We start from the raw sequence: 144,179 nt of genomic DNA on the forward strand, positions 1-144,179 counted from the left end.
AAGACCTGTTGCACTGGGGCTCCAACCAAGCAAAGTCTCCCAGCAAGAGTGATGGCCTTTGTTTTTACCTTGATGGCAATGAGACCCATTCCCAGTGAAATGGGGAACCTCCTTATAGAGCGCAGGATCGGCATTTAAATGTTGTACGGTCCATATAGGCATAGTAAACTTAATATCACAACTAACAATGGTGGTTACATTATAGAAACAGCGATTAACATAAGGCACCATGGGTTGGACCCAATGTCCATTAATTAATACAATATCACATTTTGTTCTTACACACATACATGCTTTACCAACATAGACAATAACAGACCCCTCTTTCTGGACAGACCCCTCTTTCTGGACAACATCGAAGGAACAATGAGACATTCCCAGGTTACCCATTCATCCGAACCCTTATGGCTAGTTCCAATCAGGGAAGCACATGCAGGTGCAATATGAATTTAAACCAAATTGCTGGCATGAGCTTGTCACCATATGTGCTCTTTAATGGAATTACCCAGTCTGGGGGACCCTGCTGAATCAAGTTATGTCCAGTTCAGCGGTTCCCAGTGTATGAGGAACTGTGTGATATTGTTGCCTGCTGGCATGATCAGAGACATCTGCAGTTCCTCTTCGGGTAACGGAGGTGTCTGAGTTCCAATGACAATGATGACACATAGGGGCATGGTTGTTCCCCAAACAGCGGAGGAAACCAGGGCTACCCGGCATTTTCCACCACCCAGGACGCTGTCACTGGGTGTGTTTGAGGGTGTTCCTCCCGTTCAAGACCACAATGGTTTACAGAAGAATGGGACAGAGTCTGGAGTGGTCATAGTTTCATAACAAAACTTGAGTGACTCTCCGGTGGTACTCTGCGTGCAATTGGCAATGCTTTTCCAGTTGCCAACAGCGTAGAACTGGTAGCGACACTGCAGGGCCAGGAGGTTGCTCCCAATCCCATAGAATCCATGCATGTGGCAAAGCAATTTTATTTCCTGGGGTCCAGCTGGCAGGCACCTCTGGAGGTTCAGAGGGATCACAGGTACAGCGTAGAGCCTGGACAGCATCAGACTCCAGACACTTATGAACAGCGAGGTGCTGGTGCACCGATGGGATGTCCTGGCTCCTGTACGGGACCTGTAAGGGGGCAGAGAAGAGAGAAAAACTTCCCACACTCCACCCGTATATACTGGGAGAGACTGGGACCAATATTACAGGATGAACATAAAGAATGACCTATGTGAGGGTGGCCATAATAAGTCAAGGACTTTTCTGGCCTTTTCCTGTCTTAACATTGGGGTAGGCACTGACCAGCCCACTCAATGAGTATTTTCCAACAACTCAAAGCCATTCCTTCTTGCCGGCCAAGAAGGGTGGCTGACAGGATAGAGAAGTCGGTCTTGAGGGTCAGGTGGTTTATCCTTCCATTCTTTGAGCTGTGAAGAATGAAAACATTTCTGCCAGGGTTTTCCATTTTTTGCCATTCAGGATTTCTATCTGACAAATATGGAGCTGGCCCGATTCACAACAGATCTATAGCCATCCCAGATGTGTGTAAAGAACTGATTAGCGGTGATAGAGGCAGTGTTGGTTTTAGTCGGGATGGCTTCCACCCTGGATTTTTCTAAAACAAGGTCAGTGGATTCAGACACAGTTGAGAAACTTTGGCAGTTAGAAACTGAACCAAATTCCTCAGCACCAACACTGTTGCTTGCTACAGGCAATGAGCTAACTCAATCAACCCACTTCCACATCCTTCAGTTTCAGCAAACTGCTTGCAAAAGCTAGCATCAGGTTTTACTCCTTCAGGAGCACTTTTAGGCAACAATTCATTTTCCCCAGAAATTTTGTCCTTTCCCTTTTCAGCTAGGGGTTTCTCTACAGAAACATCTTTCTGAGCATCTTTCTGGGTTTCAGTGGAGTCCAGAATGATTTCTGAGACAACTGACATATCGTCGATCAGCATGAGCTGAGAGGCACATTCTGTCTGCTCCTCAGACAAAAGATTGGAGACAAATTCTCCCTCAACAAATAAACTGCCATTTTTAACATTCACAAGGTTTGGAATTTCCTCCCCTGTGTTCCCAGACAAACTTTTGGAGATTGGAGTAGCTCCCTCCATGGGCAAGTCATTACCCCCAATAGACACAATCCTAAAAACACTTCCTTCCTGGGTTTTAGTTGAGTCCAGAACCACATCTGGCACAACTGACAAACCCTCAGTCAGCATAAACTCAGAGGTACTTTCTGCCTGTTCCACAGACAGAACACTGGAGACATTTTCTCCCCAGCAGTTAAACTGCTTTTTGGACTAGACAAACAGTTTGAACTTCCCTCCCCCTTGTCACAGACCACTTGGCTTTTCACAGACAAACACTGGGAGATTGGGATGGCTTTTTTAAAAGGCAAATTGCTACTCCCAAGAGACAAACCATGGGAGACAGTTTCTCCCTCATATCCGGTGAGTTGAACCTGCTTAATGGTGGGTCTCCTTTCAGAGATCCTGTCCGCTAGCAATTGGGCTAACGTCCCTGGGTTCCCCACTGTAGCCCTCACAGTGGGTCTCCTCCATATGTCACACTGACGTCTTACAATCAGCTGGGGAGGCCCATGGGGAACCGAGCACCCTTACTGATTGTCCGACTCCCAGAGCCTCCACTCAGAAGAGGGGACAGGGATCTGGCTTTGACAGGGAGTGGGCGTGGGGGATGCTCTCTGTACTGGGGCAGTAGGTTGTGGGGGAGCTCCCTGCATTAACTCCGTTTTCCGCATAACCTGAGACAAAGCATTAATCAGGATGCTGAGGGGCTGGCAATCATATTTTCCCATATCCTCCTCTAAATTCACCAGCTCCTTCCAAATCATGTTCCTAAGGGTCTCCTTGGGTTGGCGCTGCCCAGGGTTGTGGGAGGTAGGGGAATTAAGATTGGGAGGATGCCTGGCAGAGTGAGGACCATTATTTGTAAATGTGATAGCCTACATGAGCTCTGAGGTAGTTTTTTTGCCATCTTGTCTTTTCAAGACACCAGTTTCTCACAGCAAATCTCCTGCCTGTTTGATTTTTGCCACTAGTTCACTCCAGGTTAGGTGTTCTAAATCCACAGTCCCCATGGTCAATTTTGTCTGAGGCCTTGACTACACTGGCACTTTACAGCGCTGCAACTTTCTTGCTCAGGGGGCTGAAAAAACACCCCCCGAAGCGCAGCAAGTTACAGCACCAGTGTAAACAGTGCCCCAGCGCTCGGGGAGTTGGAGAGGTGGAGTTCCTGCAGCGCTGGGAGAGCTCTCTCCCAGTACTGGCGCCACGACCACACTCGCACTTCCCGCGGCAGCGCTGTACAGCTCCAAGTGTAGGCATACCCTGAGAATTTAGTCCTGCATAAGTGCTCTGTACTAATTCATGTCCCTGATACTGAAAAATGATAATCCCGTTCTCTTCTGTCTGGGGTAATGAATCAGAGAGAGCTGCCAGCATTTTTTTTCGAATTAGGTAAACTCTTGGGGCCTCGCCTGATTTCTGCTTTCCATTATATACAGTTTCTTAAGGGAAGACGCAGGCAGTAATCTTTTAAGAGCACGTATCATACATTCCTGGGGTCCAGTGGCAGTCTGCTCCCAAGGACCTATGCCTACGTCTAGACCATCAGCATCACAAGAAGAGGTGCATAACTGAGTCAATTGGGTTGAGTCCATGCCATCAGCAGAGGGGTACATTTGCCCAACACGGGCCAGCCATGCAATGGCTGTGTCACGGTTCAGTGGCCCCAGTCTCTCAGCAATAGCCTTGGCTTGACTAGGAGACCACCTTACTATGTCCGTGACCAGCTCTGTTCTGGGAAGATAGCTCCTGCAACTATGTGTTTAACCTCCCTTGTGGAAACAGGGGCAACATTATGCCTGTGTGGCCAATCGGGGTTAAATGGGTTTTGGGGGACAGCATCAGGGGGTATCTTTATTTTCCCAGGCGGCTCCAAATCACAATCTTCTCTCAACCTTACAGCTGCTACCACCCCCTTACGGGCACCAAGTTGGGCACGCAATTTACTAATCTTTGCCTCACACGCCTGATGGTCTGCTGCTGCCTTTGCTGCAAAGAAAGTGAGTTGCTGCTCTTGCTTCTTCTAACAGAACTTTTGTGTGTGTTAGCTCTTTTCTGTACTGTTCTGCATTCCTGCTTACCTTGTCTCTCTCCTCTTGTATATCTCTAAGTACAGTCACCATTCTGAGCTTTTCTGCTATCAGTTCACATCCGTCTGTCTCACATTTGTTCAAACGCTGTTGTAACTGCTTTTCCCTCAAGCTCTAGTTCCTGCCCTCTCTTTACTATTTCAACCATGTCCAGACATGCATAAAATAATGCCCATGCAGCAGCTGCATCCTTTGCACTACCACATGGCTTAAAGGTTGTGCAATACTGTTCAAAGCTCAGACTAGCTTCAGTCAGGGGATTCTCACGCTTAAAACATCCCCTTTCCCAGGGGCATTTCCCCTTTTTTATTACCCATCTCTCTAACCTGTTGGTTTTCTCCTGTCTCAAGCGAGCAGCAAAAAAGTCTTTTTCAGCCATCTCTATTTCCTTATTTCACTAATGATCCCCACCAACAGCTCTTTCTAACACCTTTACTTTGAAGGCACTACCCTTAACTCCTTATTTCACAGTTCTACAGGTATTCTAAGCACAATTCTTAACAGAGGGTTACCAAATAGTCTATGAGAAAGAGACCTTGCTAAAGAAGCTTGGTCTGAAAAAAGAACAGAAAACAAGCGTACGCAGGTCTGTGCCTCAGTTTCCCCACTCCACAGCAACTACTCAACAATTACCATGTGATTAGGGTCACGTGATGCCCACGTATCTCCACCAATTTGTTACCAGATTTGCCCATTACTTTGGAGGATGCTCGTTTATTCGGGTTACTCTTCCGGGAAAGGGGATTCTGAAATTCTATCAATGAATTGCTTGTGTCACTTGTGTTTTTATATGGCAATCTACTTCTACCTTCTGCAAGTCCCCTTCCAAATAGCTATCCTGCAGGATCTAGGTTCCCTAGGGCTGGGTTTCTCCAGCCCCAAAACCAGATAAGCACCCACACATACATTAACAGAGCAAGTCTGAGCGGACTGGGTCAATCAGCACTGTCAAGCTGACTCTCCTTATATGCCCCTGTGCTCCATGGATGAGGTCAAGCAGCAACTTCAAGCTGTTACCCTTATGCGTCCCAGATTCAGCATGGCCCTATCCCCACTCTCACAACACAATTGTACTGGCAGTAACCTACTTGATGAGAAAACCCCACCATATTCTGGGCGCTGCAGGGATCTTTAGCCTAGGTAAAGGAAGCGTTGCTGCAGAGTAAATGGGGGAAACTAAAAACACAAAAGACTAAAGTTCAGCGAGAGAAGCAACCAACTTAACCATAAAGGTTATTTATTGAATAATAGTGATAACTACACAAGGAGGCCTCAACCAACATAACGTACACTATTAAAGGTTAATATCTAAGGTAGAAGGAAAACAGAGAGAGAGAAAGGGGGGGGGGGAATCTCACCCATTCCATGAGGCTTGAACTGGTTGGGGTTCCTGGGTGATGCTAGTAGCTCAGGGTCCTGAAGGCTGGAGACAGGCAGAGTCCCCAGTCAGGAGAAGATGGAGTTCCAGTGAAACTAATGCCTAGTTTGGATCTAAGCATCAGAATCCTGACTAGAGGATGAGTAGGGATTTTTGTAGAGAAAATACAATTGTTCAGGGGAGAACAATAGATTTGTTTATAGGTAAGCTGATGACTCAAGGGTTTTCTTCAGACTAGACAATAGGAGCTGATCACTCTTGACTATGGGTGGTGTTTTCTTCCAGGGAGCTCACAATGCAACTAGGGTGCTTCATTATTTGGATATCAATTAAGGAGTCATTTCTAGAATTGGTCTGATAATTGCTGAGCTGAGTGTGTGCAGACATACATTCATTAGCATCTGGAGCAGAGATTCCCATGATGCAATGCTTCCCTGCTTTTTCTGGTCCCAGAATTTAGTGTGGTTCTCTGTTCTCCATTCTATATGTAAATTAAGATGTCTTTCTGTCCCATCTTTCATACAGATGAGGCTAGGGGAGTTGTCTCTGCTCTCCATTCTGTATGCTAATGGAGATGTCTTAATCTTGTCACCCTTGTCAGGAGGAGTCCAAGTGTGTCTCCCAACGCCCTTCACTGCTCTCTGCAAGTTTTTTTTCGCTCTGATGGGTTTTGGTTTAAGCAGAGGGGAAGGGGTGTCTTTCATGAGTCAGGCTGGATACTGCACCCTGGTTTCCCAAGAACACAGAGGTGTCTGGTATCACCTGGGCCATGCACCACTGCCCCAGCGGGGTCCTGGGCTGCATGCTGCCACTGACCTTCCCCCTGCCACCTCAAGAGCTCCCTCAGCCCCCCAGCCCAAGTTTTGGTTAGGAATATGTAGTAAAAGTCATGGACAGGTAATGGGTCATGAATTTTTTGTTTATTGCCTGTGACCTGTCCATGACTTTTATTAAAAATACCCATGACTAAAACAGCCTTAATAACAGGTCTTCATTGTTAATAGTCAATCAAGAAGGATGAAGGCTCTTACACAGACATGTAGCATGAACATATCACTTATTCTCTCTGGGCCAAATTCAGGTGTCATATAAGCAAATACTCTTGAATTGCCTTAATGGCAGTTCACCATTTGTAGGTTTCAGAGTAGCAGCCGTGTTAGTCTGTATCCGCAAAAAGAACAGGAGTACTTGTGGCACCTTAGAGACTAATAAATGTTTTATTGTAGCATGAACTTTTGTGAGCTACAGCTTACAGCTCACTTCTTCGGATGCAATGAAGAAGTGAGCACATCCGAAGAAGTGAGTGTAGCTCATGAAAGCTCACGCTGAAATATATTTGTTAGTCTCTAAGGTGCCACAAGTACTCCTGTTCTTTTCACCCATTTGTACTCAGTCTGAGTTGATTCACTGTACCCCTCAGTATGCCATCTGGAAAATGGGGATAAAGTGGGATAGCTCAGTGGTTTGATTATTAGCCTGCTAAAGCCAGGGTTGTGAGCTCAATCCTTGAGGAGGGCCATTTAGGGATCAGGGCAAAAAACATGTAAGGGAAAGTACTTGGTCCTGCTGTGAAGGCAGGGAACTGGACAATATGAATTTTCAAGGTCTCTTCTAGCTCTATGAGATAGTATAATATGGAGATATACCTCTCCAAACAACATTTTTTAAGATACAAGCACTAAGTATTATGTGTTATTATGTGTTGTGGGTAGTACCACTTCCACCCTCTTGGGGAGAAGATAGGCACTGTTCTTGTCTTGGGGGAACTGTCTCCCTGTATTACAGCATTACTGTGGAATTGTCCTAGAGTTTGGGGCACAGCTTACTGTTTTGGGGTCTCTCCCACTTACAGGGGCAGGAGGTGAAAGAAGGACAAATAAATAAGTCAGGATGTTCCCGCAGTGCCCAAGAGGCAGTGTCCACAGCTTTTGGAAAGCAAAGGGTTATATTTAAATTTAAAAAAAAACAAAAAAAAACCCAAACCCTCTCCTTTCTGGGAGGACCTGGGTGGTCAGAGCTCTCAAGCAGTTTCCCCAGTTAGCATCCCCTCCTTGTTAGGCACTCCGAGTTCCAGACCTACTCCTTCAGAGTGCCACCTCAAACTGATCTGGAAGCCTCCCTTTGCTTGCCAAACTTCATGAGTGTGCTGGGTTGGTGCGGATTGTGCCCAGGCAAGCGATTTAACCTCTTCATAACTCCTGTAGTGAGCTGCCCTATACCACCTTGAAATGATTCCATTTCTCTTGGTGGGTGGAGGGTTGCATACAAATACATGTCTTGTTGAAAGGGATTATAACAAAGAGATCTTTGTTTTTAAAGAGTTTTGTTTCAGGAGTACAAAGTGAAATCGCTGAAGCCTTCATGGATTTCAACCTAATTCTGTTGTCAGCACTGAGAAGATATACAAGTCAGTAAGAGCTCCCCGAGGAGAGTGATGCTGTGCACTGACTTAAAAACAAACCAAACTGAACCCTCCCACCTAAAAAAGACTAATTTCTCCCTCCATCTTATCAAATTGTAGATGTCCCTGGTTCCATGCCAAATGCATCCTGGGAAGGTAATCTGAGAGCTATCAAGTGGAACGATAGGGAAAGCTTTCATGGAGGTTGTCATGGTAATGTGTATATTCTTTACTTTTTCTTCTTCTTGCACTGAAATCTGAGAACTCGAATTGGGTGGGAAATGATTTTTCTGTCTCGCAAACATTTAAGATTTCAGAAGCTTTGCTGTTCCCCCATCAGCATGAAGCTAACACTTTTTGAAGTTAAGCAAAAGAAGGCAGCAAAAGAGACCAGCACCCCAGAATAACCCAGTGGTTATAGCACTCACCTGGGATGTGGGAAACCTCAGTTCAGATGCTGCTCTGCCGTTCTCCCACACCCCAGGTGAGTGCACTCATCAGCAGGATGTTGGCTATTCTGCAATGGGTCTCACCATTTTTCCTATTGGAGCTTATAAATAAAAATTCAATGGAGCAGGGACTTGATGCTGGGTCTCCCATAGCCCAGGGGAGTTCTATAACCACTGAGCTATTCTGCAGTGGATGGGGGGGGGGTGTTGTGATTTTTTCCTTCTTCCTTTCTCACCAGAAATGCCTTCCTGCACCCAATAAACATTTCCCAATAAAAGTTTCATTGAAACTGGTACGTTCCCATGGAAAGTTGGGATTTGACAGATCAACAGTTTCTGACAAAATAAGTGTCATCGGAAAATTCCCAGCCAGCTCTGTTGGTAACTGAGCAGCTATACAATTCTTCTCAGGAATTTTTTAGCCCTTTCTTTAAATCTGTGCTATAATCTTTTTTCCTCCAGGTAAAATAATCCCAATTTCTAATTTGTAGCCAATCCCTACATAGTGTCACAGGTTCAAGGAGCCTCCCCCTTCTTAGGGCTTGTCTACATCACAAAGTTGCAGCGCTGGTGAGGGGGTTGCAGCGCTGCAACTTAGGAGGTGTACACATCTGCAGGGCATCACCAGCGCTGCAACTCCCTGTTTGCAGCGCTGGCCGTACTCCCGTTTTGTCTCGGGTGTAGAGGATCCAGCGCTGGTGATCCAGCGCTGGTAATCAAGTGTAGACACTTACCAGCGTTTTTCTTGACCTCCATGGAATAAGCAGGTATCCCAGCATACCTGAGGAAGCCTCTCTGGTAATCAAGCAGGTCTCCTTCCCCGCGGTTTGCTCCAGTGTTCTCCGAATCCCCCCCCAAGCGGGTCTCCTTCCCCGCGGTTTGCAGGGGGGTTCGGGGAACGCGAGAGCAAACCGCAGGGAAGCAGGTCTCTTTCCCCGCGGTTTGCTCTCGCGTTCCCCTACCCCCTCCGTGCAAGCAGGTCTCCTTCCCCGCGGTTTGCTCTCGCGTTTCCCGAACCCCCGAGCAAGCAGGTCTCCTTCCCCGCGGTTTGCTCTCGCGTTCCCCGAACCCCCGTGCAAGCAGGTCTCCTTCCCCGCGGTGTGCTCTCGCGTTCCCCGAACCCCCGTGCAAGCAGGTCTCCTTCCCCGCGGTGTGCTCTCGCGTTCCCCGAACCCCCGTGCAAGCAGGTCTCCTTCCCCGCGGTTTGCAGGGGGGTTCGGGGAACGCGAGAGCAAACCGCGGGGAAGGAGACCTGCTTGCTCGGGGGTTCGGGGAACGCGAGAGCAAACCGCGGGGAAGGAGACCTGCTTGCACGGAGGGGGTTTGGGGAACGCGGGAACAAACCGCGGGGAAGGAGACCTGCTTGCTCGGGGGTTCAGGGAACGCGAGAGCAAACCGCGGGGAAGGAGACCTGCTTGCACGGGGGTTCGGGGAACGCGAGAGCAAACCGCGGGGAAGGAGACCTGCTTGCATGGGGGTTCGGGGAACACTGGAGCAAACCAGGGAAGGAGACCTGCTTCCCCGTGGTTTGCTCTCGCGTTCCCCGAACCCCCCTTGAAGCCGCCCAACAGCGCTGCAGTGTGGCCACATCTAACACCACTTGCAGCGCTGGTTGCTGTAAGTGTGGCCACTCTGCAGCGCTGGCCCTATACAGCTGTACTAATACAGCTGTAACAACCAGCGCTGCAAAATTGTAGATGTAGACATACCCCCAGTTGTTGTGCAGGTGTGGCCAGCACTGCAGTCTGTGCTGGAGTCTGAGCTCTTGGTTAACAGTAGTAGCCACTTCAAAATGGGTGAGGAGGAAACAGGGCCATGTCCTCCTCTAGCAGAGAACCTTATGGGGTGTAGCAGGAACTGCATTTCCTCATACATCTGCTAACTTTCGGAGGGACTATACCTCTTTGTGTGGTTATGAGGGTGGCTTCAAACCAACTCAGCATGGACCAGTGCCTAAGCACAATCAAGCACTAAAAGAGATGGATGTTTAAACCACTGGACTAGGATTCATAAGATCTGGGACCCAACCACGGACTTGCCCAAATTCACGCAGGAAGTCTGTGGCAAAGTCACTTAGCCTGAAGCATGGAGATTTTCTCCTTTGTAAAATGGGGATCATCATCATTAACTCTTATATCCTCGATCATAAGCCAGTTCATTTATAAGCCGACCTTCCCGCCAAGATGGAGAAGTGAAAATGGAAATTTTTTATAATCCATTCATAAACCGACCCGATAATTCAGGGGTCAGCAAACCTTGGCTCCCAGCCCATCAAGATAAGCTGGTGGTGGGGAGAGATGGGTTGTTTACATTGAGCATCCGCAGGCACGGCAGTAAACCTACGTAAACAAAGGGCTTGTCTACATCAGAAAGTTGCAGCGCTGGTGAGGGAGTTACAGCGCTGCAACTTTGAAGGTGTACACATCTGCAGGGCACCACCAGCGCTGCAACTCCTTGTTTGCAGCGCTGGCCGTACTCCCGTTTTGTCTTGGGTGTAGAGGATCCAGCGCTGGTGATCCAGCGCTGGTAATCCAATGTAGACACTTACCAGCGCTTTTCTTGACCTCCGTGGAAGGAGGAAGCCTCTGGTAATCAAGCTGGTTTCCTTTCCCGGTTTGCTCTCTCGGTCCCGGAGCCAGCCAGCAAACCGCAGGGAAGGAGACCTGCTTGCTCGGGGTTCCGGGACCGAGAGAGCAAACCGGGAACGCCGCGGTTTGCTCTCTCGGTCCCGGAGCCAGCCAGCAAACCGCAGGGAAGGAGACCTGCTTGCTCGGGGTTCCGGGACCGAGAGAGCAAACCGGGAACGCCGCGGTTTGCTCTCTCGGTCCCGGAGCCAGCCAGCAAACCGCAGGGAAGGAGACCTGCTTGCTCGGGGTTCCGGGACCGAGAGAGCAAACCAGGAACGCCGCGGTTTGCTCTCTCGGTCCCGGAGCCAGCCAGCAAACCGCAGGGAAGGAGACCTGCTTGCTCGGGGTTCCGGGACCGAGAGAGCAAACCGCGGCGTTCCCGGTTTGCTCTCTCGGTCCCGGAACCCCGAGCAAGCAGGTCTCCTTCCCTGCGGTTTGCTGGCTGGCTCCGGGACCGAGAGAGCAAACCGCGGCGAAGCTGGTCTCCTTTCCCGGTTTGCTCTCTCGGTCCCGGAACCCCGAGCAAGCAGGTCTCCTTCCCTGCGGTTTGCTGGCTGGCTCCGGGACCGAGAGAGCAAACCGCGGCGTTCCCGGTTTGCTCTCTCGGTCCCGGAACCCCGAGCAAGCAGGTCTCCTTCCCTGCGGTTTGCTGGCTGGCTCCGGGACCGAGAGAGCAAACCGCGGGGAAGCTGGTTTCCTTTCCCGGTTTGCTCTCTCGTCCGGGAACCCCCCTTGAAGCCGCCCAACAGCGCTGCAGTGTGGCCACATCTAACACCACTTGCAGCGCTGGTTGCTGTAAGTGTGGCCACTCTGCAGCGCTGGCCCTATACAGCTGTACTAATACAGCTGTAACAACCAGCGCTGCAAAATTTTAGATGTAGACATGGCCAAAGTGTCTTGGCGCGCCAGCTGCTTACCCTGATGAGCCAGGACAGCAATTGGTGGGGAAATGTTTTTTGGGGGGAGAAGCTGGGAGTCAGGGGAGTAACCCCTGTGACCACCCTCCACATGACTCCACTCCTAGCCCAGGACCCTCACTCTCTCCCCATCCCTTCCCACTGTATCTGGGGAGGGCCAGGGGAGGATGTCTCTGACCTGGCTGGAGCTGCTCTTGGGGGCAGGGCCGAGTGGCAGGGCAGCCTGCCAGCCCGGGAGCTGCAGCTGCTTTGGAGGCTGGGGGGAGAGCAGCATGGCCAGAAACATAGAGGCTCTGGTCCCCCCTCTTCCCTTCTGGCTGAACTGCCTCTTCTTGCTCCCTCTGTTGGGGGGAGGGGCTGTGTCCCACCTCTCCCTCTCTATACCCATTCATAAGCCAACCCCCTTCTCTGGTGCTTCCCTTTTTACAAAAAAAAAAATCAGCTTATGAATGAGTATATGGTAATTCATAGGCATGAAACTCACTAAACTCAAGTATTTGTAAGCAATCTTAAGTTGGAAGGTGCTATAGAAGTGCAAAATGCTCATTATTACTATAGAATCCAGACATACATATGCATTTGCCAAAATCCTGCATTTGTACTTCAGACTAGGTGAGCCAGGGATTATGATTTATGGTAGAGTAAGGAGACTGCAGAGTCCTAGATTCTATCCCTGGCTGAGTCACAAGGAGTATCTACTATGGAAGGTTTAATTTCTAGCTTGAATAGATGTACCTGCAGTAAGACTGATCAAGTTAGTATGATGAAAATAGAAGTGAAGGTATGGCAGTATGAGCAGCAGGACAGGCGAGCAGCCTCGAATACAATCCCATTGGGACCATTCTGTACACATTTTGGCAGCTAGCCCCTCACACTGCTTGCATTGCTACAGCTACACTTCTGTTTTTAGTACCGTAGCTTGATCAAATTGTACGTTCCAGCAACTGCTTAGATGTGTCCACAGACGTACTACATATCTGAGTGATTCACTTGACTTCCATATGAATCAGTGCCACCCAGGTGTAAAACCAAAACAAACAAAAAAAGTAAAATGAAATCCTTCTTACAACAAATGCTACTTCTGAGCCAAGCTTCCAGGCTCTTACATAGATGAACTAATGAACATATCAGATAGGGTTACCAGATGTCCCGATTTTATAGGGACAGTCCTGATTTTTGGATCTTTTTCTTATATAGGCTCCTATTACCCCTCACCCATGTCCCAATTTTTCACATTTGCTGTCTGGTCACCCTAATATCAGAGCATCTATCATTTAGCAAATTAAGACAGTGGGCCTAATTAGCTACTGGATCACTAAAGTTTTGTGCCAGTGTAGTGCCACTTACATCAATGGAATTACATCAGTTTAAAACTGGAGTAACAGTGGAAAACCTGAGTCCTAGAATCATAGAAATTAGAGATGGAAAAAACCTTATGAATCATTTGGCCCGTCTGAGTGAAATTGCTCTTTCCCATATAGCTGTAGTGGTTTGTTTGGGCTAGTTTTAAATGTCTTAAGTGATGATGTTTTCATTCTTATAGACAGGGGTGAAAACAACATTAAGCACTTACTGGGGGCCTCAGGTGGAAGGGGTTAGGCTGGCAGTCAGTGTCCTCCAACCTGCCCATCCGCACTGCCTGGCCCATGATGCCCAGGGCTCCAGCTGTGATTTAAAGGGCCTAGGGCTCTGGCCGCTGCTGCGGCCTCAGGGCAGCTGCCCCTTTTGTCCTCCTCGTCAGCAACCTGGGGGAGGTTGGGGGAGCAAAAGGGGCAACAATGTTGGCAGTGCTTTAAGCAGGGTCCTTTGCCGCAGCAGCACTTTAAGGACCCTGCTTAAAGCAGTTGCCACGGCAGCGCTTTAACATCAGCTGAGTACAGGCTGGTACCAATGGCCACTTTTTACCAGTGTGCTGTAGCGGCCTGTACTGGCTTACTTTCACCCCTGCTTATAGATCTCATTGTTTGGAAGTTTTGCTTGATGGTCACCCTATATTAGCTATTTTTTAACTTCATGCCACCACTCAGTTATTATTCCCCATTGTATTTCCCTATTCACTTCTGACCAAATTCAGATCTGGTGTAAATGGGCTTCACTACACTGATGTTAACTGGTTTATCATGAGGATGAATTTGACTCATCTCTTTTCTACAGAACACCCTATGTATCTGATGTTGCTCTTGTCATCTCTTTCCTTTGCAGGCCATTACGTCAGAGGCATTTGTATATATGGAACAGGTGACTTAAAGTGGCTATTTAAGTCTACAAGCATGTTTGCTAACAAGTTTGAACTCAAAACATACCCACCCACTGTAGAATGCCTGGAACTGAGGCTTCGAGAGAGAGCACTGAACCAGAGCGAAACGCAGGTGAAACCAAGTTGGTACTTTTAACAACTCAGAATGGAAATAAAACTACAGCTGCTGTAGCTCAGGAAGAATAACCTTCCCAGAAAGACTTTTCTTCTGGATCTTCAGTACGGGTAGTTTGTAATGTCTTGAGTGGAAGGTTTGAGTGCAGATCATACAACACTGGAGAGACCAAAGAGGAGGCGGAGGAAATGGTTCTGTTGGCTTTGCTGAATTTGCACTTTTGGCATGTGTGGCTAGATGGCGCCTTGCTGACTTGTGCCTGGCAATAATGTTATCGCTATCATGTTCTGTATATTTATATGTAAAAAAATCACACATCCCTAAATTTTCATATGGCAACATAAAATCCAGAGCATACTAATGAGGAAGAGTTATCCTTCTTTGAAGGAAACAACCACCATCAACAAGATCTTAAAGTAAAATCCAGGTGCACAGTTTGATGACTTCCATACATACAGAAACAAGAATCACTGACCAAAAAAATACCCTATACACATTTGGCACAGAGAATAGCATTTGGTATTTTTGACTCTCTAAATGGGCAGCATGGAGCACATGGGAAGCAGGAGGTATGCTTCTAGATCTGCTGGATCCCTTCCAAAGCATTCTGGGGGTGGGGGAAGACACCTGGGAGTTAGACATTTTCATACTGATAACTCTGAGCTTTTAAGAATAACTCAATCACTCCATCTTATCCTGTGAAACATGCTAATAGACTGAGTTTTATTTTTCTAGACTGTATATACTTAGCACGGAAAATCCTGTTAGCTGTTGGTTATACTGTGTTAAGATTTTTCCCCGACATGCCAGCCACTAGATATGTGAGCAGGTCTGTTGTTCCAGCTACACATGTAAAGCTCCCTGAAGACAACTGAAAGTCTCAATAGACCAGCCAGGACATTGTTTGCTGCGTACCAGGCAGACTTTAAAGAGCAAAGAACAAACCCCACAGCTAGAACTTTCAAAAATATTTAAAGTCTCCCAAACACGATGGATAGTACGTATAGTTTTCACGCTAATGTTCCCCACTCTGAGGAACACCCTATTTTTCTGGAAAAGTCAAAGGAAAACAAAGCAAAAAAACACAAAATAAAGCTACAGTTATGGGCACCTCTTCCTTTAGTTGTGGAAGATGGTATGTATGCCAAATTCTGGGCACATAATACTAAGGAGTTGCCATCAAAAAGGCATTCAAATAGACTATTTTCAGGGCAGAAACTTGGACTGAATTCCTGTTCAGCTTTGCTAATGGAAGAGTTTCCTGACAGCAAAGCTGGCACAGTAAGCAGCCTGTGGAAGCTACAGAAAGAGTAAGAAGAGACACAGATGGGACAGTAGAATGATTTTTCAAAAGTGACCTGTAATTTGGGAGGTGAGAGGAGGCCTTCACTTTTGGCTGCCCAATTTGAGACTCTTTAAAGGGGCCTGAGTTTTTAGAAGACAGGGGCTCAGCTCTTTCCAGCAGTGATATCTCAAGTTGGGCACCCAGAAATGGAGATACACAAAGCTGAAAGTCACTTTTGAAAATGTAGGCCAAGATTTAAAGGGAAGGGATCCTAACAACCTGATCAGAATAATGGAAATACCACAACGTGCAAAGAGGGCCAGAGGTAGAAGTAGACTGTCCCAGACTGAGAACCAGAGGCAAATAAGGGATAATAAAACCAACAAGAGCAGAAGCAGCAAGTCCAGCAATTTCAGAGACCAACGACAGCACATTTTGTACTGAATTCTCTTAAAATGAGCAGGACCAAGTGGATCCAGTCTTGAAAGATCTCACATTTTCCCATTTGAGTAACATGATAGCAGAATTCTGAACACTTAGCAACTCACAAAGCAAAGCTGTCTGTTGATAGTTTATACTGCTGGCCTATGTACTGATAAAATCCAACTCCTGTTAATGTCTCTTTCTTGAATGATAGTCAATAATATATTTTCATGGAAATAAATTATTTTGGTTTCACATTGTAACTGTGTGTGGATTTGTTTTGGGCCTGTGGCACCAGGTGGTAGCCATTGTATTATTTTAAGGAAGATAATTAAATTAAATACAACTTGCAGCTAAATGAGAGACTACAACAACAACAGAATTGAAGGGGAAGGGAAGTAACACAGCACATAAATGTGAGATTTAGATTTGCATCGAGCACCTCTGGAAGTTATTTATCATCACTTTTATTCTCTTGATATCCTATATCACAGCTAGTTATAGAAGGTTAGTCAGCAACCCTCTTACATCAGTCTCAAATATATTTGCAGAATGAGGTTAAAACCATGGATTTAACTCCCCCTTGTCTTTCTCCTGTAGACATTTACACCTGTGCATAGTGGGCTAAATACACAACTATTTTGATTTGGTAACATTTTGCACACACTCTACCCATGTGCAAGTCACTATGCAAGATGCTAAGCAAGGGAGAATCAGGCCTGGTATCTCTGGGCCTCTCAATGCTTTAAGACTGGTGAATAGAAAAGAGAAGGGGAAAAACTACTTTCCTGTCTGTAGGGGACTTTCATCCTCCATCATCTTCAGTTACAGTTTTTAGAAGCGTCCTCAGGAGTCTAAATCTCTTTAGCTGCGGCTTTGCACCTATGCAACATCTGTAGCCACAAATGGTCTATATGAAGTTACATGGAGTCAGACAGGGAAATGGAAAAACTTTTGCTTAAATGCATTTCAGTAGTTCCAAAAATTCCCCACCTCTAGAAACAGAAAGAGGCTCCTTTCTGCTCTGGCTATGTTTGTGATATCAGAAGCATACATAACTGAAATAATAAAAAAATAGACAAGCATCCTACATTCAGTTTACCTATGATTGTACAGGGCAGTTACCCAAATGACCTTCAGAGATACTCCATCACATGTTTTTCAACTTTACATTTTATTTTATTTTTTTATCTCCAGGCCAAGCAATATACACAGAGCTAGATACACCTGGTACTTTCCACCTGCTGTCCTTAGTTCGAGTCACCTTGTACTGTTACATTATTATTAAAGGATTAGTAATCCATACTTAATATATTTAAGGCCTGCATCTCTTTGAGCAGAGTTTACTGCTTCAGAGATTTTTGTTATGAGGGTTACCATAGTGAAGTTCTATAGCTACAAACAGTAAACCTGTGAAAGGAGTGTGTGAGAAATCCTGGCCTCATTCAAGTGAATGGCAGTTTTCCATTGTCTTGTATGTGGTCAGGATGTCACACTTTGACTTTGTAACAATTCTACCAATAGAGACCATAAAATGGCCTGTTCAAGTTTTACTCCCAGAAATGTATTTACTTAACATCCAAAGATCATTGGCTGGCATTAAATTCATTTATGTAATTAACAGGAGGCAGTGTGTCTGGAAATGACAACCAAACAGACCAAAAATATAGCATCAGCGGGTAAAGAGTGAATGGCTCAACCCCTGGTGTCACGGTTACAGGGTAACTATATTTTTACGTCTCCCCACCCCCATGGTCCACTCCAGGAATGCTCAGTCAAGTCTCAGGTCTGAAGCCATATCTGTGTCTGGACAGAGACTCTCATCCTACTCCTCTCTGCTGCAGTTTTAAGGTTACATAACTCCCTGCCTTACACTGAGATATTCCCAGCAAGCAGTCTTCTTAAAGCACTTGTCCTTTGTTGTCACTCCAAGGGCTATGAACCAGGCATTGCCAGCAATTACAACTTACCATACAGCTCTTTCTAAGCAAGTATCATTTATTCTTGAGGTAAAAACATTACAGATAAAACAAAAGTAAACAGATTTAAACACTCATTAAATATACAAAGAGTCATCCATTAGTCTGAGGGACCCTAGTAGGCAAAAGCGTTTCCAACCTTCCACAAGGGTTGGGACTCCCCTTGGACAGAAGGTCCTGTTTGCTGGATCAGAAAGAAGGCCCTGAGTAAGTTTAAACCCAACCCTTTTCTATCAAAAGCCCTTCCATTGTCTGTTGGGTCTCTCGAAAACCCAATCTATGCAAGCCTCCCCAGGCGGTGGTACCTCTCTGGAGATCTTTACAACCTAAGTGATTTGCCTTAATCACTCCCCACTGTTTTTGGTTCCTGACGGAGCTATGGTAACCTTCCTCCCTGAGAGTTGCATACAATCCTTGGCCTATAGTGATGCATAAACTTAATATAATATAATCCCCAAAGATATTGCATGTGGTAACAATGTGTCACATCAACCATGAGGCTAGAGTTCCAGAAAGCCCCAGGATGGTTCCCCTTTTCAAGAACAGTTTTTCACCTACAGATGAATTATGGGCACAGATATAAGCTATTGGGTGGCTAAATGCTGCATGCATCTTAGCAAGTTACATTGCAAGCCCAAGCTCCATTATTCACAATTGCAATGGGATGGGGTGCAAAAATGCAAATCAAACTTGTGCCCAGGTTCTTGAACATATAGTCCATGTTCTTGATAGATCAGTACCACTGAAAATGAATTGTGAGAGGGCAAGGAGAAGACAGAGTGAGTACAAGGGAATGTGAGGACGGGATGGAAGCTGAGGAGGTGCAGAGGAGTTTGGGGGTTTCAGGAAAGAGGGGCAAGGGCAGGCAGAGAAACTGAGGCAGCAGAAGAAGAGACATCAAAAGAGATGGGAGACAATGAAGAAGGAAGAGGGGAAAATATAGAATTGGTAAGTGCAGGTAGCATGGTAGGAGAACGTGAAGAGGAACACGAGACTGGTGGGGTTAATTAATCATAAGGAATACTGTTTGGATTGTATTATTCTTTTTCATACTTATTTCTGAATTTACCTTAAGCAGTTACAGACTTTCTAGTTTGTCATAGATGCCAGGGTACCTTGCCACAGAACGTAGGTCCAGTTTGCAGCAGCGTTCAGAAGACTTTGATAGAAGCTCAAGATTCTAAGTGAATCGTCTGTGGCAGGATTCTAAGCTTCACAAAGTTTATTAAGAATATAGCTTCTTCTTTCCATTTCATGAGGCAGCCAATATATAGTCACCAGACTGACCATATAAAGTTTTCCTCTGTTGATGTAAAGCTTTTCCCCATAAAAATGCAGCTTAGGAGAGGAGGTAGTTTCTTTTGGAGTACATTTAAACTGTATAAAGGTAACAGTGTTGTAGTGACCACAACACACACCCTAGTCACACCTATCTTCCGCACCTAGGGGACAAGAATTTCAAGTTTCCTCCTACCTAAGTGTTTATTTTCTGTATTCTAATAATGAAACACGCCCTGATCTCACCTTCCTTAGCACCAAGGGAGTTCAGTGTTCACAAGGAATGCATGACTAGGACCTCAAGAGTGTTATTCAGAACTTCTATTAAATATTGATAGCCCTGAATATTAGCAAAATCCTATAGCAACCTGTGATTTTTCATGTTAGCCAACTGCATAGCCTTACCCACCCCATAAGCTACAACAAAAACATGGTCTATATTGTGCACATTTTTAGACAGACTCTTTTATCAGATAAGGGTGAATTAAAAGAGCACTTCTGCCATAGACAACTTACTTTGACAGCTATTTACTGAGTCCACACTTGATCTGTGCAATTTTCTCCCTTTGCAAATACATCTGAGCCCTAGCATGGCTGCAATCAGAGGACATCTTTTTATTTAAGGTCTCTGCTAACTGCAGACTTTGAAACTTTCCAGAATTTAGTGTACTTGTTGGATCATTTGCCTTTTCACATAACCTGGGTAAGTGCTGCACTTAGTGGATCATAAAGTAAGTTTTTCTTATGCTAGGGAAAGTTATCTTCTAACATTTTCCTTCTGTGGATCACTTTTAAGAGAGTCTCCTTATCTCACCTTTCAACAGCCAGAAGTACCCATTGCTTGCATCTCAACATAATTCATTCTGCCAAGCACAAGCAAGAAACATGTATACTACATGATCGAAGCTAAGTAAAGGGCACTGAGATGTTATAGTGAAGAGCACATCATAAAACTACTGTGGGTAATGCCAGGCATTTGTGTTCAAATAAAAGCTTCTTCCCCTCACAGCCCAGCTTTTCCTGGGAGTCAGTGCCCGTAACATCATGTTACCCACAGGGAGGTGCATTATGAAACACATTGTAGCTGAAGGAAAAGGTGATTATTGCAATTTAGGGGTGGGTGAAGGTATGGATACAGAGTCAGGATAGAGCTGTGAGGAACTATCAGGAGTCTGCCAGGGTTCCTTCATATGCTCCAAAAGTTGGCCTAATGACCTTTCTATCCCCCCACCTCACACGTGCCTCTCAACTTCTATGATCCAATAGATCCCCCCCATTACCCCCAAATCATTCCTTCCATAGTTAACAATGGATCATCTTTGGGGCATCATCTCACCTGACTGCTGCAGCAGTGAAGGGGAATTCCTGAGTTCCATCAGCTAGGAGCTCTAGCCAAAAGAGTCACATCTGAGCCTCAGACTCTCTCCCCTCTTCTCCAAGATGCCTTCTTGCCTCTCTTCCCAAGCAAAATCCTAGTTAGAGGGGTTTGATGCAGTCCCTGGATTTCTTCCCTCTTGGGATTTATCCATGGCTGACTCTCCAGCCACCACACCCAGTCCTCCTTTTAGTGCAGACCACTTTGCTTACACCTCAGTCTGACTTCTTAGAGTCTGGTAGTAAAAAAATCAAAAGACCCCAAAAATCAACAAATTAACAACTCTCCTTCCAGGAGATTTTATTTCCCCTCCCAGCGTTTTCTTCTCCAACTCTATATTTCCTTCCAACACTCCAAATAGAAAGACAATTAGCAGCTCTGGCAATTCCCCAGATTCTCTCTGCCATGAGGGAAAGGAGCTGTTCATAGATCCAAACTCTCTTTCTTAGCATGCCTTGCCACAGTAGCCTGCAATTCTCAGCACGCTTCAATGCTGAATAGTGCTAGACTAGGCAACTGCCTTAAAGGGCTAGCATATCCTGCTACACTCCTATTTTCATCTATTTGACTCATATCTCTATTTATCAGTGATGCCTCCACCAATTCCCCCCCCACACACACACACTCTTCTAATTATTTAATCAATTAACATCCCTCTCCCAATCGCATAGGTCTGGCGGTTGGTTTTATCAGGCTTTCCACAGCAGAAAGCAGATTAACATCACACACTTATAAGGTATCACATTGGAAATAAGCCCACACTAAACTGAGTCCCTGTACACTGTGTATTTGAATAATGCAGGCTCAGAATGTGTGTTACACACCCATAGTTAGTTTGGAACCAATTGAGATGGTGCCAATTCTATCAACCACCTAATTCTACCACCACCTGGCTCTTAGTATTTTTCATCTGTAGATCTCAAAGAGCTTTACAGAAGAGGCCAGTATCATTATCCCCACTTTACAGATGGGCAAACTGAAGCATGGAGAGTTGCCTTAGGTGTCTCAATAGGCCACTGGCAGAGCCTGGAGTAGAATCACTGTCTCTTGAGTCCCAGTCAGGCACACTATCTGGTAAGCCATAGAAACATGCATGAAGACTAGTGGATCTCCATATAATCCATGTGGCTGTATATGGAAAAATTGGAATAATATGCATTAATGTCTGCATGGGGCATTAAACAGTATGCAAAATATGTTTGTGTGCAAAGCATACAGAGGCTATATGTGCACACTTGCTCATAACCTTATGCAAAATTCAAGCAAACATGGGTGTGCCATAAGCCCAGCTGTACAAATGCCATGAGCACACTGTTCATGTTTTCCTATCTGGGGTTTGTCAGTGTTCATATTCTTTCCCTTTGGTCACCATACCTTTGTAGCTAAAGTAGCAGGGCCACGACTGTAGCTCCCCTATATTGTAGATGGCTGGCTTTCAGCCTAAACCCATCAGAAAGTGTGTCAGAAAGGGAAGCTGCCGTAAATGCCTCTAGTGTTTAAAATTATTCTCCTGCAATGCACTTGACTTTTAGAAATGATCAGATAATGCACAAATGGATAACTCTCACAGGCATGCTGTTTCTTGCACATTAGAGAAAAGTACTTAAGAGCTTGAATACTATAATCAGAAAGATATGCTGACTTGTTAGGTGAAAGTTTGTTCCACTTTATCTGTATGGCAGACACAACAGCCTGATTAATACATGATTAGGTTCCCCTGCTTTCAGATGACTGTGACAGATTTGGAGCTTCTCTAGGGTAATATTTTATGGGTGCTGTTAGGGGGCTTATTCCTTTACCCTCTTACTTTCCTGGTTCTTCTCACATGAACAGAGAGCAACAATACCCGAAGTCCAAAGGCACAAACAATTCAATGTTTATTGGGGTGAACTTCCAGTAAGCATGATTTCAGTTTCCTTCCTTAGTGTCCCCCTTCCCATCTCTGACACCACAGAGCCTTGCCTGTGTCCCTGTTCCTGTTCCCACCCCGTTCCCATCTTCCCCTTTAGCAAGACATGATTTTAATTCCCCCATCCCCAATCCCTGTTCCCATTTCCCCCCCAACCCCCTTACTTCCTGATTGACTGCAGACTATATAGTAAAACCTGAGTTTTGCTTAGCTATTCCTTAACCAATCATTTTACTGAAATTTAACTAACCAATCCTAACATATTGTAACATGGTTATTTAACCAATTATATCCCACCACCTTAATTGGTTTACACCCAACAAAATTAATTATACAGCAGACAGAAACAATTACAGTACCAGACAGAGACCATGCAAATAAACATACAAAACAATACAGAAGTGAGGTTTTCACAACTACATCTATATAGACATAAGGGTTTTCCAGCTGTGTCTATTGATCAGTGAGTTCTTGCTAGACAAGATGCGATCAAACTAAGTTTCCTTTTACATCTTCTAGGCTCTTCCCTTTCTCTGGAGGTGATAGGAATATCAGGACAGGATTGTATTCCTAATAGCCCAATAGCACCTTATTTCAACGTGACAAGTTTGGAATGTGAGAATGTGACCATATACTTCCCAGCTTATCGCTGCCTAACTACATCTTAGCTGAAGGCCTTAGCCTGTCACAGTAAGAGAAGGCCATTACACAGACAGTGATTTTGATTCTCTTTTCTACCTCTATAACTAGCTAAGTGATAAGAATACACCTAAATTCTTAAAGCATAGGCCTTTGCAGACAGGCCTGAATATCTATATCCTAACAGGTGCTGTATGTTGACCTAGTTATTGGAATGCTTATAGTATGAATACAATAGGATAGTTTAGTAGGGGGCTGTTGGGAAAGGGCAAGAATGGCTCAAGATAAGCCACTCCTCTGCAAACACTTGAGAATTCTTAAGAAACAATGTCAAGAGATGTAAAGGTCCATTAACACAGGAGATCAAGAGACTTCTTCTGGCATGTTTAAAAGGGCACACACACTTAAGAGAGGGGAGTGGTTGTATGGGGAACTAAGAGTTTGTCTACACAAGAAAGTCCACACACAAGTAGTGTTGTTAGTTTTTTTTTTTAATTATCTGGCATCTCATTCCACAATAATCCACTTCCAAAGCAGATAGCTCATTCCAAAATTGAGTTGATCAGTCCTGGAATAAGGTCACATCCCCATTTCAAGTGAGCTACTCTGCTTCAGGCAGTTCTCCCACTGATATTCCACTCTACATTGCTGCACACCTGGGTTGGCCTATGCCGAACTGGCTGTGTGCCCTCTATGGCTCTATGGTAAACTTGACCAGATGTCACCTCCATATTTGAATGCTCATGGGAAGCAGCCAAGTGCACCCCTTAATGTATCCAGTTCATACACCCAGTCACCTATCCATTATTTCAGCCATGCCCCATGCTTTCACATGATCCTGGACAGAGGTCCTGGACTGCCTTGCCCTCTGGGGAGACGATCATATCCAAGCCCAACTGAACAGCTGTCACCAGAATGCCAGGATCAACAAGCACCTACCAGTCCTGGTAAAGAAGATTTGGGGATCTGGCCCACTGCTACAACAAAGCAAAGGTGCTCCAGGAGAATGATAAAAGTTCCAGGTACAAAATCAAGACCACTAGCAATGATACCAGTGCTTGCACCTACTAGAAGGAGCTGTACCAGATTTTTATAAGGGAGACACCACTGAATCCCAGCTTTTTCTGAACAGTACTGATGCCTCTCAAGTGACCAAAGACTCCAATCAGGGCCCTAAGCAGGAAGAGATTGCCATGGACGTCTTCAGCATGCCAACTCCTGAGATAGACCCCGAAGCAGAGACAGAACTGGAGACAGCCCCTGAAATGTAGGCAGAGACCCAGCTCACAGTGTGGTGCCAGGGACCTCTTTGGCAGTTAGTATTATGTGCTATATTACAATACAACTGTATAGGGGAATTTAAACAACTTTGTTTCAGGTATTAAGGGTATTACTATGATGGGCAGATGTGAACTAGAAGCCTCTCTAGAAAAGTGGCCTTTGTCATCCTTTGCCACCAGTGTAACCCAGTGGGCTAGCTTGCCTTTATTATATTCACTGCTTTGCATTATATTCTGCTTTGCATTATATTCAGCAGTAATGCAAGGGACCTACAGACCTGTATCAGCTTCAGCAAGTTAGCATAAGGCTTGAGGCCTATGACCTTTGAACAGATAAATTTTAAACAGATAAATGGCAATGGAAACCCCAAGTATTGGGGAGCCAAAATTAGAGTGTTTAAGGGGAAATTCTGACCACAGGTACATGATCCAGCCACGAAAGTGTCATGGCAGTAAGTTGATGTATATAGCAGGTAGATGCACTACCTAACCACAAAAGGGCCATGGTAACGAATTGAATTATACGTTAATAAATTGAGATCTTTGATATGCTAACCTATAGAAGAAAGACACTCTAATAGTGGTAAAGTAAGGAAATACAAAGAAAGAAAAGGGAAAAATCCCCTGCTGAATATACATCAAATATAGTGACATCAGCGTAACATATTATAAAAATTGCATTCCAGCCTAGGACACGAGAGAGAAGAAGATGTAGTTCTTGGGAGGTACCAGAATGATGGTGCACTGGTGATGAAGGAGAAGGTAATAAGGAAGATGATGGCTTTAACATCATAGGTTGTTCTACAAGAGATGGTGTGAGTATACAGATGTGCAGATGTACATTCTGTAGTTTCTCTCCCTATCTTACTGAGTTGCAGTGTGTGTGACTGTGTTAAATGTATTTGTAAATATAGAGAAGTTCCTATCGTGTGAGTGTTGCAACTGGGCACATTGGGGCTCCCAACTATATAATAATTTAAATTATACTGGGCCTGACCTTGGGACAAGAATCTGTCAACCCTCAGTGTGATAATTGGGGATTCTTAAGTACATATATACTCAATCACGTCGGTTTGTTTATAAGCCAACCCCCATCCTCCCCCCAGATGAATAAGTGAAAATGGAAAATTTTTATAACCCATTCATAAGCTGACTCTATAATTCAGGGGGTCAGCAAACTTTGGCTCCCGGGCCAACAGGATAAGCCATTGGTGGGCAGAGATGGGTTGTTTACCTCGAGTGTCTGCAGGCACAGAGGTAAACCTAAGTAAACAAAGTGTCCTGGTGCGCCAACTGCTTACCCTGATGGGCCAGGACAGCAACTGGTGGGGAAATTTTTTTGGAGGGAGAAGTTGGGAGTCAGGGGAGCAACCCCTGTGACCACCTCCCACATGACCCCACCCTTAGCCTGGGACCCCACCCTTAGCCTGGGACTCTCTCCATCCCATCCCTTCCCACCGTTTCAGGGAGAAAGGGGACAGGGGAAGGATGTCACTGGCCTGGCTGGAGCTACTTCAGCAGGCTGGGCAGCGCGGCTGCAGCCTGCTGTGGTGGACCAGACCGGGCAGCATGGCAGCAGCATGTTCCAGTGGGCTGTGTCAGGTGGCACAGCTACAGCCTGCTTTGGAGGCTGGGGGGAGAGCAGCGTGGCCAGAAACAGAGAGACTCTGGCCTTGCCTCTTCCCTTCTGTCTCGGCTGGCTATGCTGCCTCTCCTTGTTCCCTCTGTTGGGGGGAGGGGCTGTGTTCCACCTCTCCCCCTCTATACCCATTCATAAGCCTACCCCCTTCTCTGGTGCTTCCCTTTTTTACTAAAAAAAATTCGGCTTATGAAAGAATAGATAGATGGATAGATCGAGTTACACCAGTCCATGCTAGTTGGCTGAGCCCAGAAGCAGCAGACCACCAAATAAAACCAGTCCAGGGAGAAGTGAAAGAACGACAAGATTTCCATCTGGGATAGGTAAAGTCATGAGATGTAAGAGAGTGCACTCAGACCAGAAAGGGGACTGAGGTGCAGCTAGCCCTGTAACCATGATAGCTGGTTTGTTGATATTACTGATCTCTTTTTTTGACAATACTTATTCCTTTGCAGGCTAGACACTAGCACAGACCACCTGTCCAAGAAGGATTCTTTAGTAAATACATGAAGAAATTATAAATATCTGAAAAATAAGAAATGAAGTACAAATTGCTATTACAGAAATAAAAACAAAAACCACAAGCCAATATCCACCTTACCAATATAATGATCTCAGACCACTATAGCTCACAATAGTGACACTACAGTGTTTTGCTAAGAAATATAGAAAAAAGGAATTTTCATCTTCCCTTTTTTGCCATTTGTTACAGTCCAGATAATTGTAGTAGTATTTATATGGCCCATCTTTGAATACTTACAAATACCTTCCACAAACCCTTCCTCAGCTCAGTTATTAAAACAATTTTACACATGCAATTGTTTTAGAGTGTTCTGTGTTAGCTCTCTCACAACCAGAAAGTCAGGGCCCTTGGAAGCATGCAGCATTTTCCCACTTCTTTGAACAGGAAGTGGCCTCAAGTCCTGCAGTGCTATTGCACCTCTTTACTGATCCGACATTGCAGGTTTGAACAATTGTTTTTCCTCTGTTCCTTCATATTCTTTAACAGTACAAACTATTCTATAACAGTGAAAAGTAAGGCTTTCCTGCAACGTTGGCAGTCCTCTGCTTTGTATTAAATTCAAAATGTAGTCAGTTCCAGCAGGTGGTAAGCTTTCTCCCTGCTACCCCCCCTCCACTGGCAGAACTGGTGGTATAAAACTGTGGCTCTGCAGAATGCTCTAAGCCTTTTCCATCATGGTAACTCAATAACTCTGTAAATGATCTGAATGCCACTCAGTTCTGTACTCCATGAGATGAATATTCATTTGCATTTCAGAGGTTTGCTGGGTGAGGGCTCAATTGCAGAACTCTGTCCGACCCTGGAGTGTTTCTCAGTGGGGTTCTAGTCAGCAGCAGTGGAATTAGATGAAGTGCTGGTGCCTAATTGATTTTTTGCCCATGTGTTTCTCTGGTTCTGAAAAAACCTTTTGTTACTTCTGGGCCCTGTACCCTACTGTACAAGCATTAGTGTGTTGAGTGAACCCAATCACTGGGTTCCACATGCTTCCAAATAAACTGGGTTTGGGTATATGCCAGTCACTGTTTCTAGCACTGGGGCCTTAGGACACACACTCCTGGGCTCAGATCTTGTCTGACACCCTTCCTTGAGTCCAGGTGTGTGTGTGTGCGTGTGTGTTCACAGCTCTCCAACTACCGTAGAGCCCAAAAACTTGGGTGATTGAGATTTCCCTTGTCTCTTAATTGCTTACACATTACCCTTGGAGCTCCATATAGGTGTGGAGGGAAAGCAAAGAAGACGGGCCTAGCAAAAGCAGCAAAGAGTCCTGTGGCACCTTATGGACTAACAGACGTATTGGAGCATGAGCTTTCGTGGGTGAATACATATCCATCACAGAGTTCTCAGCTAAAACCCCTCCAACACATCATCAGGGATCTACAACCCATCCTGAACAATGATCCCACACTTTCACGGGCCTTGGGTGGCAGGCCAGTCCTCGCCCACAGACAACCCGCCAACCTGAAGCATATTCTCACCAGTAACTACACACCACACCACAGTAACACTAACTCAGGAACCCATCCATGCAACAAACCTCAATGCCAACTCTGCCCACATATCTACACCAGCGACACCATCACAGGACCTAACCAGATCAGCCATATATGTCTGTTAGTCTATAAGGTGCCACAGGACTCTTTGCTGCTTTTACAGATCCAGACTAACATGGCTACCCCTCTGGGGCTGAGCAAACACATTTCTTAAACATGGTGATTTTGCTTTGAGAATACTCAAGAGTTACAGACCTTTGAAAACAACATGGGGCACATGCTTCCTTAGTCTGAGCTCACATGTGCATTTCAAGACTCCAGATCAAATTCAGCTTTGGCTTAAGCTGGAGGAGCTAGCACTCTGTGATTAAGTCCAGGGCCTCTGATGGCCATCACAACTGACAGTTAAACATAATTTAGAATGCTGATCCTGCTACTAAAGCAGCAATGCAAGCATTTCAGGGTTTTGGCGCCAGGATTTATCTTATGGGTGGACTATAAAAGGGAGGTTCTGACTACTTGAGAGAGTTAATAACTTCATAGCATCTTATGTAGGTTGATAAGCCCCTCACTTGCCCACATAGGAATCAAACAGGCCAGATAGGTAAAAGTAGCTGCTCCCATGGATATACACAACTGGATCAGAAGCTTCAGACCAGGTCTAGTAACTGAATCTTCCAAGGTGAGGAGCAGCAGTTTAAATGAAGGCATCATACTGAGACAGGGAACCAGAGCAGGGCCACAGGCAGCTCCTCCCCTCAGCTCAGGTGCCCAGGAATCCGTCAGCTCTTGGCTGTTCTGTGGACCTGTACAAAATCTGCTACGTGCATGGGTTCTTCCACCCTCCCCAGGGTGGTGTCTGTCCTTTGTTCTGGAGCCACCAGGACACCAGAATCTGCAGCTCCCTCTAATCTGGGGTAAGAGTGCTCTGGCTGCACTAAGTGCAGGGGGTGAAGAATATCTCTTGCGGCTTCCCTGCTATAGCTGCCCTGTCTCACTCTTCTGCTTGAACAGACAGTGGAGTCTGCCAAGCCTAGACTGCTGTCCAGGGCCGGCTTTAGGAAGTGTGGGGCCCAATTCGAACAGTTTTGACGGGGCCTGGCAGGGATGACTTTAAAATAAACAACAAACAAAAAAAACAAACCCACACATGTAAAAAAACACGTGGGGCTTTACTCACCGGGGGGTGCTCCGAGTCTTCAGTGGCACTTCAGTGGCAGATCCTTCACTCGCTCCAGGTCTTCAGCAGCACTGAAGGACTCACCGCCGAAGACCCACAGCGAGCAAAGGACCTGCCGCCAAAGTGCCGCTGAAGACCCGAAGCACCGCCAGGTGAGTAAAAATTAAAAAGGTGCCTCTAGCCAGGGAAGTGATTCTCACTGGGCCCTCTTAGGCGCGGGGCCCAATTTGGGGGAATTGGTGGAATAGGCCTAAAGCCAGCCCTGTTGCTTTCCTGGTATGTCCTGTGAATGGCCAGCACTGGCAGTGAGAGGAGGGGAATAGGCTTCCAGGGGTGAAGGCCACTGGAGACTTGCTGCATACCAGCATTTCTCAGTTGGTGGGTTGCAGCCCCCTAGGGGATCACAAGAGGCAACTAAAAGGCAGGGTTGTGTTGCCAACACAGAGGGTGCCCGAGGCAAGCAACACTGGTTCATTGCCCAGAGCGAAAAGCGCCAATGAACACACACCAGGGTGGAGATGCAAGCAAAGTTTATTTGAGATCTCAAAGCGGTGCAAGGAGACGAACGCCTCAAATCATGCACCCCTACACAAGCGGCTTTTCCCTTTTATAAGTTTTTTTTTCCTCTTTCTTCTTTCTTCCCCCCACCCCTTCCTCCCTCTGTAGCAGTTACATAAGCGCAGGTGCATTAAGTAATCTTGGCCATGGCAGCTCGTTAGTAAGTTTTCCTTCTGCAAGTTATCTTGTCCTTCTGCTAAAGGTGCACCGGCCTTATCACTACTGCTTTAAAACGGTTTTAGCTGTGCTGCAACTGATAACTTACTGTTACACATTTAATTTCACAGCTGCTAGCTTTTTAGATCAAGTAGAGTTCAACATGGAGGAGCTTTGGTTCACTGAGGCCTAGATTTATGCCTAGTGACACCAACCGTTGTGAGGCATTGGGAGGTGCTGTTACTCTAAAGCAAAGAAAAATCTCACTCCCCTCACACCCTTCCCTTTTGAAGGCAAGTGTTCTCTGTCTCCTTCTTATGTAAACAGATCAATTATCATCCAGTGAAATTACTGCAAGGTTGGTTCACAGGCCATATTCAAAGGGCAGTTATCACTGGTTCACAGTCAAACTAGAAGGCTATAGCAAGCGGGTCCCACAGGAGTCTGTCTTTGGTCTGGTGTGGGGGAGAGGGTGGCAGCATGGAAACAAACTGGCTACAGCTCACACAGAGCGAACACACAAGCAGGGGAGCAAGTCCCAGCCCGGCTTCTTTGAATCCTGAGATGGTGAGCAGTGTCCACCAGAACAACAAACGGCCCACTCCCTCTGGCGAGGGAGGAGCCACAGAAACCTAGAACTTAACTGATTACTAGGGGACAAAAATGAACAAACAGGGGGGAACAAACAGGGTCAAAATGAGGGATTCTGAGGGAGACGCTAAGCAGAGAACCCTGGACAATACCTGCTGCTCTGTGAAGGAGTCCAAGGAGTCAGTAGATGAGCGCACAGCTGAGGAACTGGAAAAAGATCCAAGTGATAGAGAACACTCCCCCATCCAGCTTTCATCTCTGAGATGTATGCATGGTCGTTGTGGCCAGTGGCAGAAAGTTGCTGATGAGATGGTGTCAGAGCTTTGTGGGGCCGTGAATAGGGAGCAACGCTATCACTCACTGCAGTTCACACTGCCCCATTCCCCTCCTCACCCCTTTGCTGGGACTGAGTTGAGCACACAGGAGATGGTGCCTATGCCCTACATCTCCTCCTGTGGACAGACTTCTCTGCGCCGGAAGCTCTCATCATGCCTGGTGCTGTTGCTGCAAACGGACAGTTACACAAAAAGAAGAGAGGGTTTATTATTTTAACAGCAGCTGGGAGCTGGGGGCCAAGTTTAACTTGAGTTCACTTAGGGACATGGTTTAACTTTGCATACAATGCTGCATATCACCAAGATGCCTGCTCACCCAGATCCGAACTGAAGAATGGATATTGTCACTGAGTTACTGTGCTGGCTGGGGCATAACCACACAGACAACCTCTGAAAAGGTTCGGCTCCTCCTGGAGAGGGAAGACCCCTGACTGAGGAAGCAACCCTCAAAATGGGAAAGGAGATACAGTGTTTTGGCAGTCAGCAGTGACCTCTGTCCCTGCATCCAGTAATAAATACATGTTCTGTGGTCACTGAGCTTGTGCCATCATTCCTGAGACCCTGCCTACTTGTGGTAACCCACCAAGACAGAGACCACAGGGCCCACAACACTAAATAATAAACATCTAAAATGGCCCCACCTTGTCCACACTGGAAGTTCCATTCCAGTTCTTCCCTGCTTCTGGCTTCAGCTTCACATCACCTCCTCTTTACTGGTCCCCAGAGGCTTCCACAACACTATTTTATTAACTCCAACTAAAGCCTCACAAAGCCACCAAAAACTCAATCTACACAGGCTGCTGGGATCCAGAGAGCTTTCAGTCTACTCTAGGGCTAAAACTAACCACTGCCCCACAACACCGCCCAACTTTCAACTGCTTCCTCTCAGTCTTCTATGGGGCACACTTGGCCTCTTCCCAGCTGGCTCTGATAAATAACTAGGGTAGAGCTGGCCCCAAGGCCTTTGGCTCTTAAAAGGACAGGCCACCCTGTTACACAGGAATTCTTGGTGACTTTCTGTACCAGAGAACCACCCATTTTTAATAGGACCTTAGATGACTTAAATATGATTTATAAAAATAATCAAATGAATAGAAATAAATGAGTCATATTAGCATATGAGAGAGATTAGAAGTCAGAGTTATATAACTCTGTAGAGGGGCTATGGGTATTATGTACAGCAGTTAGATTGCATCCCAAATAATTTTTATTGAGAAAATGAATCTAGGAAGTGAGGCACTATTCTTTTACAGACTAACTATGTATTCTAGGGCCAGGCTATTCCTTTACAGATCGACAAACACAGTTGAATGAGTCCCATAGTGGAGAGAAGCATGCAGGGGTAGTAGAAGCAGCAAACAAAGTGGATATCTAAATATCTAAACCTCAGAAAACTTCTATCAGTGTCTGTGTGATAAACAGATTGTTAAGGGTTAATGTCTCTTGTACCTGTAAAGGGTTACAAGCAGGGAACTGGACACCTGACCAGAAGACCAATCAGAAGACAAGATACTTTTAAATTTGGATGGAGGGAAGCTTTTGTGTGTGTTCTTTGTCCGTTGTGGGTTCTTCTCTCGGAGGGTCTGAGAGAGACCAGACATTATTACAGGCTTTCTAAGTTTCTTTCTAAATAGTAAGTAAAATCAGGCGGTTTAGGCTTTTTGATTGTTTTACTCTATTTGCAATTGTGGATCTGGCTGGTTAACTTTTATATGTGTAGTTGCTGGGAATATTTTGATTTGTATTGGTACTGGGGGGAAAGTCTCTTTCTGGTGTCTGTAAGCTATAGGACCCTATAATATTTACATCTTGAAGTTACAGAGATAATTCTTTACTTTTTCCTGTCTTTTATTAAAATATTTCTTTTTAGAGAACCTGATTGATTTTTTTTCTTGTTTCCCTTGCTTTATTCCAGGGGATTGGGATAACTCACCAGGACAGGTGGGGGAGACGGGAGGGGGGAGAGAGAGAGAATCTCTCTCTGTTTTCCTTGAATCTGTTTGCCTCTTTGTGGAAGGGAAGGGAGATGCTTCTCTATATGGTGGTTTAAGAGGTTGGATCAGTATCTCTCAGGATAGCCCAGGGAGGGAAATTCTGGGAGGGGGAAAGGTAGGGGAATGTTGTTTTAAGAACCCAAGGGATCTGGGTTCTTGGGGTCCCCAGGGAAGGTTGGGGAGGTCAGAGTGCCCCAAAACACTATATCTTTGGGTGGTGGCAGTGCTATATGATCTAAGATGGTAATTAAGCTTAGAGGATTCAGGTGCTAATATCTCATTTTCTGAACTCTAAGGTTCAGATCTGAGAAGGAATGCTATGACAGTCTGGCATCATCACAACAGAGAAGAAGATTTCTTTAGTTAGATTCATTACAGTAGATAGAAACCAGGATGGCAGGATCGTAATTGTTTGAGGTATTTGGAGTTAGTTTAATCACATCTGTGCATCTTTCTCACCTCCTCTAAAGATTGTGTCCTTGCTGTTAATGGAGAATGCTGAAGTTGTAAGGGTGCAGGAGTGTGAATTGCAGAAGTGTCTTTGTGAATTAAAAGCTGATGAAAACAGTATAATTTTACACAGTGCTGAATGCGCCCTGTAGCCTGGTTAGTCAGGGTCTGCAGCACATCTTGCTTAATGCAGCTTGCTTTTATATTTAAAATAGAAAGCTAATTGCCCTGTATGATTTTTGGTGTATTGAATTGCAAAGTTAGCACACAAATTTATGTATTCTCATTGTGAAAGTGCATCCACACATTTGTTTTTATAGCTCATGAAGCCATTACTGTGTGTGTTTCATTTCAATACCACCCCAGTGCACATCTGGACATCTCTAGGTAACCTAAGCTGGATGAGCTGTGGGTGGACCCACACGACCAAATTTTCAGCACCACTAGATGTGAGTAATCATGAAAATGTAGAAGGGTTCTCTTTGTGAGTGATGTTAAATGAGAACCTCTTATGCTGCATGTAATTTTAAACTGCTTTGTCAGGGCTCTCCCAGAAGAGCATCATTCAGGGTTTTCTTTTCAGTCTTCATGGTCCTAAAAGGTGCCATATTTATAGCTTTGAAGAGTGGCTTTCCGGTCTATCTACAGGATATTTACAGCACAGGGAGCAACAGTGCATAATTACTTATCTTGTCTCAGTCTGTTCCTGAGGGATCACCTTTTAGGGACAAGAAAGATTTCAGTCGCTGTGCTATTCAGTCCTCAATTTGTCTCCTGAGGCTACCAGCAGGGTGTGTTTATTGTGAGGGTGCAGGGCCAGCTCCAGGTACCAGTGAAGGAAGCAGGTGCCTGGGAAGGCCAATAGAAAGGGGCAGGCACATGATTGGGGTGGCATATCCGGGTCTTCGGCGGCAATTTGGCGGCGGGTTCTTCACTCCCCTTCTTCTTCTTCGGCAGCACTTTAGTGGCAGCTCAATCAGATGTTTTTTGGGGTTTTTTTTCTTTTTTTTTTTCACCGCTTGTGGTGGCAAAAAAGCTGGAGCCAGCCCTGTGAGGTGGCTTCAGTGAGGCAGACACCTGTTCACTTACTGAGTCAGATCACTCATTTCACACCAGCACTGTCAGATGGTGTTAACGGTTGGTCAGTTCTGACATATGAGACAACTGAAATGAAAAGTGTGAATATCCTACTGTGCTTTTTTTATTCCCTCTCCTGCCACCTGCAGCTACCAAATGTCTTCAGATGTCTTCACATTTAGCTGGTTAGGTAGTGGGTGTCTCTATTAATCATCCTTCTAAAAAGGCAGCAATATGCTCTTCCTAACATCCCATGCTAACTTGGAGAGTACAAGAGAGACAAAAAGTTACAGGTGCAACTATACACACACATACACACACCACAAAAATGTTGATGTTATTAACTTAATAGCAATCAATGTAATCCCCAACTTGTTGAATGTACATAACACCTAACTGGGCATAATATTAAGTCTAAGTCAGTTAATTCACTTCTGAAATTTTGAATTCAAAGCTTTTCACAGATAGTGGATTTTGCAGTTTGTCTTTTGATTGAGTCTACATAATCATTAAGTGATATACAGCTACCAGGACATTAAAAAAAAAACCTCAATAAGGGCACATTTAAAACCTTTGATCACTGTCAATATTAAAGGAAACACAGACGCCCCCATGATAATTCTTGAAATATATATAGTAAGCTACCCTTGTAAAAAAAAAAAAAAAAAAAAAAAAAAAAAGCCTTCAAACATGCCGTTTAGCAAAGGCACAGCTTATTGCTCCAAATTGGCACTTAATTGATTACCTCTGGTTTTTCAGGCCTAAAGCAGATATTCACATTCAATGTGTGCTCTTTGTGACTGCTGTTTCTGAAATGACTTGTAGAATTTTTTCCCCCCTCATGATGTTTTATTGTTTTGGTTTCTTTACTGTTTGAAGATGGTGCTGTTCTTCATAATGGCTAGAGATTTTGGTTTTAAATAAGAGTAGGAAGAGTCCTACTGAAGCCAAACTCAGAATAAAATTTCCTAATACAGAGACTGAAAATAACCTGATATGTACCACTTCTGTAGTATGAGAAAATTGTTTGCAGTGGTCTTGGAAATCCTAACAATCTTCCGCATTCACTGGGAACTCCTACCCTCCCTAGATGCATTGGGCTTTACAGGTGGCCAATTTTATATGAAATTCAAGGAAAACTTTTAAAAATATTAACTAAAAACCTGGGCCTTTATCAGGCTGTTAGATCCATTTATGCCACTAGGGTTCCATGTGGGCAGACTCTTATGTGGAGCCCATTAACTTCAAGGGATCCAGTTGCAGGATTGGGGCCCAGTATTCCTGCTTAATAAACTAAGGCATTTTTAACAACTACCTGTGAAGGAGAGAGCCTCTCCAGCACACCCCCTTGTGGCAATGCAGGTGTGTTGCACTCAGGACCCCGTCAGGTTCTTTCAATCAATTCACAGATTTTGTTTGGTTCTAAGACATGCACTCCTTTCATGTGGTCTGAGTTATTAAGTTTTTCTAAAAAGGGGAGTTACTTTGTTAGTTGCCCCATATTGCCTCACTCTGGGTCCCCCTAGGAGTTCAGGTCAGCTCTTCATCCCAGTTCAGGAGACTCCCCCGCAACTCCCTGCCTGGAGCTGGGGCTGTGCTTCCAAAGGTCTTTCACACCCTCACAACAAGAGACCCCCCCAGCTCTCCTCCTTCAAGAGGAGGCTGTCAGCTTATGAGTTAACCAGTTCCCCATCTCTTCTTAAATAGGAATCCTCAGCTCTTCTCCTGGAACAGAGTATACATCCATGAGACAGTCACTCTGGCCATGGCTACACTTACAGTTTTGCAGCGCTGGTAGTTACAGCTGTGTTTGTACAGCTGTGTAGGGCCAGCGCTGCAGTGTGGCCACACTGACAGCTACCAGCGCTGCAGTGTGGCCACATTTGCAGTGCTGTTGGGAGTGGTGCATTGTGGGCAGCTATCCCAGCATTCAAGTGGCTGCAACGTGCTTTTCAAAAGACGGGGGTGGGGTGGAATGTGACAGGGAGTGTGGAGGAGACAGAGAGAATGGATTTTTGGAGTTGACACTGTTCTCAGCTCCCTGCCTTGCAAGTTCTAAGGACTGGAAGACACACAGTGCCTACCTTCAATCATTTTAAAAGTTCTGACCCCTTCGCCCACCCCTCTCTCATTCACTAAATGCAAATTATGTACTCCTAAATAGCCGTCAGACCAGATAAGCATCTGCTCAACATGGACTTCCCCCTCCCCCTCTGCCGTGTGAGCATGCAGTTTCTCTCTTCAAGCAAACTGCTGTGAACATTCCAAAGTAATTCCCCTGCCTGCCTCCGCTCGCTCAGCAAGCAGGAGCTGTGTTTGTTTTTTAAATAAGCAGTTTGGCTGAACTCCGAGCTCTCCTTTTCTTCCGGTTTGTTGTGGACAGGAATTCTGGGATACCTCCTTATACCCCGGAGGTCAATAAAAGCACTGGTGGGGTCCACACTTGCATCCAGCGCTGGAATCGCTACACCCGAGGCTCGACCGGGTGTACAGCCAGCGCTGCAACCAGGGAGTTGCAGCGCTAGCCGTGCTTTGCAAGTGTGGTCACATCCTAAGTTGCAGCGCTGTAACCCCCTCACCAGCGCTGCAACTCTCTAGTGTACCCATGGCCTCTGTCTCTATGGCAGGAACCCCAGCCTTCCCTTGGAGCTGAGTAATTCAGGCAAGTGTTAAGTTTCTCCTTAAACAGGAGTCCTTAGCTGCTCTCCTCCTCGGGCTGTTATGCTTTAGCCAGCTTTCCCCACCTCAGTCCCTGTCAAAGTTAGACTCAGGACTCACAGTTTGTCAGACCACTCTGTTTTATTAGCAGAGCGCTCTGCTAATAACATCCAGATTCGTTCTTCGGGGGGGGGGGTGTTAAAAAACCGGGGGTAAGCTCACAAATAAAACGAGAGCAGAGAAAGGACCCCCCCAGAACCCCTGGCTGATCAGAGCAGGCAGCAATGCAGGAACCTTTCTGATGTTTGTTCCAAAAATGTCTGTTTTTAAAGGCAAACTCAGGCAGTTTCCTGCCAGTAATCCTGATAGGCTCCCTCTGTCACAGGGGAGGAGGCACAGGGAAAAACCAGGCAGGTGAGCACAGAAACATGTCTGGGCAGAGTCCTGTGCAATAGGTGACTCAAAAGCACACGAGGCCTATGACTCATGCCCAGGATCTTAAAAACACAATAGGTCTTGCAGCTCTGGACTTTGCCTGCCCTACACAGAGCCCAGGTTCAACGAGGTGATAACAGGACTAACCCTTTGAACAGAGCAGTGGTCCCATTTAGCACACAGCACAAGTGGCCATCCCTTTGAGAAGGGCAATGGCTCTTGGTAAACAACTCAAGGGGCCCTCCCTTTGAGAAGGGCAGTGGCCCTGGTAAACAACTTAACAGCCAGGGCAGGCCGGCCACAGGAGGAGAACAAAAACAAAATGGAGTATGGGGAAATAGGGGGATAGCTGTAACAGATAAGAACTTTACATATTTTCACAGACAAATAGATACATACACATTTTCTTTTTCTTAACATTCCTTTACATTGCTTTGTTTTTACATAGCTGTATATATATTTGGATTATTTACAGGCATTCTTCTGGAAAAGGGCCCATTTTCCCTTCAGAATGGCTGCAAAGAAACCCAGAATTCTCTCTTTTTAACATGGTCCTTTTTTAACATTTTCACAAAGTTTAACTGCTTAATTTTCTCCAGCCTCTGTAGAGTTAACTTTTTACTCTTTTTCCTTAAATCATTTGTTTATGTCCCAAAATGACACCTTTATCACCTCAGATTTCACCATTTTAAGTATTGTTCCAGGGGTTCATGCCTGCACTTACTGCTTTTCTTACTCCTGACACTATTCCCTTAGGGTTTTTAACCTGTTTCTTTATCTGTTGCTTGCCTGCTTGTCTGGGCCCAATCCTGCTTTTTCCAATGAACTGTTTGTGAGTGATATTGTGGTCATTTCACAATTTTGAAAGAAATGTTCAAGGAAAGGGACCAGGAAGGGTGGGGGCTAGTTGAGGAGCCCACCCTCCTTGCTGAATTGGTAGTGGAACACTAAAGAATCAATTTTTGAGGCAGACAACAAAGGGGAACAGAATAAGGCGCTTTTTGTCCTTTTTACAATGAGATGGGAGTATGAAAGGGGTTGGATCAATCCAGGGTTTGGAGAACGGGGTAAAGGGGAGCGCTCAGTCTGGTGGTGGGAGAGGAAGCTTTTAATAGAGCTTTTAACTTATTATTTGAATAATTGAGAGAGGCAAGTTTTGATTTTGTCACCTACTATTTGCCTCTTCCCACCACTGCATGAAACAATTAACCTCTCCTTTAGCCAATTTAGTTTTAGGTTGGCCGAGTTTGTCTTTTAAGACGTCCACTCAGTCTTTGTTCCTGTCCCTTCCCGCAGGTATATGGGATCTTGCGGAGCAATTACCACACAGGTGAGGTGCCAATTAATTTCTTTATTAAAGGGAAAAGGAAGTGGTGGGAATTTAACAATGAAATGCGATGGGATGGGGTGTATAAGGTGTTTACAATAGACAATGATGGGGGGGTTCGTATTGAACAGTGTAGGGAGTTTTAACAGTGGGGTACAGTAAGTGGGGTTCAGCACAATGGGATACAGTATAGTCAATAAGCAACTTAACCTTATATAGGAACAACTCTAGATACAGTGTGGAATGCAAAAGAAAATGCAAAATAAAATGGTAGCTTCTATATAAAAATGGTATACAAAGTATATTAGAAAAATGGAGGCAACTAATGGGGTGTTATAACCACAAGTAAAATGTGAGTCACAGTGCAATAATACAATATGGGTGATAAGTGAAATTGTGCAATGTAGAAAAGTACTGACTTAATTTGTGAGGCTGTGATAGCAAGAGTGTACCTAAAAGCTGGGTCAAGAAACAGGTGGGGAGAGGGGAGTGAGTGATTAGTGGTATCTGATGAGAGGAGAGTGCAGCTGCAAGCAGCTTGAGACTCTGAAGCCCAGAGTAACAGTCTTCAGGAGCCTGCGGGCTGGAGGTACGGGAGACAAGAGCAGCTGGAGCGCACTTAAGGGGAGTCTGGGAGCAGCAAGAGGGGAGGGCGCTGAACGTGTAAGTGATGAGAAGGCATGTGGAGAATAGGGGAGACGGCTGAGGGAAGAAACAGGCTGCAGCAGCGGAGAGCACTTCAGGGAAGTTGCGGAGCAGTGTGATGGTGATCTTCGGTAGGGGAGGGGCAGCGGAGGAGCGGGGGCACGAACACAGGGGATACAGGGAGAGGCAGCAGAAAGGTGTAAAGAAGGGCTAGAGGGACACCAAAAAAAAGAAAAGCGGCAAAGGGTTTGGGAAGTTACGGGGGGGGGGAGCAGCAAGGGGTTACAATGGGGAGACACGGAGAAGTACACAGAGGGGGAGATTGGAGGGAAAAAACAGACACGGGAAAGTTCAGGGAGAGATTGGGACAGCGGGAAGACGAATTCAAGCAGTAAAAACCTTATCTATCCTCTAACTTAATCAAACTTATATAAATTACAAGCAGCTTATGCAAAGTAATAAAACAGGTACAGAATACAACCAGACAATGGCTTTTTAAGATCTATCTTAATCAATGACTAGGCAAAACAACAAATATCACAATTCTAAGCAAACTATGACAAGCAACTATACAGAGCAACAAAACAGCAAACTATAACAAGGCGAGTGAAACTTACAAGCTCTACAATCTTAGCAAATGATGACTTATTAAACTAAAAAGCAAAACCTACAGTGCACCTTATGCTATGGGGAAGTTACAGAGGGCAGAGTGGTATGTGCCCAGGATACAGCTCCCAAGGCAGCCCCCAAGGAAGCCAAGGGATGGTGGCTGCAGCAGTGGATACAGCTGAAAGCAGGGAGCAGAGCTTAGCAGGCACAAGCTTATTTTTAGCGGCAAAGCGCAGTGGAGTTTAAGAGAGGTTTTAAGACACAGACCAAGGTTTAGCTTGAGTCTGTGTGCTGGGGAAACAGAGCCAGCAGCTAAAGTAATAAAATAAAAGTATGGAAAGTTTCACAGAGGGATTCTTACCAGTCCCCAAGGCAGCAGCAAAGGCAGAAGCAGTAGCAACATCAGAAGAAGCAAGGAGGGCTCAGTACAGTCTCAATAATCAGGAGATCTCTCAGGCCGCAATTCGTCCTTCGTGGGGGGGGGGGGGAATTAAAAACCAGGGGTACGCTCAAAAATAAAACGAGAGTGGAGAAAGGACCCCCCAAAACCCCTGGCTGATCAGAGCAGGCAGCAATGCAGGAACCTTTCTGATGTTTGTTTAAAAAATGTCTGTTTTTAAAGGCAAACTCAGGCAGTTTCCTGCCAGTAATCCTGATAGGCTCCCTCTGTCACAGGGGAGGAGGCACAGGGAAAAACCAGGCAGGTGAGCACAGAGACATGCCTGGGCAGAGTCCTGTGCAATAGGTGATTCAAAAGCACATGAGGCCTATGACTCATGCCCATCAGGCAAAACCTGATGTTAATGCAGAGTTCAAGCCGTGTGGTGGTACGTCGTTCCTGACTGATGCTGAGTTCAATGAAATTCAAATGTCTGAAGAGCAGGCAATGCACCAGTGAGGTCGCTCTCACAACCTTAACTCTGCCCCTTAAAAACACAATATGTCTTGCAGCTCTGGACATTGCCTGCCCTACACCAAGCCCAGGTTCAACAAGGTGATAACAGGACTAACCCTTTGAACAGGGCAGTGGTCCCACTTAGCATGCAGCACAAGTGGCCATCCCTTTGAGAAAGGCAATGGGTCTTGGTAAACAACTTAAGGGGCCTTCCCTTTGAGAAGGGCAATGGCTCTTGGTAAACAACTTAAGGGGCCTTCCCTTTGAGAAGGGCAGTGGCCCTGGTAAACAACTTAACAGCCAGGGCAGGCCGGCCACAGGAGGAGAACAAAAACAAAATTGAGTATGGGGACAGCTGTAAGAAAAAAAATGGAGTAGGGGGATAGTTGTAACAGACAGTTCCAAGATTTTAACAGTGGCCACTGAGTTTTGGGATCACCCTGAGTTAGCCTAGACCATTTTTCCAGAAATTTACGGGAGTCTGGACCCATTTTACAGGAGTCCGGACCCATCCTAAATACATAAAATGAGCCAGTGTTTATTTAGGGAACTGTCCCGACTTAGACATCTGGTTACCAATACAGGAGGATTTTACACACCAATCACACAAGAAGGAAATCCAGGTTCGTCAGAGCAATGCCCAGTGCAACACACAAAAGGAGGCCACAGGCTACTGCCTCAATTGCCCTTGCTTTCACACAAGGGGTTTTACCCAAAGTGTAGTGCGGCTGCGATTGTGCAGATTCCACTCACTCACCGCAGGGACAGGAACCCCTTGGTCGGCTGATCCCCAGACAGAGACGGCACCCAGATTCAAACACTCCACAAGAGGACAGATAGACACAGAGACAGGGCAGTCCTCAGTCCAGACAAAACACAGAAATAATTACCTGACCAGATTCCTGATGTCAGATCCCGGGATCCCTACCAGAACAGAGTGGGAACCAACAGGTTTGATGGCGTAGACTTTACTGTGGTCGTGCGCCTTTCCGCCCTAGAGGAGGACCGCTCAGACCAAATGCCCAGGTGCCGGCTGCCACGGTCATCCTACAAAAACGGTCAGGAATCACATGGCCCCAGTGAAGACGGTTGCCATCTCGGTGGAACCTCCAAATTGTCAAAGTTAGACTCAGGACTTACAGTTTGTCAGACCACTCTGTTTTATTAGCAGAGCGCTCTGCTAATAACATCCAGATAATGTGAGCACCATGCAAGACACAAACTATTTTATTTATACAGATACAAGAGCAGGAATTAGACAAAGGGGCAAAGAAAGCAAAACAGTAAAATTCACCTGGGGCACAGCATGCATATCCTACTTCCTTAATAACTCTTATCGATCTAAGGCTAATACTTCACCAATTGCCCTAAAACAGTGCAATTGTTCTATGTTAATGTCTGTATTCCTGACACCTGGATTGCAGCATTTCAACAATTTTGCTTAAAGGTACAGACAGCATTTCTTTAATCATAGACTCATAGGTCAGAAGGGACCAATCTGATCATCTAGTCTGACCTCCTGCACAAGGCAGGCCACAGAACCCCACCCATCCAATTTTATAACAACCCCTATCCCAGGATCGAGTTATTGAAATCTTCAAAACTGGTTTGAAGACCTCAAGCTGCAGAGAAACCACCAGCAAGCGACCCGTGCCCCACGCTGCAGGGGAAGGCGAAAAACCTCCAGGGCCCCTGCCAATCCGCCCTGGAGGAAAATTCCTTCCCGACCCCAAATATGGCGATCAGCTAAACCCTGAGCATGTGGGCAAGACTCACCAGCCAGCACCCAAGAAGGAATTCTCTGCAGTAACTCAGTTCCCATGCCATCCAACATCTCCCCGCAGATCATTGAGCAGACCTATCTGGTGGTAATCCAAGATCAATTGCCCAAATTAACAATCCTATCATAACATCCCCTCCATATACTTATCAAGCTTTGTCTTAAAGCCAGGAAAGTCTTTTGCCCCGACTACTTCCCTCGGAAGGCTGTTCCAGAACTTCACTCCCCTAATGGTTAGAAACCTTCGTCTAATTTCAAGTCTAAACTTCCTAATATCCAGTTTATACCCATTCGTCCTCGTGCCTACATTAGTACTAAACTTAAATAATTCCTCTCCCTCCCTAACGTTAACCCCCCTGATATATTTATATAGAGCAAGCATATCCCCCCGCAGCCTTCTTTTGGCCAGGCTAAACAAGCCAAGCTCTTTGAGTCTCCTTTCATAAGGCAGTTTTTCCATTCCTCGGATCATCCTTGTAGCCCGTCTCTGAACCTGTTCCAGTTTGAATTCATCCTTCTTGAACACGGGACACCAGAACTGCACACAGTATTCCAGATGGGGTCTCACCAACGCCTTGTATAACGGTACTAACACCTCCTTATCCTTGCAGGAAATACCCCGCCTGATGCATCCCAAAATCGCATTTGTTTTTTTAACAGCCGTATCACATTGGCGACTCATAGTCATCCTGCTATCAACCAGCACCCCAAGGTCCTTCTCCTCCTCCGTCGCTTCCAACTGATGCGCCCCCAACGTATATCCAAAATTCTTATTATTAGTTCCTAAATGCATAACCTTGCACTTTTCACTATTGTATTTCATCCTGTTTCTATTACTCCAGTTTACAAGGTGGTTCAGATCTTCCTGAATAGTATCCCTGTCCTTCTCCGAGTTAGCAACACCCCCCAGCTTCGTGTCATCCGCAAACTTTATTAGCACATTCCCGCTCTTTGTGCCAAGGTCAGTAATAAAAAGGTTAAATAAGATCGGTCCCAAAACCGATCCTTGAGGGACTCCACTAGTGACCTCCTTCCAGCCTGACAATTCACCTTTCAATACGACCCTCTGGAGTCTCCCCTTTAACCAGTTCCTTATCCAACTTACAACTTTCATATTCATTCCCATCTTTTCCAATTTGACTAACAGTTCCCCGTGCGGAACCGTGTCGAACGCCTTACTGAAATCTAGGTAAATTATATCTACCGCATTTCCTTTATCTAAGTAATCCGTCACCTTCTCAAAGAAGGAGATCAGATTGGTTTGGCACGATCTACCTTTAGTAAATCCGTGTTGCAATTTTCTATTTTTACAATATAATTTATTCTACTTTCACACCCCTTTCCCCCAATTAATCCTCAAGCTAGACCAAACCAACAGACAACTCCTACTTGCATCTGTTCTGTTATGAGGGTGAAGACATCATTTATGTTGGCCCCCTACCCACAGTTTATCCCCAATTGGTTGAGCGAGAGAGGAGCCTTGACCCACCATCACTGCAAGGCTCTTGGCCCTGGGCTCTTAAAAATATAATGATGTGATTGCCTCCCAAGCACCTCTTATTCCTAGGACTGCTTCCTCTTTATCAATAACCCTAGGCCTCTGTGTGTGTGAGTGTGTATCAATTCAAACCTTAAAGGGCCAAGCCATGTGTTGGGTGGGCTGACCACTAGGCACCTGTACCCTTAAGAGGGCAGACTTCCGTGTCACACTGAGTAACTACAATGGCAATCCTAAAATATTTTCTGTGCTGTTTAAGACAAAAATCAAAACAAAAAAGAAACCTGTCATATAAGAGAATGGTTTTGCTTCAGCCTGTGAGGGAGTAATAAAAGGCATCAGATAAAATGTTTACCTTCTGTCTAATGTTTTCATGTCTCTTTTAATTTTGAAAAGTCTTGCCTTTTTGTCCACTAACTTACTCTGTTTTATGCCCTCATTTTAAAGAACTGTGTTCTATGTTTTTAACTAGTATTTGCTATAAGGCTGCATCAAATGTACTTCAACATACTATTACATAACTGTCCTTTTGTACAGTGGATGCAATCCTTTTTGAAGGCTCCACCTCAATGCTCAGTGCTTCACTTTGTGTTTTGAAGGCACCCCCAACACTGTAACTATGGATGACTTCTAGAATACAGCAGTGGACACTGTGCCATTTCTTTTGTTCCTGTGAATGTACGTTATAAAGATGAAGGCGTGCGAGAATGCAATGAGCTTTATTCATCAAGAACTATTTGAAATACCAATGCATTACAACAACTTCAGAAATCTTTGTGAGTAAATATTTGTTTTATTTAAAGGAATCTGCTGTAAGGCAGTTAGGTGTTGGGAAAGCTTATTCTCATATTTCTTTCCTTCTCCTTCTTTCTTCATCCAGCATGCTAAGAAATTGTTTGGGATTTAATGCTGTGGCCCAAAGGATAGAAGAATCTTTTGTTACTTAAAGTTGCTTGTCATGTTAGAAAAATATTTTCCCCTACCTCTTCCTCATACCTGAAAAATAAAGATGTCAGCTCAGATAGCAAGGAAGTTTTGATAATTTCAAAAAAAAATACAGGTCAATTTATGTCCCTTTGAGGACAATTTAAAACAAACCCCCGCATTTTAGAAGAGATACAAGGAATATTCAGTAGTTCCACTGTACACTTATTCAAGTGTTAGGAATGATGTTGCCTATTGATACAGGAAAACAGCCATGAGCAGACAATGCACAGTGGCCATGATTAGGCGTTGAGACAAAAACATCTGATTGACTTGGATATAGAAGACAGACCAATATGAAAAACATAATGAGAAAAGGGTGGGAGAAACTCAATGGAAGAACTGAATCAAATGTACCTGTGCTTTCTATCTCCTGCCTGACACTAATTCTTGTGAAAAGGCTCATTTTTTTACCAAAGTGCCTAGGAGAGATGCTGAGCTCTTCTAAGGTGCTTTGAGCTCTATGCCCTACTACCATTTATTTTAAGAAACGTTTATTCTGCAAGAGGAAGGCAGGCTAAGCAATTGTTCATGCACTTTGTTTAAGAAGTGCTTATATGAAACATTGTTTTACAAGCCTATAATCCCCAGGAGCATCTCTTTGGCCTAGCAACCCACACATATCTTTTCCAGGAAAATATTAGTGAGACAGGCTACCTGAAGCACGTTCCTTCTGGTAATTTATTACATAATTAGTATAATGGGAGCAGTTGCTCCTCTTTGTACAGTTGTGAATGTATTTGATGAGGGCCCCAGGGCATTCTTCGTAACTTAGCTTTCACCTAAATGGGAGATCTGGCTTCCCACTGGAAGGAAAATTTCATCAAAAACATCTTAAAGGCATAGGTTACCAATTGTTGTAGACTGAGCTACATTGGTAAAAATGTTTACTGGAAATGCCTGGGCGGCATAGTTTGTATCTGGCTTTGAACTTTTCCCAAGTTCGGGGCAGGCATTGCACCTGGTGTTTCTGCATCACTGTTTTTTACCTTCCCAACTGTAGAGGAATATATACACTCTAATAAATTAATATTTTATTTTATTCTAACTATGAGCCCAGTGCTGTGGACTTGACTTAGACAAAATTTCTGTAATATGCCAGCAGATGGTGCCTATGTGTGAGCAGCCAAGTCCTGGAAGATCAAGGGCTGAGAGGGGCAAGAAGCTCAAGGATACCATGATAATTGGGAGCTGGAGGGTGAGTGCCATTTGGCTGTAAGCAGTGTGTGTTGCGGAGTGGAGGGGGCTTGCTGGAAGGAAGAAGGACTATGTTGTTCTAGGAGCGGGTGCATGTGAGCCCAGGGAATAGGACGTGTGATGGACATTGCTAGAGTGGGACGGGTGGTGAACACTTTGGACTTAAACGCACGTGTGTCCTGAGGGCAAGTGAAGGCTGAGTAGCTGAAAAGCAGGCCCAGACTGAGCAGCCATAGAGCAGCTCCTTCACTGGGCTAGCACCTCTCAGCTGTGTGTGCACCACTGTTGGGATCAGAGGCATCGGGTGGGCACTAAAGGTTTTAGGCACCTCCAAAGGTGGGGGAAGGGATTGTTCTATTGTTTTACTGTTGTTATTGAATTCCCTTGAATCTCTATCTCCTTTTGGCCTTTTGGTCTGTCCCCATCCCCTTGTCTAATATTCTTCTATATAACTGGTTTGAACATCCCTCTGTGCGTAATTGACTTTTGTGGCAGGAGTTTCCAGATCCATGTAAGCAGAGGGGACAAATGCCCGATCTGGGGAGGAATAGGCTCGCTACTTTAGACTGTCTGTCAGACTCTGTGTCTGGCACAGGGCCATGAGGGTTGGCATATTGCTTTTCAATGGCAAAACCTGATGTTCATGCAGAGTTCAAGCCGTGTGGTGGTACGTCGTTCCTGACTGATGCTGAGTTCAATGAAATTCAAATGTCTGAAGGGCAGGCAATGCACCAGTGAGGTCGCTCTCACAACCTTAACTCTGCCCCTTTCAGCAGTGCCCCATTAACCCTGGTAACACAGACTTGAACTCTGCCAGTTCCACAGTTGCCTGAAATGTACAAGTGCTTCCCTCTCACCCACTGGATTCCTCCTAGCATAGGGTGACCAGATGTCCTGATTTTATAGGGACAGTCCCGATATTTGAGGCTTTTTCTTGTATAGGCTCCTATTACCCCCCACTCTCTGTCCTGATTTTTCACACTTGCTATCTGGTCACCCTACCCTAGCATGACTGGGGGAGGGGAAAGGAGGGCAAAGGGAAGGGCTCTGGGCTGTCATATAGGGTGACCAGATGTCCTGATTTTATAGAGGCAGTCCCGATTATGGGGTCTTTTTCTTATATAGGCTCCTATTACCCCCCACCCTGTCCCAATTTTTCACACTGCCTGTTTGGTCACCCTACTGTCATACCATCCTCACTCAGGGCTGCTCTGCTGGCTTGTCCATAAAGCTTGGACAAGCTGTTGCACATGTGAACCAGAGTTTGCTAGGACCTGACATCCGAGAGGCTGGAGCAGACTGCACCCAGCCCTAGGCAGGCAGGAAGGCTGGGGACAATCTCCTACTTCTCCCCCAGCACCCATCACTGGGAAGGATGCTTAGTCAGTGCTGCTTGGCTGCCCTTTGCCCAAGGCAGCCTGCGGGTGCTGCATGGCTTGGGTAGCTCCTCCTACAACCTGCCCTGCCGCGGGAGTGGCCCAGCTTAGAACGTTAGGTCCTTTAATGTTTGGGGCGAGCGTTCTATGGTAGCTCAGGCAACAGCAAGTTTAGTTCAGGCCTGGGGTAGTGCAGGCACTGGCGCGTGTCTGCCTGTGGACTGGCTGCTCAGACCTCTAGTGGGTTGTGCCAGGCGAGGGAAGGGGAGATGAGGAGCTGAGCCAAGCACTGGGGGGACTAAGCCAAGTTGTGCAGAGGGGGGAGGGCAGGGCAGGTGTTGGGGAGGTGGAATGGGGGTGCTGAGCCAGATTGTGCAGGAGGTCAGATGTGGGGGACGGGACTGTGCCAAGTTATGTAGGCTGGGAGGAGGTGCCAATATTCAGGAGTGAGGTGTCTTGTGTGTTGCGGTTGGGGACCCCAGACTCTGGAGATGGTGACGTTCCCCTCTGGTCACGCCTGGTTCCTCACCCGGCCAGCGCAGGACTGTTCTGAATTTGGTTCGCGAGCTGCTTTCCTGTAGTCACTCTGCATCCCTCTGGGATGTTCGCAGGGGTCTGTCAACCCATCTTATAGAACTGAACCTCAACCGGCCCCCACGTCTAAGGTTTCCCAGACTATGGGGAGGTTTGGATCCAGATTTGTGGCTGGCATCTGTGTGTGTACTGGGCTGAACCCAAACGTAGATCCAGACATCTCTGAGCCTGGAAAAAGTTTAGATCCAGATCTGATCATGGCAACATGGCCCAGTTTCTGGCTTTTCAGGGAAGTTCTGGGCTTGAGCTATTGCAGGACGACGAGGTTTTTTACCCCTTATGTTGTCATTATAGGGAATTGCTTAAGACGCTTGACAAGGAAACATTACCAATGGCCTCTGTTAAGGAGCAGCTTCAGTGCATCTGTCTCAAACCATTAGACAATGACAGTCCTTCAGAGCACATTGGTCTCCTCTAGCACTTCTTTTGAGGCTTCAGATTCCATTGAAAATCTAGTTCAGTTTGTATACTTATGTGTTTGATACTTTCTTGCTCTGTGTTAGTGCAGGGCCATGCACTTCCCATATACCCAGATGTGTTGTTAGGATGCCAGGTTTGATGTATTTATTTTCTGACTTTGAGGTATTTGTTTTTAGGTAAATTGTCTCTATTTTTAGGACTAAAAATAATCCTTTGTTATTAAGGATTAATCAGTCACAGTTAACTTACATGATTAACTCAAAAAAATTAATTGTGATTAATCACAGTGTTTATCACACTGTTAAACAATAGAATACCAGTTGAAATTTATTAAATATTTTGGATGTTTTTCCACATTTTCATTAGGGATGTGAAAGGTTAACCGGTAAGCATTAGGCTTACCATTAACTGGACCATAACCATTTATCCCAGTGCCGGTCAGCCATGCTGGGCCAGCTGACTAGAGCTCTATCGGGCCAGCGGGCAGGTAGGACCCTGGGCATGTTGGGCCTGGAGTGGCCCCAACCCTTGTAGAACTGATAAATGAAATTGTTTTTAATTGTTCACTTTATTAATGTAACTTCTGTTCACCATTCACTACACTTGCCTACACTGTAACTTCTGTTCCATATTGTAATTCAAACCCCATTTTAAAACACTCACTCCATTTTGTAAAAGCTTCCTCCAACCTTCATTTTTGCAAACCCTGCTGTAATCTTATTAGTTTAGTTTAGATGTGTGAATGAGATATGTATGAATGATGGAATCAACCTCCAGCCCCAGCCTGTCCTGATGAGATAAAGTTCAAATATCAAAGGCTGAAGACCTAAACAACAGCCCTAAACAAAGTAAGAAGCATCCACCCTAAAAAGAAAAGGACAACAGAACAACAGAAGGAAGATCAAAGCCAGGTTCAAGGCTGAAAGTCACGCCTGCAATTGATGGGTGATCAATCTAAACCCAGAGGCAGCGTGACACAGCAAGACCTATAGACTTTGAATCCAAACTAAAAGCCTATTAAAAAAAGAAGGGTGAGATGAGAGACTCTGGGTAACATTCTGCTGCCAACATGGAAGAACATCGGTGCCTGCCCAACAGAGATCCAGCTCAGCCTTGTGCCCAGCTTTCCTGGCCAGTTAGCTGCCACAAGCTACGAACCCAAGCTGCAAAATCAAGCCATGAACTTAAGCTATCTTCAGGACTGGTAACTATGCAGCAGCTGCAGAACACCTGATGAATGTGGATGCGTGTGTGTGAATGCGTGTGTGTGTGTATAGGTATTAGGTATAATGTGAATATGTGTGTGTGTGTGTATAGGTATTAGGTATAATGTGTGTGTATAAGAATTAAGATATTAGTTATTAGTCATAAATTGTTATCATAATATATGTGGCATCTTTGCCTTGTCCTCTTTAATAAGATCCTGCTGGTTTTTACTGGTCTAATATAATTGGTACAACACCCTGGCTGTGCCGAGCCTTTGGGACCCCAGGCCCGCAGCCTCAGTGGGATCCCAGCCTCCCGCACTGGCCTGCCTGAGTTACCTCTGCTAATGGTTAACTGGTTAAATGATATAATTTTAATAGTTTAACTGGTTAGCTTTTTTAACTAATATAGTATTTACATCCCTAATGTTCATATATATTGTATTGTGTGTTGTAATGGAAATCAAGGTGTATATTATGTTTATTACAAATATTTGCACTGTAAAATGGTAAACAAAAGAAATAGTATTGTTCAATTCACCTTATACAAGTACTGTAGTGTAATCTTTTTTTTGTGAAAATGCAACTTACAAATGTAGATTTTTTTTTTGTTACATGACTGCACTCAAAACCAAAACAATATAAAACTTTAGAGCCTACAAGTCCACTCAGTCCTACTTCTTGTTCAGCCAATTGCTAAGACAGGCAAGTTCGTTTACATTTACAGAAGATAATGCTGCCCACTTCTTATTTACAATGTCACCAGAAAGTGAGAACAGGTATTTGCATAGTACTTTTGTAGCAGACTTTGCAAGATATTTATATGCCAGATGTGCTAAAGATTCATATGTCCCTCCGTGCTTCAGCCACCATTCCAGAGGACATGCTTCCATGCGGATGACACTTGTTAAAAAATAATGCGTTAATTAAATTTGTGACTGAACTTCTTGGGGGAGAATTGTACGTTCCCTGCTTTGTTTTACCCACATTCTGCCATATATTTCATGTTGTAATATTTCAGCAGTCTCGGATGAAATTACTTCCTTACTTCTGTGCTGCTGCCTTCAGAGCTGGGCAGCTGGAGAGTGGCGGCGGCTTGCCAAGGGCCTAGCTCTGAACACAGCAGTTCAGAAGTAAGGGTAGCAATACCATACCATGTCATCCTTACTTCTGTGCTGCTGCTGGCAGTAGCTCTGCCTTCAGCTACCCAGCTCTGAAGGCAGCACCACCACCAGCACCAGCACAGAAGTATGGGTGGCAATACCATGACCCCCCTACAATAATCTTGCGACCCTCCACTGCCCCTTACAGTTACAACATCATGACATTTCAGATTTAAATATCTAAAATCATTAAATTTGCAATTTTAAAAATCCTATGACCATGAAACTGACCAAAATGGACGATGAATTTGGTAGGGCCATAATAATGTAGTTCTTACACAGCACTCAGTATCTTCAAAGCGCTTTACAAACATCCTCAGAACAACCCTGGGAGACAGAAAATACTATTCCTGTTTAACAGATGAGGAGAACCTGGGTGAAACAATTCTAGTAATTTGCCCAAGGACTTAGAGTCAGTGCCACAGCAGGGGTTAGAATAGCATTTCTTTTCAACAGAGGAGCACATTTACTAGGGAACTCTAGGAGGTGAGAGCCTGTACAGGTAGTAAAAGATAAGGGAACAATGTTAACTTTTCCAGATTAGTTTGTATATACATTTATTGATGGATTTTTTTGTTGTTGTTTTGTTTTTTGTTTTTGTGTCTAATGAAATAGCCAAGTCAATTTACTTGGTGCCATTATTTATCATCTTCTGCTAGCATGTCAGACACACACCACTGAAGACAGGGGTGGCTCCAAGCACCAGCGCACCAAGGGTGGCAGGCCACAAGGAGCAGCCTGCCAGTCGCTGTGAGGGGAGCAGTCAAGCTGCCTTCGGCAGCGTTTCTGCCAGAAGTGCGACGGTCCCACGGCTTCAGTGGCAATTCGGCAGCAGGTACGCCAAAGGCACAGGACCAGCAGACCTCCTGCAGACATGCCACCGAATCCGCGACCTCCCACAGGCATGCCACCGAAGGCTGCCTCATTGCCATGCTTGGGATGGCAAAATACATAGAGCTGCCCCTGACTGAAGACATACTTCATGTCTTTCTAACAGTTGCATCTGGTGTAGTAAGATGAGGCCCTGAAACATAAACCTTTGAATCAGAGCCTCAGTATGAGGCCTAAAGCCTGAGCTAAAGTAATGGTCAAGACTTTGCTAACATAAAGCAAAGTTAAGCTGTGAGCCAGAGGCAGGCCCTGCTCACAGAAGCTGGCAAGGAAAGGGCTGATGCTGCAAGAAGATACATACCTAAAAGGTACTGGACACTAGATATCAGAACACTCCAATACTTGCACATTCCACACACACAACAAGGAACAAGCTGACCCATCCTAAAGACAGGGGCAAAAGGGTAATATGATGGATAGAGTTGTTTTGTTCAAACCAATATATACAAAGTGAGAGGCGGCACTTTGCTATGTAGAGAGTTTGTACCTTGTTACGTAGAGGGGTTGCACCTCAAACGTCAGGAATGATGTGTAACTTGTTTGTCCCTGTGTATAAGAACACATCCCTGGGGCGGTGTCTTTGGGGCAGCGGAAAGTCCCGCCACTTACTGAGCTGTGTGCATTGTCAAGGGGCACATATTTGTAGTATGTGCTGTAGAGTCTGCTGAAAACTATTATTGTGCTTTTTTTGACAATAAACCTGTCTGGGTGCCTTCATACCTTATCAGAGTCTGTGGTCATTGGGGGTTCTCTCGGGATCTGCTGTGTTAGCAATTTGCAGAGCAGGGGCGGCACACAGAGGGAACACACGCACGCAGCCGACAGTTATCAGCATTGGATAGAACAGAGCATTACACCAGTGGCATCTGACATCATCTGGAACCTTGCCCCGAAATTATGGAAATGAGATTTTATAACTCCAGAACATAAGAACGGCTGTACTGGGTCAGACCAAAGGTCCATCTAGCCTAGTATCCTGTTTTCCAACAGTAGCCAGTACCAGGTACCCTAGAGGGAATGAACAGAACAGGTAATCATCAAGTGATCCATTCCCATCTTCTGGCAAACAGAGGCTAAGGATACCATCCCTGCCCATCCTGGCTAATAGCCATTGATGGACATATTCTCCATGAATTTATTTAGGTTTTTTTTTAACCCCATTATAGTCTTGGCCTTCACAACATCCTCTGACAAAGAGCTCCACAGGTTGACTGTGCAACATCTAAAGAAATACTTCCTTTTGTTTGTTTTAAACCTGCTGCCTATTAATTTCATTTGGTGACCGCTAGTTCTTGTGTTATGAGGAGTAAATAACACTTTCTTATTTACTTTCTCTACACCAGTCATGATTTTATAGACTTCAATCATAACCTCCCTTAGTCATCTCTTTTCCAAGCTGAAAAGTCCCAGTCTTATTAATCTCTCCTCATATGGAAGCCATTCCATACCCCTAGTAATTTTTTTTGCCCTTTTCTGAACCCTTTCCAATTCCAAAATGTCTTTTTTGAGATGAGGTGACCACATCTGCATGCAGTATTCAAGATGTAAGCGTACCATGGATTTTTATAAAGGCAATACAATCTTTTCTGTCTTATCTATCCCTTTCTTAATGATTCCCAACAATCTGTTCACTGAAAATTCATGCCTGCAGGATTAGTTGCTGGTGCCAAGATACTGTACAACATGTCCTGTCCTTGTTCATATTTTTGAATGACCCTTTTGTTGAATTATATGTGGACTATGTTATGTGTGTGTTAAGGTTCAATAAAACCAAATCACTTCAATTTTCTTCTTGCTCTTGTGTTTTTGGGGAATTTTTTTTTAAAACTTCAATGAACCTACAGTGCTTTCCTTTCAACAGTCTATTAATGGTTGGGTGACTTGGATTGCAGATGATGGACAAACCTCTTGAGCCATAATTATGCATAATCACATGACTTAAAATATGGGAAGCCTGAAAATGCAGCTGCATGAACATACAACATAAAACAAGCAGAAAGGACACAATGATTTTTGCATCAATCTTACCCTGGTATTTGTGGGTTTTTCCCCATAAAGGATGAGGTTATTTCTCTCTTTAAAATTGGCATTTGTCTTAACATTTTCAGTACATTATTCTCATTGTGAAGCAAGAAACTAGGCTATAATATAAAGGTAGGCTCTGATCCTGCAATTGACTGCACATGGGTGCCCCCAAGCACATGTAAAGAGTCAGGATGAGCTCTACCCTGACATCTGGTGGTGAATTATGGGAAGTGTGGAAAGAATTTCAGAAAGTGTGGAATCTCTGGTACTTGCATGGGCACGCCCAGCATAGCCAAGGCAGCCTGGGATGGTTATTTCGACAGCTCTGGGATCCCCAATTTCTTTGTTATTGGGGCAGGAAAATAAAGTGTTGTCACCCGATAATGTGAATGAGCAACTACGAGACTGCTTTATGACAGAGATGTCTCAATATAAATTAAGTGACACTTGCTAGACAAGGGACTGGGTTCCAAAACCCAGTGAAAGGAGAGAGATTGGGGAGTGGTGTGTGCACCTGATGGTATGGGGCCCTTTTGAGGGCCTAGAACGCCAACTGCATAGCCTCCTCTCTCCACTGTTAAAGAGTAGAGCTAATTTTGATTCCATTAGGAGTTCATCTAAAGGCTGCTGAGTTGAATTCAGGTTGGACTAATGGTGCACCAGCACCAGGGCTCCCCTCCTATGACCTGAAATTGCTAAGGGTATGGCTACACTTGACATTTCAAAGCACTGCCGCAGCAGCGCTTTGAAGTGTGAGTGTAGTTGGAGCGCCAGCACTGGGAGAGAGCTCTCCCAGCGCTGCACGTAAACCACATCCCTTACGGGTGTAGCTTGCAGCGCTGGGAGTCGCGCTCCCAGCGCTGCGGCACTGATTACACTGAGGCTTTAGAGCGCTGTATCTTGCAGTGCTCAGGGGGGTGTTTTTTCACACCCCCGAGCGCAAAAGTTGCAGCGCTGTAAAGCACCAGTGTAGCCATGGCCTAAGACTTGAAATCACTAAAGAGCTGGAATTACTGAGCTGAGGGCACTAAGTGCTGTGCTAACTAGTGGGGGAGCCTGAAGACCTATCACTAAGCGGCTGGCAGAGCGGAACAGTTTGCAGCATGATGGAGCAGCCCATGGAACAGTGAGCGGTGTAGAGCAGTTTGTGGGCACGGTTGGAGGAGCGGCACAGCTGGTGAGGTGGAGCTGGTCGTGGTGAAGATTGCAGCAGAACTCCATGGAGAGGCGGAGCAGTTGGCCTTGTCCCATGTAAGGTGCCCCTTACCACTCTGTGTGGCCCCCCCCATTTCCATCCAGGCGGGGGGGGAGGGTAAAACTTTGCAGATAAACTTTTGAACTTTGGGGTGGCACTGACCAGGGACTTTTGGGTTGTTGGACTTTGGGGTGATTGGACTTAAGACTCTATGGGGGAAAGGACATTGCCAAACGTACTTGGAGGTGGGTTTTTTGCTTATGGTTTGTGTTATAATCCTGTTTGTGGTGTTTCTCCAATGTGATGCCGCTTTGTTTCCCTCCTTTATTAAAAGGATTTTGCTACACTCAGACTCCGAGCTTGCGAGAGGGGAAGTATTGCCTCCTAGAGGTGCCTGGGGGTGGTATGTAAGTGTCCCAGGTCACTGGGTGGGAGCTCGAGCCAGTTATGCATTGTGTTATTGAAACAAAACCCCTGGATACTGAAACCGGCCCTTGTTGCTGCCAACTCAGAGGGGCAGAAGGGTTACACACAGTAAACTGCAGGATTGAGATCTCACTTTCTCACAGTACATCCCTCATCTTGAAATCCCTACCCCGCATTTGGAGCACTCTATATCTTTAAGACAATAGGTATAGATGGGGGAGAGAAGCTACCAACATACTACTAGTAATCACTATGTACAATGTGATTTACAGGGAGGAAGAGGTCAGTGGTTTGAGCATTAACTTGCTAAAGTCAGGGTTGTGAGTTCAATCCTTGAGGGGGCCACTTAGGGAGCTGGGGCAAAAATCAGTACTTGGTCCTGCTAGTGAAGGGAGGGGGCTAGACTCAATGACCTTTCAAGGTCCCTTCCAGTTCTAGGAGATAGGTATAGCTCCTATTATTATTATGTTTTCATTGCATTGTTATTTCACATTTTCACTCCACCCAGATTTGTCTGTTTCGTTCTGCCACAGACCTACAACATAAGCAGTGACTCTTTTTTTAGAATGTATTTAGACAGGGCGTACCACAGAGGAGCCCCACACAAGGATCAGAGCCTATTGGTGCTACTGTACTATTGAATAATAATGGAAAAGAAAGCATACAATTGTCAGCAAGAGTGCCAGATTAAATACTGTAGCTTTCATTTTGATATGGTATCTTTCAAGAATGTATCCCAACATGCCTAATCTGCCAATGTTTGAAGTACAGGTGTGTGTTGCTTTAAAATCAGATGAATTTTTTTTTGCACTTCTGAAATTAAATGAAGGGTCACTTAGATTTATTAGTAAGATTTATGTTCAATTAGTTATGTTGTGAAAGGTTTTTTTATTGCTTGTCTGGACTAGTGCAGTTTTGTGTCTTTCCTACACTGTGTGCATGGGTCTATTTTGTGAAAATGAAAGTCATTGCAGTGGGCTGGTATCTACATAAGAACCACCCCCCTTCCCAACCACTAAGTGGAAAAGGAAAAAAATGAGTGCAGATTATAATCTGTTAGCATTGTATCAAGGCCTAACAGTTTGCAAAGAGGCAAGGTCTGTTACAGATTTGAGCAAACTACATGTGCTCTGTAGGATACATATGCAGGTGGGTGTACTTTAAGGTGGACTTCAACACTTTAAACAAACTGAACAAAATATGAATGAAGACTAAGGAGGACTGGATTCACAAAAGGACAAACTCTGAACTGCCAAATTAAGTGCTTAAATCCCAGAACCAGGCCTCACTGGATTATGTGTGGCTATCACCTAACTTCTAAAATTTTGTTCAGTAGCTATCATTAAACACTACTCTCCATTGTTCCACAAAACTGGAAAATAAAGAGTTATCTGTTGTTGTGGCTGCGTTTTCACCCCTAATAAAATCTAGGAGGAAGTTTCAATTCCAAACTGCTGCAAGTAGCAGCTCGTTGCATGTTCAGGCGAAGCAATAGCCACCCAAGTGGAGACTGAGTGGAGAAAATATTAGGCTTTATTTTTGTTTGTTTAGTTTATTAACCATTTTCGTGGCATTTACACTCACATTTTTTAAGAGCAATGTTCATGATTTTGAGGACATGCATGCTTTAACAGTTCAGTATATTCAAGGCGTCATCATGTTTGAGTTATGGTTGTTTGACCATATCAGCTGCTAGTTTCATTTGCATGGCGTAAATATGTTCTGATCACATAAAAGCAGCAGGTGGCATGTATATTAATGACAACAGATATTTTAGTTTTTCAGAATCTCTTGGCCTAAGTGACTTTTCACAGGCCATTTATTATGTTTTTTTGACTTAACTATAAAAAAATTGTTTAAAAAACAATAAAGACTGTAAACCACTATCTTGTACTCCTGAGAAGTGATCTTTATTATGAAGTCAATGCTTTCCTATTCACAGTGCACTAATGAACCAGGCCTGTTTTGAAAGTCTGTCTGTCCTTTAGTAACATAACCAGTAATTAAATAGCATATTAAAAACTGCCTTTAAATAATACAAGGAGGATTAGTTTTGAAGAACTGACAAACCAGTAAAGAAAAACACAACATGGGATTGAAGTCCTCTGTAGTAAATACTAATCAGAAATTCCTACATCACACTATAGATACTATTAACAACTTTTCCAGTATTACATGGTGACATTTTATTTAGCTACTATTTAGGGTGAAGTTTTCATAGCAAAATAGTTTACTTTTTATGGCTAGTCTGCCTCTGATTAAATTGAGCACCTGTAAATTACATAACCACTGGATTATGGCAAATTAGGTCTACAAGAAGAACTAAAAATTTTTATACACTCATAAAATCTATACAAAATACTTTTTACAATACTTGGATCAATCCGTAACAGTTTTTATACCTTTAAAAGTACAGAATACATACACATTTTGGATTTTAAAATGGCAGATTTAATGTAGCTATTAAGTCTACAATTTCTACTTTAAATGCAGATTTTAACAGCACACATCCCAGGATAACGTTTTAAAAACCCCCAACAGCTTCTTGGAAGATATGAAGTCCTTGATTTAGCATATTAAAATATAACCTATTAGAAGAAATGTGTTGTTGATGGATAAGTTTATAGATCTTTGACTATTGCATACCTCCTACTGGCATCAGAGGAGTTTGTATACTTATTATAAACCAGGAGTTGGATCCTTACTTCAATAAGGAAAACAATCTTAAAATTTTTCTTCCACTAACAGTCTCATTTCCAGTCTTTTGTAGTTTGGTGAATTTTTGTAAGTAGTGAGGAATTCTATAGTTTAATTTTATGGTCACTAAGAAAAGACACTACAGTTCAATGGGAGTTAACTAACCAGTTAGCTAGTGTTTTGGTGAATTAGCCAGTCAATAAGCCAAATATACTGCATAACTGATTCTTTGTAACCTCGTTAAGACTTCAACTGGGCAATGTGGGCGGGGGAGGGGAAGCTACAGAACTGTGGCCTAATCTACATATAGCTTAATTATAATAGCAGGGTTTTTTTTAAAGTCCTAGGGTACCTTGGCCCCATGACTGTAGCATTCACTACTTGTGTTCCCAAACTCCCATCACTACACAGCTTAGGGCTAAATAATGCAACCCTTTCTCTTGTTGGTGAGTACTTACAAACAAATAGTTCCATGGCCTGCTTGTAGGAGTAAGGGCTCACCAATGTATACAATTGTGCAGAGACTATCCCTAAGGAAACACCAAACACATCTAGCTCAGTGCTGGGACCTTTGTTTAGCTAGCAACACAGCATATCTTTCTCCTCAGAACACTATCTGTGCTTTCACTGTTCAACTTCATAGAAAGGAACTTGCACAAGGAAGCAGCATCCATTCAGAAGCCAGTTGTTACTTCATAAATCACCAGTGCAGGATTACTCATATAGGACAAATTAAAGTCAAGCAATTTTAAGAATGTACGGGGCAGCAATTGGGTCTACAGAAAGTTTTCTAATAAAATGTACACTTTTTCTATTAGTAGTTCAAATACTCAATTTTGGCAAGATGCCTTATATGCTATTTCATAAAATCCCATCCTTTAGCCAGTGTTTTGAATATTGCTATGTAAAATGTATTTTATTACCTGCAGAAGAAATAAAATACAAGATCTCCAGTCTTTCTATTGTTGCACAGTCTTAACAGAAATTAAGGGAAATATGCATTTCAGATTCCCAGTGTAGGATGACAATGTAGCTTGCATGAAAACTGCATCATGAGACAGGGCTTCTATCTATGTCCTCCATATTTGGCCACCCAGTCTGTTCTTCCATGTACTGGTTGAACTGGAGGTGGGCGGGTCAGGATAGTCATGTTTTTTGCAGCTGGATTGTAAATAGGGCCTGGTAATTGAGCACGAGCAGCTTTGGTTTTCCAAGAATAATCTGAAACAAACAAACAAACAAAAGGTCAGAAGCAGTGGGGATGAGAAGTTACATCTCTCACAATTTTAAAGGAGAAAATATCCAAAGCTTAACTATTTCTGACTCATGGAATTAAAAGGTGCTAGTAGTCCTGTGCTGTTCTCAGTAGAAGGTTGTTCAGTGCAACTGATCGTGAAATACTAACTGGGTTACTGCACTTGCACAATAAAAGATCTGTTAAACTAGGCAGCAGTGGCTATATAAGGTTTCTATCAAGTCTAAAGGAAGTTTCCCAAAGTGTCTTACCTTACATGGATACCAGAGAGGCAAATATTATTATGAGGTGTCTTACTTTCAGCTGACAAGCACTTCTTTATTTTTTTGGGGCAATGGTCTCTGTTAAAATGTGCTGAGATAGAAATTTAGTTTAAAACTGGATCTTACAGCATATATACACACACATCTGCACTGTGGATACTGTTGTCACTGAAAATGGGTGTTTACTCATCTGATAATTGAATCTCTTAACTTGTTTGAAAATGTTAACTTTTTTTATTGAGTGTTGGTCAAATTTGTCAAGAATCAAAATGGCCTCTGCTGGAACACTCACCTCTCCTGAAGACCCTCTCACTTTGTACTTCTGTGACTATTTCCTTGGTTCTCCTCCTTCTCCTGCTCCTTAGCTGAGAGCTCCTACAGTATTACTGTTGCTGGATTCTCTCTCTCTCTCTCTCTCTCTCTCTTCCTTTCCCCTCCCCCTGTTGATGTTCTCAAGCTTTGTCACTGATCCTCCTATTTTTTCACTCTACGTTTGCATCCGGGTGATCTCAACTCCTATGATCTCTCATATCATCTCTTTCAAATCTACCTCTGCATCCCTATTCTCTCAGTCCAGACCTCCCTCTCCATGTTTTTCTTATACATCCTTTTGGATGTTTTGCCACTTCTCAAGCTTAGCTGAGAGCAAGGACGCACTCTCATGCAAAAAACCAAAGCTGTATACATGCCTCTTACTGACATGACAGCACCTGAGCCAGACACAATGCCGACAGCCTTTTTGGCTGGTTAATTTTAGCTAACTTTTTCTTTACCTTTTTAATGTCACTGATGGTAAAAATATATGATAGGCAGAATAAATGAAGACATGAAAATAGATGAGAGCACAATTATTTTCAAAAATAAAAGGAAGCAACAAGAAAAGACGGTTACTCACCTTTGTAACTGTTGTTCTTCGAGATGTGTTGCTCACATCCATTCCAGTTAGAGGTGTGCGCGCTGCGCGTGCATGCTCGTCGGAAACTTTTTACCCTAGCAACTCCAGTGGGCCAGCAGGTCGCCCCCTAGAGTGGCGCCGCCATGGCACCCGATATATACCCCTGCCGGCCCACCCGCTCCTCAGTTCCTTCTTGCCGGCTACTCCGACAGTGGGGAAGGAGGGCGGGTGTGGAATGGATGTGAGCAACACATCTCGAAGAACAACAGTTACAAAGGTGAGTAACCGTCTTTTCTTCTTCGAGTGATTGCTCACATCCATTCCAGTTAGGTGAATCCCAAGCCATACCTAGGCGGTGGGGTCGGAGTGAGAAGTCGCGGCATGGAGCACTGCAGATCCAAAGGCCGCGTCCTCTCTTGACTGCTGGACCAGGGCGTAGTGGGAAGCAAAGGTGTGGACCGATGACCAGGTCGCTGCCCGACAGATTTCCTGGATGGGCACACGGGCGAGGAAAGCCAGCGACGACGCCTGCGCCCTGGTAGAATGCGCAGTCACACAGCCCGTAGGAACGTGGGCCAGCTCATAGCAGGTCCTGATACAGGATGTTACCCATGAGGATAACCTCTGCGAGGAAATGGGAAGCCCTTTCATGCGGTCCGCTACTGCCACGAAAAGCTGGGGGGATTTGCGGAACGGTTTGGTCCTCTCCACATAGAACGCGAGAGCCCTACGGACATCAAGCGAGTGGAGTTGTTGCTCCCTGCCCGAAGAATGAGGTTTCGGGAAAAAAACCGAGAGGAATATCTCTTGGTTGACGTGGAAGGCTGAGACCACCTTGGGGAGAAAGGCAGGGTGTGGCCTCAGCTGCACCTTATCTTTATGGAAGACTGTATACGGGGGGTCTACCGTGAGAGCCCGGAGTTCCGACACCCGTCTAGCTGAGGTAATAGCTACTAGAAAGGCAGTCTTCCAAGAAAGATAGAGTAGGGAGCAAGTAGCTAACGGCTCGAAGGGGGGCCCCATGAGCCGAGACAACACCAGGTTAAGATCCCAGGTCGGGGCAGGGAGTCGGACGTTAGGGTATAGACGTTCCAGCCCCTTCAGGAATCTAGTCACCGTCAGGTGAGAAAAAATGGAGCGGCCATCCCCACCCGGGTGAAAGGTGGAGATAGCCGCCAGGTGGACCCGCAGGGACGACATCGCCAGGCCCTGTTGTTTGAGGGACCAAATATAGTCCAAAATATTGGCCACCGAAACTTCCATCGGGAGGAGACCTTTTTCCACGCACCAACAGGAGAAACGCTTCCACTTGGCCGAGTATGTCGCTCTAGTGGAAGGCTTCCTGCTGCCCAAGAGTACCTCACGTACCGGGGTGGAGCAGCACAACTCAGAACTGGTCAGCCATGCAGGAGCCACGCTGCTAGGTGCAGCGACTGGAGGTCCGGGTGACAGAGAGTTCCGTGGTCCTGGGTGATCAGGTCCGGGTGAAGGGGCAGGGGAACAGGGTCGGCTATGGCCAGGTCCAGCAACATGGGGTACCAATGCTGTCTGGGCCACGCCGGGGCTACCATGATCACGCGGGCCTTGTCCCTGCGCACCTTCAGAAGGACCCTGTGGACCAGCGGGAACGGGGGGAACGCGTAGAACAAGTGGGTCGTCCACGGAATAAGGAAGGCGTCCGCTATAGACCCGGGTTCCCGGCCCTGAAAAGAGCAGAACGCCTGGCATTTCCTGTTCCCCCCAGACGCGAAGAGGTCCACACGGGGACAACCCCACCTCTGGAAGATCGAGAGGGCGACGTCCGGGCGAAGGGACCACTCATGCAAGAGGAAGGATCTGCTCAGGCGGTCCGCCAGCATGTTCCGTACTCCGGGGAGGAAGGAAGCCGTGAGGTGAATGGAGTGGGCTATGCAAAAGTCCCAGAGTCGCATCGCCTCGTGACATAGGGGAGAGGATCTGGTGCCGCCCTGCTTGTTGATATAGTACATGGTCGTCGTGTTGTTGGTAAATACCGCGACACAACGACCCTGAAGCTGGTGACGGAACGTTTGACAAGCAAGGCGGACCGCTCTCAACTCCCGCATGTTGATGTGCAGCTTCACCTCCTGTGGGAACCACAGGCCCTGTGTTCTCAGGGTTCCCAGGTGGGCCCCCCAGCCGAGATCTGAGGCATCCATCGTTAGGGACACCGAGGGCTGGGGCGGGTGGAATGGGAGCCCCGCACACCCTACGGACTGGTCTAGCCACCAGCTGAGAGAATCCAACATCCCCTGGGGGATTGTGATCAGCATTACCAGTGGTTGCCTTGCCGGTCGGTAATGTGCGATGAGCCACGACTGGAGGGGCCTCATGCAGAGCCGAGCGTATCCGGTCACAAATGTGCATGCTGCCATATGGCCTAACAGGGTTAGACATGTCCGTATCGATGTCAAGGGGGCTGCCCGCAAGCGCTGAACGATCGCCGACAACGCCTGGAACCTTGGCAATGGCAGAAGGGCCTTGGCCACTGTGGAGTCCAGGACGGCCCCAATGAACTCCACCCTCTGCGAGGGGAGCAGGGTGGACTTGTCCACGTTGATCATGAGGCCCAAGGTGGCAAACAGGCCGGTGATCCTGCGTACGTGGCTGCAAACCTGTAGCTCCGACGTGCCCCGAATTAACCAATCGTCTAGGTAAGGGAACACATGGATACGACTGCGCCGAAGATGTGCCACAACAACGGCCATGCATTTTGTGAATACCCTCGGAGCCGTAGAAAGGCCAAATGGGAGGACTGCAAATTGGTAGTGAAGGCGGCCCACCACGAATCGAAGGAATCGTCTGTGGTGTGGCCATATGGCAATATGAAAATAAGCGTCCTGCATGTCGAGGGCGGCATACCAGTCTCCCGGATCCAGGGATGGAATAATGGTCCCCAGGGATACCATGCGAAACTTCAACTTCGCTAGGTACTTGTTGAGCTCTCGCAGGTCGAGGATAGGCCTGAGGCCTCCCTTGGCCTTGGGGATCAGAAAGTAGCGGGAATAAAACCCCTTGCCTTTCTCGTTTTCCGGGACCGCCTCTATAGCTCCTTTGTTGAGGAGCGTCTGTACCTCCTGCAGAAGGAATTGCTCGTGAGAGGGGTCCCTGAAGAGGGACGAGGAAGGGGGGCGGGAGGGAGGAAATGATACAAACTGCAGGCGGTATCCCGTCTGCACCGTGTGTAAGACTCAGCGATCGGATGTTATTTGGGTCCACGCCTGGAGGAAAAATGAAAGGCGGTTGGAAAACGGGGGGGAAGGATCCGTGGGGGAAACTGGTACTGCGCCTCGGGCGCACCTTCAAAACGAAGGTTTGGGCCCAGGCAGGGGCTTGGAGGAGCTTTGATTCTGCCCCCCTTGGTTCCCCGACTGTCTGCGCTTTCCATTCCTGCCGCGGCGCCTATTAAGGTCCTGCCGCTGGCGGAACTGGGGGTATGGCCGACGCTGCTGCTGTTGTTGCGGCCGGAAGGGTCTGCGCTGCGTCCCAGGCGTGTGCATCCCAAGGGAACGCATAATGACCCGATTGTCCTTAAGACTTTTCAGTCTGGGGTCTGTCTTTTCTGAGAACAGGCCCTGGCCTTTGAACGGGAGGTCCTGGATGGTGTATTGGAGCTCCGGTGGAAGGCCAGAAACCTGAAGCCAGGAGATGCGGCGCATCGTTACCCCCGAGGCGAGGGTATGGGCAGCCGAGTCTGCAGCGTCCAAAGAGGCCTGCAACAAGGTTCGTGCAACCTTCTTGCCCTCGTCAAGAATCGCCGCGAATTCCTGATGAGCCTCTTGTGGCAGCAGCTCTTTAAACTTGTCCGCTGCCACCCATGAGTTAAAAGCGTAGCGGCTAAGAAGGGCTTGCTGATTGGAAACCCTGAGCTGAAGGGCCCCAGCCGAGTAGACCTTGCGGCCGAGGAGGTCCATACGCCTGGCCTCCTTGGATTTGGGGGCTGGGGCTTCCTGTCCGTGACACTCCCTCTCGTTCTCCGACTGCACCACCAGGGAACATGGTGTCGGGTGAATGTGGAGGTACTCATAGCCCTTGGAGGGGGCCATGTACTTCCTTTCGACGCCCCTCGCTGTAGGGGGGATGGAGGCCGGTGACTGCCAGATTGTATTGACGTTGGCCTGGATCGTCCTAATGAAGGGGAGGGCGACCCTGGTGGGAGCATCGGAGGAGAGGATGCTGACGACGGGGTCCTCGATCTCAGAGACCTCCTCGGCTTGCAGGCTCAGATTCTGTGCTACGCGCCTGAGGAGGTCCTGATGTGCCCTGAGATCTAGTGGAGGAGGGCTATTGGAGGAAGTGCCAGCCACCGCTTCATCAGGAGAGGAGGATGAGGAGACCCCTGGCAAGAAAGTGTCCAGTGGGGGGTCCGCCTCAGCCCTCGCCTCTGGCTCAGGAGGAAGACCAGGGTCTTGCTGCTTCGATCCTTCCTCCCCATCTGGGGAGGGAGGGGGGCGGGACAACGACGCCTCCGGCACCCTGTGCTCCGCCGTTGCAGGCCTAGGAGGAAGCTGTTGGGGGCCCTGGGCTTGATGGTACGCCCAGGGTGTCCAGAACCCCCACTGCTGCGGACCCTGGTCCTGTTGCGGAGGGTCCTGGAAGAGAGCCGCTTGTCTGTCGGTGCCCAGCGCATATACGCTGTCTGCCTGTGATGACACCGACGGCTGTCTGGAAGGCCATGGCGGGGCCGACCGCGGCTGGTAAGAGTCTCCGCGGTCCGGCACCGAAGATGTTCTCGGTGCCGGGGACCGGTACCGGGAGTCATACCGGCGCTGGGATCGGGACCGGGTTCTGTCTCGGTGCCGGGATCTGGACCGGTACCGGCCGCTGCTTCGGTGCCGGGATCGGGACCGGGACCTGCCACCGACGCGGTGCCGGGAGGTCGACTGGGACCGGGACCTGCCACCAGCTCGGTGCCGGGAGGTCGACCGGTGCGCTGAACGACGGCGAGACTGGCTCCTAGAGTCCCGGTGCCGGTATCGGTGGCTGGAACCAGACCGTGACCGTCTGGAGGCCGATCGGTGCCACGAGTACGACCAGTACCGCCGAGGGGAGCGGTGCCGGAACTGCGAGCGGCGGCGGGATCTCGAGCGACCGTGGCGTCGGGACCTCAATCGCGAGCGTGAGTCCCGAGACGGCGCCGTCATCATGGGTTTGCCCCTGGACGCTACCTGCACCGGAGGTACCGGGGGTGGCGGCTGAGTTGACTCAGTCAGGGCAATGAGGTCCCGTGCTGAGGCGAAGGTCTCTGGAGTGGATGGGACCAATAGCTCAACCCCAGATCTTATGGGGGAGCTCGGCGGGACCGGACTCGACGGACCCACCGGGCCCGGAGTTGACGGTGCCAGTGGCGCCGCGGCAGATGTCGATGCCGGGCGCTCCATCGAGTCTGCCTGGCTGGAGTCGCAGACTTCGATGGTCTTGTTTCTGCACCCGGTGCCGGGGAAGGTTGGTGCCGGGGAGTCTTTCCGGTGCCGGTGCGATCCGGTGCCGGTGTAGAGAGCACGGTCTGCGAAGCTGCTGGGTCAAGTGCCGCTTCCATTAGGAGAGTCCTAAGTCTCTGGTCTCTCTCCTTCTTTGTTCTGGGCTTAAAAGCCTTGCAAATGCGGCACTTGTCCGACCTGTGCGATTCCCCCAGGCACTTTAGATACGCGTCGTGAGGGTCGCTGGTCGGCATAGGCTTCTTACAGGCCGCACATTGCTTAAAGCCCGGCGAACCACGCATGAGCCCGGTGCCGGGCGCCGGGAAGGGCTGCGGCACAAACCGGCTAACAACTATGTACAATATTATTTACACTATAAACTAAATAACTAACTATACTTAACCACTAACTAACAACGGTAGTAACAAGGAGAGCTAGGGACGTGGAGGATAGCAATGCCGCGCTCCACAGTTCCAACGACCGACACGGCGGTAAGAAGGAACTGAGGAGCGGGTGGGCCGGCAGGGGTATATATCGGGTGCCATGGCGGCGCCACTCTAGGGGGCGACCTGCCAACTCACTGGAGTTGCTAGGGTAAAAAGTTTCCGACGAGCGTGCACGCGCGGCGCACACACCTAACTGGAATGGATGTGAGCAATCACTCGAAGAAGAAGAGAAGCTTATGTTATGTGGAGAAGAAAGTAATGTGCTACAAAAATAGTAGTATTCTAACCAGATAAGTTAGGGAGAGAAAAAAATGATTAGGGCATCCAGTTCATTAATATCTATCTGCCAACACAGTACTGTCCCATACAGTAGGTATTATGATTTTGTTCAGTCTAGTTTTAAATGTCCCAAGCAATGGGCTTCCTCTGCTTCTCCACAGAGATATTTCCATAGCCTAATTCATTTGCCAAAAAGTGTTTTGTTTTTTTTAAGCAATGTTGTTGTAGCCATGTTGGTCCGAAGATATGAGGAAGACAAGGTGGGTCAGACAGCATCTTTTTCGAACCATCTTCTGTTGATGAAAGAAACAAGCTTTCCAATTTCACAGACCTGTTCTTCAAGTCTCCATTTTTCTTTTTCTTGATATTTAAAATAAACCTTCCATTTCTTAATATCATCTTTCACTTATGACCCTTTGAACCACGCTAAATGATCCCTTTCCATTCTTGGCATTCACAACTTTCAAAAAGGTGCAGCCATACGTTCTCCTTTTCCAACCTGTTACAGACCAACATCCACAAATTGGTGAATCAAAACTCATCCCTTCTTTGTGTTTATTTTATTATTGATTTCTTGGTTAATAAAGTCAATGAAGTACAGCTCAAATCTGTTCCCTAGGCTTTGCTGCTCCTAGGGTTCCTACCTCAGGACTGAGTAGCCCACACCCTACGTCTTTCTCTCTCTATGGCTATGTCTACACTACACATTCTTTTCAGTACGTAGAATATATACACTGCATGTATCCCAGCACAGGTATAAACAACAATGTAGACAATGAGGCATGGCTTAGGTGAATAAAGACATACCTTAACCCTGTGGGCGTGTACCCTACGTAGATCTCTATAAGTCCAAGCATAGCTTACCCCATCTACACTGCTATTTTCAGTAACAGTGTCCCACTGCCTCGCTCCTGACAGAGCCTTTCATTGATTCGTATAGCTACATGCTGCAGTGTGAACAAAGCCTGCTTTACACTGCGGCATGTTGCTACATGTATCCTACATGACACCAGTGGTGGGTAGTGTAGATGTACCTTAAGAGTCATTCCCATGTCCCTTATAGCTGGATGGAGTAATGAGCCACCTGCTATAGTGAGTCAGCAAAGCATGCTGCATATTTTTAGTGGGAGCATATCAGGACAACAGATGGGTTTTTCAGACACCTATTGTCAGCCTGTTACAATCCCTTTAGCTGTAATGATGATTCCTATTGAGTTCCACTGAAGTCAATGGGGGTCTTTCTGTTGATTTCAATGGAACTTGGAGAAGGCCTTAAATAATTTCTCACAAGTCAGTTCCTCCTGTTCCTGATCATTTTTACTGGTCTTCTCTGAACTCCCTCCAGTTTGTCAATATCTTCCTAGTGCCCAGAATGTGATGTCTATTACAGATGAGATGAGGTAACAGTTATATGCAGTGAAATTTTGTATTGGTCTTAAACTGCTAAATACATAAATATTGCATGATAAAATAATAGTTCCTTTCACATATGCTTTAATACAATGCAGAACTACATCAACTGTAGTTATAACAGTCATTTATATTACAGAAAATAGAAGTCAGACAAAATAGCCTAGCTACTTTGAAATGTTCTATTAACACAGCAGCATTATTCTTTGTAATATTCCACTCATCCAAGAATATATTCTCATCTCAAAGCCCAAGGAGTTACACGACCAACTCCCACACAATGAGATAAAAATACAACAAAACCCATCTTAAATGCCCATGCAAGGAGACCAGTTAAAACAGGCTGTTTAGCAGAGGGACCTTTATTTAAAAAATTATGAAAAATAATGCTGAAAACTTTGGGGCTACTTTAAGATGAAAGCTTAAAAATTGGAATTTATTACTGATACATGTACCTGACCTTGTTAGTGGAAGGTCCATGCCATTTTGAAATGGTAATCAGTCAGATTCTCAGTAAATGTCAATCAGCATAGCTTCATTGTGTTATGTCAATTTACACCAATTGATTTACACCGTTACAGATCCAGTCCAACATATCAAGTATATATATATATATATATATATATATATATATATATATATATATGCAGTACATGATAAGGTTATGGAGATGCTTCTTACCTGATGCTGATGCACCAAGAGGAGCTAGTTGTATCCTTTGTCCAGCAGATCCAACTTCTTTTTTATGAAAGGAAGGGATATATCCTCCAGACGGGTTGTAAGCAGCACCTACAAAGCCAAGATTTTCATAGAATCACTGGAAGGGACCTTGAGAGGTCATCTAGTCCAGCCCCTACACTTGTGGCAGGACTAATTATCTAGAACATTCCTGACAGATGTTTGTCTAACATGCTCTTAAAAGTGAGATGATGGAGATTCCACAACCTCCCTAGGCAATTTATTCCAATGCTTGACCACCCTGACAGTTAGGAAGTTTTTTCTAATGTCCAACCTAAACCTTCCTTGCTGCAATATAAGCCCATTGCTTCTTGTTCTCCCTCAGAGGTTAAGAAAAACAATTTTCTTCCTCCTCTTTGAAACAACCTTTTACATACTTGAAAACTGTTATCATGTCCCCTCTCAGTCTTCTCTTTTCCAGACTAAACAAACCCAATTTTTTCAATCTTCCCTCATAGGTCATGTTTTCTAGACCTTTAATCATTTTTGTTGCTCTTCTCTGGATTCTCTCCAATTTGTCCATATCCTTCCTGAAATGTGGCGCCCAGAACTTGACACAATACTCCTGTTGAGGCCTAATCAGAGTGAAAGAATTGCATCTCGTGTCTTGCTTACAACACTCCTACTAATACATCCTGGAATGATGTTCACTTTTTTTGCAACAGTGTTACACAGTTGACTCATATTTAGCTTGTGGTCCACTATGACCCTCAGATCTCTTTCCACAGTACTCCTTCCTCGGCAGTCATTTCCCATTTTGTATGTGTGCAACTGATTGTTCCTTCCTAAATGGAGTACTTTGCATTTGTCCTTATTGAATTTCATCCTATTTACTTCAGACCATTTCTCGTTTGTCCAGAACATTTTGAATTTTAATCCTATCTTCCAAAGCATTTGTAACCCTTCCCAACTTGGTATTGTCTGCAAACTTTTTAAGTGTACTCTCTATGTCATTATCTTAATCATTGATGAAGATATTGAACAGAACCAGACCCAGAACTGATCCCTGTGGGACCCCACCCATTATGCCCTCGCAGCATGACTGTGACCCACGGATAACTTTGGGAACGGTTTTCCAAACAGTTTTGCATCCATCTTATAGTAGCTCCATCTAGGTTGCATTTTCCTAGTTTATTTATGAGGTCATGAAAGACAATATCAAAAGCTTTATTAAAGTCAAGATATACCATGTCTACCACTTCCCCTCTATCCAGAATGCTTGTTACCCTGTCAAAGAAAGCTATCAGGTTGGTTTAACAAAGATTTCTTTTTGACAAATCCATGCTGTTACTTATCACTTTATCATCTTCTAGCTGTTTGTAAACTGATTGCTTAATTATTTGCTCCATTATCTTTCTAGGTACAGAAGTTAAGATGACTGGTCTGTAATTCCCTGGCTTGTGCTTTATAGATAGGCATTATATTTGCCCTTTTCCAGTCTTCCGGAATCTCTCCTATCTTCCATGACTTCAAGGATAATCATTAATGGCTCAGATATCTCCTCAGTCAGCTCCCTGAGTATTCTAGGATGCATTTCATCAGGCCCTAGTGACTTGAAGACATCTAATTTGTCTAAATAATTTTTAACTTGTTCTTTCCCTATTTTAACCTCTTCTGATCCTACCTCATTTTAACTGGCATTCAGTACATTAGACATCTAATCACCACCAACCTTCTTGGTGAAAACCGAAACAAAAGTAATCATTAAGCACTTTTGCCATTTCCAGTTATTATTTTTCCCCTTTCATTGAGAAACAGGTCTACCCTGTTCTTGGTCTTCCTCGTGCTTCTAATGTATTTGTAGAATGTTTTCTTGTTACTCTTTATGTCTCTAGCTAGCTAGATCTTTTGTGCCTTGGCCTTTCTAATTTTGTCCCTACATACTTGTGTTATTTATTGATATTCATCCTTTGTAATTTGACCTAGTTTCCACTTGTAGGACTCTCTTTTGATTTTTAGATCACTGAAGATCTCTTAGTTAAGCCCGGGTGGTCTCTTGCCATACTTCCTATCTTTCCTATGGAGTGGGATAGTTTCCTCGTGTCCTTAATAATGTCTCTTTGAAAAACTGCCAACTGTCTTCTATTGTTTTTCCCCTTAGACTTGTTTCCCATGGGATCTTACCTACCAGCTGCCTGAGTTGGCTAAAGTCTGCCTTCTTGAAATCCATTGTCTTGATTTTGCTGTTCTCCCTCCTACCATTCTTTAGAATCACGAACTCTATCATTTCACGCTTTCACCTGAGCTGCCTTCCACTTTCAAATTCTCAACGAGCTCCTCCCTATTTGTCAAAATCAAAGCTAGAACAGCCTGTCCCCTGGTAGCTGTCTGCACCTTCTGAAATAAAAAACTGTCTCCAATACATTCCAAGAACTTGTTGGATAATCTGTGTCTGGCTGTGTTATTTTCCCAACAGATGTCTGGGTATTTGAAGTCCCCCATCACCATCAAGTCCTGAGCTTTATATGGTTTTGTTAGCCGTTTAAAAAAAGCCTCATTCACCTCTTCTTCCTGGTTAGGTGGTCTGTACATTGATGTACAAAGTTTTAAACTTTTGAGCAAGATTCAGGCAGCCAACAGATCTTTACTTGCTCTTCATGGTCACTTTAAAACTTATTCATGGTACAACAACCCTGCAAAGTATCAGTTTTATATAAGAAACTGATGTCTGTTTAGAAAATGTATGGGTGCATCTTTACTTAGAGTCTAGCTAGGATGCAAAGGTCTGATCTACATGACAAAGTTAGATTGACCAAAGTTGACTTGTTTCGATCTAGTTGTGCATATTGTCTGCACCTAAATCTCTCCCCCACTGATCTAACCACTGCATTACAGTGCCACAAAAACACCACTTCACTGAAAGATCAAAAGCCTGGTCCACCTTCCATTGACACAGTGTGAGAGTAGACATTGAATCACATGTGTTGACCCTAACAGTTCTCCTGCAGCTGTCTCACTATGCCCCTATGCCTGTGCCAGTGGTTGCCCTGGTCACAGTTTGGAGCTCCACTACCCAAGAGACAGAGACCGGAACCCATTCTGTCTCTTTAAAATCTTCAGCATGTTTTTGAAATGCCTTTTCCTGATTGCCCATCTCGATGAGCACAACTACAAGCCCTCTTCTGTGAGCATGCAATCATGCCCCCCTTCCAAGCTACTAGACACATTCCTGCCTGGAGCAGGAAAGAAGTCATGGATCTCCTTGGCCTGTGAGGAAGAGAGACTGTGCAAGCACATCCAGAGAAACAGACATCTATGAGCAGATTGCACAGGCTGGTCTCAGCTCTGTTGTGCCCTCTCCACACCTCCATACAAAGGAGTCAGCAAAAGTGGTACTCTTTCTGCCAGCCTCCTCAGATCTCCATTCAGGCCAGGGCTGAGAGCAGCTGAAACAATACATAGCTTCCCTACCTCCCCAACCCATCCCACACCAAAACGCAGATCAATAAAGAATGACACAAAAGTCCAGATGAAAGATAAACCTTTAATAAAACATGTCCCTGTGACATTACCCAGGGTACAATCTGGACTGTTGGATAGCACATCCCCTCAGTTCTCCAGCCTGGGATGCATTTTACACTGCTTCTCTATGAGAACAACCACTCCTGGCCTGCTCTCACACAGTCTCCAGCATGTAAGTTACCCCCAGTTATACTGCAAGAGGGCTTCAGCCAGCCATTCTTGAATTATACTGTAGAGCAGCAGTCCCCAAACTTTTGAGGGTCATGCCACCCCTTATCCCTGTCCACACCCCACTGCCCCTTGGAGCCGGTGCTGGAAGTGGGGCTGCAGCTGGGGGATGGGGGGCAGGGGAAATGCAGAGAAGGATAAAGGCACTGAGGCTGGGGCCGCAGCTGGGGGTGGGTCTGGGTCTGGGAGCAGGGATGCAGCCAGGGGCCAAGGCTGGGGGTGGGAACAGAGCCACAGTTGGGCTGTGGTGGGGGTTGGCAACTGGGCCCGCAGCCAGGTGCAACTCCACTCCTGGCCTTGTCCACAGACTCAGCCATGGGTTGGGAATGGAGCCATGGCCAGTGGCCGAACCTGGGGTGGAGGTGAGAGTAGAGCCGCACGAAGGCAGGAGATGGGGCCAGGCACAGGACCAGGAGCCAGGGATATGGCTGGAGGCAGGACCGGAGCAGAGCTGGGGGCGGGAAGGGGCTAGGTAGCACTCTCTCCCTGCCCCCCCCGGGGCTGACCCACTGCACCCACCCCGGACATTTCTCCACACACTCCTGGGGTGGGGTGGGTGCCCCACAGTTTGGAGACCTCTGCTGTAGATCAACACCAGCAAATTTCCAGTCCCAGACTTCTCCCAGATATCTGCGTCTTGTACTGCCCAGTACCCTCCTGGACAATACAAGCTCATGTAAAGTCTGTCATTTCATTAATAGACTCGTCATGGCATTAGCATGTGTAAGTGTGTACCAGGATTTGACCCCTGCCCCTCACAATGCATGCATGGTTCCTCGTTCAGGGCATAGCCATTGAGCCCATCTGAAGCAAGTAATAGGATAATTCAAAAATATGAACAGCTGATATTATATTCCTTAGGTATTATGCACCAGTTCTGCCAGGAAACAGTCCACAGGCTCTGTAATGCTTGCAGTGAGTACGGTGTGAGACATTCTGTTTCACATCCATACTCTCCACACCATTACACTAGTGTAATTTCACTGCAGTAAATGCAATTACATCAATGTGAAATCAGTGTAGCCAAGTGGAGTTGCTCTGCGCAGTTGCAGCTAGTATCTACTTAGCAAGCTGCAAAGGTATAAAAGCACTTAGTGTAAATGCTTGTGCTTCTCCCCTAGAAAACTTCAGACCCATTTTCCAGCAATAGTGTAGATACACAGGTGGCTGAATAGAGCAAGTGCTAATGTAGACAGGATTCGCTGCATCATGAAAATGTGCATGTGAAGCAGCCCTAGTGAAGACAAAAATCCTATAAATTGCTGGCACTGTAAGCATGGTGTCATGGAAACTTGCTCTGAGCTTGACAACAACACGACTCTCTTGTATACACTGATGTTAGCAACTTTGGAACATTTTGGCCAAGTAATTTTAGTGTGCACACAGCCTTTTATAGATCAGAATTTATCTGTAGTACAGAAAAATACTTACACATTTCCCTCCATTATTTTCTCTTCTCCTTCTACTAGGAACTCTGTGTCTTAGTGCAAGAACACAGCAGATCAGTACTCTCCCACCACCAAATTGTTAAAAACACCAACCAACATTTTAAATGAATAATTTTCAATTCATAAGACATACTCCAAAGCAGTGAGCTATGCAAGGGTGTGCTTTAATACAGCACCAGTGCTGTGGTGCTTAAAGCACTTAGCTGAATGCAGCACACCAAAAGCCTATTACTGCAGAAGCTGTTGTGGTTTATTATTATGGTGGTAGAATACTCTCTGGCTTCAGAACAGGACTAGCACCAGGGCACATAGATTCCAACAAGTAAGACAGATAAATATTATTTAATGAATTTAATAACTATACGGCCAATTTCTGTCCTCAGATTTCTGAGGCTGCACTAGTGTAATAGAGGACAGCCTACAAGGTAGTTTTCAAGTTGGCCTAAGTCCTAGGGAAATGACGGCCCTCCACTCCCACTGTCACAGGACTGCCTCCACTAAGGACTTGATCCTGAACCCACTGAAGTAAACAGTAGAGCTCCCATTAACTTTAATGGGGCAGGATCAATAACTAAGCATGTTTACTAGAGCTTGACAAATAGACAAAAGAGGTGGCCCAGTATTTCTGTATGAAACACTAAAAGGATTCTTTAAATATGTTCATATATTTTGAGTTCACCTGCTTGACACAAACAACTATGGGTGAAGTTCACAATGGGGAAAATCCTTTACCCTGCTCCATGTGCAAGTAAACAATCACAGACTGACTGATCCAGCTGTATCCTCAATCCTCCCTGCCATTATAACAGAGTTTGTGGAGCACAGCTCAGTGGCAAGCAGATCCCCTTCATTCCCTCCTCTCACTGTTTCCCTCTCCCCGCACAGCAAAACCAAAAATGATCCCTCTGCAACTGGGATCCCTCACTTTTACAGGGTGGAAGGTGGGGTTTGCCACAACATGGAATAATAGTGATTAAAACTGAAACAAAAAAGTATAAGATCATTTGGAATATATTATACAAGAGCAACTGTTACAAGAAAAGCAAAATAAGAAAATGCATGACATAACTATGAAACCTGCAAAGAATCATCTATCCCAAGCTATAATTGCCATAAATTACCTTTTGGCTCCTCTAATTTTTCATTCAACCTTTCTTTGCATGATAGTTTTTCAATTGGTTTAATTATGTTTTCTTCTGCAGAGAAGGCAGATGAAAGAAAGAAAGAGGAAAAAGGATGAAAAGACAGTCCTTCAGAAAATGTAGATGAAGAATTGATTAGGTGATTTATAAACAGAAATAATGAAAAAACCTGAAATCAAAACAGGTAAGAATGAGTGTTTAAAGTACCTTTATAACTATAATGACTTCAGTCCTATGTTCGCAAAAAGGCTTACCCTAAAGTGGGAAATGCTGCTACTGAACTCACCACCAGGCTTCTACTCAAGAGAAGCAGAATATAATTTATCACCAACATGTTCACAGTAAATATACCTGCCTTTGGGAGCCCCCTGCCAATGTTTGTGTTTTACCAAACATATTTTCATGTGTCTTTCTTAAATGAGTTTTACCCTGTTGGTGGTGTGTAAAAGAGCCAGACAAGAAACTGATGGACTCTAAACGAGAAATGATGAAAATAGCTTTCGAAAGTGCTATCAAATCCACAAAGCAAACAAACAGAAAATAAATAGTATTTCTTCTCTAAACTCTTTCAGTTATAGTTATTGGAGGTAACTTTTTCCAGACAGAAGTGGGATTTTTAGGTTGATTGTGTCCATTTCATATGTTTGCATTTCATTATACATTTATATAATGTACTGATTTTTAGTTTATCTGGAACAGAATTATTCAGCTTCCTTTCACATTCTTATAGCCTGGAGCTGTGATCTTGTCCAATTTCATAAGCTAAAATGGATTTCGGCAGGTCACTACTAGGACTGGAGACCTTAAAGAAAAACCCAGGTATTTGAGAAAGTAGGTCCACTGGTTCTTTAGATGGCACTCTCCTGTGAATCACTACTGAAGCATTACCCTAGCATGGTATTAAGAGGAAGAGTACTGTTGATTGAAGGGGTCTTCTTTCGATAAAAGGTTAAAGTGAAGTCACTGAAAATGCCAAGGCACTATTTAAAAGGAGAAAGGATGGTTCAGGTGCTAGCCTGAGACTGCAGACCTGAGTGCAGACTTGACCCTGCTCCACTGAAGACTCACTACTTGCCCAAGGTCAAGTTTTTCCCAAAAGTATTTAGGTGCTTAGAGATGCAGAGACATGCCTAGTGGGATTTTCCAAAAGTATCTAATTTCAATTTATTTCAATGGAAGTTAGGTGCTTAACCTGCTTCAGCATTCTTGTAAATCCCATTAGGTGCCTCTCTGCATCTTTACGCATCTGAATATTTTTGAAAATCTGGCCCTTTGCCTGTCTGCCTCATTTACCCATTTGTATTATAGGGATAATAGCACCGCCCTACTTCACAGGTGTATTGTGAGGATAAATACATTTTGAGGTGCTCAGAAACTATAGTGAAGGAGTCACATAAGCACCTATGATAGATATTTGTAAGAGATGCACCTCATATTGTGTCAAAAATCCCAGTGTGGGCAATGACCTTCTTCCTACCAAACAGTGTTCATGTAATTTCAGACAGATAATATGTGCTTCACTTTCAAACAGAAAAACCTGTATTGTTGATGGCACCGATTGGCTACTACACTCCCCCTTATTAGAAGGGGCATGGCAGTTTCAAGGAAGTGAGACCTCTGCATAGTATTTAAAACTCAAAGATCCTTCAGGATGAAGACTGCTACAAACGTTTTAGGGCCAGATATTCAGCTGGTGATGTAAATCAGCATAGCTCTGTTGAAGTCAATGGGGGGACACCTATTCACACCAGCTGAGAAACTGATTCTAAATTATTACTTTATTATCTAAAATAATAAAAAGTAATAATGTGGTCATATGGTTAGAATATGGGGCTGGGAATCCAAGAGGCCTGGTCTCTAGTCCTGGTTCTGACATTAACTTGCTAAGATATCTTAAATAAGTCACTTCACCTCTCTGTGCCTAATTTTCCCACCTGTAAAATGGGGATATAGTACATGTCACGCAGTTCAGTAGTGGTGTGATGCTTAATCAGCAAAAGCCAGACTGCCATCCTTACTCATATTGTGAAGTACATTACTCCAACAACCTTACTGAAGAAAGCAGGATTACTCATGCAGTAAAGTACTATTTTGTTTAAGGAAGGCTGGCAGGCTCAATGTTTGAAAACTGCTTTGAGATCCTCAAACAAAGCACTGTGTAAACATTGCACATTATTTTTATTATATGAGCTCACACCCAGCATCCTTTTTTCTTTTTTTTCCCATATGAGGGACTGCTCTTTTATCCAATGTTCCAGTTCAAATTGACTAGGAATAATGAAGTCAAAATACTTTCTTAAATAACACAGTAAATTAATGGCTCTGATAGATTAGAACTCAAATTCTTCCTGGCAGAGCTTCATAATTGGACTTCCAGCATGTACTTCCTCCACACCGTCATGAGAATATATATCTTGGCATATAAATATTGAGTACACTGTTCTTTTCAGGGGATACACATTAAAAGAGAAAAGCAAGAATACAGTGAAACAACTGTAAGCTAGAAGACCTTACCGAAATCAATTTTATACAATAAAAATTAACACAAAATAATCTGGCACATATAATTGTACTTTTTGTAATTATGAATTACCTGCATTCGTTCTGTTAAAAGACAGACCTCCTCCAGTAGGCCCTAGTGGTTTAGAAAACAATGAATTGTTCCAGATTCCTTGAGAGCCTTCTTTACTGGCTGCTACTAAGGAGACATTCTTAGGGTTTACACCTTGGAAAAGCAATCATTTTAAAGAGTGTGAATGTCAACTTCAAAAGACAACATATTAAGCAGTTAAAATCTTAAGAATGGAAGAACACCTTGACAGTACATTAAAAAAGTGTTTGGACTTTACATGATGTTACAAAGAACTACAACTTTTTTCCTATAACTCAAAGAATGACGCACACTGCTTAGGTTTTACAACTGATCCCTAAAAAAGACTAGTACCGAGAGAATTGTAATGATCAAATGTATAAGATAAACTTTTAACAGCGTCAGAGACAATTGATCTTCACCTTGTAAAAGTCTGCCTTAATGTGACCAATGTGAGCTACTCTAGTTAAATGAAAGTCAAACAAAATATTAAAAATGTAGTAAAGTTTTTATGGACTTCAAGTAATTAAAGGTCATGTGTTATGTACATAAAAGTTAAATTATGTGCTACCAAGTGCTGTATTTCCCAAATGAAATATAAACAGTTACAACCACCAAAGGGGAATGCAAAATATTAGGCTTCCCACGACTAAAAGAAAAATTGGTATTTCTAAAACACAGATGTACTGAAAGAGGTGGATGCGATTAAACAGCATGAAAGCAGCACCCAGATCTAGTGGAATTAAAGTAACAGATAAGTGTCCAGATTTAATATTTAGAAAGACTATTAAATACCATTTTAAAAAAATCTGCCTTGGTGCTATAATTTTCTTACAAGCTGAAGTTGGCTCTGAACCAGAGGAATATTAGAAATGTCCTTGAAAAAGGAAGGAAATTGAGATTATTTATCAACTGAGCTATCTATAGGTAGAGACACATTCTTTAGAGATTAATGTTCTTGAGTCTTTGGGCCTTTATCTGACATTAAGGAATTGACTTTTTTCTTCCCTGCAGGGAATTCACTGGAAAGGCCTCAACTACACTTTTAACAAAGTGAATAACAAACTCATTTCTTTGGCAAATGAAGATTATTTACTATAGATGAGATTCTTTGAGATGAACTCTGCATATTCAAACTTATGAAATGCTCTGACTAATGGAGCCTGAATGGTAGAGCTCTATCTATCAGTAGCTATTGCAGTGCTCACGCACCTTCTGTATCCCTCCCATCAGTGAACATCCAGGGTCCCAAGGCAGAGGTATAAACAGGCATGGTGCTCCAGCCACTTCAGTTCTTTTACCTATAACTCCAAGTCCTTTGATAAATAGGACTCCAAGTAGTGAGGAAAGGCAGGCAGGAAGTGTCAATATGCAGAGTCCACCTCAAAGAACCCCAGAGGCAAATACCTTCATTTTTCTTTTGAGTGTCCTCTGCATACTCCCACTCATGACATAGTTTAAGCAGTACTCTGACCCAGGCAAGTGGGATGACAGAATCCTAACTGAATAAGGACTGCAGTATTGCCCTGCCAAATCTTGCATCAGATCTAAATACTATTGTTAGGATTTAGAAAAGGTATAAAAGAACTCCATGTTGCTGCCATAAAACTCTCTCAGAGGAACATATCTAGAAAAAGCCACAGAGGCTGCCTTCTATCTAGTAGAATGTGTTTTAATTCCCTGAAGAATGGGCAACTCCATCAGTTTATAAGCTTCATTAATACATACTCTAACTCTAGCATTTGTACAGATATAGCTTTGCCCTTGTTCTTTCTTAGTTAATAAACAAATTTGGGGACAGTCTAAATTGTTCAGTCCTGTCTAAATACCACGCTAAAGCCCTTTTAACATCCAGAGTACGTAATTTATCCTCTCCATTTTGAGACTGGAGTTTGGGAAAGGAAGCTGATAACATTGAAAACTAGTATATATATATGGCAATCTGAGATCACTTTTGATAAAAATCTAGGGTGTTTACAAAGAACTACGTAGTCTTCATGAAAACCATAGTCTACGTAGTCTTTATGAATGGTGGATCAGCAGTTAATGCACGTAGTTTACGTATATGTCTTGCACAGGTGATGGCTATAAAAAACACTGTCTTAACAGACAAACAAAATAAATTACAGCTTGCCAAAGGTTCAAGGGGAGGTCTCATGTCAGAGCCATTGGCCATTGTCTTTGAAAATTTGTAGCAATCAGGGGAGGTCCCGGACAATTGGAAAAAGGCAAATAATAGTGCCCATATTTAAAAAAGGGAAGAAAGAGAACTGGGGGAACTACAGACCAGTCAGCCTCACTTCAGTCCCCAGCAAAATCATGGAGCAGGTCCTCAAGGAATCCATTTTGAAGCACTTGGAGGAGAGGAAGGTGATCAGGAACAGTCAACATGGATTCACCAAGGTCAAGTCATGCCTGACCAACCTGATTGCCTTCTGTGATGAGATAACTGGCTCTGTGGATATGGGGAAAGCGGTGGATGTGACCTATCTTGACTTTAGCAAAGCTTTTGATATGGTCTCCCACAGAATTCTTGCCAGCAAGTTGAAGAAGTATGGATTGGATGAATGGATTATAAAGTGGATAGAAAGCTGGCTAGATCGTTGGGCTCAACAAGTAGTGATCAACGGCTCAATGTCTAGTTGGCAGCTGGTATCACGTGGAGTGACCCAGGGGTCGGTCCTGGGGCTAGTTTTCTTCAACATCTTTAGTAATTATCTGGATGATGGGATTAATTGCACACTCAGTAAGTTTGCAGATGACGCTAAACTGGGGTGGAGGGAGAAGAAGTACATATGCTAGAGGGTAGGGATATGCTCCAGAGTGATCTAGATAAACTGGAGGATTGGGCCAAAAGAAATCTGATGAGGCTCAACAAGGACAAGTGCAGAGTCCTGCACTTAGGAAGGAAGAATCCCATGCACCGCTACAGGCTGGGGACCAACTGACTAAGCAGAACTTCTGCAGAAAAGGATCTGGGGATAACTGTGGATGAGAAGCTGGATATGAGTTAGCAGTGTGCCCTTGTTGCCAAGAAGGCGAACGGCACATTGGGCTGCATTAGTAGGAGCATTGCCAGCAGACCAAGGGAAGTGATTATTCCCCTCTATTCGGCACTGGTGAGGCCACACCTGGAGTATTGCGTCCAGTTTTGGTCCCACTACAGAAGGGATGTGGACAAATTGGAGAGAGTCCAGCAGAGGGCAACAAAAATGATTAGGGGGCTGGGGCACATGACTTATGAGGAGAGGCTATAGGAACTGGGGTTATTTAGTCTGCAGAAGAGAAGAGTGAGAGAGAGAGATGTGATAGAAGCCTTCAACTACCTGAAGGGGGGTTCCAAAGAGGATGGAGCTAGGCTGTTCTCAGTGGTGGTATATAACAGAACAAGAAGCAATGGTCTCAAGTTGTAGTGAGGGAGGTCTAGGTTGGATATTAAGAAAAACTATTTTACTAGGAGGGTGGTGAAGCACTGGAATGGGTTAGCAGGGAGGTGGTGGAATCTCCATCCCGAGACGTTTTTAAGGCGTGGCTTGACAAAGCCCTAGCTGGGATGATTTAATTGGTGTTGGTCCTGCTTTGAACAGGGAATTGGACTAGATGACCTCCTGAGGTCTCTTCCAATCCATTCAATTGTGAGAGCACTATGTTTAAATTCCAAGATAGCATAGGATGTCTTATTGGAAGGTATAAATTATTGAGACCTTTTAAGAACATCTTAACTACATTATTAATAAATATTGATGTGCTCTCCATAGGTACATGTTATGCTGATATGGCTGAGAGATGAACCTTTACTAAGCTGTTTTCTTAAGCTACAATAAATTCTATAAAATTTAACTGATTGGTGCTGCACATGGATCTTAATCATACATAGAAATCCACAATAAAAACAGTTTATTTTTCTTAATCCAAAATAGGACAATCCCTCATTGTTTTTTTTGTCCATAATACTCCTTCTGCAGGTCTGGTTCGCAATTCATATTTTCTTCTTCTGATCCAAGGTTATTCTCAGTTCAGAAGAAACTGGAGATAATACTACCCTTAGTTGGATATGGAACATTGGAGAAAAATTCTTCTCTGGGGAACCAGAAGGCTTTTTAAGTGATGGAAGTAGAAAAGTAATTCTCAATTCTTTTACATGACCTCTCTTTTCTGAAAATACACACATCTGGGACTGTTTCAGTACATCTGTTTCCTTTTCCATTACTATAAACTGAATCAACCTCTGGCTGAACCAGGGATGTACTGGATCTATGAATCTGTACCTTGAATATTAAATTCTACAGTGCCACACTGCTACTAGCCACTAGTTCCACAGCATTCCTTCATCTCAATGATTCTTTAAAGTCTCACTTTCAGAACCAGCTCATCCGGAACTGAGGAAGAACATCTCCTCACCTTCCTATGAGGTTATATATCAAAACAATGGGTCCTTAAAAATACTTTGTTTAGAGGAGTCTTTCTCCTGCAGATTGGTTTTTTTCACAAAGGCTGACACCACCAAGAACTGGAAAATCATGCCTACCCTACCAGCTGAGTCTTTACTAAAAGTACTGGCTCTAGACAGCGCCTCAGGAGGATATCCTTTTCTAATCTTTATCACAGAGACTCCTAACAACAGAGGAAGAAGACTCATTCAGTTTCTAGTAGACTCGTCCAGTGCCACTACTGGTCTGTAGGCTCTCTCAGCTCGTGGCCCTGTTTCATTTCCAGATAGTTTTGCCAACACTGAATCATAGAATATCAGGGTTGGGAGGGACCTCAGGAGGTCATCTAGTCCAACCTCCTGCCCAAAGCAGGCCCAATCCCCAACTAAATCATCCCAGCCAGGGCTTTGTCAAGCCTGACCTTAAAAAACCTCTAAGGAAGAAGATTCCACCACCTCCCTAGGTAAACCATTCCACTGCTTCTTTTAAAAAAGTTACTTGAAGTCTATTCTGTCTTTCTTTGCTCTTGTTCTGAATGTTCAGCAAATTGAACACTTAGAGGGTGAGTGCCAGGTATCTACATGTATATCCAATGTCAGAACAACGCCAGACAAGATACACATCTTTTGAAACCGTAGTTGTTCTTCAGTTCCATGCCAACTAAGGAACTGTATTACTATAACTATAGAACTACTTAAAACTAGCTAACTAATCACAGATCTGGGAGGACTCCAGAGCTTCACACAAAAAGCATTCAGCTGGTTGCAGCTTAGAAGGAACTGAGGCAGCTGGAGCACCATGCTCTTTTATATCCTCACCCTGGAACGCTCAACATTCACTGAGGCAGGGGCGAGGGAGGACATGAGTGCCCCAACTACTGCTAGCTACAGTTCTACCGGTCAGTCTGCACCAGTCAGAGCAGGGGACATTTGAAGGAGAACCAAAAGCTCCTTTTCAAGCTAACTAAGTTGATATAGAAATGAATGTAACATAGTGTAAAAGTGAAGAGGAGATGAGTAGCATGGCACCAGAGAGCTTATTATAGCCTACTTTCAGAGACAACTACTTATAGGTAAACAGCTCCCCTTCCTTTCTTAGCTCCCTATTCTTGTTCTTGGTGATTAAAGAATTTTCCTGTTACTTTGTAGACAAAATTGCTCTGATTTCAATTGAGCTGCCCATTCTACTCACAAGAAAACAGATGTGTGGTGAAGGGACAAATAGTGAGTTGCCTTCTCTGCCTGAATTTCAGACAAACCAAAAATCATTCAGATTATCAAGGTGGGGTATGGCTTCAACCTACAGCCTCGGAGTTGGACTGATTAGCATGGATCCTAGATATCTGTTTGGCAAAGAAATATGCAGAATTTAAATTTTTACAGAAAATCTTTAGTTTTACTCTGGCTGCCCAGATCTGAAAGCAGAGCAGAGAACGGCAGCTGCTGGCTGGTCACCCAGCTCTGAAGGCAACGCCACCATCAGCAGCAGCGCAGAAATAAGGGTGGCATGGTATGGTGTTAGCCTTACTTCTCCATTGGTGCTGGCAGTGGCGCTGCCTTCAGCACTGGACACCCAGCCAGCAGCTGCCTCTCTCCAGCAACCCTAGAGAAACTGAAATTCAGCGTTTCATTTTAATAGTGGACCGACTCTACTATCAGTTGAGACTGTCAGCCTTTCCCTATAGATGAACAGGATAACAGTAGTTCTTTAGGAAACCATTGTGAGTACGACGTTCAAAAAACTAAATCTTGATGCTGACAATCTGTTTAACCAATACGTAACCAGTTCCTTATTATTAGGGGAGGTCAGTTAGAAGGTTGTGCTGGGGTAACTCTGGCAGCGTCCTCAGTCCTCAAATTCCTTGATATTAGTCAACTGGGTTATAGTTCTGGATATCAGGAACTGTACTGGTTGTGTTAGCTGATGAGCCTCTCTTACCAATGGACAAAAAGTATTTGGTACTGATATGGTGAGCAGGTTTGGACATTACCGCTAAGTGGACCTGTGGAGTGAACTGCCACAGTAGGCAAGTGGTGCTGAGATCTTCTCTACCCAGCCTGGTCGTCTTGTGCCAACTATGCTGTGTTTTGAGGGCCCTGTATTCCTGAAGAGCTGGAATAGTATTTGGCCAAAAGTCTGAAAATTTAAACTAGTCAATGAAAGGTGAAATTATCAAATCAGAAGAACAAAAATAAAAGGTATCACAGATAGTCCCTTCAAAACTTGTGTTCTCCATGACAAAGATTTTTCCCTTACCAGGAAGATATCTTGATTGTCTCAGGTAGTATTGTTTTGCTGATGTAGTTGATATTCCAGAGTCATTTCGCATCAGAGCTTTGCTTTCCCCTCCTGACTGGATACAGCCCAAGGCCTTTGGCTCTGGCATGCTGAAAATCAAGATAGCTAATAATTTAACTGATTACTCTAGACTCAGAATTACAGCTATTTACTTTAGCCTGATAAGTACAGTGCTCTCATCCAAACTCCACAAATCTTTTCCAAGTAACGATTGTGGTCCTGATTTTATTTCTAGTGACGTTAATGGCCAAACTCTTATTTACTTCAATGGGAGTAGACCCAGGCTATATGTGAAAAAAAGTATGTCCAGGTCTATTCTAAGAGCACCAGTGCCTGGTGATTACTGAATGCTTAAAGTTTCTCTCCGATTGGAGACTGAGATACACAAATCAGTTCCTAATCACAAAATAAGTTTACAACAAGTAAACATGTATCACTTGGTGTAAAACAGACTGAACAGGAGTATATTTTCAGTGTGCATGTGTTGTTTTTAAAAAAAACAAAAACAAAAACACCAAGAGCAAAGGAACATAATCGTCCTGAAAATGAAAAAAATAAAAATAAAAATGCAGCACTAAGTGAAAGAATCATTGAAAAAAACCTCTCCCCAAGCAATATCATATACCACATTCCACCTCAACAGAGAGCATGAACAAATGACATTAGGCAATAATGAAGACCTGAGACTAAAATCTTTAAAATGTTGCCCAAGTTCTCCCTTTATGGGGCTTCATTACAGGGAGGCTTACTTATGTGTATTAGGCTGTTTGGTTTCTCACTGCCTCCATCAAAGTAAGTACACTCAGGGCCGGCGCTTCCATTTAGGCAGCCTAGGCAATCGCCTAGGGCGCCAGGATTATTGGGGGGTGGCATTTTGCTGTGGGGGAAGGGGAGGCAGCAGGTGGCTCCAGTTGGCCTGCCGCAGTCATGCCTGCAGAGGGTCCGCTGGTCCCGCGGCTCCAGTGGAGCTGCCGCAGGCATTTCTGCGATGGTCTGCTCCTCCTGCGGCTCCGGTGGACCTCCCACAGGCATGACTGCGGCAGCTCCACTGGAGCGGCGGACCAGGGGACCCTCTGCAGGCACAACTGCAGCAGGTCCACTGGAGCCACGGAACCAGCGCGCGGGGTGGCGAAATGGCCGTGCGCCTAGGGCGCTAAAAGTACTAGCGTACACTAGCGTAAAAGTCCTGAGTACACTTGTTAATAGCCAGTCAGCCTCAAGTACGGTGAGGCATACCTGCAGGGCCAGACATAGCCAAAAGAGGGTGCAGAAGGGCAACCCACCCCTTTACATGCTATTTTAAGAGTGAGTTAGTACTGAACATTAGTAAGGGTGGCAGAATTTGTCTTAGTGGATAAAGAAAATAAAGTTAGTTTAATGTATCTAGATTTTAGGAAGCATCAAAATAAACCTTACAATATATGAAAACTCACTCTAAAACCCAATCAAAGATAAAATAAAACACAATACAAATCAAGCGTCTTATGTAATTGTGGGACTTACCTAAACAGAAACTCTTTTGTTTTCTTTTCCTTTAACTGTGAAATGCTGGGCTTCTTGGAATATGAAATTCCAAATTCTGTGTCCTCCAAGTCATCCCAACTGTCCACAGTCTTTAACAGAGCCTGACCCCATCGTCTCCTGCAATTTTTAAGACCAACTGCACCATTTTGTGGGCCTGTGACTGCTTGCTTCTGTTTTCAATAGAAAAAAGTTTCAATATTCTCTATTCTTATATTTTAAATCTAGTTCATTGCCTGCCTAAATGCAATGAAATGCTTGGAGAGATTTTTCTCTCCTCGTGGTAAGCCATTCAGGGCCTAATCTTGCAGTGGTTCTGAATGCCTGAACAGACATTAGTATCAGTAGGAATTCTGAGTGTGGCTCAATGCAGGATCAGGCCCTAGTTGTCCAAATCTACCTGACGCAGTCAGTTTAGGAACCATATACTAGTATCAATTTGCTGGGCCTAGTTCACCTCTTTGGTTCCACTGGCTCAAGCATGCGGAAAGAACCTGGGAGCTGAAAATCTGACAGGAACAGGGGGCAGAGTAATACAAGCCAGTCACATTACCAGCAGTCCAGAGCCAGCTGGCACAACCCTAAAAGTAGACTGGCCTGCCCAGGAGGGAGCAGGGCCAGGCCGGCCAAGTCTCTCCCAGGCACCCTCTGCCATAGGGTTTCCTGTGAAGTCCCAACCAGGTTTTAAAGACATTCTCTGCTTCATTCATTTGCAGTTGAGCTGATGGGCATTGGCATGATTCTGGAAACCCGCTATTTAAATACTTCTCATATTAGAGGTCAGTGAATATCTTAGGGGGAAATAAAACAAAAAATACTGGATATCTTTTTAATTTCATAAGATATTTCTAAATATTCTTGAGAATAGTTTTTATGCTCAAACTCCAACTTTGGCTTGAACTGTACAGAATTAAAAAGTGTTTAGAAATAAAATGAAGATATCAAGACCTAGTTTACAGCTTAGAAGACGTGAGTTTTATGGATTTTGTAGGTACTCATTACCTAGCAGGATTATGCCAGCAGACCTCAGTTGGAGAAGTAATGTCACATACCAAAGCACTGGAAGGGTGGTCTTAAATAATCTAGTCCAACTCCTGCTTCAGGAAGGAGGAGCACTAACCCTTTCCAAGTGGTTATTTAAACCTTTTTGGTAATGCTTTATATTAATGGTATTTTTTATAAATAATTTATAAAAGGAATGATTACTAGATAATCATGTTACGACATGAGTAGTATGTCTTACAGATACTGTAAGTACATTCATCTACGATTCTTTCTACTGATATGCTTATAGGTCATCGTTATAAATTACCTTCTGGACAGTGTAACAGGTTATAACTAACCATTATTAAAACATCACTTAATCATTTATTAATCCTTGATAAACCACTTTTAGATGTTCTTATGACAGATGGACAACATCCTGTAATATCCTGAACAAACTACTCAGAATTAAGATGTAATTAATTAATTAATTAACATTAAACCTTATTGAATTAGGGATAACACCTTTGGGGTACACCATTAAAAATGCAGTTGTTTATGTACCTTCTCTACAAGGGAGTGGGAGTGTTGATATACTTCCTCCTTCACCAACCTTTTGAAGCTACCTCCTGGAGAGATATGCAAATACTAGTTCAAACTGGGTTCTCCAGGGACCAATAGATAAAGAAAGGGTTTTTGAATAAATCACCTGGTTTTAAACTGGTTCATGGTCTTCCTCCTGCTCCAGCAAATGAACAGGATCCCTGCTCCATGGAATACCCCAATCCTTAGGGTAGGGTTAGAAGAACTGGGCCTACTGAGGTCTCATAAGGCTGGGTGCTTGTTCTATGCAGAGGCTGGAATGAACTTGTGACCACAAAGGAATCCCTTTGGGTGGGTGAGGGTTGAAAGACTGTTCCTGCCAGAGCCCATGTTAGAGTTGGAATTAATTCTGGTATCTTATTAGCATGTGTGTAGGTGATTTTATTGTTTTTTAATATATTTTCTCTGTAATGCTTTTTACCTTAATAAAGCAGGCTTGCATAGGAAGTGCTGCATGGTTACATACCTGTAGCAGTTACACCAGTTAATCGTCTCTAAAGAGAAAGCAAGCATGTGTACTTGAGCAACCTATCTGTGCTGAAGGAGGGAAACTGTGCAGTCTGAACATACCCTAGTTAGGAGGGAGAGAGACGCACATCTCCAGTATTTAATGGAAAATGTAACCCTGTTTAAAAAAGTTATCTGGTAACTGTACCACAGCTAACATGGACCAATTATTTCATATATATGCTCTTAAATTTTATTGATAACTTACTGGTGATGAGTTTTTATTGATGGCTGGAAGAAGTGGTTGCGGCTGCTGCTGTTGGGGTAGTTGTTGGTTAGTTGTATTCTGTGGCAGCTGGCTTTGCTGGAGAGGTTGGTGATTAATCTTTGACGGAAGTTGTGGCTGACTCTCGTCAAGTGCATCAGGTGAAGACTGAGATTCTGGCTTGGATACAGATTCTAGTTTTGATACAGGTTCTAATTTCGGTAGATTTGGCTTTGGCTCTGTTGGCTGACCAGGTTTAACAACAGATTGTTTCTGTTCCAAATATTGTGGAGGAGGTCCTAAAACTTGGCCAACTTGAAAATAAGGGTATTTCAAAGCCTGAAAAAGAATGTAAAACATATTCAATACACTTCTATAACTAACATGCAGTAACTTCTTCACCAGAGATGTAAGCAGGTGTCAAGCTTGTTAACAAATTCTACAGTACAGGTGCAAGATGGATGCAAAATGAACTCACACGTGTAAGTGGAACACATGGAATGGTGTACCCTTGATATTCGATTCTGGGGTGAGGAAGGGGTAAAATAAGACTGTGTGGTATTGGGGTGGCATGCAAAAACATGACTGGCAGGTATTGCAGAATGTGTTTTGAGGGGGAATGTGATTACAATCTGGTGCTTGTAAATTATGCGAACACGCAGCCTAGCAATACATAAAAAAAGATGAATGGATGGATAGATAGATAGCTTACAGATAATGGATAGAGGACATTCCTTGTAAGTTAAGAGTCTTGCCATCCCAGCACACATGTGGATTCTCTATTGCAATGTTCAGTTTACATTGTTTCCTAGGTTAACAGTACTAATCAGGAACATCCCCAAGGGGGATATTTCTGAACGAGGTTCTCCTCTTACTTCGGTTAGGTAGGCTACAGTTATTGATGTATATGGGAACTATCTCATATAGATGCCTTACACACATGCATCATGGCTGCTACTTTGAGTGAGTGAGTCTTTGTTCTTTAATTGGTATATACTAATGAGCAAAGTTTCTCCTGTATTTTCAGTTTGCTCTATGCATGTTCACATCTGCAGGTCGCTTGTTTTGTTTTATGTAGTCTACTGTGGCGTACATCCAGAGTGCTGTGCTTGCTGTACTCTCATGATGTTCATCTGTAAATGACAGCACCTATTTTCTTGCTCTTGAGGATGCCATGGAAAAAAGCAAAATGAACAATCATGTCCTCTGCTGGGTGCACAGCACAGCAATACCATATGCTCCAAAGGTGTAGTTTCCCAGAGCAGTCCAAAGCATTGTTCTGACACCTGAAATCCAGGAGGTATTGTCATTGTCTGAGCCTTAGAGTATGTCTACACTGCCACTGCGAGATGTGATTCCCAGCACTGGGAGACAGATCTGTGTATGCTAAAAATAGCAATGTGGACATTGGCATGGGCGGTGGCTCAGGCTAACTGCCTAAACTCAGCCCCAGGGGGTCAGGCAGGCTTGGACTTGGGTGACTAGCAGGATTAATTTTAATCAACTCCTCTTCAAAGGCAGCATTTAAGTTTTAACCAGGTTTTTCTCAGCAGAAGGATTCTTAAGTGGGTTTTAAAGTGAGCCACTGAAAGAGTAGGAGTGACATCTTTTCTCTTCAGATTATGTGGCTTTGGAAGGGTTTCATTAGCATCTTATTTTTGTGTGTGCGCATTTAACTTTTTAAAGCATGTCTATCTTCATTTTCTGATGTAGGCAAATCAAGTTACTTTGCCTAAGAAAGACACCTAAGAATAAACTGTTTCATGCTGGGGTAGTAAAAAGAGCTAAACAGCAACAGCATGCTCCAGTTCAAATCACTTATAAATTTCTCTCCCCCATCTACTCCTTCACTCTTCCTATGAGGAAATCGAAGTGTCTTTTTTTTTAAAAATGGGTTTCCAATTAATGTAAATACTATAGCAGCCATATACCAAAAGTTCTGAAACTGAATGGTTGCTGAAATAAGGATCAGCATTAAGGGACCTGTAAAAATGTGCTGAAATATTGTGTGTGTTAGGGCCAGATTTTGCCTCCCTTACTCCTAATTAGTAGTATTTTATTCCCAGAGCCGTCTCATTAAAGTTAAAGAGACTTCTCAGGGTAAACTACTATGCATTATGTGCTTGATCCACTTTCATTAAGGTCAATGAAAAGACTTCCATTCACTTCAGTGGGAGTTGGATTGAGCTTTATGGACAAGGCTGCCAGAATCTGGCCCTTAGCCTTTGCATATGCATAAACTAGAATGTGAATCTGTCAATGCAATTCAAGTGATTAGATCACTCACTTTGCATGAGAAAATACAGTTTGCATACAACATACTGCATGAAAGAAATACACCATCCTGACCACGTAAATGTCCTCCTGTCCTACAGGAAAGGAAGTTTTTAATGTTGTTCCATGGCATCCACTTTAATGAACAAGAAATCTCTTGAAGGATAGGAAGAATTTTAAAGGGCCAGGACACAAGATGTGAAAAATTTCAGTTTGGGTCAACAGATCTGGATTTGGGTCCTGATTCCAAAACACCTGGATCTAGGATTTTCTTTAAGACCACCTGTAATACTGAAAAACACAGAACCAAAATCATCTTTGATGATCTCAGCCCCAGGCAAGTCCATAAGATACAACTAAGAGTGAATTTGTCCCCTATTGTTTGATACTTGTGATGTTACTGAATGGTACAAGGGAAACTCAGAATCCAGAACAAACTCTGTGCATACTGTACATCAATAGTCAATTACAATTCAAGACTTTAGGGCTATACATCATGTCCACATGGGTTTAAGCTTGCTCAATTAACAGATAAGAGCATCACTTCATTTAATATTCTAAAGTGAAACTGTCTAAAACAGAGGACTAAAGATCTATTTAAAATATAGCAGATCAACAATTTTATAAGTGTAACCAATTTCTTTCAAACTATTGAAACATAGGGTATTGAATTCAGTTCTGTACTAGCCACCAGTTTAATTTTAAAACTAAACTGTGGTAGTCTGCATTGCTGCCTGATTTTCATATGATTAGATCCCTGAAATTTTGAAAGTCAAAGCTGATCAAATGCCTGTTGTCAACTTTGCATTTTTTTTCCTCCAGGGTAAAGTCAATCTCAAATATTTGCATTGGCAGAAAAGTTTGGGTTCCCTAGGCCTACTTTTGAGAGTTACAAACTGCTGGTCTTATCTGGCCTATGATCTGATGTCACAGTGACATGCATACCCTGAGACAGCTTGATCACAAGCACTAAAATACAAAATCAAAACTGCAGCGCTTTGCAGATATGCAATGAACATTCTAAGTACCATCATGGATTTTTAGTAAAAGTTGTAATGTATACAAAACCTGCCCCATGAAGCAGCTTCTGGCACTACACTACATAGAACCAAACAATTTTCAATTGTGAATTACAACAACATTTAAGGAAAACAAGATCTGCACAATTACAGAAACATTTAACTGATATTGTTTATAATCTACTTCTCCAAATATCAAGATTCCCTGAAAACACAACTTTAAATTTCTCATCAGGTTAGTTCAGCCATTTTTCCATCCAAGTTGAACTCAATGTACTTATTACATGGGATATTTTGAGTGAGGGTCTATCTGCTCTCCATGGACATTAAGGAACTCTATCACACTTTCCAAGAAATAAAGACCAATGTCATAAACCAAAATTCCCCCCCATGATAGAATATACCCCCATATTCACATCCTACACACTATTGTAATAATCTTTGTACAAGATATGCCTTGTAAGGGATCATTTGAAAACTCATAATTTGCTGGTCAGTATTGTGCTGGTAAAATATCTGTGGCAACATTATATGTAAAGTTATAAGATTTCCCTCTATAATGCCCTGCCCAAGCAGAAGTTAGCAAACAAGTCTATCTTAAACAAAGGATGAATGTTTGCCTTAATTTGCACTTAAGCAGTAAACAGAGTCATCAAGCAATGAGGGAAACAAAGAATGATCAAAACTGGGTAAGAAAAAGCCAGCAGGGAGCATCCTTGCACGTCAACTCTTTGTCTTCTAGTTCCCAGCTGGAAATGTTTTTCAAATAGGGGACTGAAACTATAAAAAGGAGGGATAAACATCCCAAGGCGCCCCTCTCTATCTCCCTGTCCATTGCATTCACTGCACATGAGGAGATAAAGAAAGAATTCACTGGACTCTGGAGGAGGGGCACTGACCTAAAGAGTTTGGTCAGTAAGACCGCTGAAAGCATGTGGTGAGAAACTTTGCTTGAATCGGATATTGTCTGTTAAGTTATTAGTAAATGTCTTATCTTTTTTTCTTGTAACCATTTCTCACTTTTATACCTTAGTACTTGTATGTTTAAATTGAAGTGTCTGGGTACCTCTATTTGGAGTGACAAATTGTGAGCATATTATTCTCTTAAATAAATAAGACTTGATTCAATTTTTACTGTCCAGGAGAGGGCTGTATGGTATTAGATATACATTTCTGGGGGAAAATCTAAGACAGGGGGTGTGTTGGGGTCACCGTGCAGTATAACCAAAGCTGATGAGAGCCAGAGCATAATTCAAGTGTGACTTGCAGACTGCAGTTACACACACTCACACTCTCAGGGTGTGGCTTGCATGCTGCAAGGCTGTTTGTGAGCAGTCCAGGTGGGAGCTACTTCAGCAAGGCATTGTAAAGGCACCCAACGTTGCAGGGCAGGGGTGAAACAGCTGCTCATTAGTCTGGATTGTACTCTGGTATGTCACATTGCCTCTCCTACTTTTTTCCTTTTTGCATTGCTCTGGGCACCAGCTTGCTGCCTTCCACCCCAGAGGAGGCTGCATTTGAACAGGGCAATATGTATGCAAGTAGTAAAATATTTTGAGCTCACCCAGGATGAGAAGCACTGTGTATATCTAAAATGTTACTACTAAATCCAGAATGTATTTGATGAGAAAGAGGAGCTCTGGGGAACAGGCTCCCTAGCAGAAGAGAAACTCAGAAGAAATGGCACGTTCATTCTAATAATGATGCCCTACTAACCCCTCAACATCACCCTCATACCATCAGCCCTGTTCCCCCCACTGCCCTTTACCCCTCCAGGGTGGCTCCAGCCCAGTGGTGGGGAGTAGTAGCCAAGGCACCAGGCCAGCAGCAGAATAGTCAGGGTTAGGGGAGGAGGTGGAGTCAGCCACATTCCAGAACTCTGAGGTGATGGGAAAGCTAGGCCACTCCCTGCAGCTCAAGGAGGAATTTGCAACACTCACTTCTGGTAACAACAGTATGGCACCCTTATCCCACCTGCTGCCCCAGAGCAGTTCTTCCCATTAGAAGGACAGAGCATTGTGATGTATTATGCTTCAAATGGGCAGAGACAGAATGAATGTCTTGGCTGTGCCCTGCACGAGTAAGGACACAAACAGTAGGTGTGGGTGAAGAAAACAGAGAGGGAGAAAGAGTGCATGTGTGATAAGTACATTTCTACAGGGCTCCAACATTATAACATTTAGCACTATATCACAATACCATATGGACTATTGCACACCAACTCCAGGACACCTGTTTCCATGAGCACACACTAAAGTCTCCTTTATGCACTGCACAGCTCACTCTTTGACAGTGCAATTTAGGCTAAACCCAGTTCCTTTTTACAGAATGGCTGTGTGGCATTCTGTGTGTGATGTCTACAGTGCTAGAGGTGATTTGTGTAACACTAGTTCTTTTTTTAAAGCGGAGAGAGGTGGTTGATTTATTTTGTACCATCAGATTTAGTCACATTTGAGTCACCTGCATTATATCCACATGTGATTAGTTGGATTTTCATCTTGTCCTGCAATATTCCCTTTTTCTGTTGCATTCGCTACTGTAATCCTCTTTTACATCCTATAAGTGTACTTACATTAACTTTAGCTACCCACAAAAAGGTATCCAATTTAGACACCTTTGGTACTTGGCAGTACACATATTTGGGGTTTTAATTAACTCTTATGGAAAAAGATGTGGTATGTTGAAGCCCCTACAAAATTTGTCCCTGATTGCTTAGTAAGGTTCACCTCAGATCTACAGATAAAGATATTTAGTTCCTATATAGCACTTTTCACCCATGGATCTCAAAATACTTCACAAGAGAAGGTTTTATCACTATCCCTTTTATAAATGGAGAAAATGAAGAACAGAGATGTAATTTGCTTAAGGTCACACAGCAGGTGTGTGTGGGAAAACAACCCAGCTCCTCCAAATCCCAGATCAGTGCTCTGTCCATTAGACCACATTGATTAGTTCACAGTTTCACTTGCTGACTGTATTTATTCAAGTCATATGTGACAGAGACTGAGTCTCTGATATGGACCTGTGCTGACAGCATCAATAAGATCAAATTACAGAGAGAACAGAACTCACAGTTTGATATTAGTTGAACCACTCAACTTTGAATATTTGGGCTTCTCTTCTGTCTTATTTCCACCCACATTTACAAAATAGGAAGCTGACTTTTACTTTCCTACAGTGCTATGATGGTCATTTTGCTAGTATGTGTAACATTTTAATCTAAAGCACTATATAAATTATTAGCCTTCTAATAAATCCAACACTTAGACAGTCTTACCTGACTTGCTGTAGGTCGTTTCTTTGGATCCCAGTTTAGCATATCAGTCATAAGCTGTATTGCCTCATTGCTGGCATTTGGAATGAGAGTTTTGAGGTGCATAGGGATACATTGTGGGAAGCGGAAATTCATGGCAGATGCAAGCTGGTACCCTTCTGGCCAGTCACTCTGTTAAAAAGTGAAAACAAGATGGCAGAAAGTTAACACATTACATCATTTTGGATCCAATTAAAACAGAATTCTAGAACCTACATGCTGAGGAGGGAGGTGCACAGCCCAAGTGGTGGAAGCTGGAATCATTAATCTTGTGGAGAGAATCCATAATGCCTTGGCATACCTGCATCTATTCAGTCTATTAAAAATTCTGCAGGATAAAGCTGTCTTCTTCTGCTGCCACTTCAACCATCTTACCCCAATGCTTCCTGAAATCCCTTCACTGGCTTCCTCTCACCTTCAGCATTAAGTTCAGGCTTCTCATTTTTACCTTCCACCCCTGCTTACATCTCTCTTCTCTTGATTAATCCTACAGGTCCTTGACTCCTATGTACCTTCCCTTCATACCACTGTTTGCTCCTGTCACCTTCTTTCATGTCATCCCCTAGTCTCGTTTCCCATGCACCAAGCATCATTCACCTCCTCCTTCAAACCTTCTTTCATGAAGTCTCTTTGCTGTTGTATCTCCACACCTCCTTCCATTTGAACTATTGTGTCCAAATTGAACAGTATGCTCCTTGGGGTGGAGACAGTCTTTCTATGTGTTGTGTAAAGTGGCACACACATTTAGCGTGTACTACAAATAATAATCTATGTAGTACTTTTGTATCTCATTGCAGAATCAAGCATTTACGATTTTTGTTTTAAAAAGAACAAAACCTAATTTGCACCGGCAGAAAATAAATGTTTGCATACCCAAATATTAGCCTGCTCGGATATCTACTTGTGCAAGCAATTTCTGTGTGTGTGCAAATGCAAGCACACGTGCATATTTTTGTAAGCACTACTCAGCCTAAATTTATCAAAACTTGGCCCTTAAATAGCATATGGTGCCTAAAATAAAGTAATTCTAACACCCAGCAGATTGTGTACATTTTTCCTCCCCTTATGCTATTGCTAACAATATTTACATGAAAACAGAAGCGCTTTATCTGAACAGCTTATGTGTTCCATTGTTTCCTCACTTTAGAAGCACAATTCTCTAATTAAGACATCATAATAATTTCCAGAATAATAATTTGGCAATATTACAATGAAAAGAATATTTTAATGCAAATATCCTTAAAGCCACAGGTGCAACCCCTTTTTTTAAAAATAATCTTTCATTTATCTGGCTTTCATCATGATGTGGATTAAGTGGATATAAAAATCACACATCATATAAAGGGTGTTAATACACAAAACAGGAATATTATTCTATATGTCAATAAAAACAAAAGTAAAATTTAGAAAGCATCAAGTGTTTGCACAAGCAATTACTATGTCAGTAGTTTATATGCACCCACTAAAGGCAAGATAGCACTCCATATGATTTATTCATTTTATTCTCATTAATGTATACTACTATAAATCTACAATAGGTCTTACCTTCTTTGGAGTCCCTAATACTTGGCAAATTTTGAAGATTTCATCTACTTCACTTGTCCCTGGGAAAAGAGGTCTCAGCGTGTACAGTTCAGCCATTATGCTACCAACAGCCCATATATCAATAGGAGAGCTATAAACAGAAGATCTCAACAAAACTTCAGGAGCACGGTACCTATAAGACATAATGGGCCAAATTCTGAAGTGGAGGTACAAAGCAAGGGTAAGTTAAGGTCATACGTTTACTGCATAAATCACTTACCATCTGGTGGAAACATAATCTGTGTACGGTGGTTGAGATCTTAGTTCTCTAGCCAATCCGAAATCAGCTATTTTCACAAGCTTTGGACCCATACAGAGAAGGTTTTCCGGCTTCATATCCCGATGGAAAAAACCTGTGAGTATATACAGAAAAAGACAAATTATGCCATCACTTGTTCAGCAACCAGCTTTGATTTAGCCATACAAAATTCACTCTGGGATTCTCTGGAGACCATAAACTTTTCTTTCATTCACACACTTTCAACAAATGTATGTTATATTATAAAGGAAAGAAACCGTTTTCCTATAATTTAATTGGGATTTATTGGTAAATTAAGAAGCACAAACTACCTGGTTTTAAAACTCTAAACTTAAAATGAAAACATGCAGCAGCTTTCAGGAAATGGCTGTTTCATTTTGTACTGTGACAGTTTGGCTATCAATGCAATGGTAGTTAATGGAAGTTTGTTTTGTTTAATAATTTTAAATAACTGAAATCAGTTTTAGAAACAGAGCACTTTTTTGTTTCTTCCTCTTATATATAAACAAACAAGAATCTCTGACATAATTCTTCAGTTAACATTTCTTGTAGTAGTTAGTTTTATTTATCATTCTGGGACCAGCTTCCAAAAATTGGCTTTTAACAGGACATCCAAATTCTGATTTTAGATGTTCATATCAGCAGTTACACATACAAAGGTCTGTTTCGTGCACCTAAATTCTAATTTGAGCATCCAAATACAGGATTTGCAAATTGTATTTAGGTATCTGTGTTTTAAAATTAGGCTGTGTATAGCATAGTTTCTTCCTCTACATGGTCTAATCATCCTTGCTGTTTAATTCAAATATGTTGTTACTTTCTACAAATCTATCTATCTATCTGTTGACCCCACTAAGCAATAATGCAGTTCAGTATTTACTGAATTTATTGGTTTTCTATGTTCAGCCAAGAAGATATATGAGTACCATCATTATCAGGAGACACTGGAGATGGACTGGCCATGTGCTTCGGATAGAAACTGAGTCCATCACCAGAACAGTACTAAGATGGATACCTGAAGGCAAGCGAAAACGAGGCCGCCCGAAAACAGCATGGCAAAGAGCTGTGGAAGCCGAGCTGAAAAACCTGGGACACAGCTGGGGAACCACTGAAAGATGTGCCAGAAAAAAAGACAGGCGTGGAGGAGCTTCATCACTGCCCTAAATGCCAGAGGCATAATTCGTACTAACTTTGTACTGAAAATCTAAAATCACAAGGATTCAATTCTAATTATGAAGGCAAAAGAGAAAGTACAGAGAAAGTGATGAGGGAAGGAAAAAAAGTATAAAGATAAAATGAACAGGAGAGTAGGATGATACTTTTAATATAAAGGGACTTGATACTAGTATATCAGAAAGCAGTTTAAAAGATGCTTTGCACACCAGAATAAATTAAGTGGAATATTTTGCTAAATTTGTGTAAGTTCTGAAAGATGCAGTGTACCCACAACTTCTTCAGTGAGCTGGGGCTGCTCATACCTGCAAGATTTCATGCAATAGACATGTTCAGTTTGTATTTTAGTGATCAAATAATTTCAACATTTTTTCTACATATTGCACTACTTTATTTTGATATCTTAAAAGAGATGAAACTGCAATCTGCAAAGTATCAACTGTCCCCAAACATACCCTCTTGAGAAAAATAAGAAATGCACTGTATAGCACAGCATGCAACTTTCTTCAGAATCAAAATCATCTTTGATCTATGGCTGAAATGTACGAAACGGTCTCTAAATAATAATTATTGATGCTTTCAGAAAAGAGAGCCTCTGATTACAGAAGAACCAAATACAATTTAAAAATCCAGATGGCTTGTTGAAGATAGCACATTTTTGAGACTACATATGGCAGTCACATACTTTCTGCAATACTATAACTTGATCTGTTTAACCTATAACCCCACCCATAAAGTTTTTTCTATGATTACTGTGCATTATCTTCTTTCTCAAAAGAGGGCTGCAGTTAGATTCTACAAAGAAACCTACCGTGCTTATGGATAAAAGCTAGCCCTTGTAATATTTGATACATAATATTTCTGATGACTGACTCAGGGAACAACTTGTTTCTGCAAAGAAACAAATTTATACAAAATATTTAACTATTTCAAGCAATTTTTATAGAGATTTTTTTCCTTGTAATGAACATTTTCAGCATTTTACACAATATACTACGACGTAACTGAACCTCAAGGGTGAAAGAATAAAGCAAAATGTTTATATTAACAATCAAGGGCTTAATATGGAGTTCCATACTCAAGTAAAACTCTCTCTGATCGCAAAGGGTATTTCATCTGCAAAAGGACAGAAAGATCAAGTTCCAAGTCTGTATTCAAACATGTTGGTCTTCTCTCTCTTTCTCTCCTGCGTACCTACAACCACTCCCCACTGCCCCGACCCTCCACAAGCCAAACCGAACAATCTAGACAGTTGGTGAAATATCAGTCTAGTGGTGGGCAACCTGCAGGCTGCACATGGCCCATCAGGGTAATCCACTGGCGGGCCGCAGGACAGTTTGTTTATATTGACCATCCGCAGGCACGGCTGCCCGAGCTCCCAGTGGCCACAGTTTGCTGTTCCCAGCCAATGGGAGCTGCGGGAAGCAGTAGCCAGCGTGTTCCTGCGGCCCACGCCACTTCCCACAGTTCCCATTGGCCGGGAACAGCGAACTGCGGCCACTGAGAACTGCGGGCGGCTGTGTCTGCAGATGATTAATGTAAACAAACTGTCTCATGGCCTACCAGTGGATTACCCTGATGGGCTGCAGATTGCCTACATTTTGTCCTTCATACAGTAAAAGAGATTAAGAAAATTGCTTTCACAAATTCCTGCATGGCTACTATACACCCACGGCATGTGATTATATCAGAATTCTTATCTAGTTCTGTTATTCCAGCTATACCAGAAGCTGAACAATTCATAATTCTGTCCTCAGATACATAGGCATAACTTCCATTGACCTCAGCTTTTATTAATTTGAATCTACTAAGTATGGAATGGGTCTCAAAACAGAAATTTTAACACATTGCTCAAGATATCAATGGAACTCATTGAAAAAATTGCAAACACCAGATTCTACTGTACATTTTACAAATGAAACATACCTGTCCTTCATTAACTGATAGAGATTTTCCTTCATATACTCAAACACAAAATAAAGGTGGTCATTTTCTCTGATAACTTCTTTCAGTTTTATCACATTGGCGTGATTCAGTTTCTTAAGAGACTGCAATACAGGAACATGTGTATTCAACTTATGACAGTAATTTTGGTTATCCAACAGAGCTAAAATAGAGCAATGCCGAAAGTTTTGTTATTTCTACATGAGAAATAGTTCTTGGACAAATGCAGTGTCTCTTGTCTATTTTTCTGTACTTCTTCTGAATACCTATTTGCATTCCTCCACATCAGTGTTACGTTTATGAAAGAATAAACCTTCAGGGCCAAATTTTCAATGAGTATCAAGTTTGTGCAAGTGAAACTATTTTCATGCAAAAATCCAATATTTTTCAACCAGGAACTCATTTATCTATAATTTGCATGTAAAAAAGACAATGCCAATCAACAGAAAACTTACAGTAAATGGATATTTTAAGGTTGTTATCAAAATCATGACCACAACCCAAATTTATTTGCATGCAAGACAAATGAATATGACTTGGATGAAAACAGTCTATAGAAGAGCTTTCCAGATCACATAAATATCACAAATCACAAGATACAGAATTTTTCAGCTCCACCATTAATCAGTTCACTACACTGCTTCATATAATGTTTAATTTAAAATGTTATGTTACACTCTGTTGGATGTAAAAACTTCAAAAACAAAACATCAGGTAGGAGAGTAAGCTTTCCCTCTAGCTCCTTAATAATCTGGTTTCATATTTAAGGCTAACCAAGGTGTAAATTTAAACAAGAAGATAAAGACACAACATTCAGTATACATGAAAAAACACTATGCTCTCAGTTTTACCTTGACTTCTCTCAAATTCATACATTCATCCCAAGAATAGAACTTTTTTTTCATTCTGAAATAAAATCCAGAAAATACAGTTTATTCTAAATGAATAATACATACAAAATATTCTTAGAACCAAGAAAGATCAGGAATGTGTCACTTTTCAGCAGCAGAACAATCAAATTCTTTTTTCAATGTTTCAAACATACTTTGGTAAATATTAATAAAATTATTAAATCTAGTTGAATTGCATTTTTTTAGGTTTGCCACAATTAAACATAATGTATAATATTTAACCACTACGCAGAGTTTTTAAACGGTAGCTAGCCAGCCACATAGACCAAGGTATCCCCAGGAGTTCTATAAATATCAGCAAGCATTTCACCCCACCTATGTAATTTGAACTATGTCCTTAAGTCTGGGAGTCAGCATGACCCAGTGGATAAGACATGGGCCTGGGAATCTGAAGTAGGGGAGGTCACTTAGGGTATGTTTACACTGCAAGTGAAAGTGCTATTGTAGCATGGTAGCCATACCCACGCTAGCAACAATCTAGCTAGCGTAGATAACAATAGTGGTGTGCAGACATGGTGATACTGACTTCAGCATGGGCTAGCTGCCTGAGTACAAGCCTGCTGGGATCTGGGAGCCTGACTCAGGTTGCTGAATGTTACGTACAACCAAGTCCTACTAGAATCCAAATATCAGGCTTTGTTTTGCTCTTCCTGAAGTCAAATGCTCACTAACGTATTCACAGATTCTAAGGCCTGAAGGGATCATTGCAATCATCTAGTCTGATCCCCTTTAACACAGGCTTTAGAACTTCCTCAAAATAATTCCTGGGACAGATCTTTTAGAAACACATCCAATCTTGATATAAAAATTGCCAGTGATGGAGAATCCACCACAACCCTAGATAAACTGATCCAATGGTTAATTACTCTCACTGTTAAAAATGTATGCCTTACTTCCAGTCTGAATTTATCTAGCTTCAACTTCCAACCACTGGATCGTGTTATACCTTCCTTTGCTAGGCTGCAGAGAGTCTATTACTAAATATTTGTTCCCCATGTAGGTTCTTATAGACTGTAATCAAGTCACTCAAATCTTCTCTTTGTTAAGCTAAACAGACAGATCTAAAGAGCTCAATCACTATGTCATGTTTTCTAATCCTTTCAACATTTTCATGGCTCTTCTTTGAGCCCACTCTAATTTATCAACAACCTTCTTGAACTGCAGATACCAGAAATGGAAACAGTATTCCAGCAGCAGGCACACCAGAGCCAAATACAGAGGTAAAATAACCTTCCTACTCCTACTCGAGATTCCCCTGTTTATGCATCTAAGGATCACATTAGCTCTTTTGGACACAGTAGCACACCAGAAACTCATGTTCAGCTGATTATCCATCACATCCCCCAATTTTTTTTCAGACACTGCTTCCGAGGAAAGAGTCTCCCATCCTATTGGTACAGCCTATATTCTTTGTTCTTAGATGTATACCTTTACATTTAGCCATATCAAAATGCATATTGTTTGCTTGCGTCCAGTTACCAAGCCTTTGAAAACAAAGCCAAATTCCAAGGGCAGGAGGGAAGAGACTTGTAACTCTACAGTATGAGGGTTGTATTAAAGCAGGTTAGGAAAGACACCTGCTCTCATGGGCCCACAATGTGTTTCTTCCTTTAGAAACAGAATTGCTTTGGTGTTCATCTTTAACCTGTCAGAAGATCCAAGAAAACCTTAACATTACATTTATTATTTAGATTCCTCGATGACAAGCAGCTATGTTAGAGTGGATTGTGTGGCAAAGCAAACAGGCAGGAATATATTGCTTGCAGTAATCTACTACAGCATCTAATCAGACATGAAATGCATCTGTTCTACCATTTCTAAAGTACATGTAGTAAAAGCAAAATTAAATTTAATGGAGTCAGACCTCATTCTTGCACAACAAATTTAAACTCTTAGGAACAAAGAGACTTCTTGTTCTATAATGGGCCTGTCATAAACAGATAGCTAAGGGTTAATGTCTCTTTCACCTGAAGCACCTGACCAGAGGACCAATCAGGAAACCGGATTTTTTCAACTCTGGGTGGAGGAAAAAAGTTGTGTCTGAGTCTTTTGTCTGTCTGCCTGCTTTTCTCTCAGCTTTGAGAAGTGATTTCTGTTTTCTAATCTTCTGTTTCCAGTTGTAAGTACGAAAAGATCAGATAGAATTTATATGTTTCTTTTGTATTTACATGAATATAGTTGCTGGAGTGCTTTGGATTGTATTCTTTTTGAATAAGGCTGTTTATTCAATATTCTTTTAAGCAATTCACCCTGTATTTGTCACCTTAATACAGAGAGACCATTTGTATGTATTTTTCTTTCTTTCTTATATAAAGCTTTCTTTTAAGACCTGTTGGAGTTTTCTTTACTGGGAAACTTCAGGGAAATTGAGTCTGTACTCACCAGGGAATTGGTGGGAGGAAGAAGTCAGAGGGAGATCTGTGTGTGTTAGATTTATTTGCCTGACTTTGCATTCCCTCTGGGTGAAGAGGGAGGTAATTCTGTTCTCCAGGACTGGGGAACGGGGAGGGGGGGAGTCCCTCTGTTTAGATTCACAGAGCTTGTGTCTGTGTATCTCTCCAGGAGCACCTGGAGGGGGGAGAAGGGAAAAGGTTTATTTCCCTTTGTTGTGAGACTCGAGGGATTTGGGTCTTGGGGTCCCCAGGGAAGGTTTTCGGGGGGACCAGAGTGCCCCAACACACTCTAATTTTTTGGGTGGTGGCAGCATTATCAGGTCCAAGCTGGTAACTAAGCTTGGAGGGTTTCATGCTAACCCCCATATTTTGGACGCTAAGGTCCAAATCTGGGACTAAGGTTATCTGACAAGAGTAAGGTAATTTCTTTTTAACATGTATTTGGGCAAAGTAGTAGTCAGTCAGGACACAAGTGTTGCAACAGGGTCTAGGGTATTCCTCAGCAGCTGAAACCCATGGAGGAGTCATGCTGGGGTAGAGCCTAGGGTCAGTGGGAACAATAACTGTTCTCATATGCTCCCTGAACTAATTGCCTTACATCTTGCACAGTTGGTCAATCACAGAAGTTAGAAACAAAACTCCCCGCCCCTGACAGGAATAATTTGCCCCAAAAGCTCTATATGGGATCATATCTGGGTCACAGTCAGGTTGCTTTTGTAGATCTATTTTATGCCCTTCTGCACAAAACAGAATGGATAGGACCTGAACCTCATCATAAGAATTTAAGGATTTAGGGGTGTCCAGGAGCTAAAGGTTTTAAGACGAACTGTCATCTGGCTTATTTACTTACTTAACTAGGTAGTTATATATTGCTCATCATTACAGTAACTTAATTTACAAATGCTAAAGCATGCATGTAAGGATCTTTCTCTCCATCTGCCAGTTAAGAGGTAATATATCTGTTTTTAAAGTAGTTAATCCTTATTGTTGGAAGACCATGTGTAAGCAGCATATTTTCCATTTGAATCTGGAGGCTTGTGGCTATTCCAATCTCTTCTGGCCCCGAGTTTCACAGTCACGGGTCAGCTATCAAGAAAGTTCTTTCACCCACACCTCTCTCAAGACCCACTCTTGAAGTAAACAGTTCAGTTTTTCCCAGAGGAACGTAGCTATCATGGGAATTCAATATGTAAACTTGAGAAGAATTTGGTGGTCACTTTAAAGTATCTCAGAGTACCAAAAAGTATATTGCAGTCACCCTTACATTTCTGACATACACCATATGCAAGAAATTAGTTACGATGATATTCAGGGCCAGGGCCGGCTCTAGCCATTTCGCCGCCCCAAGCACAGCAGCACGCCGCGGGGGGCACTCTGCTGCTCGCTGGTCCCGCAGCTCTGGTGGACCTCCCGCAGGCGTCCCTGCGGAGGATCCGCTGGTCTCATGGCTCCGGTGGAGCATCTGCAGGCACACCTGCGGGAGGTCCACCGGAGCTGCGGGACCAGCGTACCCTCCGCAGGCATGCCTGCGGGAGATCCACCGGAGCTGCCTGCCGCCCTCCCGGCAACCAGCAGAGCGCCCCCCACGGCATGCTGCCCCAAGCTCACCCTTGGCGCGCTGGGGCCTGGAGCCGGCCCTGTTCTGGGCATTATGGTATAATTATAACAAGTATGACTACTGATCCAGCGGCTTTTCCTAAATTATCAACTGTAGGCCAAATTCTGCCCTTTGACTTCTATTGGGTGAAAAAAAAAATCACACTTATATTACTTTCTTCTAAAGTTACTCCAGGAGAAGAAAAAACAAACACTGATTGATTTTTAAAACACATTCTGGTTTTGTTCAGAGGCCATATCCTTGGCTGGTGTAACTCAATTGACTTCCATGGAATCACGTTTTACACCAGTTGAGAATGTGGTCTGAAGTCATCAAATCAGACATCTAAAAGAACACACAATCTTTGTTTTTTAAGATCTTAGTTTATTTGAAAAAATTATCTTAATTATTTTCTTGCCTATAAATAGCATATTATAAAAGAGTTACAATCTTTACTATTTCAGAGCACATTTATTCAATATCACGTACCTTTTGATAGCCACAAGCTCTCCTGACTCATTGCTCTTTCCCATGAGCACACTGCCATAGGTGCCGTCGCCAAGTTGTTTCATGGTTGTGTAACGGTTCATTTTGTAAGACCTGGATTGCTGAAAGCCTTGAAAACTTTAAATATCTCCTTTTATTGGAGGACTTCTACATCCAATTTTTTTCAACAAAATTTTTGTTTTTCCAGAATGATGTTATATCAGTGGATTGTTTGCCATAATTTATTAAGACATTTGGTCTTCTTCTTCAGGATTATAGCCACTTTGAGATCCAGAAATAAAGTAACAAGGAAAGGAACAACGCAGCCATTCTTACATATATCCTTCACAAAAAAAAAGGGGGGGGGGGGAATGATGAATTTTAACATTAATGTATTCTATATACACATACACACACATATTAATATATAACAAATATAGAATGTGATTAATTTTAATAGGATTTGGTGGCCAAGTCACTTAGTCAGCTTTGAAAAATCTCATACACAAGTCTATCTACTGTTAAATGATCCTGATATTTATATAATGTTTTCAATTTTGTTCAGAACTGCAAGTGAACAAAAAAAATCAGTTATTTACACAGCTCTAAATAATACCCCCCCACCATGAATATTGGTAGGGGAATCCAGAATCTGGTATATCATCTGAAAATACCAAACAGCTGTTAGGCGATGGGGATGGGAAGCGCTTGGAGGGAGGGGAAGGAGCAGGGACGTGGCATGCTGTGGAGGGGTGAAGGAGGCGAGAAGCTTGGCTGCCGGTGGGTGCGGCGCACCCACTAATTTTTCCCAGTGGGTGCTCTGGGGCTGGAGTTGGTGCCTATGCAGGTAAGTGTCCTAGGCACTGGGCGAGAGAGTCATTCCCACTCTCTCTCTGGCCCACTGACAGTTCAAGTATTTTATACCCAGCCTGTAAAAAACCAAACATTTTGTTTCAATCTAAACAATTTGCCAAAATCTATATGAATTCATGAAATGTTGCAGTTGTCCTGGGTCTGCATTTTTTGGCTAAAAAGGGTTTAAATGAAAACTTTCACTCAGCTGTTTATGGTCCATCTCTTTTCAAATAAAGTTTCTTCTCCCTTGTAGCGAGTCAAGGATGGGAAAATAAAGCCCCAATTTCAATTAGGCTCCATGCAGGTAGAAGGTTCTGTTTCCTAACTAAGACCCAAACAGTTTCACTATTTTCTCTGCGTTGTCAGATAAGGCCCAAATCCTGCAAACTCATACACATGAGGATACTGGGACTCTTGCAGGAGGATTGTTACTTACATGCATATGTGTTTGTATGACCAGGCCTTATCTGACAAGGAAGGGCAACAGTGAAACTGACTATACACAAAATGCAGTCAAATGTCAAAAGTAAACAAACTCCAAGACAAATATTTTTCTCTAATATCGATCTGTTTTGGTAATCTTAGCTAAGTAAATAGCTAAGTAAAAAACAATTCAAATAAAATGTTTTGGTTTTGTTTTAAAATTGACTGTCCTGTTTACCATGAGGGTACTCTTAGGGCTGGTCCACACTAGGGAGGGGAAATCGATCTTAGATATGCAACTTCAGCTACGTGAATAACATAGCTGAAGTCGAATATCTAAGATCGGATTACTCACCCATCCACACCGCGTGGGATCGATGTTCGCGGCTCTCCGTGTCAATTCCGGAACTCCGTTGGGGTTGATGGAGTTCCGGAATCGATATAAACGCGCTCAGGGATCGCTATATCGCGTCTATATTAGATGCGATATATCGATCCCCGAGCAATCGATTTTAACCCGCCGATACGGCGGGTAGTCTGGATGTGGCCTTACTGGCACACCGTCATTCATTCATTCAGCCCACACTGCCAGGTGCATGAAGCTGAAGTCAAATGATGCCAATCATCCCATCCCTTTCATATTCAGATGTAATAATGACACTTCAGCCATTACTGTGCTATGAAGTATAAACTGCATTTTTAATATGTGAACAAATTGTTGTAATTTTGAAGTCTCTTATGCACAATACACTTATCAAATATAGATAATCTAGGATTTGATCCTACAAGATGCTGAGCGCTCTAACCCTAAACTGACATCAGAGTAAGGTTGAGTGAGGGTGCTCAGCACATGATACAAAACTGTTGCTCTTATTGGATGTGCACACTTAATTTAGAATTGCAATAAAAATGCTATATTGATTTCCATAATAACCACAACATTCCAGTACAGACATTTGTACACATCGATTCATATTTCACATAATATATACCCAACTGATGTGCTCTCTATTGGGCTTTCCTTTCTGCAAAGGGAAAACAGAGACACAAGTAATCTCCATTAAATTGATCTCCAACATTTTAAATTACTGTTACTAAATCAGATGTGTACTAAACAAAAATAAATGCTATACATGCTAAAGTAGCAGAATTAATTCTTTCCCTTGTGCACATGTCTATCTTTGCAAGTTTAGAGCCCAATCCTGACTTCCCTATGGAACCAAAACAAGAGATTGGGGAGTATAAGAAATGCAGGATCAGGCCACTAATAGCAACAGAGGCTTCTGTCCTGATCCCTTTGAAGTCAATGGGAGTTTTGCTGTTAGTGGAGCAGAATAAGGCCCATATATTCTTCTACACAACCTAATGTCCAGAATCTTATACCACTCTGTGAAATAAATATGCCATCACATTCGGGAGCATCACCTGTGATTACTTAGTTGAAAGAAGAAAGTCTATTGTAAACAACAGATTGTTTCTTATTCATAGTGACACACTGCCAATAATCTCTTCACATAAGATTAAGGAAGGATTAAAACAGAGGACAAATGGAGGACAAACTGCAATAGCTTGGAAGACCCTAATAGTCTGCCTACACTTGCAGAATCTGAGCAGTTTTGAAAGTATATTTTCATATTTGTAGCATTACCATTTTATTATTTTATTTCAGCAATAACAACAGTCAGTAATGTCATCACTGATTTTAAAATGTCTATTTGTAATTTTAAAATATGCAATGGGTAAACAGCAAATCACCAAAGTCCCTGAAGCACATTTATAATGTATTTCCAAGGAACAGAGTCAACATTGCATGAAAGAAAAGACAAGCTACTGAAACCCTAAAATATATTACAAACCCTAAAATACAAACTAGAAAATCCAATCCACTCAGGAGCCTCCATGCAGAATAATAAAACACTTAGAGCCCAATTTTGCCAACCCTATTTACACTGATTATTGAACTCAATGAGACTATTCATGGCGCAAGACACTACCAAGATGAGTAAAGCTGGCAGGATTAGGCCCTAAATGATCCTGTTCTGTTACAAATGCTTTATTAATAAAATAGTAGCAATACTTTTAAAAACAAACATAAAACAAATTTAAAAAAACAGACTATGTCCCTTAAAGACATCTGAGTATTTAGAATACAACATGATTAAAACAGATAGTAACCAAGTTCTAAGATACGTGGATTCATTTCTTGAGCTAGATTGTGAACTCTTTATTCAAACTCATAAGGGAACAGTATAGAGCATTTAGGACTCAATTCTGACAGCCTTAATCTATTGCAGTACTCATGAGAGTAACTCCTTACCAACATAAGTAAACGATTCACACTCTGGCCCATAGTAAATATTTGTTTGTATACATATCATAAAAAAGAGATTAATTTACTTTTTAAAGAGTTTCATTTTTATATTGTTGGCTGTCAGGATAATATACATTTTCCCCCTTTAGAATTAAGCCGCATGCTCATTTTGAAAATGAGGTCACATTCATTCAAGATGTGAAACTCAAGATTTCCACAGAAGTTTTATCTTAGTTCTCACAGATAAAAATCAGATTCTTCTCATTAATACATACCATAACATTATCAGGGTTTGGGCCTACTCTTTTGGAAGTCAATGGGAGACAGTCATTGGCCTCCCAGTGTGTCCTATCTGAGCAGAATTAGAACATGACCCAATTCTCCTCTCACATACTCTAAATCAAGAGTAATTCTACTGGGATGAAGTAGAGTAAGGAAGTGGAGACTCAGGCCCCTTGATAAACAATACAAGGATGGTTTGCAGAAGTTATTATCATTCCTTTTAGAGTCTACAGTCATTACTCAGACCAAATTCCCACTGACCTGAACAGCTGGCAATGGAAGAGGTTTTGCCTGAGAGGAAGGACTGTAGCCTGAGGGATGCGGCGGCGGTGGGGGGTATCCTTGCATTTACTTCTTTACTGTTTAGCTTTACAGGAGTTGGCTGTGACAATGCTAGGCTGCTGCTGCTGCTTTGTTAGCTGAGTGCTGCCTGGCCAAGAGAGTGAACAGAACTCTCAAGTCTCATTCATTTGCACGCAGTAGCCTTCATTGCGAGGCTAACTTCAGGAAGAGTGTTTTATGTTCTCTGGCTTTGGGGATACTGTGCGTGTTTCAAACGAGGCATTTAAAGCCTTGCTCGGACATGCGGTGGGCTCCCTTCAGCCAAACAGCCCCAGCTGTTTGGAGAGAGATTCAAGGCAGTTGCGTTAGGAAGTGAGCAAAAGGCAGCGCCTCTCTTTTAAAGCACGACAACCAAACTGCACCATGGGGACGGGGGCACAGACATACACATGTATTTGGGGGGGAAGGGAGAATAAGTTCTTCTCTGGTTTGCCCCACAACCCACCTGCCCCCGGCACAAAAAACAAGTCAATCTGGAGGTGATCTGCCCACCCGTGCTACCCCCTCCCCCACCCAATCATCCTCCCAACCCCATGGCCCCGCATCATCGCCCCCTTCCCACTCACCAGCGCTGAGCTCCTGGGTGCCGGGGCCGCCCCCCTCTGGCGCGCGGCGCATCCCGACCTCGAACTGCCGGCAGAGCCTCTGCCGCGAGCTCCCCCAGCCCGGCCGGGGTGGGACTCGTCTCCTAGGCGACGGCGGGGGACGCGCAGGGGCGGGGCAAGGAGAGGAGAACCCGCCCACCTGCCGGCACGGTGGCGGCAGGGCGCGAGCGCTGACCACGTGACCAGGCCGGACTCATTGCGGGTAGCAATGGCCAGGGTGCCGCGGGGGTGCGCTGCGCTTGCGCTTGCGCGAGAGGCGAGTCTGAAGTGCGCGCGGAGCGTCAGTCTCCACCACGTTGTGTGCAGGCAGCGCAGTAAGCCGAGGGGTGGCGCGCAGGGATTGGTGTGCGCGTGCAGCCGGCCTGTAGCTACAGCTGTTTTGCAAATCAAGTACAGCCCTGAGAGGGTCCTCCGCTCTTCGGAGCGGCTGGTTGCTACCTGGAAGGTTGCTGCCTAGTTTTTTTCCGATGTTGGGAGTGGTACTGGTCTGCAGTAGCCTTCGAGGAGGGCGCTAGCGGAGGAAGAAAACCCACGTCTGCGAACAATTTCCTTTCCCTTGTACAGGGACTGTAAGAGCCAGCTGTGGGTCAGGATCCCATTTTAGTGGGGTTGTTAGGACTAGCTTAAATTTTCTGGGGCCAAAGCTGAATGCTGAGCTTCACTGCCTGAGGCTGAAGCCCTGGGTGGCCAGGATCAGATTACAGGCCCCTTGGGCTTCAGTTTTGGCCTCCTCCTGCCCAGGGTGATGGGGCTCAGGCTTTGGGCCCACACCTTGGGTGGGGTGGCATGGCATGGCTGGAGCAGGCTCAGGATTCGGTCCCCCCTCTTGGGGTGGTGTGGTAATTTTTGTTGTCAGAAAGGGGCTGCCATTAAATTGAGGGCTTGTCTACATCAGAAAGTTGCAGCGCTGGTGAGGGAGTTACAGCGCTGCAACTTAGGAGGTGTACACATCTGCAGGGCACCACCAGCGCTGCAACTCCCTGTTTGCAGCGCTGGCCGTACTCCCGTTTTGTCTCGGGTGTAGAGGATCCAGCGCTGGTGATCCAGTGCTGGTAATCAAGTATAGACACTTACCAGCGCTTTTCTTGACCTCCGTGGAATAAGCAGGTATCCCAGCATACCTGAGGAAGCCTCTGGTAATCAAGCTGGTCTCCTTCCCCGGCTTGCTCTCGCGTTCCCCGAACCCCGAGCAAGCTGGTCTCCTTCCCTGAGGTTTGCTGGGTGGTTCCGGGAACGCGAGAGCAAACCGCGGCGAAGCTGGTCTCCTTTCCCGGTTTGCTCTCGCGTTCCCCGAACCCCCGAGCAAGCAGGTCTCCTTCCCTGCGGTTTGCAGGGTGGTTTGGGGAACGCGAGAGCAAACCGCGGCGAAGCTGCTCTCCTTTCCCGGTTTGCTCTCTCGTTCCCCGAACCCCCAAGCAAGCAGGTCTCCTTCCCTGCGGTTTGCAGGGTGGTTCCGGGAACGCGAGAGCAAACCGCGGCGAAGCTGGTCTCCTTTCCCGGTTTGCTCTCGCGTTCCCCGAGCAAGCAGGTCTCCTTCCCTGCGGTTTGCAGGGTGGTTCGGGGAACACGAGAGCAAACCGCGGCGAAGCTGGTCTCCTTTCCCGGTTTGCTCTCTCGTTCCCCGAACCCCCGAGCAAGCAGGTCTCCTTCCCTGCGGTTTGCAGGGTGGTTCCGGGAACGCGAGAGCAAACCGCGGCAAAGCTGGTCTCCTTTCCCGGTTTGCTCTCGCGTTCCCCGAGCAAGCAGGTCTCCTTCCCTGCGGTTTGCAGGGTGGTTCGGGGAACGCGAGAGCAAACCGCGGCGAAGCTGGTCTCCTTTCCCGGTTTGCTCTCTCGTTCCCCGAACCCCCGAGCAAGCAGGTCTCCTTCCCTGCGGTTTGCAGGGTGGTTCGGGGAACGCGAGAGCAAACCGCAGCGAAGCTGCTCTCCTTTCCCGGTTTGCTCTCGCGTTCCCCGAACCCCCCTTGAAGCCGCCCAACAGCGCTGCAGTGTGGCCACATCTAACACCACTTGCAGCGCTGGTTGCTGTAAGTGTGGCCACTCTGCAGCGCTGCCCCTATACAGCTGTACTAATACAGCTGTAACAACCAGCGCTGCAAAATTTTAGATGTAGACATGGCCGAAGTTTGAGAACCCCTGCCTTAGGCTACAGGGCAGAAGACTCAGAAGCCCACTTTTCACTCTCTCTCTCTCTTAGTCTTGCAGGCTGAAATTCACAAGAGCTCTCACCCCAACCCCTGGTGAAAGTAACATTAACTGCTTATGGGTACAGGGCCTCAGCAGAAGGGGCAGGGCTGGGGGATCAGCTTCCCCCAGCCAGCCCATCTGGGTTGCCTGACCTGCGTTGCTTGGGGCTCCAGCAGCAATTGAATGGGCCCTGGGCTCCGGCCACAGTACCAGTGACCAGGGTTTGCACCCCCCCATCTCTTCCCCAGCACTTTAACAATGGCTATGTATGGGCCTTTCCCAGCAGCCACTTTTTACTGGTATGCCATTGGGCTACTTTCATCCCTGCTCCAACCCCAGAAAACATTTGCTAAGTCCCATAGAAGTCAAGCACATACTTAAGTGTTTTCCTGAATAGGCATGGATTTAAGCAGTTAAGGTGCTTTTCTGCACTGGGGACTCTTTCAGGAGAAATATTTATCCAGCACCACTGACTCATGGAGAATCAGGTATTGTGAGCTGCTGTATAAATGCACCTGCTTGGGTGACTTTTTTATATATCAGTACAGTCTGGGAGCTACTGCTGAAAGAGTTCAAATGGGAAACCTCCACTGTCTGATGGTGGAAGGTACTAAGCACAAACAAGCCCCACTGCAGTTAATAGGAGTTGCAGGTGTTCAGCATCAGGCCTTCATATTGTTGGTTTTTCTTACATAGGGCCTGCTCCTACTCCCACTGATTTACACAGCTGTGAAACTGTTTATATGTGGGATTCAGAATTCCAGCAGGCTGCTGCTGGAGCTGCCATTTTTGAGACAGATTGGTGCATCATGTTACAGAAGTCACATTCATATGGAGACTTCACTTTTAGTTACTGTATTTCTACTGCAGTCACAGTTAGGAGCCTGACTCATGGAGGACCAGGTATTGTCCTGTACAGAGATGCTGTATAAATGCAAAATAAATTACTATCATGTCACTTTATCTAAATTCTGTCAGTCAAAAGTATACAGTTGCTCTTTGTGCTTAGAAAGACACAGTAGAAAGCAGCAGGCTATGAGGATGCTTGCTGCCTCACAAGATTGCATCCAGACAGCTAGATCCTGCTTGCCTTGTTCACACCAGTAATGCCTTTAACTTAAATGGAACCACCATGTAATCCTGTCAAGCAGTATTCACACCTAAATTTGTAACATGAGACAGGAGAAGTAGTCAACCCTCTTGATAATTTAGAAGATGAAATGAGTGCTGTCTAGAATTTTCACTCTTTTCTCCTGTGTTTTGTTCAAATAAAAACAAGTTTAACTATTCAAATCCAAAACAAACAAACAAAATGCCTGAACTGCAATAGATTCTAAAATGCTCAGAACTTATGATGCCAAGTGCAAGTGATAAAACAAGATTTAAAAAGTTATACTGATGCAAAAAAAGAAAAAAAAAGTTGGTCATTTTAACACCACAAGTTAGCCCTAATTAACATAAGCACTGTAGGAGACAGATGCTTGTTACTAAAATGAATCAAATTTCACAGCTGATTGTAATATAACTCCTACCTGACCTTTCTGATTTTTAAAAAAATAAACACTGTATTACATTGTTAGACAAAACATAAAAAGTAATACTGACCTCTTAAGCCCTGTACAGACTGTCACTAATTAATCCTCAAAACACAGTTGAGGTAAAGTGTCTCAATTTTACAGACAGAGCAATGGAGGGAGAAGGCCAAAAATCATCATCAAGGGAAGAGGTGCTGAGAGCCATTGAACCAAACTGTAAATCCTGTATGTAATGGAAATCACTTCAACCCTGGGGATGCTGCAGCACTCCCCACAGCCCTAGTTTCAGCACCTATGATCAAGGGTGACTTTGCCCAAGCTCTCTGAGAGAGATAGTGTTTGATTTCAATGATCATTTAGGAATATATGAATCCTTATCCTGTTCATAGAACACCAGGTTACTTCGCTTGGGGTCTCCACCTGTGACCTTTATGTGGGGTAATAGTTCACATAAAGGTTGCATAATTATGGCCTCAGTTTGTTAAATGTCTGGAGGTGTAAGTTACTTATTTAGATATTCCCTTACAGGTAACTTATTTTAATCCATCCTGCTCCTCTGAGATTAAAACCATATAAATTTGGAGTCTCAGCCTACAGAAATCAATGCAAGTAACAGTGGGACTATTCACATGAGTAGAGTTACTCGCATGTTTACAAAACTGAGCCCTAAGTATATTTTAAATTTGCTGCTGCCATTACCAAGGATTTGAAGCTTTTTCCTTTGTTAGACTGTTGCAGTGTATGAATCTAGCCACTGGGAGGTGTAGGCTTCCATCTCTACTGTATATCTATTCTTGTCATGTGTTTTTCATTTTATAGCGCTAATTAAAATCAACCCTGTTTACAAATTGGCCTTTAAGTGTTACAGATATGTGCATTTTAATAGCCAAGTGTTTTGTAAATATCTAAAATGGGCATAACTGTGGATAGACCTATTGGAAGGGAAAAATCAGTTTATCAATTTTAGGCTTTTGTACCAATGGAATGAAAAATCTCTGCTAATTTATAAGATTATTTGTATGTTTATTATGAGAAAGTGCAATCAAAATAATTTAAAAGGATTTGAGAATTATGAATGAAGTTTACTTATAAGTATACAAAATTACTAGAGACCTGTCTAATATCTGTTGTTTGTCATTTTGAAAAAAAAAAAAAGGAGAACTAGATGCTACAGTGTGTATATACTTGAATATATTATTTTTGGTCATTCAAATTTGATTTAATGTAAATAAAACTAAAAGTCAAGAATAAATTTGGTACTCAAACTCGTATCTTGGTGTCATCTTGCTTGCTTTACAAAACTACAACACAGTCTGATAGTTTCTACTCAGAGGCCCATGGCCTGGAAAACCAGACACATTTTAGGTCAAGATTGGTGCACATTAAGAACATAAGAACGGCCATACTGGGTCAGAAGATCTGCCTCATGTATTACATATCTTGCAAGATGAAACCTAAACTGAACTGGAAAAAGAGCTCTTTCCTATGGGTTTCATAAGGTGTGTAGGATGCTGTGTTCCAGTGGTGAGCAGACAATAGTCCCACACGGAAAATTCCTTTTTTTTCTCTGTATACACCTTAAGAAATATTATTTTTTTGAGAAATAGTATGTGATCATGTAATTGAAGACTGTGTCATAATGCATATGCACTAAGGGGCAGAGCTAAAGTTGCAACTTAAGTTTAGTACTTAAGAGCACTTTCACACACAACAGATATAGGTGGAAAGAGATTGTTTCATGTCACTCTGTACCTCACAGATGAGGTGTGATATGCAATCTGGGATGTAATGTGGCCTTTTGCAAATAGCATCAGAGCATAAAATCATACATAATGCAAAAATTAACAACAACGAGCTCTGCCTCTTTTGCCTCAGGATTTGTGCTATCAGAAGCTGAGAGAGATTCCTTATTGAGGCTGTCATTTCTTGGGGTATGTAGATGGGTAAATAGAGCCAGGTGGCAAATCTACATTTCATTTTGTTGTACAGATCATGGATTCTCTGAAAGATCTTTAAGGAACATGTAACATATCACCTGGCCAAAAATTAATGCTTATCCAAGTAGAACTAGGCTACAGAATGCCTGTTTTTGTTTTCAAGCCATCCATACTGGCTGGTCAAGCCATAGTACATCCTAATTTAGTCACAACAAAGTTTAACCTGTATTATTTTCAAGTGGTTGCAGAATACAGTTGGAAACACTATGTAAACAATGCATTAGTAAAACATCTCTGCTTAAATTGAAGTTTTATACTATTGTAATCAGGTTCCACTATACTAGGCCCCTTAAAATTCAGCACTTACCTAATGCCTTTACTCTGGTTGCATAATATGGTTGCTTTGTGTTGATTTAAAAAATTATCACCTGCACTTTGGCTCTGCAAGAGGGGAAGGAGTAGAGCAAAATTGCACCTAACTTGTGTGAGGAAGAATTCCTGACTGCAGTTGTCTTGTTCACAGTTGTTGGCACCAACAAGCAAAAATGATTTAGTCTTTCTACAGCTGTTTTCTGCAGGGAATGATGATATAGGATGAAATCATGGCCCCAGTGAAGTCAATATGACAAGGATTTCACCCACAGACTTTCAAAGCCTTTTGCTACTACCCCTAGCTGCCAGTGCTATCTGCAAGGACGAAGACGAAGAAGCCCTGAAACTATTCACTGAATAATGAGGAAGAGGCTTTTTTGAGAGGTAGGTCCTTTCCTGTTCTCATTAAGTATTGTTTATTCTTCAATATCAAGAAATACAATTAATAATCTAAATTTAATCTGGGGAGGGAGATTGGGGATAGGCAGCTCCAAAAGATCAATATCAGCACCTATTAATGCTTATGACTGCATAGTTACATATTGATTAGCCATATTATTTTTCCAGCAACAAGAATGCAGAAAAAAATAGTACCAGGGAAAAAAACATTAATTCTTACACCTAGTCTAAACATGTCAAAATAAATATCCTCAGTAGAAGTTCTTTCTTATCAACAATGATAAGATAAGCCTTTGAAACAATGACTGTTATTATGTGAGCAGTTCCTCAGCAGGTGTAAATCAGTATAGCCTTCCAAGTGGAAGGAAGTCAATGGAGTTATACTGATTTATACAACCTGAGGAACTGGCCCATAAGTTTTAGATGAGCTGTTAGAACTAATGTTTTTTCTGCCCTAAACCATTACATCTCATTGTGTGAAATAAACGGGAGTGGCTAGATATAAAACAAGGAAGTGAGTTTAGAATGTTAAAAATACTCTGATGCTAATAGTTACAGGCTCTCTCTGTGTTTTACCTTTACACTTCCCCTGCCCTCACAAAGAGCAGTGCTAAACAATATTAAAAAAGCTGCCTTAAAGAGATCTTTGCTGGCTATTTGTATGCTGCTGTTTCTCTCAAGATCACTCCTCTGACTGCAGAATATGGTGGTCTTTTATTGATTATGAGACAGGAATGATAGCACAGGCTTTTAAAAATGGGTATTTCAGTTGAAAGAACTTACACTCCTTTGTTGTTTGGCCTTTCTTCCAACAATAAAACTATTAGACTAGCAATAAAACTCAGGTTTTTTATAAACTGTTGGATTTAGTCTCTCTAGCAGTGGCAAATAGCCAGTTTTTACTTTTCAATTCAACATTACAGCATAGATGAGACATTGAATGAAGTATTTCTGCTGCATCTAACAGAAAAATGTTGAGATTAAACTGTAGATGTCATCTGGCAGTTGAAATATAAAGCTATTTTTCCTACAACTATAGGAAAGAATAATTAAGATCTCAGTTCAATGACTTGGAGTCTACAAGCCGTTTTTATTGCACAGTAAAGTACACTGGCCCTTTTCAAATGTATACATTCATCGCATGGATAGACATGGTGAGAACTGGTTAATAACATAGGTTACTGAACAGATTATTTATTCTCTTAGTAGTAAATGGACAAGATCATCAGCTGGTGTAAACTGACACAGCTCCATTTACTTCAATTGAGCTATATTAATTTAGATCAGTGGAGGCTCTGGCCAGGGGAAGTGTGCAGGGGTGTCTGATAAATCAAGAGTAAGTCCACTGAAATTAGAACTGGCACAATGGTAAGCAAGAGGAAAATCAGACCTAATTTGTTCAGTTTTATCCCAGAGTTCTCACTGGCTCAGAGTGTTTCCCTCTGAATCTTGTGGAAGGATTGGGGTTTTTTCCCCCACAAATGTTTTACGTCTATTTTATGTAATTTTAAGAGTTGCTGATGCAAGCTGCTCCTGGGTTCAGCACAAACCACTACCAAGTCCTTGGTCACAGGTGAAGAAACAAAGTTTTTTATTTGGCTGTTGCTCCTCCAGCCATTGCACTACCTGCCTCCAGAACTACAGGCAGGTTTCCAGTAACAAATCAGAAGAACAATAATCTCACATCGGGCATATCTTCCCTCAGGGAGGCTCTGACAGGCAGCCATCTCTCAAACAGTTCCTAGCTCCAGTCAACCTTCTCTCACAGAGAGTTGGTGATTTTACTCTCCTTCCTAACCAGCCACTACAGGAGCTGTGCTCTCCTCCTGCCACGCCTGCTACATACTGCATGCATAGCAGGGTGGGGCTGACTGAGCCCACAGCAGCTCATGGCCAGCAATGGATTTTTATACCCCAAACTGAGAGCTAACTACATAAAGTAGCTTAGGAAAAACTGTTCCTCCAACTGTTCCAGTGTAAGAGGAAACAAAATAGATGTCATAAGGCGTACATAGACAATCCTGAAGTGGATGCCACCCATTCAGGCTACACATAGGCTTCCATGCTGCAGAGTTTGGCTAGACTAAGCAGTTCCAGAAGGCTCCTTATTATGAGCTCATTCCTACTCACCACTTCATAATATTGAGGCCTGTAGCAACAACAAGGGTCAAGATTCAGTTTTAAATCCAGCAAAGCACTTAAACACATAGAATCATAGAATATCAGGGTTGGAAGGGACCTCAGGAGGTCATCTAGTCCAACCCAGACTCAAAGCAGGACCTAATCCCCAACTGAATCATCCCAGCCAGGGCTTTGTCAATCCTGACCTTAAAAACCTCTAAGGAAGGAGATTCCACCACCTCCCTAGGTAACCCATTCCAGTGCTTCATCACCCTTCTAGTGAAAAAGTTTTTCCTAATATTCAACCTAAACCTCCCCCACTGCAACTTGAGACCATTACTCCTTGTTCTATCATCTGCTACCATTGAGAACAGTCTAGATCCATCCTCTTTGGAACCCCCTTTCAGGTAGTTGAAAGCAGCTATCAAATCCCCCTCATTCTTCTCTTCTGCAGACTAAATAATCCCAGTTCCCTCAGCCTCTCCTCATAAATCGTGTGCTCCAGCCCCCTAATCATTTTTGTTGCCCTCCATTGGACTCTTTCGAATTTTTCCACATCCTTCTTGTAGTGTGGGGCCTAAAACTGGACACAGTACTCCAGATGTGGCCTCACCAATGTCAAGTAGAGGGGAATGAGTACGTCCCTCGATCTGCTGGCAATGCCCCTACTTATACAGCCCAAAATGCCATTAGCCTTCTTTGCTTAACTGCTTTGCTGTATTGGGGCCTGAAAACAGAAGATTTCAAACAATACTAGAGCTATGTGATTTTGTTTTCTTTTAACCCCAGCCCCAGAAAAGAACCTTACAATTTGGATTCTACAGAAAATTGCATTTCAGGGAGTTAGAGCCATTGGGTCAATATATTAAAATCTCAGCAACTGATGGCAAGAGTATAAGAACTTCCTCAGTGTGGCCTCTTTAAAATCACTCTCAAAGGGATGGAAGACACTTCCTGGTCCCTTTAGAAACAGGTACAATGAAAACAAAGCAATATAAAGCTGTTGTTTTAAAATGAGCACTTCTTGTTCCAACGGCTTTCTACCCATGGCAAAAACAGACCAGCAAGAGGTTGACTTACCCCAAAATAGGCTACAGCTTGACTCCAGTGAGGAGATAAGGAAACTGAGTACTGTCAATTACCAAATCCCTTTTTTTCTGCAGCACAGCAGAACATCTGCAGCCTGTATGTCTTCTTGCTTGTGCAGCCTGAGTGATACTATTTCCATTGGATAATTAGATGTCAGTTAACAATGAATGGGTTTTAAAGAAGAGCGGTTGCATCTTGGGAATTAACTGTTTGCTTTCTCATACTCTGTCATACTGCAATATGTGCTAACAGCCAGGCCCTTCCATGATAAGCGCACAGATGAGAGCATAGATGCAATCTCTTGCATCCTCTGTCCCAGCAATTTTTCAGGCCAGGGGAAGATTCAAAGTGGAAGGCTTGTGCACCATACCATGAGATACATTTAACTGCTCTTTCAAGTAGTAGTAACAATCTGCAGGCTAGAAGGGACACAGTGTATGAAGCAGCACAGTAGTAAGTGACCTCATCCCAACATATTCCTACACACGATTATGGGCGGGATCTTGATCTGCTGCTTGTTCATACTCCATACTTCATCTTTTCCCTTCTCCATGTGCATGAGTATAGCACAGGGCCGTATTGACTGAACACTGTAGCTACTTGCAACGTTGCCTGCACTGAGTGATTTCACTCTGGGATGTTGATAAATTGGAAAGGATTCAGAGAAGAGTCATGAGAATAAGTAGAGGTTCAGAAAATGTGCTTTAGAGTGATAGATTCAAAGAGCTCAAGCTCTTTAGTTTAACAAAGAGACTTGATTACAGTCTGTAAGTACCTACATGGGAAACATATTTAATAATAAGCTTTGCAATCTAGCAGAGAAAGGTCTAACATGATCCAATGGCTGGAAGTTGAGGCTAGACAAATTCAGTCTGGAAATACGTTGTAAGTTTTTAATTGAGTAATTAACCACTGGAAAAAATTAGCAAAAGCCAAGGTGAATTTTTTGTCAATGACAATTTTAAAATCAACATTGGATGTTTTTCTAAAGGATCTGCTCTGGAATTATTTTGGGGAAGTTCTATCACCTGTCTCATACAGGAGGTCAGACTAGATCTTAATGGTTCCTTCTGGCCTTGGAATCTGGGAATTATGGGGACAAGTGTTTGAAGTTTCTCACCAGGTCCAGTGGTCATAGTATACCTTGTGGTTTTTAAGAACAGTCCATTTTGGTCAGCTCCTTCAGAGAAGTATCAAGTCAGTTGCATGCAAAAGTGGATTCTCCTGTAAATGTATACAGAGAACTCTGAATGATGGACAACTGATCCGCAGTTGGTGTAAAATCAGAAATTCAAATGAAGTCAATGTTGAGGGTCTAGCCTAGAGTTTTTATTTTACAGTTATCTAGTAATCATAAAAAGTTAGTCCTCTTGGTGCACATGAGAGATATAAGAAAGGGAAATAATATGCAAGCTAATATATTTTGGGGGGAGGGGGCAATCATAGCATCCAGCAGCATAACTGAGCTAGTGTCAGAAAGTTAAGGTTGTATCACTCAAAGATAGAAGCAGGCAGGCAGATTGCGCTGTAATAACTGAATGTTAGTATGATATTTTCAGATTTAAAAAAACCTATGAAGGCCAGAATCCCCGCCCTAACACAAGTATGAAACTTCAGACACATGAGAATTTTCATATCTTGGACGTCTCTCCAGCAGAGGAATAATATATATGCTCTCTAAGCAAATCAATACTTTTCCTACGGTGGAGTTAATTACATAAAAAAGAACCAAATCTTATTGGCATTTATGAAACTATTGAGTGTACCTTACATATCACACACACAACCCCCCAGTATAAATTATAAGTAACATATTATAAAAACATGAGGCCTCTGGAAGGCCATTTTTCTTTCTTCCCTTTCTTTTAACCTTGTGTGATATTTTTCAACTTTTCATTTTTTTTTACCAGTCACATTGTTGAGGAGAGAAAGGAAGAAGGCTGTTTTAAAACTTTGAAAGTAAAGGGGTTCCAGTCCTTTTCTATACAATTGAAAGATTAGAGGCTGGGAAAGTCATCATTGCTTTACTTGTGCAGACAGATTAGGAGCACTCAATAAGAAGTAGTTTTAATTATAAATATTTTTGTTTTCATTCATTAACCGGATTGGTAACCCTATGATAGATGTAAACTGTGTTGACAGATTAATTGATTCCATATCAAGCCAACCATGTAGAACATTATGTTAAGGCAGTTTGTTTTCTGGAATCCAAAGGATGGTTTGCTGAAAGTACAAGTAAACTACATCATTTTTTTCTGAAATAGAATATGCCCGTTCCTTTTACTGACTGAAAAAACGATCGAAAATATCATGTTGGTAAAAACAGGTTCAAAGAGCAAGGTGAGGGTTAAAGCAATGACTTCCAAGCTAACAATGCAGCACTGCTAATATTTGCACAGCGTCACATTTAGATACTAATTCAACCAAACATATGCTTAAATCCATTCCTGTTCAGCTAAACACTTAAGGACATGGCTAACTTGAAGTTTGTTTGAACCTCATTGACCACAATGGGATTTAAGCATATGCTTACAATTAATCACATCTTCATGTGCTCTGCTGAATAGGAAAGGGATCTGATTTCAGCTGGGCCAGTGAAAATCCTTCAAGTGCTGTGTTCGTATGATTAATTGCCAGCACACGTCTAGTACTGTCTTTCCTCTGTATAATTTTTTTTAAACAAATTTCCATACTTATAACTAAAGGATACTTTTAAATTAGATGGTGGGGCCTGTTTCTCACTGCATTTCTACGTACCGTAATTCCATTCACCTCAGTGAAGTTACTCCTGATTTATACCCGTGAGCGTACAGAATCAGGCCCTTAATCAGGGGAAGATGTTTTTCTTTGTTCATTTGTTTGTTTAAATAAAAAGAAAGGAAAATAAACAGCAAGGCATCCGTGACAAAGAGCCCACTGGCAGATTGCTTATCATCAGCACCGTGCAATATCTTGACTAAAAGATCGATACCAGACACAATGACTGAACCAGCAGCTTCATGCCTCTTTGTGGTGTTTAGATGCGCTTGTAATTATTAGAACTGGGAGCACTGAATGTTGGGAGTCTGAAAGGACAGGAAACAGGAAGGAGGGGGGAGGAGTTGAGGAGGTGAAGTGAGAGTTACAGAGGGTGCAGCAGCAGCTTGGCAAAGGGGTTTCCACTGTAAAAACAAAGTCCTGTTGAAGCTTGTTAGTACCTGGCCTGCTTGATACAACACTCTTTAAGCATATTTTGCCCACTCCCTCTTTCTCATTAAGATAAAAATGTTCATGGAAGGGTACCTTTCTAAAATTGCACCTTTCCTTCCAATCTGTAATTATTTGGAGACTTGCAGTACATGTAACAGGATGAGTGTTTAATGTTTAGGACCTGCAAAGGAAAATTTGGAGTACATTGTATAGGTTTTAGGGGAATTTTTTTTTTTTTAAACAAGGTAGTTTGTGTTTTGGTTAAAATTGTAGGACTAGGAGCTAGAAAATCTGAGTTTTATTCTTGCCTGTCACCGACTCCACTGCTGTAGAACTGACAAACTCAGTGTACAGTCCTTACAGAACTTTGCAAATTCTCTGACTGTGACCCCTCAGCGTTGGGCCACATTAGTTGAATTGTGTCACAAAGTTTAGGCCCCCCTGCTTTAACATTAAATTGCTGATTCAAGTGTTTTACTTCTAGTTTTAGCTTTAATTTATAAATACCCGGCATCAAGATCCATAGATATTTTTGCTGAATATTTACTTAAATTAATTGAGCAACTAAAGATTTCAAATTATGTTTCAAAGATTTCAAATTATGAGAGAGAAATCAGTTTGAACAAGGTGAGCCATGTTCTTATTGGCCAAAAGTGCCTGGGAACAGTCTACAGGTGAAACATAATTGCAATTTCTATCCTGCACATACAAGATTAACTTAAATGTGTGTGTGTCTGTAGAATAGCACAGGATGCTGAAAGCAGACTGGGGGAGATATTAAAGAAGAGTGTAGATGTCTAAACTGGTCAGACTGCTGATTAGGGACTGATCTTATTCTAACTGGAATCAAGAGGAGTTTTGCCACTAACATTACAGGCAACAGGATCTGTCTCATAATTTGTTATTGGAAATCCTTACTCTGTTTTAAAAGGCCAAGTACAGTATTTTATAAATGAATTGCAAGTGGGCGCTTTATGATTCCTTAATACCCAGTAGGGACCCCCAAGAAAACATGATAGCATTGCATTGTACTCGTATATAGCTGCAGTTTTTGATTTATGCTGTGTGACACTGCAAAAATACATCAGAAGTGACCTTGAAATTATTTTCCAGGCATATACATAGCAGATATAGGTCACTGATAGCTTTTGTTAGTCAGTCACTGTTGGCTACTCACTTCTGATTCAGCAAAGTTTTGGCGTAACATTACTCAAGACCAGGTCAAGATCATACTAAACAGTCTTGTTTCCTGGCTGGCTGTCATGGGAAGTTCCTCAGGCTTTTTCTGTCTGAAGTGCAGTGGTCTAATAAACATTGAATAAGTGCTGTTCTCAGTATTTCAGATCTCCAAATGAAATCTGACTGCTTTTGTGTCTTTGATTTCACATAACAGTAACAAATATGATAAAGCATGTATTGCGATGAGAACCCAAGTGTAAGGAAATGCAGAGAAGCAGCTGGACAAGCAGATGTACATTAAGGCACTATCAAATTGCAGACAGCTAAATGGTAGACAAATTTTATAAGTGCTTATATACAAATGATAGAAGTTTAAATACTAAGATGGGTGAACTTGAGTGCATGGTATTAAATGAGGATATTTATGTAATTGACATCACAAAAACTTGGTGGAATGTTAATCAATGGGACACAGTAATACCAGGGTACAAAATATATAGGAGTGATGGACTAGGTCAGACAGATTGGGGAGTGGCACTATATGTGAAAGAAATCAGAGTCAAATGTTGACTGTGAAGTGCTCAGGGAGATTAGAGAGGCTATACAAATAGAAAACTCAGTAATAATGGAGGATTTCAGCTATCCCCATATTGACTGGATACATGTCACCTCAGGACAGGATGCAGAGAGAAAATTTCTTGACACCATAAATGACTGCTTCTTGGAGCAGCTAGTCCTGGAACCCACAAGAGGAGAGGCAATTCTTGTTTTAGTTGTAAGTGGAGCACAGGATCTGGTCCAAGAGGTGAGTATAGCTGAACCACTTGCTAATAGTGACCGTAGTATAATTAAATTTAACATCCCTGAGAGAGTGGATGGAAACACCAAAGAAGCCCACCACAACAGCATTTAACTCCAGAAAGGGGAACTACACAAAAATGAGGAAGCTAGTTAAACAGAAATTAAAAGGTACAGTCCCAAAAGTGAAATGTCTGCAAGCTGCATGGAAATTTTTTTAAAAACAACATAATAGAGGCTCAGATTAAATATATAAACCAAATTAAAAATGTAGAAAGAGGACCAAAAAAGTACCAGCATGGCTAAACAACAAAGTAAAAGAAGCAGTTAGAGGCAAAAAGGCATCCTTTAAACATTGGAAGTTAATTCCTACAAAGAAAAATAGAACGGAGCATAAACTTTGGCAAGTCAAGTGTAAAGGTATAATTAGGCAGGCCAAAAAAGAATTTGAAGGGCAACTAGTCAAAGACTCAAAAACTAAGAGCAAAAATTTTTTCAAGTACATCAGAAGCAGGAAGCCTGCTGAACAACCAATGGGCCACTAGATGATTGAGATTAAAGGAGCACTCAAGGATGATAAGGCCATTGTAGCGGAACTAAACTAATTCTTTGAGTCAGTCTTGACTGCAGAGGATATGAGGGAGATTCCCACCCCTGAGCTATTCCTTTTAGGTGACAAATATGAGGAACTGTCCCAGATTTAGGTATCGTTAGAGGAGGTTTTGGAAGAAATTCATAAATAATAAGTCACTAGGACCAAATGGTATTCAGCCAAGAGTTTTGAAGGAACTCAGATATGAAATTGCAGAACTATTAACTGTGGTATGTAGTCTATCACTTAAATCAGCCTCTGTACCAAATGACTGGAGGATAGCTAATGTGATGCCAATCTGTAAAAAAGGCTCCAGAGGTGATCCCAGTAATTACAGCCAGTAAGCTTGATTTCAGTACCAGGCAAATTAGTTCAAACAATAGTAAAGAACAGAATTATCAGACACGTAGAGGAACACAATTTGTTGGGGAAGAGTCAATATGGTTTTTTTAAAGGGAAATCATGCCTCCTCAATTTATTAGAATTCTTTGAGGGGGTCAACAAACATTAACTATGATGATCCAGTGGATATAGTGTACTTGGACTTTCAGAATGCCTTTGACAAGGTCTCTCACCAAAGTAAGCTGTCATGGGATAAGAGGGAAGGTCCTCTCATGGATCAGTAACTGGTTAAAAGATATGAAACCAAGGGTTGGAATAAATGGTCAGTTTTCAGAATGGAAAGTGGTAAATGGTGGTGTCCCCAAAGGGTCTGTACTGGGACCAATGCTGTTCAACATACTCATAAATGATCTGGAAAAGGGGGTAAAGAGTGAGGTGGCAAAATTTGCAGATGATACAAAATTACTCAAGATAATTAATTCCAAAGCAGACTGCAAAGAGTTACAAAGAGATGTCACAGAACTGGGTGACTGGGCAACAAAATGCCAGTTGAAATTCAATGTTGAAAAATGCATTGTGGATAGTTCTCTGAAAACATCTGTTCAATTTGCAGCAGTAGTGAAAAAAGCTGCTAGGAACCATTAGGAAAAGGATAGATAATAAGACAGAAAATATCATAATGCCTCTGTGTAAGTCTATGGTATGCATACATCTTGAATACTGTGTGCAGATGTGGTCGCACCATCTCAAATAAGATATGTTAAAATTGGAAAAGGTATAGAGAAGGGCAACAAAAATGATTAAGGGTATGGAACAGCTTCTGTATGAGAATAGATTAATAAGACTGGGACTGTTCAGCTTGGAAAAGAGATAACAGCTTGGGGATATGATAGAGGTCTATAAAATCTTTGCAGGTATAGAGAAAGTGAATAAGGATGTGTTATTTACTCCTTCACATAACACACATACTAGGAGTCCCGCAATGAAATTAATAGGCAGCAGGTTTAAAACAAACAAAAGGAAGTACTTCTTCTCACAATGCACAGTCAACTTGTGGAAATCATTGCCAGGAGATGTTGTAAAGGCCGAAACTATAAGAGGGTTAAAAAAAGAGCTCGATAAGTTCATGGAGGATAGGTCCATCAATGGCTATTCGCCAGGATGGGCAGGGATGCAACCCCATGCTCTGAGTGTCCCCATCCCCTGTTTGTCAGAAGCTGCGAGTAGACAACAGGGGATGGATCACTCAATGATTCTCCTGTTCTGTTCATTCCCTCTAAAGCATCTGGCATTGGCCACTATTGGAAGACAGGATACTGAGGTAGATGGACCATTGGTATTATTTAGTATGGCTGTTCTTACCTTATGTAAATTAAATGTTAGACAGTGCATGTTTTCATGACACTTCTGCACCAGTGAGAATGCTTCCGGTCCATTGGCCTTCCATCATACCAGCACTGTAGTATCACAAGTTCATACCTGCTCCTCCATGTAAGCACTGTGTGGGAAATACAGGATTAACAATAGCTCTGTGCACATCTAGTTTATTGTTTATTACTTAGATGCTAAAGACTAAAAGGATCTGCTGGCAAAGCTACAGAGAAAGGAAGCTGATTGCAGTTACAAGCTGATCACCTCCAGATTTATTTCTGGATCACTATGGCTGTGAGATCAAGTACTTAAATAAATCAGAAAAGTTCAAAAGCAAAGGTTATTTTTATTTACTTATATTTCAGTAGCAGCCGCGATATGCTAGGTGCTATCCAAACACATAGGAAAACACAGTCCCTAATAAAATTGTTTACTATTTAAGAAGACAAGCGATGGCTGAAGAGTGAGGAGAGTAGAACACAATTCAAATTTGTATTTAATATGTACAATATTTACATTATGTTTTATATAAATACAAAACGAACCTACTGCCCCTCAACATCCATTATTCTAGCTATTTTAATTCTATTGCACATTTTCTATTCCTTTTTCACTTTGTAAATTTAATTCTTACCTTTTATTACTCTGGGTTATTGATGCATACTGCAAAATATATAACATTGCTTAATTAATGTTGCAAGAGCTTTGAAATTTCCTGAATTCTTTGCATAGGATTTTGCAACCTTAAATGCTGCTTTAGCACTAGTTACTAAATGTAAGAATATCGACATTTTAAATGATGAAGAAGTGATGCATAAGGAAAGAGGACATTACCACAGATAAGTTGTCCAAATTCAGGTCCTGATTCTGCAGAGAAAACCGTGTGGGCAGCGGGTTCTACCAGCACAATTGTCTTTGTAGGTTCAGCTTGTTAAGGCCATATACTACTTATTAAACACATGGGAGCACCACTGATACCAAGAGGAGGGGTCCATGCAGTTCTAGGGCTGTATAAGGTCCATCTGTGTCTGCTCTTAAATAAATAAATGACATTCACTTACTTGTGCTGATTGGCCTCCTCACTCACAGTCTTTTTACCTCAGCCTCACTCTACACCAGTCCCTCCTACCCTTCCTTACATTGTCTTTCCACTTATCTTATCCTAGCCTAACAACTCCCACCCCCATGCCAAGTAAATAGATAATCATGGAACTAATATGGTGCTAGCCACAAACTGATGTGTTATATGCTTTTCTCCTACCATGTGTTTGTCTTTTTCATTAGATTATAAACTCTTCAGGGCATGGACTGCCTACCCTGTTTATATAGTGCCTAGCACTATGGGGCTCTGTTCTTGGTTGGTCCCTAGGCACTACTGTAATCAACATGATTAATAATATTGCAGTGCTTTGGAATAAGCTATAGAACTGATCTTGAATTGACTTGAATGGTAGTTTTACGGGTGAAGCAAATATAAGATCAGGCCTAGTTATCAATTACTTGTTTCTGTTCATGTTTTCTGCTTTGGTACTAGTCCTTAGTGTTTCATGCATAAAAGGACAGAACGATCTCAGGAGGCACTGTCCTTATTTACACCAAATAGCAATACACCACAAAGGAGTGGGGCCAACAATATATGCCAATCAGTTAGCACTTCATTTCATCCTATAGACATAACAGAGGTAATGTGCTTTGCTCTCGCTATGAACCAGGACACTGAATGAAAGATAACAGCCTGGGGCTAAGAGATCCATGAAGAGCAATGCACTTTGCAACCCCTGGAAAAGGACCTGAGAGAGCATCTTCCTGCACCTGCTTCCCTACTCATTTTACACAAAAATATGCACAGAGCCAACAGTTCTTATTTTCCGTTGAAAGCTGATGGTGACGCTTCTTTGCTCGTGATCTTTAAGATATCAACACCCTGTGTCGTGCCAACCTGTGTACTAGAAACCTAGCTCTTAACAAAACTTGTCCTTCATTATTCAAATGGTGCGAAACTCCGTGGGGGTTCTGCAAACTTTATTTGGCTTCTGTTTGTGTGAGTTTGCACAATGTGAGCTACAATCTGTGCTGTACTGATTTACACCTGTATAGGTCCACGGATTTCAGTGAAGAATTGGGACTCCTGCATTCCCTCTTTGAGATGTCAGGTTAAAATGCACTCAACATTTTGCACAATTCTAAATACAATACTGTACAACAGCCATTAATCAGTCCTCCCGATGCTTCTGTACAATAGGCAAATATCAACCCTATTATACAGGTGGGAAAATGGAGGCACATACATGGGTTCCTAAAGCCAGGCTCCATATTAAGGCTTCTAAGATGTTGACTACTTGCAGAGCCCACTGACTTCATTTTTGTTGAGGAGCCCAACAACACCATTTCAACTCCACCACTCCAAAAATACCATTCTGTCTTTACATCTGGAGTCTGAAATTAGTCATATTCGTTAAGGACCCATCCAGTGTAGAATAATGAGCCTCATGGTTTCAGGGGCCACAGAAACTCTGTAAACTTTCTTTTGTCCAGCACTGTAGAGGATATGCCTTATTCTGCACAGGAAAGGCTCTGTAATGACTGCACAATGCCAGGTTAGATATTCTGTGTCTGCCACCTTTTCCTCGGAGGTGAAGTCTGGCAGAACATCCAGCTAATCAGACATAAAACAATACAATATTCTCATTGATTCTGCTGCAGACACGTATTAACCTTCTATCTAACTACAGTGATTAATCTTCCATCCTCACCTTTAGGGATGGACATGTCAAAAAATAGCATTCCAAATTCCCCTGGATAAATGCATGGCTGCCATTGATAGTAAGAAACTATGTAGGTACGTCTAAAGGCATGTTTTGGCTCCATAGTTGTGGAAAAGAGCTGTTAAACTTCTGGTGGGCCATCCATTAAGCCAGCTGGACCTTTAGAAAACTCTAGTGCATCCCAAGAAAAAGGCATACAAGGTAAGTTTTGTTGTCTTACACCATTTACTTCCATAGAGTAACTCTGGTTTCCACTGGTGTAGCTGAGAACAGAATTTGGCCTCACATCTTGAAAGAAAAATGGTACTTTATGTCTACAACTAGAGGGGTGGTGGCAACTCTAGTATTAGTTATACATCTATCTATGAGGTATTTACATGGTCTCTGTTACCACAGTATCTGAGCATCTCCCATCTTTAATGTATTTACAATACACATGTGAGGTAGTGAAGTACTATTATCCCCATAAAAAAGGGGGAAATGAGGTAGAAAGAAGTTAAGACTTGCTCAAAGTAACAGGAAATCTGTGGTGGAGCAGGGACTTCAATTCAGGCCTCCCAAGGCCTGGGCTATCACACTAACCATTAGACCATCCTTCTCTTTAGTCTTTACCAATGTAGTCATTTGTCACTGAAGATAGCAGTAAGACTAGATGGACCACAAAACAATGTACGAGTGTAGGCATATCATTGTTTATTTCTGTGGCTTGTTTGAAAACAGCATCAAGCTATCTCTTGGGGTTAGACAAAAAACTGAGGCTGAAAGAGAACTCAGCTGGCTTGTGGCAGCTTGTAACCATATCTGTAAACAGTTAGACTGACATTTGTGGGTTGGATCCATTTAAAAATAGGGCTTGAAAACTTTGCCATTAAGCCAATGCTCTGTTTCATTTAAAGGGCAGCCTGGATATGGGGACAAGAGGCACTTTTACTCAGTAGTGCCCTCATAGTTTATCTGAAACTGGAGCCTCAGGTGGCTGAGGCTCCAAAGCTACCACTTTCTAAGGCTTTGCCATAATAACTGGAATTTGCTAGACAAAGATATACAACATAAAATGCAATGTGGGCGGATGAGGCAGCCAGCTCATCTGCTTAAGACAGGACAAGAAACCAAGCGTTAATGGAAAGGGAGCTGCTTATAAGGACTGAAGGGGAGCATTACTTCTTCCAGGATGCTGCTTGGCCTGAGAGAGATGCTTTTAAAGCGAATTCTGTAAATGTATAAACAAACAAGTAGACACTTGATCTTAGCGTTAAACTGTTGTAGGGGTTGCAATTGTCTTTATGTTGCGTATTTTCCAAAGCAGATTAAATATGGGAGTGTGTTTTATCTGTCCTCCAATCCAAAGTGTTGATGTGCAGATATTTTGTCCCTGACATTCATATGTGAAAGCAGTAGAGAGGAGAATGAATGCAACTGTCGCCAGTATGTTTTTTATTTGGTCTAGCACTACAGATAAGGTAAGGTAAACATCACCATTTCCTTATATTGCTTATAACACCTTTTACATTCATTAGTACTAAGTCAGTTTCATGCAAAACAGTAGTGTACCCTGATAATTAGCCACCTGGTTCCTGTACAGTAGACCTGTCAGTGTCTCTGCCCTGTGAGAGGGGAGGAAGCCTGGACATTACCAGACTTTGCAAAGGGGGAGAAGGGTTTCTCCTTCGTAGAAAATGTAGGAAGGGGAAAACCTAAACCCCTATATCTCAAATGCACAGATGGGCAGGAAAAGGGAAAAACAGGAGCTGAAGTGGAGAAGCCCGGGAAGGTTTAGTAGAGCCCAGGGTCACTGGTGAAAAGGTGCGGTGGTGGAGATGATAGGTGGGTGGGCAGTCTAGACCCCATTTCCCCAGGGAGAGGTTATGTGTGTTGGGGGGGTGAGTCTGCCTCACAAAAGAGAGAGAGAAAAGTCAACGTCCCTTTATGAGAGGATCCTGGAGGCAAAAGGGATGACTCTGCCTTGGGCAGAACATTTTCCTGACCCATCCCAGAACAGAGGGGCAGAATGGGAGCAATCTTTGCTTAGAGTGGGAAGAGAGATGGAAGCACATGTGTACGCACACATTCTTCTAGAGAAAGTCCAAGGCGCTTGCCCAAGAGCAGAGATGTGGAGTGCATGTCTTCCCAGAGTGAGAGGCAGGCTGGCCCCACACACAGAGAGCAGGGCAAGAGAGAGAAACTTGGGTCCCCTTAACTACAGGGGTGAGGTAGGGGGTGTCTTGGCCCTAGAGTGGGGAGAAGCCCAGGCTACCAAATTCTGAATGAGACCCAATCTGGTAAGCGACCTTGGAGCACACCTACTGGATCAGGCCCTGCATGCAACTGTCTTCCCCTGGGTTGTGAATCACAGTGGGGCTTAGGCATCCAGATGCCTAGAAGGACGCAGCAGTGCACATACTCAGAGACAGAAAATTAGGTGCTGAGGGAATTTTTACCATGAAACCTTAGGTGCCCGAGTAAGTTTAGGCACCTACAGGTTTGGCAGCAGTTTTGTGGATCTCAGAGACGTAGGTGCCTAAGTCTGGTTTGAGAACCTAAGTACCTTTGTGGATTGGGGCGTTGGTAACTAACACACACAAATGACCTGTACATACTTGAGTTCAAACTGTGTTAGAACACACCATGTTCATACAGAGTCCTTGTTAAGTTATTTTTTTCTTTCTAAGTACTTAGTATGGTGATGGAGGCTATCTGAGTGTTTTCCAAATATTTAAGAATAGAAATAACAGCAACTTTCTCTATTTTCCTTCCCAGCCTATAGGAGAACTAGCTTATTTAGTTTATAGGATTTGGGGGTTTGTGTCTGTGTGTGTCCTTTGTTTAGCATTAGCTCCTGTGTAAGTTCTGTCTCCTGCACACACAAGCCTCCCGCTTTTGGCTGACTTCTTTCATTTTACCAGTAGAACATAGTTGTCATGGGAGATTACAGTGGAAAAGGGAGAGGTGATCTCTCAGGTAGCTATGTCTCATCCAGAAAAGAGACCTTCCATGTGGCTCTGCATTCAGTGCGGAGCAGGGCAGAGAATGGAGCACAAGACTGATATGTTCAAGGTGATCAGTGTTGCTAAACAGGTGGGCTGCTGCATTTTTTTTACCAGATGGAGCTTTGTTTTATCTATAATGAGTGGTTATGATAAAACCTGGAGGTCATGAAGGTGTGGTCAGTTTCCCGAGCCAGTTTAAACAGGGAGAGTCACGTGGAAAAAGGTTTAATAAAACCATATGTGCAAGTGCTGCATCAGTAGAATGCCAACTGGCTCCAGCTGGAGTCAAGAAGAAAGACACCTTTGTGTGCTGTTGGAAAAAATGCCTACAAGTCTTATTGCTTCCAAGCCAGGTATTGACAGGGATCAGTCCCAGAGTCATCTAGTTCAGTGGTTTTCAACCTTTTTTTCATTTGTGGACCCCTAAAATATTTCGAATGGAGGTGCAGATCCCTTTGGAAATCTTAGACATAGTCTGCAGACCCGTAGGTATCCGCGGACCACAGATTGAAAACCACTGATCTAGTCCCTTTCCAGGTCTTCCTTTTCTGGTGGGAGGACTGGACAGCCTTTAGACTTAACACAGGGAAGCAAAGAGGGACATAAGTACATTGCTAGGCTTTCCCTTTACTTCCGGGAAACCTAAGCTAGTCTTTCCTACACATGACATCGGCAACCATACTACCGAGAGATTCTCTCCTTCTTTGAAGAACCCAACCTCCTATTGTGTCTCCTCTCACCAGCTGGCTGCAGTCTTCATAAACTGAGTCCCCTCCATTCTTATTTCTTCTTATCTGCTGATTATTAGTCACAGATGAAGGGCCCTCCCTCAGGGCTTGACATTTTTGGCAGCTGTTGCAAAGGGGGGGGGGTATTAACTCCTTGTCTCCAAAGCAGATCATTAGCCCTGTCCTGGCTCAGTGTGGGGCCATATTTTGGATTAGGCCTCACTCTCACTCCATGTGAGAGACTAAAAGGGACTGATTTGAACTTTTGTGCATGGATGGGACCTGAGACAGCCAGCAGATCTTCACAAAGGCATATGTCATGAATAAGTAAATTGCTCTAATGTATTGCTTGCTTGCCATTCCTCAGAGTCCCCAATGCATGACCAAACATCCCCATGTTATCAGGAGCACCCCATGTGAGGGGCTTTGTCTTATACATGCAGCTATACTCCCACACACACCCTGAAAAAAAGTGTCCTGATTTTCACACTTGGTATCTGATCACCCTAACTCCCAATCACGAGGGTTTAGTATTCACATTATTAGTATTAAAACACATGGCATTTAGTATTCACCACTCTCAAATCTGAATGACTGTCCTTCATGCTCAGAGCAACTGTTTCCTGGGTTTGGCCCATACTGATATGTATCCACAGTCTCCACTTGTTCTGACTTTGTGGGAACTGGATCATGCTGGTAAAGCAAAGCTGGTTTGACCACACCATAGTCTTCTTGAATCTTTATCCCAGGATAAACAGTTCCTGAAATGTTTTCTGCTGTATAGGTACAGTTCTGAGGATTTTTTACATCACACATGTTGTCACTGTACTTCACCACAGAGGGCTTGTAGGCCTGGTAGGATACTTTAGTAGTTGTAGTGATAACAGTTTGTAAAGCTGTGGCAGCTGGAGAGGAATTGCTACCATACCTGCAAGGATACTCCCCACTGTAGTAAGGGGGATTAGCATTTGCTTGAATCTGTCCATAGTCACTCCTATCTCCATAACTAGTTTTCCCAAAAATTTGTTTTGGCCCATGATGTCCACTATCAAAGTGTTTATCGTGGGCATTCAATGAATTACCATTATGCTGAAGTCCAGTCAAACTAAGGGGGTCTGTATTCACTGGGGTATTTCCCAAATCTTTGTAAAATGTTGGATATGAGCTGGAATTTATATAATTAGGAACTTCAAATTCATAGCCCCCAGGCCTAGGTAGAACGATTCTTGGGTTAGGACACTTTTGGAATGGTGATGCCATGTCCCCTTGGAAGCTGGCTGAGTCATAAGTAGCTTTGTAAGGATCTGTATTTTGAAATGCAGGGTGAGGCTGAGTTGGAATTGGGAAGCTGGTGTCTGTAATGATACTGAATTTTTCTGGGCCTTCCATGCATGACAAATGATGAATGTTGTTGAAATGACCACTGCTATCATGATACCTTCTTGTCTGAAAGAATATGAAAACAGGTCTTTGAGATCCAGAAATAAATGTTGTACACATGCACGCACAGCTCTATAGGCTTACTTGTATTATTGCTCATTGCATCTTTGACAGCCTCTTCACTGCTTTAACAACCCCCTCTGCGCATAGGAGCAAAGCAAGCTGCTGAGGTGTCTTGTAAGGATTTTGTTATACCATATGACTCACAATACATAGTTACAACATCTTTGTAATGAAAATGCAGATCTACAATTACCTCCGAGTCTATAAGCCTCTTTTTCTGGGAAAGGTGAGAAGAGGACACTTGTTTCTTAATGGCACTTCTTCTTGCCTCTGTCTCTGATTTACTCTCTGGTCTAGGGTGGTCATGGACTCCTTTGGCCTGCAGTAGTGTTAACACATTGATAATTCGCTTATCTAAAGACATTAATAAGTAGGCAACTAAAGCTTATGGTTATTTATTATTTTATAGCACCCACGAGAATGCTCGGTGCTTCACAGAAAAGATAGAAAAGTGCATGCTCAAACAGCTTACAGTCTAAACAATGGACTTATTAGACAAGTGTAACATACACCAGGAAGGGGCATAGGTGCTGGAACTAGGGGTGCTGGAGGCGTGACCGCACTCCCTTGGCTTGAAGTGATTTCCATTATATGCAGGGTTTACAGTTTGGTTCAATGGTTCTCAGCACCCCCACTATACAAATTGTTCCAGCTCCCCTGGGAAGGGGAGACAGTTAGAGGAACCTGTGTTATGGAGGCATGATGACATGGTTACTCAAGTAAGCAGACAGATGGCTTCATAGTTCAAATGTTTTGTGTGCCGTATCTATTTTTAAACAACAAGGTAAAGAATTGTTTTAATCAATGCTGTATACATGAGTTTTTAGGAGTGAACGAGGTGAGGTGCAGATGGAGGTTGAAGAATAGATTTTGAAAGGGCATCCCAAGCAAAAGGGACCGCACAGCAGAGAGCATGGAAATGTTTGTGGCAGAAGGAGGCAGAGAGGGTATCAAGGTTGGCATTGCGGGCAAAAGAGTTCGGGGGTGGCTGATATGGAATACAAAAGAGGATCAGCTCAAACATGTAGATGTAGATGTGATAAAGAGACTTAAGAACAAAGCTGTGAAGCTTGAAATTGATGGGCAGCACTATGGGGAGCCAGAGAAATGACACTAAGGAGAAGGTGTCATGGTTGCAGTGATATAGGAGATTAATGATTTTGGTAACAGTATTATGGATGGGCTGGAAAGGGGTGAAGTTAGTAATAAAAGAGAACTGGAGAGAAAATTTCAGTGCAAGGTGTGAGATGACCTTAGCATGGGCCAGTAATTTAGCCATTAGAGTGGAGAGGAGAAGGAGGTTGCAGATTAGTGATGCTGTGAAGAATTAAGCAATGTGATTTGCTTGTGCAAATGTGAGTGAAAAGGAAAAGGGAGGGAGGAGTCAAATATGACTCCAAAATTCTGGATTTGGAGGAAGGGGAATACAAATGTTGTCCATGGAGCTCAGGAGTAGCTAAGAGGATCTGGGAGGAAAGATTAGGAGTTCTGCAGTTCAAAATCTTAGTTCTGCTTCATAATAGCCACCATTAAAACAGTATACATCAGCTTTAAAGAGCTTGCACTGTACTCACTGACAAACATTCTTTATTTTAAAAACAACTCTGAAATGTATTCTGTAGAACGGGGGTAGGCAACCTATAGCACGAGTGAAGGTGGCACACAAGCTGATTTTTTTCAGTGGCATTTTAATTTAATTTTAAATGAAGCTTCTTTTACATCTTAAAAACCTCATTTACTTCACATACAACAATAGTTTAGTTATATATTATAGAGTTATAGAAAGAGACCATCTACAAACATTAACGTATTACTGGCACATGAAACCTTAAATTAGAGTGAATAAATGAAGACTCAGCACACCACTTCTGAAAGATTGCCATTTTTGTCTTAGTTTTAGACCCTGATCCTTTTTGAAGTCAATGAGACTATTTACATGCTTAAGTGTTTGCAGGAATTGGCTGGTTTAAAAAAAATTGTAGAACCCTATCCAGATGATCACTATTGTAATATGAACCTACTGGTGAAGAAAGAAACCTCATGTGCTGAAATGACAAACATCTGCTATAGGATACTATCTTTTTGCTATTTAATTTACCAATGTTCATATTAAATATGGATTTTTAATCTAAATGCTACTCGGGCCATTTAAGTTTTAAAAAGCGACCAGCACTAATGAGGATCAGTGAAGTGGTCTCTTTAGATTTAGACCCCAGTCTTGCAAACTGTTATGCTCATGCTTATCTTTTCTCACAAGCATAGTTCCATTAGCTTCAATGGCACTACTCAGCTAGGTAAAGTTAAGTATAGGAATAACTAAAATAGTGTATAAAAATCCCCCTATATTGAATAGAAAGAGTAAAATTGTTTGTAATCTGTGACTATTCTACTAAAGAAATATGCTTTTCAGTTTCTGCCCTGCTGTGAAGTAACATTTTGAACAGTAAAATGGGATATTTTGGAACACACAGAGGTTTAGGGAACATGATCAGAGTAATCACATTTATCCAGTGTACCACGCTAGCCAAGATTTCCTTTCATTTTCCTCTTAGTTCAGTAAAAGTTAAATATTAAGCATAGACCACTGATGTTAATTCCTACACAGTGAATTAATCAAACAATTAAATGAAAGTTCTTTTAATGGAGTTAAATCTAACCAATAGACATATTTACATCCTGGTCAGTCCTTGCGCAGGCATATCTCCCATTTTACTTGATTCCATACAGTTTATGCATGAAATTCAGCAGGAGAGTTTCTTCTTTAAGTAATATGGGATTTAGTCCATGTTAAGGGCTGGGAGTCCTCTCTGTGCAAGGACTACAGCATTAGGCCTTTAATGAAATTCTATTGTAAGAAATGTGTAAAGGTAAGAACAAGCCTCATGACTGTAATTGTATGTAACATTCATCAAGAGCTTTTATAAATCCATAGCAATAACAAGAAGTAAGGTAAGCTTAAGGACTATTTATATCTTACCTGGAAAAATATTGCCTTGCCATCAAGCCTCCAAAAGTTAGTGACTGGATAGCCACTGTGTCCCCGGCAAGGAATTATCTCTAGGGCTGAGTTACAGTTTGGACAGGCTTTCTCTGTGAAATCAGATAAGGCCGATATTGAAGAGCATGGTTAAAATGGAGAAATCAGCTAAGAACACCGTCGGGTTCAACCACTCTATAACTGATCCTTCAATTAAACTCCAAATCAAAATATAATACTCAAGCAATATAAGGTACACTAAGAAGCATAGCTGAACTCATGTATATACTTGTTCATTAGCCATTCGTTCATAAACTGATCCCCCAAGATGGTTAGGTAAAAATAGCAAAAACTGCATGACCCTTTCATAAGCTGACCCTATATTTCAGGGGTTGGCAAACTTTGGCTCCCAGCCCATCAGGGTAAGCTGCTGGCGGGATGTTTTGTTTACTTGGAGCATCTGCAGGCATGGAGCCCCTCAGCTCCCTGTGGCCGCGATTCGCCGTTTCCAGCCAATGGGAGCTGCAGGAAGCGGTGCACCAGGTAAACAAAATGACAATGTATTAGTTATTCAATTCAATGATTCTATAGAGTTTAAAATCATCACATTTTGGTGTAGACCCATTTATAAGCTGACTCCCACTCTTTGATGTGTCACTTTTTTACCAAAAATATTCAGCTTATGAATGAGTATATATGGTACATACTAATGGACTCGAGATAAATACTTGATGTATTCACTTTGAACATCAGGGATGTTTAGATTTAAATATGAGTCCATTATGTAGGCCCATCTCTGCTGAACTATCTACCAGACACACACATTTTTGAAATTTGGAGCTACTGTTTTAACACTCTCTTTGCCACTAATAATATAAGCAGGATGAGTCAGATCTGTCTGTGAGTGGGAATTAGGTTCATTTGGGCCTGAAATCAGGCCCAATTGAAAAGAATGGTTCAGCCTTTGGAGTCCCACCCCTCAGACTTCTCTCACTTTGTTGCTTCTGGCGTGCCTTGTCACAGATAGCAGGTCGGAGCTGCAGCCTGGTACCATCTGGCAGCATGCAGTTCCTAGCACAAACCACCACTCCAAGGCACGACTTCTTGAGGATCTGGCAGTTGTGATTATTGGTGTTGCGCATGGCCCAGCCACTGAGATGCCGCTGTGCGTTCTTGTCCTCGACGGAGTAGATAAATCGCACATAGCCATCTGGCCACTCCTGGAAGCCATCCAAGTGCTTTGGCTCCTGTACCACAGTTGGGTTAGGGGGGAGGGGCAACAATAGAAAGGAAGGGGGAAATGGAGACCAGCGAGAAAGAATGAGAACGTATTAACAGAGTACCTCAGCATAGTAAAAACTACTCAGTCTATCCTTTTTATCCTGTCCCATTATACACAACAAGAAGTTACCTGAGGAAGTTAAAGAGAAGTAAACTTAGAACAACAAACGGAAATAATACTGTCCTTAACGCACAGCTCTATTCTAAAACATAATTCTGTAAAAATAACATTGTCGGGTCCCATGTCTATTGCCTCTCAATAACTCTAAATCAAATGTGCACAATGTACAAGCAAAAAGAATTTTTTTAAAAAACTGCCAGTCCTGTAAACTCAATCTGGGTTGTGAGAATCAAACTGAGCTCCTCCCATCTTGCCCAACTCCACCCATAATAAAACAGTCTGTGATCAGCGACTCCTTTGCAATACAATACTCTTTGGTTTACACAGTTGTAACTGATTGGCCAGCAACAAGAACTTAATAAACAGTTTGATGCACAAGGATAAATAAAATCCAGCTCTCGTTCTCTTATGCTATACCCATTTCAGGATTTAGGGTTTACAGATTAATAAAAACCAGAAATATTCTGAGTAAAAGTTTTGATGTCACCATTACTTAAAATGCATTTAATAAGACTTGAAAAGACCTTCCACCAAAATAATGTTAGTTGATTGTAAGTATAAATAATATATATCTGTGGAATATACTCAATAGGTTTAAAAGAAGCATGTTTTGAAATTGGGATATTAAGACTTGTTTTCAAAGAGTTGCCAATCAAAATGTAATTTCTTAGAAAAATGATAGAATGAAAATTTTTTTGAAACCATTTTCTTTGTTAGAGTAAAGAAAAGTAAGATCCTGATCCTGCAAAACTTAGTCATTTGCTTAACTTTATGCCTGCAAGTGATTCCCATGTACTCAGTTGGACTACACATGTACATGAAATTAAGCTTGCCCATAAGTGTTTGCAGGATTGGCACCCAAATGATTAAATGGCAAGCTTTAGGGACTACAAAAATAGATTTTAAAAGAAACAAGCTATTGGGTGCTAAACCATTATTTAAAAATCCAGAGTAATGTATTAAATATTAAAATCTATTAAACCACTAGATAACTCAACAAACTTGTAAAACATTTTAAATTATTTGAATAATGACAGACACCATTTTCTAACAAAGAGATGTCAAAGGCAGCTAAGATTTAAAGGGGAAAAAAATTCATCCAGGGCTGTTCAAATCATCATCTGTCAAGTCTGACTTTTTATTACTAATTGTTCTATAAGCAATGATGGACATCAAGATATTTAGCTCAGACACTCTGCTTTCTTCCCAGGACTGAAAAAGAGCTTTGTGCACCTGGAAATCTTGTATCTTCCAGCAACAGAAGCTGGTTCAATAAAGATATTACCTCACCTACCTTTTCTCTATCAAGATATCATTTTACATTTGAAAATGGAAATATTTATTCTCATTAATCACAACACACAACTTCATCAGAGGCTATAATGAAATTGTAACTCCAAAAGATATAAACTAAGCTCTTAAATTCATTATTATTTTTTTCCATCCTGTGATGTATTGCTTTAGCTGTTTGCAGGAATATATGTTTTCCCCCCTTGTTAGATTGAAGTACCTTTTACAGTTTCAGATTACCTGCATAATTGAAGAGTCAAGCAAGGCAGTTTCTGAAAAAATTAAGGATTTGGAGAGAAGGTTTTAACTTATGTTGTATCATAAGTTCTATCAGATAAGATTTTTTGAATCATGAGAATCAATTTCTGATTTTTCCAGATAAACCTACTACGTGACTATGGAAAGCCTTAAAATTCTTCTCCATAATCCCTCTATTACCTGGAGCAACAAATTAGGCAAAATCCTGACACCACTGAAATTGATGGGAGTTTTGCCATTGATTTGAATGAAACCAGGAATGCACACGTTGTCTTTTATAACGATGCAAATCGATGGTTTTAAACTCTCACTCTATTCTTGTAACTTGGACATTGAGGTCCTGATACTGCAAAAATGTATGCACAGAAGCAATTTTATTAAGGCACGGAATCCCAGTGAAGTAAATATCACCTGAGTAGTCTAACTGATTTCAATGGGACTCCTTGTGTGAGTAATCTTTCGCGGAATCAGGCTCTTAATGTTCCACACAACTGAATTCTTCCTCAGCAGAAAACATTCTCCAAACCATTCTTTTTTGAATGATATAACAAAGCCTACTTTATATTCTTTAGAATATAACCAGACTGAAAGTTCTGAGGCTAAAAGTGTAGGTAAAGTCAGGAAATCTCTTCTTCCAGCTTCACCCCTATTGCATGAGCTCTCATACTTGGGGTCGCAACCACAGGGTGCGTGCATGCGTGTGTGTCTAAAACAGGTTTCAGGGAGGTTGAGAGGGTCCTGAAACTTTGCTTCTGTTTTAATATTGGTCTGGAAACCCTTGAGAACCATTTCGTCACTGGACCTACAGTAATAGCTAATCTAAAACTTATTTAAGGAGGGCTTTCTATGACACTCAAATATTTTCTAAGCTCTTAAATATATATGGAAATATCTGAATATCATTATAAAGAAGGATTAAAATATGACTGTCCCCCATCATTCTCAACAAATCACTAGTTGATATTCGCATGCTTAACAATATGCCCCACCTTGTATTGAGCTGTGGCACTTCTGAGTACCTTTCCCAGCACCCTGTAGATGGAAATCATGGCTCTCTCACCAACAGAAGTTGGTCCAGTAAAAGATATTACCCCACCCACCTTGTCTTTCTCAGTTTATACCAGTTTAAGTAAAGTAGCCTGATAAACAAATATACAATGATATCACCAGGCACAAAACTATCCAAACATACACCGTCTATCCCTTTGAAAAGAAACAAGGCAGGTATAATTTCTTGTTAGCACATAATTAAAATATAGTGATCACTGTGAGATCTCGTTTCTTTTCTGACAAATTTCAGAAACTACAAAGAGCAAACAAACATAGCAGAAGAATAATTCTGGTTTCTTTCCTTTACAACTTCAGATTCCTAGTTGTCTACATTCCGATTCCCCAATCCACTTAACCTCACCGATCTAATTTGCCAATATGAGGCAAACTCTGAGCTTTAACCAGTTTTATTAAAACCTTTACTCTAGAGTCCAGGATCTACGTCTCCTGTGCATGGAACTTCAAAGTGCCCCGACCCCCGAGGCAGCCAGGGTAGCAGGCTGTACGGTTCTGAAGCACGTCCTTGTTAGCTTTAAAGAAGTGCTTGAATTCAGTATAGGCAAATATTAGCTGTTCAGTTGGGGCAGTGATCCCTCATTCATTCTGGGCTGGCTACAGCGAGCGAAGAGCATCTCCGTGAGAGATCAAATCCCTGCTCCCTCAACCCCCAGCAGCAACCACCCTTCTCTCCGTCCTACCTGAGGCAGTTTGGGGTCATTGATATCCCAGGTTAGCTTCATCCCGTAGGAGCACACGCAGTCCGAGTCTTCCTGGGGGCCCTTGGACATGTTCGCCATCGGCTGGCAGGGAGCTGCCGCCTCTGCTCCGGGACGCTACGCAGCAAGTCTGAAAACAGGAGGAGGACTTAACAGACACCGAACTGCAAAGGAGAAGCGGCGTGCAGGGCAGCTGCTGCTTGGCCAAGGCGCTGAGTTTAGCTGGCGCGTGCAGTGCTAGCGCTTTGCCCTGTCCGGGGACAGCGGTGCTGAAAGGAGCGGGCAGCTCCTGCTGTGCCTTTTGATTCCCGCTTTTATGTGTGGATGTGAGACAGTCTCCCGGCTTGCCCCGTCCATCTCCCTCCCACGTAACTGATCTGTGTTAAACGCGGGGGGGGGGGGGTGTTTGCTTTGTTTTAAGGCCGACTCCTCCCTTCTAGTCACTGAACGCGAAGAAAAAGTTTGGAAATCCGAGACACTTGGACACTGAGTCCCTGGACAACCAGAGCCAGCCGCAAAGGGCAAAAGGGGGCAGCAGGGCCAGTACAATATTGCAAAAAACAGTCCCAGTCCTCAAAGTCAGCGAGCAGCCCGCTTTGGTTTGTAATCACCCTGTGTTTAGCCAAGAGCGCAATCATCTACGCTGACAAGGCCGAAGAACGGCTTACGGGTGATAGTCACACCTGGACAATCGGTTTTACAGTCCGTTCCAGGGGCACCTTCGAAGGGAGGCTTTGGATGCAGCACCTGAGTGGCAGGACGAAAACGCGAAGCTACTTCCACAAGTATTTTATTTTTACCTATTCTATTTTGATACCAGGCTTAGGGCAAGACTAACTCTAAAACACAGCTGGAAGGCAAACGGAAAGACGTTCCGCAAGTCACTGCACAGTCCTGAAATCTGGCAGGCACTTTTATTTGCATCAGTGCGAGTTTTTACTCCGATAAATAATACAGAATGAATGAACGTCCGAAACAG

General features: G+C 43.2%; 3 protein-coding genes across 9 annotated transcripts in view; 1 reads left to right on the forward strand and 2 right to left on the reverse strand.

Moving 5' to 3' along the window:
- Nucleotides 1-16,259, forward strand: part of GCNT2 (glucosaminyl (N-acetyl) transferase 2 (I blood group)) — a 71,902-nt gene extending 55,643 nt beyond the window's left edge. For 2 of the 3 annotated variants that reach the window (XM_030552385.1, XM_030552384.1), the window contains 2 exons: nt 8,076-8,168; nt 14,151-16,259. In XM_030552385.1, coding sequence (XP_030408245.1) covers nt 8,076-8,168; nt 14,151-14,341 — 284 coding nt within the window. In that variant the 3' untranslated portion in view covers nt 14,342-16,259. The remainder of the gene's footprint in view (nt 1-8,075; nt 8,169-14,150) is intronic. The other variant, XM_030552386.1, reaches the window with a different exon arrangement.
- Nucleotides 16,260-57,692: 41,433 nt separating this feature from the next.
- On the reverse strand, nt 57,693-110,474 carry MAK (male germ cell associated kinase). 5 transcript variants are annotated; one of them, XM_030552392.1, is made up of 15 exons: nt 110,376-110,474; nt 105,600-105,939; nt 101,061-101,115; nt 100,192-100,313; nt 99,077-99,156; nt 97,054-97,186; nt 96,795-96,966; nt 95,214-95,381; nt 88,647-88,982; nt 86,327-86,517; nt 84,782-84,912; nt 78,099-78,230; nt 75,485-75,559; nt 69,169-69,276; nt 57,693-59,722 (listed from the first exon to the last, which is right to left on the reverse strand). In XM_030552392.1, exons 2-15 carry the CDS (start codon nt 105,698-105,700, stop codon nt 59,568-59,570), a joined length of 1,959 nt encoding a protein of 652 aa, XP_030408252.1. In that variant the 5' UTR covers nt 105,701-105,939; nt 110,376-110,474; the 3' UTR covers nt 57,693-59,567. The 5 variants fall into 5 exon arrangements, with proteins under 5 accessions (XP_030408252.1, XP_030408248.1, XP_030408249.1 ...); XM_030552388.1 differs by lacking the exon at nt 75,485-75,559; XM_030552389.1 differs by lacking the exons at nt 75,485-75,559; nt 110,376-110,474 and adding an exon at nt 109,729-109,804.
- Nucleotides 110,475-134,568: 24,094 nt separating this feature from the next.
- Nucleotides 134,569-143,272, reverse strand: GCM2 (glial cells missing transcription factor 2). Its single transcript, XM_030549535.1, has 5 exons — nt 143,183-143,272; nt 139,479-139,731; nt 138,485-138,597; nt 135,701-135,826; nt 134,569-135,450 (listed from the first exon to the last, which is right to left on the reverse strand). The coding sequence occupies exons 1-5, from the start codon at nt 143,270-143,272 to the stop codon at nt 134,569-134,571; spliced, it is 1,464 nt and encodes a 487-aa protein (XP_030405395.1).
- Between the last annotated feature and the right edge of the window lie 907 nt (nt 143,273-144,179).

The sequence above is a fragment of the Gopherus evgoodei genome, chromosome 2, assembly GCF_007399415.2.
Source record: "Gopherus evgoodei ecotype Sinaloan lineage chromosome 2, rGopEvg1_v1.p, whole genome shotgun sequence".
Lineage (NCBI taxonomy): Eukaryota > Metazoa > Chordata > Testudines > Testudinidae > Gopherus > Gopherus evgoodei.

Bases quoted from the DNA above. Each gene is read 5' to 3' on its own strand.
- GCM2 (XM_030549535.1), bottom strand. From the start codon at position 143,272: ATGTCCAAGGGCCCCCAGGAAGACTCGGACTGCGTGTGCTCCTACGGG. The intron at 139,732-143,182 runs GTAGGACGGAGA...ACTGTGGTACAG, and splicing joins ATGACCCCAAACTGCCTCAG to GAGCCAAAGCACTTGGATGG. The intron at 135,827-138,484 runs GTAAGATATAAA...ACACTACTGCAG, and splicing joins GCAAGGCAATATTTTTCCAG to GCCAAAGGAGTCCATGACCA.
- MAK (XM_030552392.1), bottom strand. From the start codon at position 105,700: ATGAACCGTTACACAACCATGAAACAACTTGGCGACGGCACCTATGGC. The intron at 84,913-86,326 runs GTAAGTCCCACA...CTTGATTTTCAG, and splicing joins ACAAAAGAGTTTCTGTTTAG to CATGCCAGAGCCAAAGGCCT. The intron at 69,277-75,484 runs GTAATTTATGGC...TTGGCTTTGTAG, and splicing joins AAAATTAGAGGAGCCAAAAG to GTGCTGCTTACAACCCGTCT.